The 132033-nt window shown below is 50.5% G+C and overlaps 2 protein-coding genes across 2 annotated transcripts in view; both read left to right on the top strand.

The window, feature by feature from the left end:
• Nucleotides 1–31425: 31425 nt before the first annotated feature.
• NLRC5 (NLR family CARD domain containing 5) lies at nt 31426–101147 on the top strand (the record flags this gene model as incomplete). The annotated part of the gene is made up of 46 exons (XM_080703519.1): nt 31426–31726; nt 34598–34666; nt 35565–37230; nt 38275–38358; nt 38502–38585; nt 39878–39961; nt 40079–40168; nt 47576–47635; nt 48645–48710; nt 49104–49187; nt 50344–50427; nt 50935–51024; nt 53548–53616; nt 54367–54435; nt 55049–55141; nt 55458–55541; nt 57029–57118; nt 57765–57833; nt 58528–58655; nt 59813–59912; nt 68640–68723; nt 71342–71431; nt 71587–71649; nt 76143–76226; nt 78324–78407; nt 79317–79406; nt 79766–79831; nt 81032–81115; nt 81199–81282; nt 84219–84305; nt 85310–85390; nt 86090–86173; nt 86422–86514; nt 88088–88171; nt 88766–88849; nt 94369–94452; nt 96428–96511; nt 96915–96998; nt 97287–97370; nt 97453–97530; nt 97779–97862; nt 97947–98018; nt 98221–98304; nt 99760–99843; nt 100116–100199; nt 101036–101147. The coding sequence occupies 46 exons, from the start codon at nt 31426–31428 to the stop codon at nt 101145–101147; spliced, it is 5640 nt and encodes a 1879-aa protein (XP_080559645.1).
• A 23603-nt stretch (nt 101148–124750) lies between these two features.
• CPNE2 (copine 2) overlaps nt 124751–132033 on the top strand; it is a gene marked incomplete at its 3' end in the record, with an annotated part of 29715 nt that continues 22432 nt past the window's right edge. Inside the window, exons 1-4 of the mRNA XM_080702185.1 lie at nt 124751–124963; nt 128306–128485; nt 130081–130155; nt 132021–132033. The exon at nt 132021–132033 is cut by the window's right edge and continues 59 nt beyond it. Coding sequence (XP_080558311.1) covers nt 124784–124963; nt 128306–128485; nt 130081–130155; nt 132021–132033 — 448 coding nt within the window. The 5' untranslated portion in view covers nt 124751–124783. The remainder of the gene's footprint in view (nt 124964–128305; nt 128486–130080; nt 130156–132020) is intronic.

Genomic DNA, 132033 nt, shown 5'->3' with positions numbered 1-132033 from the left:
GGAGCACACGGGGAACAGGGCAGCTCATATAGGCCCCCTGCGGGAGCTAAGCAGCCCCTAAGTCCAAGGTGGGGCCTCCTGGCCTTGCAAGATTAGCCTCATTGTGGTACACTATCTGGCAGCCATGCTTGACTCAAGAGGGAAGACCACAGCACTCCCTTGATGCCTTGGGCAGCTCCTTCCTGGGATAGAACATTTATTTATTTATTTATTTATTTATTTATTTATTTATTTATTTATTTATTTATTTATTTTGGTGGTACTGGGGTTCCTGGAAGCCCTTCTACCTCCGGGCTACACTCCCAGACCTATTTTTACATTTTTATTTGGAAACAGGGTCTCCTAAGCCAGCACGTGTGGCTGGCTTCGAACCTGCGCGATCCTCCTGTCTCTGCCTCCCAAGCGCGGGGATTACAAGCGTGCGCCACCACGCCCGGCTTGGGACAGAACTTTTAGAAAAGTCATTTGGAGTGTCACCCTGCAAACTCCAGCCTGGCTGGGACCCCAGGAGACCCTCGGGCTCATCCCTGTTCCAGAAAGGACGGTGGGTGCATCTCAGCGTCTCACCAAGTCCAAGGAGCACGAGGAGCAGGAGCAGCTCTGGAGTCCAAGAGGACCGTGCCCGAACAGGACCAACCCTCTGAACCATCCCAAGTCCTGCTCCTTCTCCAAGCCCAGAAGCTCTGACCTAGGCCTACCTCAAAAGACCAGGAAGTCCTCCTGGCCTGGCCGGGGTGATGGCCCCAACCCAGTTAAGAATCCCAGGAGAGCCGGGCGTGGGGGTGCACGCTTATAATCGCAGTACTTGGGAGACTGACACAGGAGGATCTGGGTTCGTGGCTATCCTCAGCTACTTAGTGAGGCCCTCTGCAACTTAGTGAGACCTTGTATTTATTTCTTTTTTATTTATTTATTTATTTATTTATTTTTATTTGTTTATTTTGGTGGTACTGGGGTTTCTGGAAACCCTTCTACCTCGGGGCTACAGGGTCTCTTAAGCCAGCGCAGCTGGCTTTGAACCTGCGTGATCCTTCTGTCTCCACCTCCCAAGTGCGGGGATTACAAGCATAGGTCACCACGCCTGGCGAGACCTTGTTTTGAAATAAAGAATAAACCAGGCATGGTGGCACACACTTGTAATCCCCACACTTGGGAGGCTGAGACAGGAGGATCACACAGGTTCAAAGCCAGCCTCAGCTACTTCGTGAAGCTCTCAGGAATTTAGCGAGACTGTTTCCAAATAAAATATAAAATAGGTCTGGGAGTGTATCCTGGAGGTAGAACGCCCCTGGGTTCCATCCCCAGTACCACCAAAAAGGAAGGAAGAAAGAAAGAACGAATAAAAAGTAGGGCTGGGGGTATAGCACTGAGGTAGAATGCCTATGTATTCAATCCCCAACACCACAAAATAAATAAATAAATAAATAAATAAATAAATAAATAAATAAATAGGACCAGGCCTCAGGCAAATGAAAAGTGGGAGGGGGCAATTTTGCCTACCAGGTGACCCTGGTACACATCCCACCCCCTAGAGGACAAAGTCATTAAGGTAGTCAGTTAAGCGTTTGGTGCTGACCATTGATGCAGACCACATTATTTATTTATTATTTATTTATTTTTTTTTATTTATTTATTATGGTACTGGGGATGGAATCCAGGGGCATTCTACATCCGAGCTACACCCTCAGCCCTATTTTTTTTAATTCTTTATTTGGAAACAGGGTCTCACTGAGTTGCAAAGGGCCTCACTAAGTAGCTGAGGCTGTCAGCGAACCTTCGATCCTCCTGTCTCAGCCTCCCAAATGCTGGGATTATAAGTGTGCACCACCATGCCCAGCTCCAACCACATTTAAACATGTTAGTTTTTTGTTTGTTTGTTTGTTTGTTTTCTGGTGGTACTGGGGTTCCTGGAAACCCTTCTACCTCAGAGCGACACTCCCAGACACCTATTTTTTATATTTTTATTTGGAAACAGGGTCTCTTAAGCCAGCGAGGCTGGCTTCAAACCTGCACGATTCTCCTGTCTCTGCCTCCCAAGCGCGGGGATTACAAACCTGAGCCACCACGCCCGGCAACACGTTAGTTTTTGAGAAGTGCCAGGTTTGTTCCGGTTGGCACTACCCACTGTTGTCTAGCTTGGCGCTTACAGTCCTTCTGCCTTCTGGGTGCAAGGGATCCACCTGTCTTGCTATTGCCCAAGGAATGCTTTTGCCCACAGGTCCATAATAAATAAAACTGTGTACAATCCTGGATCTGCCTTCCCCTTTCTTCAGTCCCCTGGCAACTTGAGCTGCGTCTCATGCACCAAGACTGGACTTTCTGGGAACAGCTGGCTATTTAATTGACAGCAAAGGAGCATACAGACCTTCAGCAAAAGGAACTGTATTAATGGTGGACTCTCGGGCCACAGGCGAGGCTGAGCGTGGGAGAGTGTGGGAAATCAGCTCTCTCAGAACCCTTCCCGACAGTCCTCGTGCCACTAGAGTAGAAAGAGCACTGAGTTCAGGAGCCAGCTCTGCTTCTGGTTGCTGTGGGACCATCAGCAATTCACCTGACCTATCTTGTCTTATTTATTCCTCTGCTTAATGGGATAGAAATCTTTGTCCTGAGCCAGGTATGAGTGTGCCCATCTGTACTCCCAGTACTTGGGAGGTTGAGCCAGGAGGATCACAGGCTCAAACCAGCCTCAGCAACTTAGCAAGACCCTTAGCAACCTAGTGAGATCCTTTTTCAAAATAAAAAATGAAAAGGGCTGAGTGTGTGGCTCAGAGGTAGAATGCCCCTAGGTTCAATCCCTAGTACCACCAAAAGAGAAAAAAAGAAAAGAAATATTTGTCCTGCTCTCCTTATGTGGCTATTCAAGATTAAATGCAGCCAAAGCAGGGCGTGGTGGTGCACGCTTGTAATCCCTGCGCTTGGGAGGCGGAGACAGGAGGATCGCGCAGGTTCGAAGCCAGCCTCGCTGGCTTAAGAGACCCTGTTTCCAAATTTAAAAAATATATAAAAGACTTCCGGGAAGATGGCGACCGAGAAAAGCGGGGCTTAAGAGCCCCGCTAACAACAAATCTCCATTACCACAAAATCAGCGCCTTTCATAGCCAGAAAACACCATCGCCAGTGAAACAAAAAATCACTAGGCTCCAGAGAGAAAGCGGACGGAGAACAGAGCCACAGAGGAGATACACCGGCCTCGCGCCCGAGGACGCGGCAGACGCGGCAGCAGCGCCATACTGCTGGCGGCACCGGCGAATTCACGGGACACCGAGGTGAGCCACTGCGGAACAGCTAGGCGGGATTTCTCCGCGCAGAGAGCATCTAAAGCTCCCAGTGGCCGAGCTCAGCACACGCTGCAGGGATTCAGAGTAGAAATCAAAATCAAGAAGAAAAACGCCAGCCCCATAGCCAAGGGCGTAGCAGCGGCGCCATATTGCCACCGGCGGCAGCAGCAGCAAATTCAGCGAGGCCAGTACAGCTACATCTGCGTACTCAACAACAGTGAGTCAAATTGCGGGCCACAGAGGAGAAATCCCAGTACTGTACTCCCTGGGACTTGACCCAGTGGGGGAGGGGAGGTGGCAGAGATATCACACCATAGGAGAACGTGCAACCTGGCACCCCCCACAGTCTAAAGCAGCCTCTATCGACTCTCTGGGTCGGAGACTCTGTGATAAAACCCAGTAAAGGAGTAGTGGGGTCCGAGATACTACAGACTCGAGATCCAGAACACCTTAAGTGAAGTCATAGTGACCCAAGGGAAGAACCCAGAGAAGGCACAAACTTCCGAAATCATGGGAAAGAAGAATAATACTGGAGCAATTAATGCCCACAACCCCACAACATCAGAACCCGATAAAACAGAAAATCAGAGATTTTTAGAAGATCAAATCAGGAAAATAACTGTAGAAATAATAGAGGTGCTTCGAAAAGAACTCAGAGAGAGCCAAAAAGAGATAAAGGATGCAATTAATGAAGTAAAGGCCTCAATTCAAAGCACAAACAACCGATTGGAACACATGGAGAACAGAATCTCGCTCTTAGAAGATGAGCAATCCAAAAATGAACTCATAGTTTCTAATCTAGAAAAAAATATCCGACAGCAGGAATCTGATATTGAAGAAATATGGGCCCATTTTAAGAGAGCTAACCTAAGATAATTGGAATAGAGGAGGGAAAAGAAAGTGAAACCAAAGGGATCAACAATCTCTTCAAAGAAGTAATAGCAGAAAATTTTCCAAACATAGAGCAAGAGGTTGATACAAAGGTCCAGGAAACTTATAGAACTCCCTTTAGACAGGATCGGAGAAGAGGATCCCCACGCCACATAATTGTCAAAATGACCAATGTGGAAGCCAAGCAGAGAATCTTAAAGGCAACAAAAACAAAGGGCCAAGTGACATTCAGAGGCAAACCAATTAGAATCACTCCAGACTTCCCAAACCAAGTCATGAGAGCCAGAAGGGCTTGGAGTAACATATTCCAAACTCTGAAAGAAAACAACTTCCAGCCAAAAATTTCCTACCCAGCAAAACTTTCTATCAAATTAGATGGAAAAATAAGAAGCTTCCATGACAAACAGAAACTGAAGGAATTTATGTCTTCAAAACCAGCACTAGAGAAAATACTCAAAGAGATTAACTACAAAGAAGAAATAGGTAACACACACCAGAACCAGAGAAACAAGAGTTTCCATCCAACAGACAATTAAGATTGGTTATCTGTGGAGATTCATTATTTATGTTAGTCTTTTACCTATCTCTAAAGGGTATTGTTTGCCTTTATTGTTGTTAATTTTTAGGATTTCTAGTTGGAATATTAATATACCTTCAGATATAGCAATTGGAAATATTTTATCCCATTCTATTAGTAACTGTTAACTCTGTTTACATTGTCTTTGGATATACAATTTTTTATTTTTATTTTTTAGGGAGTCTGTATACTCCTCTGTTGCCTGTGCCATTGAAATCATATCCAAGAAATCACTGCCAATTTCAATGTTGTGAGGTTTTATGACCCAGATTTTCTCCTAAAAGTTTATAGTCTTAAGATTTATTTTTAGGTCTATTATCTATTTTGAGTTAATATTTGTATATGGGATTAGGTAAGGGTACAATTTTATTCTTTTCCATGTAATTATTATTTTTAACAATATTTAGTTAAAAGATTATCATTTCCACCACCAAATGTTCGTGGAAACCTTGTCAAAAATAACTTGACAATATAGGGAAGAATTTAGCTCTAGGCTTTTATTTAACTCCAATGGTTTATATATCTGCCTTTAGAATAGTACTACACTGTTTCAATTATTGTAGCTTTATATGGTTTGAAATCAGAAAATATATATCTTCTAGCTTTGTTCTTTTTCAAGATCGTTTTGGGTACCTAGACTCCATATTCCATATTAGGATAGATTTTTTTCTGAAAAATAAATACATAAATATATGATAGTTTCACCTAAAAAATAGAAAAAAATATTCTCTGGTAAGAAAGAAAGCAAAAAGAAATATTGAAATGTTATCTTTAAGTCATCAAAAGCTTGGTATCAGACAAATGAAACTGTTATGTGAGATTATCATTTTTAATTTTAGATAAATTGCCATAATACTAGATGTCAACTACTAAGCCAAGCATGGGAGGGAGGGATAGGGAGAGAATGGGGTGGGGATTGGGTGGGGGCTGACTGGGAAAAGTGTGCATGTATGTCTACAAAAGTATGTATCCTACTATGATGTATGAATACAGTGCACCAATAAAAATTAAAAAAAAGAAAAAAAAATATATAAAATAATTCTGGGAGTGTAGCCTGGAGGTAGAAGGGTTTCCAGAAGGAACCCCGGTACCACCACCAAAAAAAAAACACAAATAAAACAACAACAAAAAAGAGATTAAATGCATCCAAAAATAGCTTGGATTTGTCTCTCTAGAATATTTTTTTTTTTTTTTGGTACTGGGGATTGAACCCATGGGCATTCTACCTTCAACCTATACCCCCAGCCCTATTTTATTCTTTATTTTAAAACGGGGTCTCACTAAGTTGTGAAGGGCCAGCTGAGGCTGGCCATGAACCCGGATCCTCCTGTCTCAGCCTCCCAAGTAATGGAATTATAAGCACGTGCCACCATGCCCAGCTTCTCTGGATTGTTTTTGTCTATGTGTCTGTCTGCCCATCCTGACTGCACAGGGAGCAGGCCAGAGTCTTTGCTGGGACTTTGTGTAGGATCAATCAGACCGTGAGTGCTCAGTGAAGATGAGCTGACCTCTGATCTTAGAGCATAAACAATCACCCCCATAACAGCCCATGCCACAGTGGCCAGGGAGGCTGGGAATGCTCCAGCTGTCAGGTAAGGCAACTGAGGCTGGGGGACATCAAGGCATTTGCCTAAGGTTACACAGCAAGGAGTGACGGAGCTGAGAGCTGCACACAAGCTGCAAAACCTCCGCCCTTCCCATCCCTTTCTGCCACACAAGGTCTAACGATCTGGGTTGGTACTCTAAAGGAGGTTTGAGTGTCGTAGGGATGCAGGACCGCAGAAGGGGCAAACACCTAAGGGTGGCTTGTGGGCTCCAGCCCCTGACTGTACCAGCAACAACTTTTAGGTCATCCGGTTCTCACAACCACACAACAGGGAGGTGTTAGCATTATCATCTCCACTTTCCAGTGACACAACTGAGTCTGAGGGAGTCAGGGCACTGGACCAAGGTGATACAGCTGGTAAGAAAGGAGGACACGAACCCAGGATGTCTGGTGCTAATGGCCAGGCTCCTGACCCCTGCTTGCAGTGACCCCCACACGCAGAAGGCAGAGGGAAAGTGGTCTAGGAGGGAAAGCCGCCTTGCCATCACCACAGGGATGCCACTGGGAGGTGATGGGTCCTTCCCAGCTGGCAGGCCATTCATTCTTGTAGAGACATGTCCTCTACAAAGGAGAGGAGCACCCTGTCCCAGGACAGGGGCAAAGCCCTGAGTGACTGTAGGGAAACTTCGACGCTGGCCTTTCAGGACAGTCCCTGACCCTGCTCAACTTCTTTCTGCCCCTCCCTGTTTCCCTGCTCCTCTCTTTTGGTCTCTCCCTCCTCTCTCCAGCAATCCCTTTGTGACTTGGTTCAAGTCCTTCACCTGCCTTCTCCCTAAGACTCAGATGTTCATCTGCAAAACAGAGTTACTGGGCCGGGCGTGGTGGCGCACGCTTGTAATCCCTGTGCTTGGGAGGCGGAGACAGGAGGATCGCGCAGGTTCGAAGCCAGCCGCGCTGGTTTAAGAGACCCTGTTTCCAAATAAAAAAAATATGAAAATAGGTCTGGAAGTAGCACAGGTTCGAAGCCAGCTGTGCTGGCTTAAGAGACCCTGTTTCCAAATTTAAAAAAATATATGAAAATAGGTCTGGAAGTATAGCCTGGAGGTAGAAGGGTTTCCAGGAACCCCAGTACCACCAAAACAAACAAACAAGCAAACAAACAAAAACAGAGTTACTAGAGGGTGTGGTGGTGCCCACTGGTAATTCCAGTACTTGAGAGGCTGAGATAGGAGGATGACAGGTTGGAGGCCAGCGTTGGTAATTTAGCGAGATCCTCAACAGCTTAGTGAGACTCTGTTTCAAAATTATTAAAAAAAAATAATAATAACAAGGGCTGGGATATAGCTTCAAGGAATGCCTTTGGTACTGGATTCAACCCCATCCCCCTATCCAAAAAACAGTTATCATACATGTGTATTTTAGGGCTTCTTTGAGGACTGGGTAACTCTGTAGACTGTGTTGATCCGGGTTTGCCAGCTGAGGGCTCAATTAGCACTATTTGTTTGTTATAATTCTCTTCTCCCTTCCTCCCACCCTGGAGCCATCATAGTCAGGACCCCTGCGTCCTGAGTGGCGCTCCTGCACAGCAGCCCGTCCTGGTTGGTCCCCAAGGCATAGACAGGGGACTCCCCCAAGGTCGGCGGCGGCGCCCTGACCCTCCCCTCACCTGAGCCGGGCAGGTGCGCCGCCCCTCGCCCCTCTGCCTCGGTTTCCCTCGCAGGACAGCCAGCGCCCGCGCCTTCCGAGCCTGCCGGGCGTGGGTCCCGGGCACAGGCTGGCAGCTGCGGCGGGTGTGTCAGCTCCCGCGCACCGCCTCCTCGCTAGCACTTTGAATCCACGTGATTTCTCGGCAGCGGCAGCGGCCCGGGTTCCAGCCCGGAGCCCACAGCGCAGCGCGGCAACTTTCAGTTTCGTGCAGACCGCGGAGCAGCCGGCAGCGCGCGGTGAGTGCGGGGCCGCGCGGGCTCCGGGCGCGGGTTCTAATCCCGAGCAGGGAGAGGAGGAAGGGATGCCAGAGGCCGGGGCGGAGGGGGAGAGCTGCCCTGCAGGGTGCAGGATGAATTGCGAGCGCCGGAGGAGGCAGGTCGGGGGGTCTCATTTCCAGGGGACATGGTTTGGGACCTGTCCTCCTGGCTCTGGGAGCCGCACCTGTTGCCACCTAGAGCCACCCTACTTTGCTTTTTTTCTCTGCCCCTTTTATTGATTTCTAAAGAATTACAGAAGTTTCACAGGTCATTATGCACAATTCATACATTTTAGCCTACAGAATTTTTTTTTTCTACTATAGAAGGGTTTTGATATAAGGAAGCCGGCCCTGTCCGCCACTCACCTTGAACGGCCACCACCCCGAGGCGGGCAGGTTTCCGGCTCCATTACCCCTTATTTGGAATCAGATGGCAGAGCTCCTGGCATCTCAACGGAAATATTTCAAAATGCGCTAAAAGAGAAGGCATTTGTTAAACCACAGTCACAATACCATTAGCATACACCCTAAATGTTTTAACACATTCTTAAAGTCAGATCTCCACTATTTCTAATGACATTTTAACGCATAAGTAATTGGGAAATACTGGCTATCATTTGGATACTTGTTTTTTATATTTTCATATGGTTTTCAGCTATCAGCCAGGACCTGGAGTTTGGCAGGGGGGCCATGTAGAAAGTTTCAGGGGAGGTCCTGCCTTCTGCCCTGGTTGGTGTTCACTTTATGCGTTGGGTTTCTGGCATTTCCTTTTTGTTTTAGAAGGTTGGAAGTTCTGCAGACATAAAAGGTAGTTTGAAAACCACAGTTCCTAGCCTCTAAAACCTGGGAGTGACAGAAAATGGAGTGGACCCTAGCTGGTACCTGGAGCGTGCATTCTCTCTCTCTCTCTCTCTCTCTCTCTCTCTCTCTCTCTCTCTCTCTCTCTCTCTCTCTCCCTCTCCTTCTCCCTCTCTCTCTCTTTCTCTCTCTCTTTCTCTCTTTCCCTCTCTCTCTAAACTGCTTTTCTTTTCTCTAAGGGAGAAATAAGCCCAGAGAAGCATTAGGCGGCATCTCAGTAGTGGAGTGCTTGCTTACTATGTATGTGGGTTTCGATCTTCTCACAACTAAATAGACACGCTGGTGAGTTAAAGGTGTCCGTGAATTCCCTGTGTAATTTGCATTTCTTAAACCTACTGACTCATTGCCTGGACTGGCCATTGATTAGGCCCACCTGCCTGCCTGCAGAAACAGTCCTGGGATGGCTGGCACCTGGGCCAGGAGTTCTGGCAGACAGAGGCTCTCAGCACCTTGCGTTTACTAGGTGTCCATGAATTAACCTCTTCGTCTCTTGGAACCTTGGTTTCCTATCTGTAAAATGGGATAATGGGTTAAAAGAGAACAAGTTAACTTTAAAGTACCACACAAAGGTAGCCAGGTGTGGTGGTTTACACCTGTAATTCTTGTAGTTGGGAGGTTGAGACAGGAGGATCCCAAGTTCAAGGCTACCTGGGTTCCTTAGTGAAACCCTACTTCAAAATAAAAAAGGGCTGGGGTAGAGCTGAATGGTAGCACCCCCTCTTCATCCCTAGTACCACAAGATAAATAAACAAGTAAAATACCACACAAGGGTTGAGAGCCTCGGGGCCTTAGTGAGGACGCACAAGCAGAAGGGGTGAGTTTTACCATACTCTTAGACTCATTCCTGGACTGGACTCAGGTGCCAGATGTCAGCAGGGTGTGGTCGGTCTCTCCGCACCCCAACACACATACTCTCTTCTCTCGGAGAAGAACCCAACAAAACTTGCTAGAATGTCTTCTCCCATCCATTATGGGTTGTGTCTCCTAAGAAAGATATGTCAAAGTCCTAACCTCCAGTCCTTTAGATGTGACCTTATTTGGAAATAGGGTTGCTGCAGATATAGCTAGTTGAGATGAGGTTGTACCGGAGTAGGTAGACCGTAATCCAGTATGACTAGCGTTCTGGTAAGAGAAGAGACGTGTTCAGACAGGTGCACACAGGGGAACACAGCCGTGTGGTGGAGGTAGAAATCAGAGCGATACACGCACAAGCCAAGATAGGAAGAAGCAGAGAAGGATCTAGAGCCTTCGGAAGGAGCCTGGCCCCGCCCACACCTAGATTTTATTTTATTTTTTATTTTTTTATTGGTGCACTGTATTCATACATCATAATAGGATAAAAATTTGTGTAGACATACATGCATACATCGCCCAGTTAGCCCCTCCCCAATCCCCACACCATTCCCTCCCCACCCCTCCTTCCCATGCTTGGCTTAGTGGTTGACATCTAATATTATGGCAATTTATCCAAAATTAACAATCATAATCTCACATAACAGATTCATTTGTCTGATAACAAACTTTTGATCACTTAGAGATAACATTTCAGTATTTCTTTTTGTTTTTTTTCTTACCAGAGGATATTTTTTCTTTTTTTTTTTAAAGGTAAAACTATCGTACAATTTTTTTTCAGAAAAAAATCTATCCTAACATGAAATATGAACTCTAAATACCCAAAACAATCTCAAAAAAGAACAAAGCTAGAAGATGTACATTTTCTGATTTCAAACCTTATAGAGCTACAATAATTGAAACAATGTAGTACTGTTATAAAGGCAGATATATAAACCAGTGGAGTAAAATAAAAAGCCTAGAAATAAATTCTTCCATATATGGTCCAGTTATTTTTGACAAGGTTTCCAAGAACATTTGGTGAAGAAAATAATAATCTTTTCACTAAATATTGTTGAAAAATAATAATTACATGAAAAAGAATAAAATTAGACCCTTACCTAACACCATATACAAATATTAACTCAAAATAGATAAAACCTAAATGTAAATCTTAAGACTATAAACTTTTAGAAGAAAACCTGGGTCATAACACTTCACAACATTGAAATTGGCAGTGATTTCTTGGATATGATTTCAAAGGCATAGGCAACAAAAGAATAAGCAAACAAACTTCCTAAAAAGTAAAAAAATATTGTACATCCAAAGACAACGTAAACAGAATGAAAAGTTACTGATAGAATGGGATAAAATATTTCCAAATGCTATATCCGAAGGTATATTAATATTCCAAATAGAAATCCTAAAAATTAGCAACAATAAAAGCAAACAATTTAGAAATAGAATTTAGAAATAGGTAAAAGACTGAAATAAATAATGAATCTCCAAAGATTTTAACCTATAAACACATGAATATATTCTTCTTTGCTTAGTTGTCTGCTGGATGGAAAATCTTGTTTCTCTGGTTCTGGTGTGTTTTACCTATTTCTTCTTTGTAGTTAATCTCTTTGAGTATTTTCTCTAGCGCTGGTTTTGAAGACATAAATTCCTTGAGTTTCTGTTTCTCATGGAAGCTTCTTATTTCCCCATCTAATTTGATAGATAGTTTTGCTGGTTAGGAAATTTTTGGCTGGAAGTTGTTTTCTTTCAGGGTTTGGAATATGTTACTCCAAGCCCTTCTGGCTTTCATGACTTGGTTTGGGAGCACACCTAGATTTTAGATGGCCAGCTTTGTGGTATTTTTTAAATTTTATTATTTATTTATTTATTTATTTATTTTGGTGCTGGGGTTGGAAGTCAGGGACATTCTACCTCTGAGCTACACTCTCATCCTTATTTCATTCATTTTTTTTTTTTTTGTGGTACTGGGAATGGAACCCAAGGATTTTCTACCTCCAAGCTACACTCCCAGCCCTATTTTTTTATTCTTTATTTTGAAACAGGGTCTCACTGAGTTGCAGAGGGCCTCACTAAGTAGCTGAGGCTGGCCGCGAACCACGATTCTCCTGTCTTAGCCTCCCAAATGCTGGGATCACAAGCGTGCGCCACCATACCTGGCTTATTTCATTCTTTTTTGATTTTGAAACAGGGTCATACTAAGTTGTTGGGAACCTTACTAAATTGTTGAGGCTGGCCTCAAACCTGTGATCCTCCTGTCTCAGCCTACCAAGTACTAGGATTACAGGTGTGAGCCACCACACCCAGCTGCTTTGTGGTACCTTGTTACACATTTAATCCATCAGCCCAGCATCTCTTCTCTACCTACCATGTAGAATTGGACTAAAGATCAAGCACATTAATGAAAGGGCAGACACCGTAAAGACTTTGGGGACTGGGAATGCAGCTCAGTGGCAGAGCACTTGCCTAGCAAACATTTTACCGTATGTTCCATCTCCAGCATTGCAACAAAAACAAAACAAAAAAAGAAAGGGAGATCTTTTATAGGTATCCCAAGGATGTGTGCTGTCTTTCTTTGCAGAATCCTCTTTTTAAGTGTTGGTTGGTGGCCTAACGTCTATTTAGCTGAAACCAAGTCTACAGGGAAAACACTCAGATGATTCAAAAGAAATCAGAAAAATAGTTCATCATGGCTGCTGGTGTAGACTGTCTAGAGAAGGGAAGGCTTTGACCCTTAGACTGTTTCACTGTGCCTGAAACCAACAGAGGTGGTGCTGGCGGTTATGACGTCAACACATCTTCCTTAGAGGACACAACTCAACCCTTAACTGACGGGAGAAGACATGCAGTCATAGTCAGATGTTCTGTAGGATTCTCTTCCAGGGTCAAGGGGCGTGTGTGTTGAGGTGCAGGGACACTGACCAGAAACAAGCAACATTAGCTATATGTGGGACTCATCACCCAGAGAATAAGCATGATTGCATAACCTACATGCTGTCTGGGTAAAATGAGCTTGACTCTGTTCTGCTCTTCAGGGATGCCCTAAGTGTTCCCAAGCTCTCTGTGCCTCTGGAGAGCAGAAATCGCCGTGGGCTTAGTTCTCAGGGCCGGCTCTGACCCCAGACTCCTTCTGAGCTGTTCTGTCAGCCTCTCCCCAGGGCCAGGGGAAACACGAGTCCATGCATCCTTCCTGCCTGTCACAAGACTGACGGTCAGAAGAAAGGAATGGTTTCTGTTTTATGTACCTTGTTCTTGGAGGAGGCTGGTGTGTTTCTGGGCTTCAGGATCCTCTCACTGAATGAACAGTGTTTCCCCTAATAAGGGCCCAGTCAGGTGAGATCACGAGGTGTGGGGACAGGGCTGTGGATTGAGTTGAATCACAAAGTGGGAAAGTTGTCCTCTTTTCAGTTCCCCTTAGTCCTTCCTGATTAGTCAGGGAGAATATCTCCAACAGGTGTTGGGCATCTGTAAACCTTACACTGATGAGGGAAAGCCGGGCCCCATGGTTTAGTAGTATCATTTTGTTTTGTGTTTTCCATGGGTCTCGACCCCCCCCCCTCTCTTTCTTTCTTTTGTGGTACTGGGGTTGGAACCCTTCTAACTCTGGGCTACACTCCCAGACCTATTTTATATTTTTTATTTGGAAACAAGGTCTCTTAAGCCAGTGAGGCTGGCCTCAAACCTGCGTGATCCTCCTGTCTCTGCTTCCCAAGCATGGAGATTACAAGCGTGCGCCACCACGCCAGCTCCATGGGTTTCTTTTGGGGCTTACTTTCAGTTCATGACAGATGAGACACTACTTAGTGAGGCCCTCTGCAACTTAGTGAGACCCTGTTTCAAACTAAAGAATAAAAAGTAGGGCTGGGGGTGTAACTCAGAGGTAGGATGCCCCTAGGTTCGATCCCCAATACAGTAAGTAAGGAAAGAGAAAGGACAGGAAAGGAAGGAAGGGAGGAAGGGAGAGAGAGAGAGAGAGAGAGAGAGAGAGAGAGAGAGAGAGAGAGAGAGAGAGAGAGAAAGAAAGGTGATAGAACCTCTCTCACTTTTGAGGTGGCCAGCATTCCCCCTTGAATATGTTTTTCTTGCTTTCCTAAAAAAATCTCTGTGTATGTCTCTGAAAAAATTAAAATGTGAGATGGTTTCCAGAAAACTTTAAAGCAGTGATACTCTAGGGAGGCGTGCTGGCACACCTTGTAATCCCGGTACTTGGGAGGCTGAGACAGGAGGATCGCAGGTTCAAAGTCAGCCTCAGGAACTTAGTGAGGCTCTTTTTAATTTAGTGAGATCCTATTTCAAAATAAAAAAGAATAAAGTAGGGCTGGGGTGTAAAATTCAGAGGTAAAATTCCCTTGGGTTCCAACTCCAGTACCGCAAAAAATAGTGGTGCTCTGATCATCATATAAAGAAGGGGACAAAGGTCCTCAAACATGAGTAAAATATCTTCAACATTGAACAGCATCCCCAAAGGCTGAGACCACGAGGAAACTTCAGAAGACATATTTGTAAATGGAAAAATAATAGATGGGTAGAAATGATCATTCAGTTTTGAGATATGCCATTTGCTAAGACGGTATGGTATTTCGGGTAGAAACAGACTCGAAATTTGGGGGGGAGTTGGGTGTTTGGTGTGTGTGTGTATGTGTGTGTGTGTGTGTGTGTGTGTGTGTGTGTGTGTGTGTGTGTGTATGTGTGTGTTACTGCGGATTAAACCCAGGGGTGCTCTGCCACTGAGCCTCATCCTTCTTACTTTTTATTTGGAGGCAGGGTTTTACCCAGAATGACCTGTGCTTGCGATCTTCCTGCCTCAGCCTCCCGAGTTTCTGGGATAACAGATGTGCACCACCCTGCCTGACTCAGTCAGTCTAGGTTTTAAATTCACATTTTGCTTTTTCAGTTTTCGGAGTCTGTTTCCTCCCCAGTCCCGTGGAGGCAGGCTCTACCAGGAAAGGCTGGCTGAGGCTGGGGGAATGCAGATGCAATGCTGCGGCATGGTGCCGGGCCGGTGCTGGCAGCTCAGTGCACACAGCTGGCTAACACGGACCGTAGACTAGGGCTATGTTCCTTCATTGTGCCGTGCGTTTTGTCTAGATTCAGTTTTCTAACGCTCATGGTGATGCTGTGAATAACTGTGACATTATCACCCCTTTTGCAAAGGAGAAAATGGTGGCATGGAGGTTAAGAAAGCTGCCCAAGGTGGCACAACACTAAATGTTGCCATTAGAGCCCAGGCCTTCCAATCTCAGAGATTTTTGTCAGTAACACAGATCCCTGTGACATGGGCGGGGTAAAAAGCATTACCCTGTTTGACATACAGGCATGCAAACTATGGCCCAGAAAATTGGTTGGGATAGTGGCCCAGAATGGAGGCTCAACTCCCTGGTCTCTCAAGCCTTTATTCTCCTGCCTTATGGGCCTGGCACTGCTGGCCAGGATGGGAGAGAGTGCTCAGATGACCTACCCTGGAAAGAACTCTCTTCTTTGAATTCCACAGGGCCCAGAATCTCCTTTACTGTTGTGTGCTGTTTTACTCTCAAAAAAAAAAAAAAATGTATCCATCTTCAGAAGTAATGCATTATCCAGCCCTTACAGAAAGCTCAACACCCTGCATATTAGACTGAAATTTTTTTTTTTTTTTTTTTTGGTACTGGGGATAGAACCCAGGGACATTCTACCTCCGAGCTACACCCCCAACCCTATTTTTTTATTCCTTATTTTGAAACAGGGTCTCACTGAGTTGCAAAGGGCCTCACTAAGTAGCTGAGGCTGGCTTCGAACCTGTACAATCTTCCTGTCTCAGCCTCCCCAATGCTGGGATTATAAACGTGCGCCACCACGCCCAGCTAGGCCGCAATCTTTACTCACCGCTCCCAGCTGCTCCCTGGGGTGGCCACAGTTCGGTATGCCCTTTCTAGAATTTTATCTAAACCTTCATATCATAAAAGTACCTTTTTCCTTGGATTTGTTGACTGCCAGGCACTTTAGAGCACTTGACACATATTAACTCCTCTGAGCCCTACAACAACCTTGTGAGTTAGGTTATTATCCCTGCTTTATTGATCAGAACAATGAAACCCAGAGAAGCTCTATTCCTTGTAGTCTGAAAACTGTGGAAAGGCCAGTCCCAAACCTAGACAACCTGGCCACAACACGCATGCTCTCAAACTATACAAACAATCTATGATAGACCCACGGGGAAAAAGTGTTGCTGTAGATTTTTTTTAGACATATCGTGCATCTTGTTTATTCCATGATGCAATTTAGAGCTCCAGCCACGCCCACACATACTCAATCTCCTTCATGCCCATGGTCCTACATGGTGGTCACAACACCCTCATGGATGTCCGCTTCATTCAACATCACCCCATAAATTTCTTTGGCCAAGACTCAAGTGCCTTAGTCCCTTTGGACTGCTGAGATGGCACTGCAGGCTGGTGGCTTCTGAGGCACAGGCCTGCATTTCTCCTACAGGCTAAAGTCTGAGCTGAGGGTCCCAGCATGGTGAGGCTCTGGTGAGGGCCTCCTCCGGGGTGTAGACTGATGGCTTCTCGCTGTCCCTGCAGCCTGGAAACAGGGATAGAGAATACTTGGGAACTCTGAGAAGTGCATCAGCCCCCTCACCAGAGCTCCACCATAATCACCTCTCCATTTTAACACCTCCTAGGATCCCCCGCCCCTAAAGCCATCGCCTCCGGGATTAGGATTTCAACATATGAATTTGGGAGAAACATGGACATTTCAATTCACAGCACCGTGCTCTCTGGCCATTTGCTTTTCCACTTGGCTTTCTGCCAAGGCGTTTAGTCATGGGGTTCAAGGGTAGATTTTGAAGTCACTGACAGTGTGCTCTGCAGGGCGGAGAAGCCATTTCCAGGCCACAAACCCAGGCGCCTCTAACCCAGGCCAATGGCCTGGCCTCACCCAGAGGTGCCCGGGCAGCTATGGCTGCCTCCCCCAACCCCTGGGTACATCCCGAGCCAATAACAGATGACATGGTCTGTTCTGCTGTGGTTTAGTTCAGAATTAGAATGCCCCCGAGTTCAGTTCTCAATACAAGAAAAAAGAAAAAAAGAAAAGAAATTATTTTAATCTAGGGAAACTCTTCAGAACTCTACACCATATACATATGTCATCTGCTTAAAAGTTGACTGTGTTTGTGACCTCAGCCTTCCTGGTTGTCATTAAGATCTCCTGTGTTCACATTTATTTGATCCGAGGGTATCTGTCAAAGAATGGAAGAGGCATTCTCAACCACAGTGTGTTTATCAATTTCTCCATCCCTGGCTAGCTGCTGCTGAATTTGCATGTGAATTTTTAGGTTTTTGTTACCCAAATGCATAGTTTTGTTATCATTCTGCAAAAACAAGAATCTCTGATATGTCCCTCTGAATGGATTTTTTTTGGGGGGGGGGGTAGTATTGAGGATTGAACCCAGGGGCATTCTCCTTTGAACTACATTCCCTAGCCCTATTTTTTTTTTTTTTTTTTTTTTTTTTTGTGGTACTGGGGTTCCTGAAACCATTCTACCTCTGGGCTCCACTCCCAGACACATTTTTATATTTTATTTGGAAACAGGGTCTCTTAAGCCAGCATGGCTGGCTTTGAACCTGCGTGATCCTCCTGTCTCTACCTCCCAAGCGCGGGGAATACAAGTGTGCGCCACCACGCCCGGCTTTATTTTTTATTTTGAAACAAAGTCTTGCTAACTTGCTGAGAGCCTCAATAAGTTGCAGAAGCTGACCTCAAACCTGTAAACCTCCTGTCTACTCCTCCCAAGTACTGGAATTACAAGTACGCACCACTGTGCCCAGCCCGAGACAGGATATTAAACACCTGGCTCAAAGAAAGTATGGGGAATGCCCAGGGTCACACGGTCAGAAGGGGAAGCAGGCGTGTGAATCCGCATCCAGTGCCTGTACTGCGGCTGGTCCCCACAGCGAGGGAAAGGGCAGGGGGCACACGTGGAGATGGTGGAGCTCTGTTCTGAGGGGTCTGCAAGGGAGGACCACCCCATCCTGGCTTCAGTTTCCTGACTGCTGTGCTCTTTGGGGCTCTTTCCTGCTGCCCTAGAAGTGCTTTGGGGTGGATTTAGAGGGAGCGGAGAAACCAAGCCAGCTCTCTGTAGCCCCTAAGGCATTGCCCATGCTGTTCCCTCTGCCTGCTTGTGGGGACAATTTCCATTTTGAGTTTCTTTCGGAAATTCGCATGTATTTGTAAGCATGCATATTTATTTCTTCCTTACACAACCACACATATACTATATCCTGTTTTGCTCTGTTCTTTTTTGAAACCTTAACATACTTGGGATACTCTGCTGCATTATTCCGCACAGTTTCGCCTCTTTCTTCTCAGTGGCTACATAGGATTCCAATTTTTTGCTATAACAAGCAAGGCCACATAAAATATCTCTTGGCATATGTTATTTTGAACAGACTGAACATATCTGTAGGTTAAGTGCTCAACTGTGAGTCAGGCATAATGGTGCACTCCTATAATCCCAGTACTTTGGGAGGCTGAGACAGGAGGATCACAGCAAATTAGTGAGGCCTTCTGCAACTTAGGGAGACTTTGTTTCTAAGTAAATAAATATAATAAATAAATAAAAGCCGGGCGTGGTGGCACACGCTTGTAATCCCAGCATTCGGGAGGCAGAGACTGGAGGATCGCGGTTCACAGATAGCCTCAGCTACTTAGTGAGGCCTTCTGCAACTCAGTGAGACCTGGTTTCAAAATAAAGAATAAAAAATTGGACAGGGGGTGTAGCTCGGAGGTCAAATGCCCCTGGGTTCCAACCCCAGACCCTCAAATAAATAAATAAATAAATAATAAGTAAACAAATAAGGGCTAGGGATAGAGTTCAGAGATAGAACTCCCCTGGATTCAATCCCCAGTACTACACACACACACACACACACACACACACACCCCTCAGATATGGAATTGTTTGGTGTGATTACATGGCATTTACAATTTGGGTAGCTAAAGATAATGGTTTATAGTCTCATTAGCAATGCATCAAAGTGCCTATTCCATAACTTCGCCAACTATTAATGTCTTTGTGAACCTAAAATCTAGAAAACAGCGTATCCTCTTTAGTTTTAAAAGTTCTAATATGTCTTTCTTTTTCATGTTGTCTGAGATGGAGCCTCTTTTCATAAGAGGCTGTTGGTATTTAAGAGCTATTGGTTTCTCCTTTTCTATAAATTTTGTGTTCTTTACCTTCTTTTTATGGTCATTGATCTTTTTATTATTAAATTTTAGCTCATGATCTATTAAAAGAATTTGTCTTCATGATGAAAAAATTAGCAGATATTTTTCCATTATTGTCTTTTGACTTTATTTGTACTATTTTTTGGAAATACAAAAATATTTTGTTTATATCTGGTTGATTTCATCCAGTTTTTCCTTTATGATTTCTGAAGTTTATGTCATGCTTAGCAAACCCTCTCTACTCTCTGGAAAAGTTTTTATTACTTTATTACTTTATTTATTTATTTATTTATTTTGGGTCTGAGTATAGAACCCAGAGCATCACACAAGTTAGGCAAGAACTCTACCACTAAGTTACACCCTCAGCCCTTATTATTACTACAATACTAGGGATGGAACCCAGGGGCATTTTACCTCTGAGCTATACCCCTAGCCCTATTTTTATTATTTATTTATTATTTATTTATTTATTTGGTACTGGGGTTTCTGGAAGCCCTTCTGCCTCCGGGCTACATTCCCAGACACCTATTTTGTACTTTTTTATTTGGAAACAGGGTCTCTTAAGCCAGCGCAGCTGGCTTCGAACCTGCGCGATCCTCCTGTCTCTGCCTCCCAAGAGCGGGGATTACAAGCGTGCGCCACCACGCCCGGCTAAAATAGTAATTAAGTTTTTAAAAATTTATTATTTGTCTTTTAAACATAAGAAATACCAACTGCTAGCAAATCTAGTAAGGAGAAAAGGGCAAAGTAAAATAAACTACATTAAATGTGACGACATGAGGAGAATTAAAATTATAAGAAAATAGTAGGTACAACTGTGAGCTATTCTATTTTTTACTATCTTGAAAGAACAAGCAAAATAAAAAATGACAAAAGTTCATAAGAAATAAGAGGAAAACAGTTGGGTGTCCTGGTGCACACTTATAATCCCAGAACTTGACAGGCTGAGACAGGAAGATTGCAGGTTCAAGGCAAGTTCGTGGTAACTTAGAGAGACCTTGTTTTGAAATAAAAAATAAAAAGAGCTGGGAATGTAGCTCAGAGGTAAAGTGCCCCCCTTAGTTCAATCCCCAGCACTACTCACACAAAGTGGAAAATAACCAATATAATAAGGAACATTTTTAGAGTTATCAAGCTTGATTTGGGGAGAAGGGTACTGGAGATTGAACCCAGAAGCATTCTTCCTCCTAGATATACCCCAGTCCTATTTTATTTAATTTCAAAACAGGGTCGCAGCCTCCCAAGTACTGTAATTATAGGCATGCACCATCACACTCAGCTCAAGCCTGATTTTTGAAAGTGCACCTAAAGTTCCAGCTACATAGGAGGCTGAGGCAGGAGGATGCTTGAGCCCAGGATTCCAGACCAGCCTGGGCATCACAGCAAGACTCTCTCTGACTCTCTCTCTCCCCCTTCCCCCTCCCATTCTCTCTCTCTCTCTCTCTCTCTCTCTCTCTCTCTCTCTCTCTCTCTCTCTCTCTCTCTCTCACTCTCACACACACACACACACACACACACACACACACACACACACGATTTATTTCCATTAATAATTCTCTTAAATACATCAAGACGAAGCTGGGCGTGGTAGCCCATGCTTGTAATCCCAGCATTCGGGAGGCTGAGACAGGAGGATTGTGGTTCGTGGCCAGCCTCAGCTACTTAGTGAGGCCCTCTGCAACTCAGTAAGACCCTGTTTCAAAATAAAGAATTAAAAAAAAATCAGGCTGGGGTTTTAGTTTGGAGGTAGAATGCCCCTGGGTTCCATCCCCAGTACTGCAAACAAAATAAAACAAAACAAAACAAGACTTAAGGTTTTACTCTACTTTTTATATTTGTCAAGATTTTTCTTTATTATACATTTTTTGCTATTCTCTGAGATATATATTTCAGACAAAGTTCTTTTCACCTTCATTACGTGGGGGGTTTCAACACAGTACAAATTCCCAAGTGTTAAAGATTTGAAATTTGAATAAAGGCTTTTACAGTATTCTTCTTTTTTTTTTTTTTTTTTTTTTTCATGGTACTGGGGATTGAACTCAGGGGCAGTTGACCTCCAAGCTACACTCCATCCACTCCAGCCATTTACTTACTTACTTACTTATTTATTTATTTAGCAGTACTGGAGATGGAACCCAGGGGCATTCTACCTCTGAGCAACACCTCCAACCCTAATTTTTTACTCTTTATTTTTGGAACAGGCTTTTTTTTTATATTTTGTTTGGAAACAGGATCTAAGTTTCTGAAGGCCTTGTTAAGTTGCTGAGGCTGTTCCTAAAGCTCTTGTCTCAGCCTCCCAAGTGCTGGAATTACAGGCATACACCACCACCCCTGGGACATTCTATATATTTTTAAATCTTTTGCTCCACTATGAATTCTCCAGTGTTGACTAAGGTGTGAACTTTAATTTAAAAAAAAATACAGGAGGATCATGGTTTGCAGATAGCCTCAGCTACTACTTAGTGAGGCCCTTTGCAACTCAGTGAGACTGTTTCAAAATAAAGAATAAAAAAATAGGGCAGGGGGTGTAGCTCAGAGGTAGAATGCCCCTGGGTTCCATCCCCAGTACCGCAAAAAATAAAAATAAAAAATAAAAAATGGTCCGTGATGGGAAGGTCTTTGGCTTTTTTTTTTCTGGGTGAGAATGTTGAAGATGGGCAGAAAGGAAAGCAGGTAGGAGGCAGGGGAGATGGTGGTGCCAAGTCTAGGAAGTAGGAGGTCAGGGGAGTGAGATTGTGGAATACACTTGGAAAATGAAGCCGTCTCTTCCCTGCGTTCAAGGAAGCATGATGCCAGTGTTAACCAAACAGGGAGGGTGGTCAGGGGAGTGGCCAGGGAGGGGGATCAGGACTTGGAAACAGGGAAATCTTTAAGAGGCATCCAAACAGAGGTGTGAGAATTAAAACAGATAATCCCAAAAGGTGTTTGCCTGACGTTCAGCAAACATTCCTTATAGCGTCTGTTCCTATTCATCAGCCATTTTTCCAATGGAAATGCAGTACTGTCTTTATAACACACACACACACACACACACACACACACGCGCGCGCGCGCGCGCGTGCGCGCGCACGCACACACACATACACACAGATATATATTAAACTAACAAGTGGATTAAAATAGGTCCTTGATAGGGCCGGGTTACTTTTAAATTTGGGCATCGAGTCAGGCTGACTGCAGGTGGTGGTCCTCGTCTGCGGCTTTCCTGTTTCTGTCCAGGGTTTCACATTATGGGGGAATTTCCATTCCTGTCAGCCACCACTGGTCATGTCTTAGGCCTACGCATTGTCGCATTTCTCTTCCCTACACATTGAGGAAATGGCTGTTCTAGCTTTTAATGTAAATGCTTATGTGGTTTTTAAAACCAAAGTGTGCATATTTGGAAGTTTGAATGATACGAAGTGGTCCCAAGGAGTGCAGCGTAATCAAGGGCTTTCCTCCCCCCACCCAGTCCTGCCACCAGCCTCCTGTGTAGCCTTCCAGAGCTGGCTCCTGCTTATGGAGATATGCACATGCATTTAAGTTCTGTACACACTACTGCATTTTTTTGGGGGGGGTAGAACCCAGAGGCTTTCTACCTCTGAGCTATACTCCCAGACCTATTTGTTTTTTAATATTTTATTTGGAAACAGGGTCTCACTAAGTTGATGAGAGTCTCACTAAGTAGCTGAGGCTGGCTTCGAACCTGTCTCAGCCTCCCAAACACGGGAATTACAAGCGTGTGCCACCACATCAGCACGCCACTGCTTTTTAAATTTTGGATTAATTTAGTAGTATGCTTTGGAACTCTCTCCATGTCTTTCCCTATCTAGGGATCTTTCTGAGCAACTACTTTATATAGATAAATCACCATTTACTTCCTGTTGATGGGTCTTTGCCTGTTTCTCAGTCTTCAACTTCTATTGCAAGACAGCATCCAATATCTTTGTCTTCATATGAAGGGATTCCGACTACATAGATTCTAATCCCAGTGACCTTGGGCAAGTTCCTTAGCCTCAAGTTTTCCTCCTATAAAATACGGACAGATTGTTAAATACTCACCTTGAAGATCTGCTCCCCGCCCAGTGGGCCCTTGTGGCCTGTGCCACTTAGAGACCTCCTGTGACAAGTATGTTCCAAGCATTTTACAGAAAAATTTTATCCATATGTCCTTTTGTCTCTCAATAATCTTAAGTCATTAGTGTTGCTTTATTTTTTAACCATATATATGAGGATATCGTGTGTGTGTGTGAGAGAGAGAGAGAGGCACTAGGGATTGAACCCAGGGGCATTCTACCTCTGAGTTACACCTCCAGTCTGATTTTATTTTTTATTTTGAAACAGGATCTCACTAAGTTTCAGAGGGCCTCACTAAGTTGCTGAGGCTGATCTTGAACCTGCAATGCCCCTGTCTCAGCTTTCCAAGCACTGGGAATACAAGCATGTGCCGCTCTGCCCAGTTTATACAAGGACATCTTGCAGTAAAAGGGGTTTTGTTGTTGTTTTGTGGTACTGGGATAGAACCCAGGGACATTCTATTTCCAAGCTACACTCTCAGCCTTACCTTATTCTTTTATTTTGAAACAAGTTCTGTACATGACACTGCTTTTTTGTGTGTGATAGTTGCAGAGGGTCTCACTAAATTGCTGAGGCTGGCTATGAACCTGTGATCCTCCTGTCTCAGCTTCCTAGGTTATAAGTGTGCGCCACCATGCCCACCCAGCTGCAGTAAAAGTTTTAAGATGCTAATGGTAAGTGAAAGGCACTGTGCGTTTGTAATTTTAGACATAATGCCAAATTTCCTTTGTCTTGGTTTGGATTCCCCCATAAGCAAAACCTGAGATCAACACACTTAGCTTATTTGGGTGGTGATCTAAGAAAACATCAGTGGGAAATTGAGTCAGGAGCCTAAGGCAACTCAGAAAGGTGTGTTGCCAAGCAGGTGACCTCTGGGTGCTGCTGGAGCTTTGTCCTGCTGGGGAAGCCAGAGCCCAGCACCTTGGTCATCCTGCCTGAGGGAGGGGGCCGGGCCGTCAGAGCATCAGCTCTCAGCAGTCCTTGGCTGAGGAGGTAGCAACCCCTTGTCCCAGGTGAAGGGGCACATGCTGGTGGATGGAGGTGAGCCGGGGCCCTCCCACAAAGCCGAGGGGGTCTGCATACTCCTAGGGCTGTTGCTGCACCTTTGAAGGGGTGGGAACTCCCTCACTCCACTAGCAGCGGAGAGAAGGGTCTGCTTTCCAGGCAGCTCACCATCTGGCAGTGAACTTGGCCCTCTGGGTCTTGTCCATAGGGCTGGCAAAGCACTTGAATTTACGTGGAGAGATAATACACCGATATTTGACTGGAAGTGACTTTGGTATATATCCATAAGTCTAAAGCACATGTGCGTTTGTTTGTCCTAAAATATCATTTTTCTCAGTGTGTTGCTTTCATCTTGTTCATTGCTGGTGTTTTCTACACAGAAAAAAATCTTAGTGCATGATAAATAATATTTTATTTAATATATTAATTTGCACTGCATTATTTTAGCAACTTTGTGTACCGAGTATTGAACACAGGGACGTTCTACCTCCAAGCTATACCCTAGCCCTATTTTTAATTTGAAATGAGGTCTCAGTAAGTTGCTGAGGTTGGCCTCAAACCTGCAATCCTCCTGTCTCAGCCTTCCAAATACTGGGATTAGAGGCTTGTACCACTAATGCCCAGCTTTATTTTAGCAACTTTGTTTATATACCACAAAATCCACCCATTTTAAGTGTATTTCTGATTGATTTATCGAGCTGTGAAACCATCACCACTGACTATTCTTAGAACATTTTCTTCATAGGATTCCTCATACCCATTCACAGTCATTTCTGTTCCTACCCCAGACCCAGGGAACCACGAAGCAACTTGCTGTCTCTATAGATTTCCCTTTTCTGGGCATTTCACATAATTTCATTTTGTGTGTGTGTGTGTGTGTGTGTGTGTGTGTGTGTGTGTGTTACTAGGGATGGAACCCAGGAGCCCTCTACCTCTGGGCTACACCTTCAGACCTATTTTTTATTTTATTTGGAAACAAGGTCTCACTAAGTTGCGAGAGCCTCACTAAGCTGCTGAGGCTGGGTTCAAACCTGTGTGATCCTCCTGTCTCAGCCTCCCAAGCACTCATTTCACATCAATTGAATTCACATACAATATGTGATTTTTCTATGTCTGACTCTTCACACAGCCTAACCTGTGTTCCTCTTCGGTCCGGAGTAACTTTCCATTGTATATTCTGTATTCTATCTGTACATCCATAATTTGGTGAACACGGGTTGATTTCTCTTTTTAACTATTATTCATAATACTGGCACAAACATTCATAAACAAGTTTTTGTGTGGATGATATTTTCACATCCCTTATGTATAATAATGCTGGGTTTAACATTTAAAGAAATTCCCAACCTGATTTTCAAAGTGACTTATGTTTCCACCAGCAATATCTAAAGGTTCCGTTTACCCAAATTTTCATCCACACTTGTTCTTTCTTTTCATTATAGGCATTTTATGCGGGTGTGGAATGCTATATGGTTGTGTTTTTAATTTCCATGCAAAAATTAATTTAACTCCTTAATTAGAAATAACTCTCCCTATTTAAAATACTCATAGTACCATGAACCTTTAAATACTATGTATTTTCCCCAGTGCAATGATTAAATAGTGAGTTTTATGTGAACATGGGATTCATTTAGACTTAATTCCATTCCTTGGTCAATTTTTTTTTCAAGCACCTTAAAGTTTTAATGATAATCAGTTTTCTACTACTTTTCACATATGTGGAAACCTCTCCAGGATTGCCTGCCCTTCCCAATAAGTCATCTTTTGATATAATTATCTTCAGGTTGGGTGTTTGTGGTGCTGAGGATTGAACCCAGAGCCCTGTGCAAAGTCTACCACTGAGCTACACCCCAACCCCTAGGCTTCCCTTTTTAAAAAATCTAATTCTAACAAAAAATGTTTCAAGATGAAATATTTAAGGCATCTAAACATGTCAGATCTGCCTTTTTTTTTCCTCTCTAAATGACTGGTCATGTAATTTTATCAGGTTCTCTAACAGATCCTGTTGTAATTTGAGTACCATTGCCCTCAGTCTACATGTTAACTTAAAGATTTCTTTTTTCTTTTACTTTCTGTGGTCACAAGCAGATTTCTTAGTTCCGGTCGCTGTAACAGAATACCACAGTCCCGATGGCTTAGACAGCAGAAATTCACTTCTTACAGTTCGGGAGGCTGGGAAGCCCCAAGTCTGGAGGCCAGCGCATCCGGTGTCCGTGGGCTCCCTTTCTGGTTTCTGGACAGTGCCTTCTAGATAGGTCTTCTTCACATGGGCAATCACTGCTTAGTTTTGTTGTAATTTTGTTTTTGCCGTCCTAGAGATTGAACTCAGGGCTTCACATTTGCTAGTCTATTGCTCTACAATAGAAGTTCATCCCCAGCCTTTATTATTTTTGTTTGATTTTTTAAATTTTGAGATGGGGTGTCTCACTAAATTGCCAATCTCCTGCCTCAATCTCTCCAGTAGCTGGGATTACATCTGTGTGCCACCTCACCCAGTTCACCTGCCTCTTCTTATTTAAAACATATAGAGCAGCCAGACATGGTGGCGCAGGTTTGTAATCCCAGCATTTGGGAGGCTGTGACCAGAGCATCGCGGTTCGTGGACAGCTTCAATTACTTAGTGAAAGGCCCTCCACAACTTAGTGAGACCCTGTTTCAAAATAAATAATAAAAAGTAGGGCAGGGGGTATCGAATGCCCCTGGGTTCCATCCCCAGACTTGCAAAAACATACAGATCTATATGTACTTTTTTTCTTTTTAACTTTTTTGTTAGCTCCATAAACTGCCAGTGTTGCTTTTCTATTGGTAGAGCTCTCCAATTTGTTTATGTAAAAATATTTTTTCATTGTCTCAACAAAGTAGTTTCTTTTTTTCTCTTTCTTTCCCTTTCTTTCTTTCCTTCTTTCTTTCTTTCTTTCTTTCTTTCTTTCTTTCTTTCTTTCTTTCTTTCTTTTGTGGTACTGGGGATGGAACCCAGGGGTACTGTATATCCAAGCTACACCCCCAGCCCTATTTTTTTTTAGTCTCACTGAATTGCAAAGGGCCTCACTAAGTAGCTCAGGCTGTCCGGGAACCGCGGCCCTCCCGTCTTAGCCTCCCAAATGCTGGGATTACAAGTGTGTGCCACCACGCCCAGCCCAACAAAGTACTTTCCCTGCCTCTCTGTGCTGCCCACAGCAAACCTGTCCCAGCTACCATCCAACATGAAAATGAAAGTCATCAGTCCCAGAAAATTAGCAAGGGCCTTGAGCATCTAACCTACCTGTCTTATAGATTTATGTCTTCTATGTGGTTGATGCTATGATGGAATATAACACTCCTAAATTTTGACATCCTTTTAGAACTTAGGTCTGGAATTTCAGGAAGTTTAGTGCTGCTTGTAGTTGTACTTTTTGAAGTGTTTTTTTTATAGCCAGGCATAGTGGTGTATGCTTGTAATCCCAGCATTTGGGAAGCTGAGACAGGAGGATCAGTTCACAGACAGCTTCAGCTACTTAGTGAGGCCTTTTGAAAATCAGTGAGACCTTGTTTCAAAATAAAGAATAAAAAATAGTGCTGGAGGCATATCTCAGAGGTAGAAGGCCCCTGGGTTCCATCCCTAGTACCACAATAAATAAATTAATTAAAGTGTTTTTTCTAATGTTTACATTTTCTATCCAGCCTTATGGATAATTATAAAATCACAAAAAAATTAAAAATCAGGGTGGGGGTATAGCTCAGAAGTAAAATGCCCCTGGGTTCCATCCCCAATACCACACACACACACACACACACACACACACACACACACACTACTTAATAATGAAGTAAGGAAGAAGATTGTCGTTGGGCATGGTAGAGCATACTTGTAATCCTAGCAACTCAAGATGCTGAGGCAAAAGGGAGGATTCAAGTCTGAGGCCAGCCTGGGCAACAGAGCAGAAACCTGTCTCAAAAGAAAATGATGAAGAGGGTTGGACATGCAGCTCAGTGATAGAAAACTTGCCTAGCGTGTGTGAGGTGCTGAGTTTGACCACAAGGGAGGGAGAGAGGAGGGGGGAGGGAAGCAAGGGGATTGCAAATCCAAGGTTTTATATGGGGAAAAAAGTTGGCATAAGCAATGAGGATTGTTCAGTTTCCATGTGGACGAAGGAGCCTGGATAAACCTGCTAGATTTGCTAGGCATATTGTGACACCACAGGCTCTGATTTGCAGGAGGAAGACGGGCATCCTCTGCTTCAGGTGTGGCAACAGGTGACACCAGAGAGGGTCGGGCCGTGTCCTCTGCAGGGACGCAGAGAGCTATGCCTGGGGGAGAGCTTGATCTGCACAGGAGGTCAAGGGGACCTTCGTGGGCCAAATGTCCCCAGAGGTGTCCCCAGCAGACAGGAGCAGGGCTGGTGTCCTTTTCACAGCTCTCTTCCTGGAGTTTGGAAGACAAGCACCTATCTCCTCTCCCTTTAGGGACCTTCACCATGGAAACCACTTGTAAACCTAGAGCAGGGCACAGGATGGGGCCCGGACACCCCTGAGGCCCTCTCTGTAGAGACCCTAGGACATCTACCATGAACCAAGAAGCCAGGTAAGTGCTTTTCACTCCTTCCTCTCCTGACCTTTCCTCTCCCATCTTCTCCTTCAGTCCCCTCCTCCCACCAAGACTGCCCCCTGCCCAGACCTGCCTCTCTGTGCTGCCCACAGCAAACCTGCCCCAGCTACCATCCAACATGAAAATGAAAGTCATCAGCCCCAGAAAATTAGCAAGGGCCTTGAGCATCCAACCTACCTGTCTTATAGATGGTGTGACTAAAGCACAGAGAGAAGAGATACTTGCTCAGGGTCACACTGTGAGTGTATTAGCTAGGTTGCGGTATAGTAACAAATACCCCCAAAGTCACAGTGGCCTGTGTCAACAAGTTAATATTTCCTGCTCTCCCTTCCTGTCTGTTGCTAATGGACTGGTAGCATTATTCCACACTGTCCTCTCACAGGCCCAAAGTTAAGGAGCACCCACAATCTGAAATACTGTTGATTCCTATAGCTGAAGAAAAGAGAGAGCACGGTGAATCGTGTGTGGGCTCTTAAAATATCTGCATGGGTGTGATGTGTCACTTTTTAGCATATTCTATTGGCCAGAGCAAACTTCATGCCCATGTCTGAGTTCAAGAAAGTGGGTAGTATCATCCTGCCAAGGGCCCAGAAAGAAGAAGAGAGTGTCTGTGAAAGGACCTAATACCTGCCATGGAGAATTCACATCAGAGCTGGGCCAGGAACTCCTCATCTCCTGACTCTGGTCAAGGATCTTTCTGTTGCAATCCTCAATAGAGAACAATAGGTGAGTTCTCATGGAAGTAGCAATGACTAATCAGGATGGTCATGTGCTTTTACTCCCAGTGATGTGTTATCCCAAAAGAGATGTCTTACCCCTGGAGATAGGATACCAATGGTGGAAACAGAACCCATGGAGATAGGATACCAGTGGTGGAAACAGAGGTATTGTAGTAGACTGAGGAACTTCCCCCCCAAATCACACCACCCAGGCACCCCTTACCACTCCCTGGCACCATGCAGCCCGATGGTATTGTCATGAGCAGCATGGACTTTGGACACCAGGGGCTTGCCCTTGTCTAGTGCTACCTTGAGCAACAGGGCTTTAGAAATTCACTGGTCTGGAAGGCAAGAAATCTTGGTTCTGATCTTGCCTCTGCTGTGTCCTTGGTTTATGACCTTGGGCACATCTTTTACCCTTCAGTGGGGATAGTGATTGCCGCCTGAGGATCATGGGTATGAGCAGGTGTTGTGAATTCTGAAGTTCTGTGTCTGAGAGAGGAGCTATTGCTATTAGTCTAGTTGAGGAGATTGACAAGAAAGAGCTGGGGACACATGCCCAGTAGGCCTCTGCTGGGTGCCGGGGAAACAGATGGGCCTAAATGCCAGGACACATAGTGGGATTTGGTAGGGCCAGCTCCTGGCTGGGCCTCCCACTCTTCACAGTTAGAGGTGGAATCTCTATCTTCATATACATCATTATTAGTCATTACAAGCCCGTGAAAACTAGCCTTGGAGACTAAGGATTCCAGGGTGGAGTTGTTAGGATTAGATAAGACACAGAAAGCCCTTAGGACCATGCCAAACACAGTAAGTACTTTCCACGTGTTTACAACTATTATTAAGGAAAGAGAACCAGAAAGTACACTTGGAAGTATAGCATATGCCAGTGCATGCAGATCACCGTTTAGTTAACCAGTCCTCAGTTGTTGGATGTCTGAGTTGCTTCCACTGTTTAACTATTATAAATAATCTTGTAATGAACATCTTTGCGATTGACATTTTTATGTACATCAGCGATTGTTTCCTAAAGTTAGAGTTCCGGAAATGGACCTGCTGGGTCAATGGAACTACGTATTATCCAGGCTTTTACCATACAAGTGCCCTTTGTTCTCCTACCAGCAGGTTGTTGGAAAGTGTCCATTCAGAAGATGATAATTAGCTTAGAGAGAAAGGAAATGGTTTGTATCAGCTAAGATTCACCCTGAGTAGCAGAAATCCTCAAACAACAGTGGTTTGCAGAATAGAAGTGTTTTTCCCTGTCATGTAATAGAGGGTCCAAAGTCAGGGTCCAGGGAAGGTGGGCAGCTTTGCCCTACGCCTTCTTCAGCACTGCCTGCTACCTCAGAGTTCAGCATGGCAGCCCAAAGTCTAGCCCTCACATACACGTTACAGCCAACAGGAAGAAGAAGAAGAAAAGAAGATAGCACTTTGCTTACATTCCACTGGCCCAAACTTAATTCCATGTCTAACTACAGGTGAGGCCGGAATTCAAGTCTATTCTAGGTTACCAGGGAATATTCTGGAGTTCTAGTGCTAAGAAAGAGAGGAAGAAGAGATCTGAGGCATAACTGTGAGTCTCTGCCATGACATTAACTCATATTGAGAGGGGCATAAATGGTCCATGGGAACAAGAATGAATCCTCAGGAAACCACCTGCAGGGGGCAGCCTAGACCATTCCAGAGAGCCGGGGTACAGGTCTGGATGGGGGAGAGAATGCAGAAGTAGGCCATCTCAGGAGCTGAACCAGAGCAGAAGCACCAGGACTCTGTGGAGAAACCTCATCGGCCCGTTTTCTGCCGCTAGATGCAGACAGAGGTGGTTCTTGACTCTCCTCTTGGATTCCCCGGCTCAACCTGTATGCCTTTGTCCCCAGAGGCCCGGTTCCTCATGGATCCCATCAGCCTCCAGCTGGGCACCAGGAACCTGTGGAGCTGGCTCGTGAGGCTGCTCAGCACACACCCCAAATGGCTGAGCGCCAAGGTGAAGTTCTTCCTCCCTGATGTGGATCCGGACTCCAGCGATGAGCTCCCTGACCCCAAACAGAGGACCATCCTACAACTGAGGAAGCTGCACGTCCAAGGCCAGGCCACCTGGCAGTCGTTCATCCACTGTGTGTGCATGGAGCTGGAGGTGCCTCTGGACCTGGAGGTGCCCCTCCTGAGCATTTGGGGCCAAGAAGACCAAGATGGTGAGGGCAGGCCTTGGGGTTCAAGGCAGCCAGCCTCTCCTCTGGTCATGGGATGTCCCAGGAGGCTCAGGGCCCTCCAGGGTCACACAGAAATGGTGGGCAGAGCCAGAAACAAAATTCCATATTTCTGGACACTCCCTAGAGAAAATTGTCCAATGCCACAAAATGAGGTGGGGCCTAGAGACCCCTCCTGCCACCTTGCCCCGCTGCAGTTGCTGAGATAGCCAGGAGGCCAGAGAGAAAAGAGAAAGTGACTCCTTCCAGCCACAGATTCCAAAGAGCCCCCAATGCCCAAGAAACTTCTTTCTGTAGCACTGTCAGAAGCAGTCACAGTGTGAGCCCCTGAGCTCTACCGATGGGCAGGTGGGATTAACTCCATGCAGTTCAATGGCCATTGCTTGGTTGCCATTTTATTTCACTTTATTTTTTTAATGGAGATTGAACCCAGGGGTATTCTACCTCTGAGCTATACCCCCAGCCTTACTTTATTTCTTTTATTTTGAGACAGGGTCTCGCTAGGTTATGGAGAGCCTCATTAAGTATAGAGGCTGGCCTCAAACATGCAATCTTCCTCTCTGCCTCTCAAGTACTGAGATTACAGGCGTGCACCATCACACTTAGCCTGGGTGCCTTCTGTTTACACAGCACTGAGGGAAATATAAAACATTGAAGATAGTCCTTGGATAGAACATAGGAATCCAATCAAGAGCTCAACCACATCTGGGTGCAGTGGCCCATGCCTGTAATCCCAAAAACTCATGAGGCTGAGGCAGGAGGATCTTAAGTTTGAGACTAGCCAGGGCAACTTAGCAAGATCCTGTCTCAAAATAAAATATGAAGGAAGGGCTGGGAATGTAGCTCAGTGACAGAGCACTTAACCAGCATGCTCAAGGTCCTGGGTTCAATCCCCAGTCCTGGGGGGCAGCGTTTTATATATATATATATATATATATATATATATATATATATATATGTGTGTGTGTGTGTGTGTGTGTGTGTGTGTGTGTGTGTGTAAGTGTGTTTGTATGTATATATATGTATATATGTATGTATCACAGGTAGAGTGTGAGAAATGGAGGAGTAAGGAAGAGATGTACACACACATGCACACACATATATGCAGATACACAGAGTACACACATGGAAGAGTGCAGACATGCATATGCACAAGTATCCAGAAACACATAAACATATACACCCATGCATACACACATGCATTTCTGCCTACCACTGCCTTCATGGCTCACCATTAGCTTCCCTCTAACAGATAAGCGTTACCTTGATTTTTCCCTTGTGCGTATGTCCCTATGGCACGGGCCCGGGCATCCCGCACAGGCCCACAGCACTCATGTTCTGTTCTGCCCTCTCTTGCAGAGTTCTCCAGGCAACTGGAAGCTGGTGAAGAGAGCTGGACTGAACCTCAGCCTCAACATGGTGAGGGCTGGGGTTGGGGTATGGGAGGGCTGAGAGTGCTGCTCAGCCCCCCTTTCTGCTAGGCCATGTTCCCATGCAGCCCCCATCGTCATCTCCTGGTCTGTGACTTCTAGGCTTGGCCCATTGCCTGTCCCCAGGGGTCTAACTTGGAGCCCCCAGGAGAGTCTGCAGGGGCTTGCGCTTGGCCCCTGCAGAACGCCTGCCTGGCTTTTCCCAGGAAAGCTTGTTCTTACATCCCTGCCCCAGCCTCACCCTAGACACCCTTTCTATGCAGACCCATGGGGCCGGACACCCATGAATGCTGTCCCCATCCAGGGAGCCTCCAACTGACTTTCTGATGGGGCTCAGAGAGGTCAGCAATCATACAGTGGCCACCCAGCTGATCAAAAGGGCACACTCTAGTCTCAGGACCTTTCTTTCTATAGCAGCACCAGCTTTTAAATTACAGCTGGGGACGCTGGGCATGGTGGTGCACGTTTGTAATCCCCGCGCTTGGGAGGTGGAGACGGGAGGATCGCACTGGTTCGAAGCCAGCCTCGCTGGCTTAAGAGACCCAGTTTCCAAATAAAAATATAAAAATAGATCTGGGAGTATAGCCCGGAGGTAGAAGGGTTTCCAGGAACCCCAGTACCACCACCAAAAAAATAAAACCTAAATAAATAAATAAAATAAATAAATAAATTATAGCTGGGCACCGCTGGGATTTCAAGGTGGATATTTGCTAGTAGAAAATATTCGCCTTGAAATCCCAGCTACCCAACAATTGCAAACAGTATGTCCAGGCCCCTGATTCATTCAGACCTTTATCACCAAGCTATTTAACTAGCACATGGCTGTGAGTAATATTCAAGCAGTGAATCCCTAGTGAACATGGAACTTGTAAAAATGTTGAAACATTCAAACTGGCTCCAGCCCCTCTGCAGAACCCCTGCAACCCACTGCAATCCAGAAACAAATGTCAATTCCTGGCAGAGGGAGGGCCCTGGGCCCGCGCCAGGGGCTGTTCTCAGCAGTCATGGTGCTGAATGTACAGAATCCCACTTTCCTTTTTAAAGTTCCTTTCCTCTTCCTTCTTCCTGTCCCACACTCTTCCAGAAAGGCCTTAAAAGGACCTTGGGAATCTAGGCAAGAAGGCAGGAACTCATGACACGACTCCTTCCCTGGTGCGCGACAGTCATGTAGAACTTGGGCCTGAGCGTTTCTGGGTCTGAAACACTCAGAAGCAGAGAGCTGTCTGTCTGCATCCTGGATAGGAGACTCCCAGGCCAACTGAGCCTGGAGCCCCCTTCCCTGAAAAGGCGCTGGCATAGATGCAGCCTTTGCCCACTGTGGGCCTCTCTTGGTCCCGGAACGAGGATGCTGCTTGTGGGATGGAGCACCTGAAATGTGCTGTCCAGGCCTCAGTTTCCCCTCCATTCCTTCCTTTGCTCTTCCCAGGCCTCAAGCGCCCTCATCAGAGCTGTGGGTCCTCACCCCAGCGGAAGCTGTGCAGGAAACAACAACTAGGTGGGTACGGGGTGTGGAGGACCCCAGCACAAGGGCTGGATTGCCCTGGGGCCTGAACACAGATCCTGGACCAGTCACCTCAGGCCCCCCAGTGTCCTCCAACAGCAACCTGAGTGCTCAGACTTCTTGACTCCTGAGCTTCCAGGAGGAAAGCTGGTGGGCAGAGGAAGGGCTGAGGCTGGCAGGAAGGCTACACAGCCTTGTCATTCTGTCTCTTCCAGGAGAAAATATGGGGAGCATTTCTTACTCCTTGGGGAGAGGAGAGGAGAGTGAACCTCTGTGTTCTTGACCAGTGGTCCAGAATGGTCCTTGTTCTCCTCCTCATCCAATACACACACACACACACACACACACACACACACACCAGCAATTGTGTGCATGGCCAAAAGACACACCTATACAGAACAGGCCACCACCTCAGGCCCCTCAGTGTCCAACAGCAGCCGGAGACCTCCCAATGCCCCGGGAATGAAAGACTCACTCCTGGTGCTGTGCAGACCAGCTCATGGTCTGACCAGCCAGTGCCCAGGCCCTTGGGCTACCAGCATTCACTCTTGAACATCCCAGAACCAAAACACTGGGGAGAGGCATGGGGTGCTCAGATGTTACCTGAAGAGATAGTTCCAATAAGATGTTGCAAAGGAAGGAGCCCCTGCCACTTGCATAGTTGAGGGACAGAGAGCCACGCCCACGTGCCCCATGTCCCACCCTATGCACTTGTGGATATACTCCTTCTGGAAGTTTGGGTGGTGTGAGGACCCCTTACTGTGCTTTGCCACCACACCCACCATTCCTCTACAGCTGGGGCTAGAGGCTCCCAGCAGCTCATTCTGGGGGTAATGGGCCACAGGTGGAAGGTGGGGGCTCCGCCTTCACACCATCTCCCTGCCCCCTGCAGAGTTTGCCAGGAAGTACCTGCAGCTCCTGAAGACCTCTGCCCAGCAGCGCTGTAGCAGCGAATTCCTGGGGCCAGGACAAACCCTCACATCCCACCAGGTCTACGTCCCTCCAATCCTGCAGTGGAGCCGGGCCACGGTGCCCTTAGATGCTCCAGAGGAGGCCATGATGGGGGACTTCAAGGCAGAAGATGTGAGCATCCAGGACTTCTTCAACCTTAAGGCCCCCAGGGGCCCGAGGGTGACAGTGCTCTTGGGGAAGGCTGGCATGGGTAAGACCACGCTGGCCCGCCGGCTCTGCCAGAAGTGGGCAGATGGGCAGCTGGAACACTTCCAGGCCCTGTTTCTTTTTGAGTTCCGCCAGCTCAACCTGGCCACAGGCTTCCTGACGCTGCCCCAGCTCCTTTTTGATCTGTATCTGAGCCCAGAGTCAGACCCCGACACTGTCTTCCAGTACCTGGAGGAGAATGCTAGCCAAGTCCTGCTGATCTTTGATGGACTAGACGAGGCCCTCTGCCCTGGCTCCAGCAAGGAGACCATGGGTCCTGACGGCTCAGGGCCAGCCCTCACTCTCTTCTCTGGCCTCTGCCATGGGACCCTCCTGCCTGGCTGCTGGGTGATGGCCACCTCCCGTCCAGGGAAGCTGCCCGCCTGCCTACCCACTGAGGTGGGCATGGTCCACATGTGGGGCTTTGATGGGCTGCGGGTGGCAGAGTACATGAGCCACTTCTTTGGTGAGCAACTGTCACTGGAGGTGGCCCTCACAGAGCTGCAAACCAGTGGGCGTCTCCAGAGCTTGTGCTCGGTGCCTGGGCTGTGCAGAGTTGCCTGCCTCTGCCTCTACCATCTGCTGCCCGGGAGCCCTGCAGGCCAGTCTGCTGCCCTCCTGCCCACTGTGACCCAACTCTATATACACATGGTACTCACCCTCAGCCTCCATGGGCGTCAGTCTGCTACGTCCCTGCTGCACCTTGGAGAGGTGGCCCTGAGGGGCCTGGAGACCGGAAAGATTGTCTTCTCTGCAAGAGACATCCCCCCTCCTGTCATGGCCTTCGGGGCCACCCACTGCCTACTGACCTCCCTCTGTGTCCGCATGATCTCTGGGCACCAGGAGACAGGCTATGCCTTCAACGACCTAAGCCTGCAGGAGTTCCTTGCTGCCCTGCACCTGATGGCCAGCCCTGGGGTGCACACAGACACACTCTCCCGCCATGTCATCTTGAACTCCCACTGGGTTCTGCGGACCAAAGCCAGACTCACCCTCTCAGACCACCTCCCCACCTTCCTGGCGGGTCTTGCGTCCCACACCTGCAAGCCCTTCCTCAGCTGCCTGGCCCAGCAGGACGAGGCCTGGGTGGGGGCCAGGCAGGCTGCCGTTGTACAGGTGTTGAGGAAGTTAGCTGCCCGCAGGCTTACGGGGCCAAAGGTGGTGGAGCTGTGTCACTGCGTGGCTGAGACCCAAGAATCTCGGCTGGCTGACTTCGCTTCCCAGAGCCTCCCCGATCATCTTCCCTTCCACAATTTCCCACTTACCTACAGAGACCTGGCTGCCCTCACCAACATCCTGGAGCACAGGGCTGCCCCCATCCACCTGGAATTTGAGGGCTGCCCACTGGAGCCTCGCTGCCCTGCGGCTCTGGAAGGCTGTGGGCAGGTAGAGACTCTCAGGTGAGTCAGGGCAGAGGAAGACCAGAGAGGACCCGGGAGGAAACTGGGGAGAATGGCAGCCAATCCGGCAAACCCCTGCCAGGAAGACTGGGTTAGGATCTTGGCTAGGAGAAAATGGCCCTGATGGCCCCTTAGCCTTTGAGAAAGTGGGCTGCTCTGTGCCTTAGTAGGATTCTGGGAATCCAGTTAGATCCTCCTCCTGCGTGAGGTTTCTGGACCCTCAGTCTCTCTCTGTCAGTCATGGGCTATATGAGGTCATCTGACTTAGGGCAGGTTACATAACCTCTCACAGCTGGAGTTTCTTCATCCCTAAAATGAGTTCAGAGGAACATCTCCCTCCCAGGTCAGTGTGAGAAGGAGATGGGATCCTGCAGGACAAACACTTCTCGGCACAGCCCCGGCCCAGAGCTCGATATTTGTACTAGCTAGAGAAAAGCACGTCTGCATTCCCAAGGAAAACCTCCCCAGATGTCGAGGATGCAAGCATGCAGAACTGTATTCCTTTTCCATGGAAGAGTTAGAGCTAAGTGGTGCAGGTCGGTAGGATGGCGTGGTTCCATGTAGTCATGCAGGGACCCAGGTCCCCACCGTTGTTGCCCATCGTCCCCTCAGGCACTCTATCTGTGTGATCAAAGCTGGGTTCTGGGCATATCTGTGCTGGCTTGAGGGAGGGGAAAATGAGCATGGAAGAGACCTGCCTGTGGTGTTAAAGGTCCGTCCTGGAACAGGACACATCCCTTCCAGGCACGTTCCATTGGCGAGAACATGGTGATGTGGCCACTCTGAGCTGCAAGGTAGGCTGGAAATGTCCTGGCTGGAAAGCCATGTTCCCGGCTATAGCTCTGTGTCTATGGATGAAGTGAAGAACGGATTCTACGGATGAAGCCTTCACCACTGTGCTCTGTCCTGTCCTTGTTACTACTACAGTGATAGTGAAGACAGCCACTACTACTATATTAACTTGCATCTGTCAGAGGAGGGGTGGGATGACCACTAAGCTCTGCCCCTCGCTGACCCTCAGCCCCTCTGCCTCCTTCTGTGCAGTTTTAAGAGCAGGAAGTGTGGGGCCACCTTTGCAGAATTCCTCTCCAAGAGCCTGCCAACCATGGGGAACCTCAAGAAGCTGGGGTAAGCCAGGGCTTGGCACCAAGAAGGATCCTCAGCTCTGCGTGCCTGGCACGCTCCTTCCTCCCTGCTGTCCTACACAGGATGAGTCCTTGGCCTACCTTTCACTAACCCCATTCCTTCCACCACCTTTGCTTGCCCTGTAGGTTAGTAGGAAGCAAGATCACGGCCCAAGGCATCAGCCACCTGGTGCAGGCCTTGCCCCTCTGCCCACAGCTGGAAGAGATCAGGTGAGTGATCTCCATGAGGGCTCGCAGGCTGGGGAAAGGAGTCATCACCCAGCTCTCAGGACACACCTGGGGCCTGTGCTGAGTCCTGCTTATTGCATCCATGAGACCCAAAGAGGGAAACATCAATCCGAGAATGGAGTGAGGGTGAATCCAAATGCAAGACTCCCAGAGACCAGAGGGGGTCTTCTCTTATCTTGTATTTTGGGCTCTCTTGGAGTTTGGAGCCTCCCTCTCCTCTGCGGCCCTGGGAGGAGGGATGGCAGTGCATAGGCTGGAGGCAGGCACTCTGTATATGCATGAATGCATGAAGTGCACACCTTCACTTTTGTGCACGCGTGTGTACACACTTACACAGGAGTGCACACTCACCTACTCAAGTATATGCCCCCATAGCCCATTTGTAGATGTGCCCATGTGCTTGCCACACATACACATAAGCTCAGCTGTACACACACACAGATAGAGGCACACTGTAAACACCGCTCAGAGCTCTGGGGAGGGCTGGGGCCAGCAGCTCTCGCCTGGCACCTGTATGATATTTAGAAAAGCTGCCCCTTGGTCCCCAGGTGCATCCTGGCATGAGGCTGCAGCGCGTATTAAGCAAAACACAAGCAACATCACGGTCCCTCTGGTCCCCTTGGCTGGGTATCTTGGACAGTGATCCCTCTGGTCAGGACAGGGCCCTGGACTATTGGTCATCCTGACACTGTTGACAGTGACCTTCATCTTTTCTCTCATCACCCACTGTTGCTCTCAATCAATCTCACACCCCTGGGCTCATCTGACCCTGCAGTTAGAAACCCCAGCAGAGCTGGGTTGTGAACCCCACTTAACTGGGGGAGAAAGTGAGGCCAAAGAGGAGAGTGCTTGCCCTGGGACTTTGGGTCAGTCAAGGCTAGCGTGGAGGCTGGACGTGCACATCTCCAGCTCCCCAGTCTTACCACCTTCCCTTGGATATCACCTGGGCACCTTGCAGCCCTGATGAACCTGGGCCTCACACACATTCCTGGTACAAGCCCTGGGGGCAGGCTACGGGGTCCCTCACTCCCTTCATAAGACCACCACAGTCTGGTCTGAGTCCCATGGGTCTCTAGGCCAGGAGGACAGAAGTAAGGCCAGCAGAGGACATCCTCCTGGCTGTGCTCCTGGGTGCCAGGGGGAAGGTCACCCACTACCACTGAGCCCCTGTCTTGGGCCACCCACATGAGGGTGGACATGACTGCCACCTGCCACTGGGACTCCCAAGGGCCCCATCCCCAGGGCTGAGGGATTGGGCCTCCGTCTCCCTACAGTTTGCAGAACAACCAGCTCAAGGACGCGGAGGTGCTGCGTGTCGTGGAGGTACTCCCTTCCCTGCCTCATCTCCAGAAGCTTGAGTAAGCTGTCCTTCCACTCCCTCGGCCAGCTCAGTCCCCATCTTCCCTGAGTTGCCCCCTGCCTTGCAGAACAGGAGTGGGAGACTCACTCCTGACCCCTTTGCCACAATCCTGCAGCCTGAGCCGCAACAGCATCTCCGTGTTGACCCTGCTGTCCTTGGTGAAGGTGGCAGTCATGTGCCCCACTGTCAGAACGCTGCAAGTCAGGTGAGCAGAGAAATGGGGCCCTGGCCTTTAACTCTTGAGAGAAGGGGAGGGAAACTGGGGGATGGGAATGGAGCCAGCTTCTAGTTGGAATAACTATGTGGACACGCTACAGTTTTACTCACAGCTGAGCTCCAGAGCCTAGCACCGGCCTGGTACTCAATAAATAGTGAGTGGGTGAGTGGATGGATGGATGGATGGATGGATGGATGGATGGATGGATGGACAAAACTATAAGCATAGGCATAGTCAAAGGAATAATTAGTCGACTGTCACTCTCCATGGTGCTGAAGTAGAGTAGCAGGCTTGGACCAAGGGATGTCATGTAACCTCCCTCTCCTTGTTCTCCTCCTCCTCTTCCTCCTCCTCCTCCTTCTCTTTTTCTTATTCCTTCTCTTCTTCCTCCTATTCATCTTCCTCATTTTTATCCTCCTTCTCTTCCCCTTCCCTTCATCTTCCTCTGCCCTCTCCTCCTTGAACTCAGGGACATTCTCCCACTGAGATTTTATTTTGATTTTGAGATTTTTCTCTCCAAGATGCCCAGACTGGCCTCAAACTTGTAATACTCCTGCCTCAGCCTCCCAAGTAGTTGACATCAGAGGTGTGCATTACTGCACCTAGTAGGTGTTCTGCTCCTTAATCCTATTTTAGAAATTCTCAGCATTCCTAATTTTTATAGGAAACTGGTTATAGAAATTATTTTTCTTTTTTTGTCCTGAGTATTGAGTCCTGTTTCTCAGGCAAGTTCTCTGTCACTGAACTACATATCCAGCCCTTTTTAGATCTTTATTTTGAGAAAGGGTCTGCCCAGGCTGGGCTTGAACATATAGCCCTTCTGGCTCAGCCCCCAAATAGCTGGGATTACAGGCATGCACCACTGCACTCATCTTATCTTCCTGACTTTTTAAAACACTCTTGAAAGCCAGGTGTGGTGGCACACACTTGTAATCTCAGCATTTGGGAGGCTGAGACAGGAGGATTGCTCAGGTTCAAAGCCAGACTCAGCTACTTAGTGAGGCTCTTTGCAATTCAGTGAGACTCTGTTTCAAAATAAAGAATAAAAAATAGGGCTGAGGGTGTTGCTCTGAGGTCGAATGACCCTGGATTCCATCCCCATACTGCAAAATAAATAAATAAATAAATAAATAAATAAATAAATAAATAAATAAATCACTCTTTCAGTGACAGGATTTTTTTTATTGGTGCACTGTAGCCATACATCTTAATGGTGTACAAGATGGTAGAGCTATATACGCACACATCACTCATTTAGCCCTTCCCCAATTCCTACCCCATTCCCTCCCCCTCCCTCCTCATCTTTCACTTAGTGATTGACTTTGATATGTTTGTGAATGTACATCATGTATTTTAGGAAATTTCCCTCTTCTCCCCTCCCATCCCCCCCCCAGTTAGGCCTATTATTTGCTCATTTATGGTTTCACCTCCTTCATCTAGAGTCCCTCCTATGACTCTTTTTCTCCCTAGCTTCCACATATTAGGGAGAACATCTGATTTCTTACTTTTTGTGACTGACTAATCTCACTTAGCATAATGTTCTCCAGTTCCATCCATTTCACCGTAAATGACATCATTTTGTTCTTCTTTATAGCTGAGTAAATTCCATTGTGTACATATTCCATAGTTTTGTAATCCATTCATCTGTTGATGGAAAACTTGTCTGGTTCCATAGTTTGGCAATTTTAAATTGTGTAGCTATGAACATGGATATGCATGCATTAGTTTGGTATTTCGGTTTCCATTCTTTTGGGTAGATACCCAGCTGTGGTATTGTTAGATCATATGGTAGGTTCGTTCCCATTTTCCTGAGGATCTTCTATACTGTTTTCCCACCAACAATGTATTAGAGTTCCCACTTCTCCACATCCTCACCAGCATTTGTTGTTTGTGTTTTGAATGATTACCATTCTAGATGGAGTTACGTGAAGTATCAGGGTGGTTCTGATTTGCATCTCTCTGATTGTTAATGATCTTGAGCATTTTTATACATTTATTGGTCATTTGAATTTCTTCTTTTATCAAGTGTCTATTTAGTTCACTTGCTCATTTTGGATATTTGTTTTCTTAGCGCTAAGTTTCTTGAGTTCTCTGTATATTCTAGATATTAGTCCTCTATCAGAGGAATAGTTGGAAAAATTTCTCCCATTCTGTCAGCTCTCTGTTGAGGTTCTTGATTGTTTCTTTTGCTGTGCAGATGCTCTTCAGTTTAATTCAGTCCCACATATTGATCCGCCTTTTAGTTTCTTGTGCCTTTGGGGTCTTGTTGAGAAAGTTTTTACCTGTGCCTATGTGTTGAGACGTTGGACCTATGCCCTCTCCAGGGAGCTGCAAGGTCTCTGGTCTGATTTCTAAGTCTTTGATCCTTCTTTTTTTAAAAAAATTTTTAATTGGTGCACTGTATTCATACATCATATTAGGATAAAAAAAAACCTTTTGTACACATGCATGCACACATCACCCAGTTAGCCCCTACCCGATCCCCACCCTGTTCCCTCCTCATCCCTCCTTCCCATGCTTGGCTTAGTGGTTGACATCTAGTATTATAGCAATTTATCCAAAATTAACAATGATAATCTCACATAACAGTTTTATTTGTCTGATACCAAGCTTTTGATGACTTAAAGATAACATTTCAATATTTCTTTTTGCTTTCTTTCTTACCAGAGAATATTTTTTTCTTTTTTATAAATAAATATATGAAACTATCATATATTTATTTATTTATTTATTTTTCAGAAAAAATCTATCCTAATATGAAATATGGACTCTAGATACCCAAAACAATCTCAAAAAGAACAAAGCTAGAAGGTGTATATTTTCTGATTTCAAACCTTATAAAGCTACAATAATTGAAACAGTGTAGTACTGTTATAAAGGCAGATATATAAACCATTGGAGTTAAATACAAGCCTAGAGATAAATTCTTCCATATTTTGTTAAGTTATTTTTGACAGGGTTTCCATGAATATTTGGTGAAGGAAATAATAAGCTTTTAACTAAATATTGTTGAAAAATAATAATTACATGAAAAAGAATAAAATTGGCCCTTACCTAACACCATATACAACTATTAACTCAAAATAGATAAAAGACCTAAATATAAATCTTAAGACTATAAACTTTTAGAAGAAAATATGGGTCATAAAACCTCACAACACTGAAATTGGCAGTGATTTCTTGGATATGATTTCAATGGCACAGGCAACAGAAGGCTAAACAAACTCCCTAAAAAATTAAAAATATAGTGTATATTCAAAGACAATGTAAACAGAGTTAAAAGTTACTGATAGAATGGGATAAAATATTCCCAAATGCAATATCTGAAGGTATATTAATATTCTGAATAGAAATCCTAAAAATTAGCAACAATAAAAGCAAACAATACAATTTAGAAATAGGTAAAAGACTAACATAAATAATGAATCTCCAAAGATAACCAATCTTAGTTGTCTGTTGGATGAAAAATCTTGTTTCTCTGGTTCTGGTGTGTTACCTATTTCTTCTTTGTAGTTAATCTCTTTGAGTATTTTCTCTAGCGCTGGTTTTGAAGACATAAATTCCTTCAGTTTCTGTTTGTCATGGAAGCTTTTTATTTCCCCATCGAATTTGATAGAAAGTTTTTCTGGGTAGGAAACTTTTGGCTGGAAGTTATTTTCTTTCAGAGTTTGGAATATGTTACTCCAAGCCCTTCTGGCTCTCATGACTTGGTTTGGGAAGTCTGGAGTGATTCTAATTGGTTTGCCTCTGAATGTCACTTGGCCCTTTGTTTTTGTTGCCTTTAAGATTCTCTGCTTGGCTTCCACATTGGTCATTTTGACAATGATGTGGCGTGGGGATCCTCTTCTCCGATCCTGTCTAAAGGGAGTTCTATAAGTTTCCTGGACCTGTGTATCGGCCTCTTGCTCTATGTTTGGAAAATTTTCTGCTATTACTTCCTTGAAGAGATTGTTGATCCCTTTGGTTTTACCTTCTTTTTCCTCCTCTATTCCAATTATTCTTAGGTTAGCTCTCTTAAAATGGGCTCATATTTCTTCAATGTCAGATTCCTGCTGTCGGATTTTTTTTCTAAATTAGAAACTATGCATTCATTTTTGGAGTGATCATCTTCTAGGAGCAAGATTCTATTCTCCTTGTGGTCTAATTGGTTGTTTATACTTTAAATTGAGGCCTTTACTTCATTGATTGCATCCTTTATCTCTTTTTGGCTCTCTCTGAATTCTTTTCGAAACACCTCTATTATTTCTACAGTTATTTTCCTGATTTGATCTTCTAGAAATCTCTGAATTTCTGTTTTATCAGGTTCTGATGTTGTGGGGTTGTGGGCATTCATTGCTCCATTGTTATTCCTCTTTCCCATGATTTCGGAAGTTTGTGCCTTCTCTGGGTTCTTCCCTGGGTCACTATGACTTCACTTAAGGTGCTCTGGATCTCGAGTCTGTGGTATCTCAGTCACCACTACTCCTTTACTGGGTTGTATCGCAAAGTCTCAGATCCAGGGAGTCGATAAAGGCTGCTTTAGACTATGGGGGGGGTGCCTGGTTGGGCATTCTCCTGTGGTGTGATATCTCTGCCACCACCACTCCCCCACTGGGTCAAGTCCCTGGGAGTGCAGTACTGGGATTTCTCCTCTAGGGGCTGCAATTTGACTCACTGTTGTTGAGTGTGCTGATGGAGCTGTAGTGGACTTGGTGAATTTGCTGCTGCTGCTGCCGCCGGTGGCAATATGGCGCCGCTGCCATGCCCTCGGCCGTGAGGCTGGCGTATTTCTTCTCTGGTTTTGAGCTCTGCTATGAGTCCCTCGGCTCGCTGTCAGCCGCTTCTCTCTGGAGCCTGGTGGGCTGTTGAGTGCGTCGGTCTGTAGCTGTAGCCGTAGCCGTAGCCGTCTGGTGAAGTCGCCGCTGCTGCCGGCAGTAAGGCGCTGCTGCTGCATCCTCAGGCGTGAGGCCAACGTATCTCCTCTGTGGCTCTGAGCTCCATTCTGAGTCCCTCTCCTCTCTGGAGCCTGGTGATTTTTTTGTTTCTCTGGTGATGGTGTTTTCTGGCTATGAAAGGCGCTGATTTTGTGGTAATGGAGATTGGTTGTTAGCGGGGCTCTTAAGCCCTGCTTTTCTCGGTCGCCATCTTCTACTACTGCATTTTGGGGGGGGGGGTACTGGGGGTGGAACCCAGAGGCTTTCTACCTCTGAGCTATACTCCCAGACCTATTTGTTTTTTAATATTTTATTTGGAAACAGGGTCTCACTAAGTTGATGAGAGCCTCACTAAGTAGCTGAGGCTGGCTTCGAACCTGTCTCAGCCTCCCAAACACGGGAATTACAAGCGTGTGCCACACATCAGCACGCCACTGCTTTTTAAATTTTGAATTAATTTAGTAGTATGCTTTGGAACTCTCTCCATGTCTTTCCCTATCTAGGGATCTTTCTGAGCAACTACTTTATATAGATAAATCATCATTTACTTCCTGTTGATGGGTCTTTGCCTGTTTCTCAGTCTTCAACTTCTATCGCAAGACAGCATCCAATATCTTTGTCTTCATATGAAGGGATTCCGACTACATAGATTCTAATCCCAGTGACCTTGGGCAAGTTCCTTAGCCTCAAGTTTTCCTCCTGTTAAATACGGACAGATTGTTAAATACTCACCTTGAAGATCTGCTCCCCGCCCAGTGGGCCCTTGTGGCCTGTGTCACTTAGAGACCTCCTGTGACAAGTATGTTCCAAGCATTTTACAGAAAAATTTTACCCATATGTCCTTTTGTCTCTCAATAATCTTAAGTCATTAGTGTTGCTTTATTTTTTAACCATATATATGAGGATATCGTGTGTGTGTGTGAGAGAGAGAGAGGCACTAGGGATTGAACCCAGGGACATTCTACCTCTGAGCTACACATCCAGTCTGATTTTATTTTTTATTTTGAAACAGGATCTCACTAAGTTTCAGAAGGCCTCACTAAGTTGCTGAGGCTGATCTTGAACCTGCAGTGCCCCTGTCTCAGCTTTCCAAGCACTGGGAATACAAGCATGTGCCACTATGCCCAGTTTATACAAGGGCATCTTGCAGTAAAAGGGGTTTTGTTGTTGTTGTTTTGTGGTACTGGGATAGAACCCAGGGACATTCTATCTCTAAGCTACACTCTCAGCCTTACCTTATTCTTTTATTTTGAAACAAGTTCTGTACGTGTATTTCTTTTCTGTTTTTGAGCTCCACTCTGAATCCCTGCAGGGTGTGCTGAGCCCAGCCCCTGGGAGCTTTAGATGCTCTCTGTGCCGAGAAATCTGCCAAATTCTGCCCGGCTAGTCCACAGCTGCTCACCTCAGCTTGCTGTCCGCCGCTTCTCTCTGGAGCCTGGTGGGCTGTTGAGTACGTTGGTCTGGTGCCGTCTGGTGAGCTCGCTGCTGCCGTCGGCAGTATGGCACTGCTGCCACATCCTTGGGCGTGAGGCCGGCATATCTCCTCTCAGGTTCTGAGCTCCATTCTGAGTCCCCCTCCTCTCTGGTGCCTGGGGATGTAAGGGAAGATGGCACCCGCACAGCGCCGTTCCGCGACTCGGGCCACAGCACTGTGGTCTGCTTTCTTTCTGGAGTCTCGTTTTTCCAACCCTCTTTTTCTCTGTCCCTTGTATTTACAGTCTTTGTTTTTCTGCTGATGGTGTTTTCTGGCTATGAAAGGTGCTGATTTTGTGGTAATAGAGATTGGTTGTTAGCGGGGCTCGTAAGCCCCGCTTTTCTCCATCGCCATCTTCCCAGAAGTCCTCTATGATCCTTCTTGAATGGACTCTTGTGCAGGGTGAGAAAGTGGGATTTATTTCCATTTTTTGCATATGGTTAGCCAGTTTTGCCAACACCATTTGTTGAAGAAGCTATCTTTTTTCCAGTTTATGTTTTTGATCCCTTTGTAAAAAATCTATTGGCTATAAGTGTGCAGATTTGTTTCTGAGTCTTCCATTCTACTCCATTGGTCTGTGTGCCAGTACCATGTGCCAGTACCATGCCGTTTTTATTACTATGGCTTTGTAGTAGAGTTTGAAGTCAGGTATTGTGATACTTCCTGCATGGTTTTTGTTTCTGAGAACTACTTTGGCTATTCTAGGATTTTTTTTTTGTTTTTCCAAATGATATTTAAGGACTTATTTTTCTGTCTGTGAGAAATGAGCTTCATTATTTAATGGGTATTACATTGAATCTGTAGATTACTTTTGGAAGAATGGCCATTTTAATGATATTTATTCAGAATTTTATACACCTGGGTTGGAGTACTTTTGCCAGTTCTCTTATGTTTCTATGCTAATTCCAAAATCTGCTTTCTCTGGATATTTGGGGCAGGAAGGGAGCACAGCTGGGCTGATGTGCTGGTTTCAATGCTTGTTTCATGGCCTTGTATCTGCCCCTTTAGGAAGACAGAGCTCATCTTCCTTCTTTCCTCACCTGCAGAGGCAACTGCAGACCTACAAAGGTAAGAAGCCAAGGAGGTGTGAGCCTGGGCCATCCTGAGAAGTGATCTGAGCTCAGACAGTTAAGGGGAAGAGTGATCAAGAGTGCCTAAGAACACACATTCCTACTGTGCTCCCCCACGCTCCTCCCCAGCCGAGATACAGAGGAGGAGGATATTTTGTGTCCTTGAGCAAGCTCTTTCCCTCCTCTGAGCCTTAATTTCCCCACCCATACAATGACCTAGTAGGACCAACGTCACACTCCTCTCTGACTATCTAGAGCTGTGATGTCCAACATGATATTCACGAGCCACCTGTGGCTATTCAAATCTAAATTAAGTAAAATTGAATAAAACAAAATCTTCAGTTCATCAGTCATGCGACCAGCAGGAGCGTCTGGAAGCGCTGTGGTCTCCCATGGCTGGACCCACAGAGAGTGCACAGGCTCTCTGCCTTCAGAACCAGACAGCGCATCTACAAATGGAGCCAGCACAGCATAGGCAGAAGCGGCTGTTGGCCGAGCTTCCATCTTATGGCTCAGCTGGCCATGTGAATATGCACTGGCCTGTTCAGTCCTTCAGAAACTCTGTAAGTGGGAGAATGTCACCCCGCCTTAGGAAAGAGTAAGTGCAGGCCACCATTGTGGATGGCACAGCCAGAACTTGAACAAAGGTGTCCTTGACCTCAAACCTTTCACTTCTGCTGCTTTGCTGAGTCAGACCTTGAGCACTTTGGAGCTGCTGTCTCTGTGGCTCTCACTGTGAGTGCTACGGGGTCTTCAGCCCCCAGGTTAGCAAGGCATTACCCTGTACAAAAAACTTCAGGAAAACTCTCACAACTGGTAAGAAGAGGGGAGGGCCGTGGTGGTAGCTGGATCTCAGGTTTTTGTGAGTGTTAAATGAGCACATGCATCTAACACACTCAGAAGGCTGCTGGCATGCAGCTGATGCTTAGAGGCTGGCTGTTGAGCTGTGCTTGGTCCACTAGGCCCCAGGCTCCCAAGCTCAAAATAACGTGCTTTGCTCTTGCCAGAGCTCCAGACCTTCAGGAGAGAGACGCGCAGAGGAAAGAGGCTCGGGACAGGAGCCTGACACTCAGGTACCTCAGTGGGATCCGGTGCCTTGAGGATGGGGTGGCGTGGGGAGGTAAAAGGAGGAGGAGACCTGGGGCAGCAAAAGTCCCTGAGCCAGCCATCTGGCTTGAATCAGAGCATGGAGCGTGCCTTTGCTATATGCTGGACACTGTGCTCAGTATTCTGTATCCCTTACCTCATGGTGAGCCCTTGGAAGATCTGGAGCACACGTTATTATCCCCATGTGATAGAGAAGGAACCTGAGTCTCAGACAGGTTAAGTGCCTTGCCATTGATCACTGAGCTATTAAAAGGTGTGCGCTCCCCAGACCTGTCAGCCTCTGGGCTCCCCCAGCACTCGGAGCTGGAGGGGACATGGCACAGCTTTATTCCTGAGACCTTCTGTCTCCCCCACTCCAGGCTCCAGAAATGTGAGCTCAGGGTCCACAATGCGGAGAGCCTCATAGCCCTGCTCCAGGAAGGCCCCAGCCTGGAGGAAGTGGAGTGAGTACCCCGGGAAGCCCCAGGGCAGTCAGGGCACAGAGGACAGGGCCTCGCCCTTGCTGGGGGAAGGGGGGATGCTGCCTTCTGAAGAATTTGGGGACATGGGGGCATCAGGTAACCACAGCAGCTGCCACTATTTAGCCCTGACCTATTGTTGGATGCCCAACTAGCAGCTTTAATATACATCTTATTTAGCTGGGTGTGGTGGCACATGATTGTAATCCCTGTACTTGGGAGGCTGAGACAGGAGGCTCACAGACGAAGGCCAACCTTGGCAACTTAGCAAGACCTTATTTCAAAATAAAGTGTAAAATAGGGATAAGGATGTAGTTCAGAGAGAGAAGACCCTTGGGTCCAATCTTCTTTAGTCTTCTTATTTTGAGGTAAGCACTGTTACAAACCACATTTTATAGAGGAGGAAATGAAGCCAGAGAGGTAAATTTGCTCAAAGTCCTTCCAGTAGGAAGAATCCAGGCCAGGGTGAGAGCCCAGACAGTCTGACTCCCAGCCCTGACCTGTGAGAACTGCCGCCCGTGTCCTTGAGAGGAGACCCCATCGCACCTGGGAGAAACTATCCTCTTGAGGCTAGAGAAATTCTCATGGTGTGCAGCTCCTGGCGGGGCCTGTGAGTGTAGGGCTGGGGCTTGGTGGAGGTCCTGCCGTGTCACCAGGAGGAGAGCCCTGCCAGGACTGCCCTGGGAAGCCTTGCAGCAGGTGCGACTGCAGGGTGAAGGAAAGCCAGGGTGTTTGGAGGAGAGATGGATGGTTAAGGGCACCTGGGCGGTCAGCTCTCGATCCTTGACCTTGTCCCATTGGGAGAACAAGGACAGGATTAGAAGGAATCAAATATTTTGAGCTGAGTGTAGTAATGCACACTTGTAATTCCAGTACTTGGGAGACTGAGACAGGAGGATCGCAGGTTCACAACCAGCCTCAGCTACTACTTAGTGAGGCCCTGTTTCAAAATAAAGAATAAAAAATAGAGCTGGGGATGTAGCTTGGAGGTAGAATGCCCCTGGGTTCCATCCCCTGTACAAAAAAAAAAAAAAAAAAAAAAACTCGTTTTTAAGAGTGATGCTTTGATGAGGGCTAGGGATGGTCTGGGGTGGGGGCTGAGGAGCCTCGCAGCACAGGACAGCAGCCACCTCTGTCTCAGCCTCTCAGGGAACCAGCTGGAAGATGAGGGTTGCCGACTGCTGGCAGAGGCTGCATTCCAGCTGCACATCACCAGGAAGCTGGAGTAAGTTGCCCCCCCACTGGGTAACAGGATGGTGCGTGCATGGGGTGCACTGGGGTCCTGGGGTTCAGGCTGGGGTCTGGGATGTTGAGGTTGGGTAGAAGTGGTTTGGGGCCAGGCCCTTGGCTCTGTCACTTAGTGGCTTTGTAACTCTGGGAAAGTAATGAAATGCCACTGGGCCTCAGTTTTTCCATTTGTAAAATGGAATTACACGAGGTCATATAGGTACAGATGAGCCCAGTAGGTCAGTGCTCAAAAGATAGCGTTTATTTTACAGACCAGGAAACTGAGGCTCAGAGAACAGAATGTTCTTACAGCTTGAGCTTGAGAACTTTATTCTCTGCATGGGGCAGAGGGTCATGTGCCTCTTGGCTCACCCACTTGGGTCAGACATCTTTGAGGGCCTCTGGTGTCATCCAACAGCCCCCAAGCTGCGAGGAGAGGGCGGGAACCGTCTGGGGCTCACTACCACAGCACCTGCTCACGACTGCCTCCCCCTCCTCTCCACAGCCTCAGCGACAACGGGCTGTCTGTGTCTGGGGTGTCCTGTGTGCTGAGCGCCCTCAGCACCTGCCGGACCCTAGCCGAGCTGCACATCAGGTGGGAGCTCCCTGCGGGCCACTGCTACCCATTTCCCTCTAGCCTGGAACTCTGGACTCTCCTACCATGCTCTCTGCAGTCCTGGGAATTCTTTCTGGTCCCCAGTCTTGGAGAAACCTAGAAAATCCTTCTGGCATCCCACCCAGACCCCATTCTAGCAGGTGCACTTATGCCCAGCTGCTGAGGGTCCTGGCTGCTCACAGCAAGTATCTCTCTGGGGGAACTGCCCAGGGTGCTGGGAGCCAGACATGCCCGGGAGGTTATGCCGCAGCCCCCAGCCAGTGAATAACTCCAGCCCCTTGTCTCAGCTGGGACTTTGTAGTCTCCTTGGCTGTGGACCACCCCCATTGGCTTCCTTTAGTCCCTGCAAGTTTCTCCTTAGAGCAAATCTTTTAAAACATCACATGCACACGTGAACAAGTGAATGTCCTTGGCCTGCCAGGCCCAGGTTCTGCTTCTCGGAGGACCCCAGCTAAGTCAAGGCCCAACTTATTTCTGTGCCTCGCTATTTAGTATGGGAAGCTGAAGACAGGTGGCAAATGAGTCGATGTGCTTCCCACTCTGAGGGAGGCTTCGTTCTTAGAGAGGTCCCTGCTTTAAGCAGCCTGCAAAGGAAGAGAGAGAAACTAGATTCCCCCAAGCAGTAGATCAGGCAGCTCTACACCCTGTGTCTGATGGAGGTCCCTCACGTGTTCCAAGTGATACTCCGTTTCACTTCTAGGAACCTATACTATAGAAAGCATCATGACTGGGCAAGCACATGCAACTTCCAGGATGCTCAGCCCAGTGTTGGTCATAATAGAAAAAACTGGAAATAACCTCCATGTTAAACTGTTGGACATTATTTAAATAAACTAAGTGGATTCCAGAAATGAGAACTCAACAGGACCAGGAAAAATGACAATATAGATGCAGTTATTTTTATTTAGTGTGTGTGTGTGTGTGTGTGTGTGTGTGTGTTACTGGGGATGGAACCCAGGGGTATTCTACCTCTGAGTTACACCTCCAACTCTATTTTTTATTATTTATTTTCATACAGGGTCTCAGAGTTGCAAAGGGTCTCACTAAGTAGCTGAGGCTGTCTGAGAACTGTGATCCTCTTGTCTCAGCTTCCAAATGCTGGGATTACAAGCATGAGCCACCATGCCCAGCTAAGATGCAGTTTTAATATGAAGGGCTGACTGGCATATTAAATAAACAGGAAAATTTAATTCATCATCTTTATTTTATGTGTGTGTGCGTGCATGCATGCATGTGTGTGTTGGGGGTGGGCTGGGGATTGAAGCCAGAGATGTTCTACCATTGAACTATACCACCAGCCCTTTTTAATTTTTTTTTTTTAATTTTGAAACAGGGTCACACTAAGTTACCATGAACTGGCCCCGAACCTGTGATCCTCCTGTCTCAGCCTCTCAAGTACCAGAATTACGGGTATATGCCACCATGTCCAGCTTAATCATCTATATGACAAAGCTTTTCAAACATACACAATTAGTAGAAAGAAAATGGGTTCAAAATGTTCCAGTCAGTAATGATCAATTATTAATAATTATAACGTAGCTTTATCTGTGCCTTAAAAAAAATAAACAGAGCCTGACAGAGGGGCACATGCCTGTGATCCCAGCTACTCCAGAGGCTGAGGCAGGAGGATGGCAAGTTCAAGGGCAGCCTGGGAAATTTAGTCTCAAAATAAAGAAAAAGGGCTGAGGTTGTGGCTCAGTGGTAAAGCCCTAGGATGTGGGATGCCCCGGGTTAAATCCCCAGTGCCACAGTGGGGGGGGGATAATTTTTAACAGAGAATTAGTAATATCATTTTTGTAAGAAAATTTTAATTTTATTTATAAACTAAACTTTTGCCGAACATGGTGTTGCATGCTTGTAATCCCAGTACTTGAGAGGTTGAGATAGGACAATCTCAAGTTTAAGGACAGCCTCAGCAATTTAGTGAGACCCTATTTCAAAAAATAAAAATAAATAGGGCTGGGAATGTAGCTACAAGGTAGAATACCTTGAATCCAATCCCTAGTACCAAAAAACTTTGAAGAACACACTCCATAATGTTACCAGTGGTCAGTGAGATGCACTCTGGGGACAGGAGGGGCAGTACTCTCAGCCCAGAGAGCTCTGAGCACATGAGGAACACCAACCTGTAGAAGGAGGGGGCTTTTAGCCTGATGACCAAACCAGAAAAAAAGCAGAGTTTAATTTAATATTTTTTGCACAGACTTGCCTGAAAACTAGGGCAGCTTAGGCAAATAGAGACATCTGTATAATCTCTAATAGGAAGACCTCAGCCCCCCTCCAAAAATAATAATAATAAGCCACAGAGAAGGAAGTCAGAGAAAGTGGCTTAGCTGGAGGAGGGACTTAGAGTCCTCCCCATTAAACAAGGACTCAGCAGCAGGGACCTTAACCCCTCCCTCCCTCCCTCCCTCCCCTCCCTCCCTCCCTCCCCTCCCTCCCTCCCTCCTCCCCTCCCTCCCTCCCTCCCTCCCCTCCCTTACACTTCTCTTCCCTCCACAGCGTTCTGCACAAAACTGCGGTCCTCATGTTTGCCCAGGAGCTGGAGAAGCAGGAGGAGACACAGGAGAGGTAGGACCCCAGTGCCCCTCCAGCTCCTCTCTAGGTCAAAGCACCCACCCCCTCCCCGACCTCACGATGAGGCAGTGCCACCAGTGGCCAGGGGACCTTGATTAACCTGCAGAGGGGCAGGAAGAGAGTGGGCTTGGCAGGGGATGCAGTTCTGTGGGGGAGGGGACAGATGGCCTCCCCTCCTCAATTCTTGGTGCCCAGAAAGAGCCCTGAGACGGCTTGTGAGGTGGTGGTGAGGTGGTGCTGGGATGGCCAGACAGAGCTGCTGGGGAGACTGAGGCCTTCACGCTAAAGGCAGAGCATCGCCAGGCCTGCGGCTCCAAGGTTGTTCAGGACGTCTGGCTTGCCACGGCAGGAGAGTGTTAGGGGGTGTTTTCTCCTCCAGGATACCCTCCTGGGTTGCTTTGGCATCCACCACAATCTCTTGCAGAGGGTCTGAACTTTAAAGGCTTGGTCAGGGCTCAAGCTGACATCGATGCTGAAATGACTGGTAACAGCAGCCGAGGCTAAGTGAGCATTTCCTATGCTTGCAGCAATCGCTGAACTATGACAATTCACTTTTTATCATCCCAGTGAGAGGTCAAGGGATTGTCCCTGGCCACACACCAGGTCAAACTGGAGCAAAGCTGTCACTGACTCCAGGGGAGCGGAGAGGTGGAATGGGGGAAGGCGCGGCTGGAAAGGGCTTTGGAGACAGCAGAGACAGCTCAGGAGACTGGCTCTGTCTGGCCTTGGCGTGCGCCCCTCCAGGGCTACCTTTCTTAACAGCCTCGTGTCCTGGATGCCCCTCGAGCTGCCCCCGAGCTCCCGAAGGATCAGGTATGGTGATGGCCTCGGGGGCCCTGTGTGGTTCTAGCTTCCTCAGCCCCTCTTCCCAGCCTGTCCCACGCCTCTGCCTCGTGCTGCTGGAGGACACCATCCCTGCGGTGTGCACCATCTCTGCTGTGTTGGAAAACTGTGGACTGGCCTCCCTACCTGCCTGTGCAGCCCACCTCAGATAGGACTCAGGCGGCAGTGCTCAGTCACCCCCAGCCCAGGGGCCCCTGCTCCCCTCAGCTCCCCAGCTCAACTAGCCCTGCAGGGCTCCTGCCCAAACTCCTCACCTCCTTCTCTGTTCTGCCTTGGCCCAATCTCCCTCTCTCGTTTGTCTGTCTGTCTGTCTGTCTGTCTGTCTCATCCCTTTCAGTCTGTTTCTCTTTCTCACCCTAGTCCTATTTGCTGTGAGTCCTCCTCTGTCTCTGTCTCTGTCATCTCTGCGTCCTCTCCCCCTGTGTGTGATGTCCTGTAGATGTGCTGTATGCTGGTCCCTGTCTCTCTGGGTGCCCGGCGCGTCCCCGCCCCTCCTCTCCTGCAAGCCTGGCTCTGCCTGGTCTGGGGTGGGGCCGTCAGCCCTGTCTGGTGGGTGCAAGGCTCCGGGTCTGCTTCTCTGCAGGTTGACACACTGCGGCTTCCAGGCCAAGCACATAGAGCGACTCTGCATGGCGCTGGGAGGAAGCTGCCCCCTGGGCCGCCTGGGTCACGTGGAGTGAGTGTTTCCACGCTGGACAGCAGCGAGGGGCGGTGGGGCACTGCTGTGTGCTGGTGTTTGGTTTCTTAAGATTTAGATCAGTCCTTCTTTCCCTGTTGAATCAGGAGCCTGGAAGAGAATCTTGTCGAAGTTATAACTCTTTCTCTCCAAGCACCCCCTCGAAGCCCACCCCCAGCTCCCCAGGAACCTCAGGAAAGAGCCTGGGGGAGACTCCAGCTGGTCTACATGAGATCTGATGGGCCAGGCTGTGCCCCAGTGATGGGGGGCCCCATGCTGCCACTGCCCCCCACTAACATGTCTCTCCTCCCCCCAGCTTATCAGGCAATGCCCTGGGGGACAATGGGGTGGCCCTGCTGGCCCAGCTGCTCCCAAGCCTGGGCCCTCTGCAGTCCTTGAAGTAAGTAGCTGGCTTGGCAGAGCCTCTGGGGTTTATGCCCAGCTGGATGGGGTGGGAGGATCCTGTGTCCCTTGCTCTCTCCCAAGATTATGGTAAAGTTGAAATCAGAAAATGCATGTAAGTCCCCAGCCTCAGTCTCTGAGATAGAGTAGGTACTCAGTTAAAGGTATAGTCACTCAGCTGGGCACGGTAGTATATACTTGTAATCCCAGTACTTATGAGGCTGAGACAGGAGGGTTGCAGATTTGAGACCAGCCTCAGCAACTTAGTGAGACTCTATTTCAAAATAAAATAAAAAGAGAGAAAGGTCTAGCTTAGAGATAGTGTCCATGGATTCCATCCCCAGTACCCAAAATAGTCACTTCCTCAGATTAGATTAAGCAACACTTCTTTCTATAGAGATTGGCCTCCGTGACTCAACAGCCCAGCTGCGCAGACCGTCTTAGTGACTCTAGCCCAGGCCATATGCATTGGGGCAGGGATGGGTGGCATTAGGGGGCATGGGCATCATGGGAGCATGATGGAACCGGGCAACAGGTAATTAACATCTAGCAGCCACTCTGCCCGGGCTGCAGGGAGGACCTGTTTGATGGAACTCAAGCTGGGTAGACAGGGAGGGTTTATACCAGAGGGGTTTGCAGGGCTGCCCGAGGGGTCCTGAGTACCAGCTAAGAGAGATGTTCAGTGGGAAAGGAAGGCCCTACGAGGAGGCTGGGGACCCCCAAACTTGACCTGCAACACACCCTAGTTCCTGGGCCCTAAAAGCCCCCTCCTCCTCCCAAGCTTTCCTGAGCCAGGGTAAGAGATCCTCTGGTAAGAGGTTATATACAAGTCTTGGTGTCCAGGATGGCCCCGGTACCTACTCACTGTGTGACCTTGGGCATGTCACATCACCTCTCTGAGCCCCTGGCTCCTGGTCAATAAATGCGAGAATCGTAGACGCAGCCACTGCTGTGGCTACAAGTTCTGGCTGAGTGCTGTGGCCTCTGCCCTTCCTGCACAATATGTCTTGGGGAAGAGGGCCAGGGAGGAGTTTGCCTCTGATCCTGCTTGGGCCTGTGCCTGGGCAGGGAGGGAGGCACTAACTAGTCTTGCAAACTTGCAGCACACCCCCATGTGACCTTGACACCCTGAGGGTCAAATACAAGTGCCTCTGTCCGTGCCTGAGGCATGGGGGTTTAAATGGCACCACAGATCAGCAGAGGGACCTTGAACGGAAAGAAAAGCTTGGCTCTGCACCACCCCTTCTTCATCAGAAAGGGAGACTGAGTCCCACTCCAGCCAAAAGGCATTTCTTAGATTCCCCACAGACCCAGGGAACTGGCCTTGGACGGGCCTTGGTTCCCCTATCTGCATAATGATGTCAGAGGGGGTGGCTCAGTGGGGTCCATCTGGAATCAGGGACACCCCCCTCCCCGGGCTCTGACCAAAGAGGGTGCATGTGGGTCCTGGGTGGCGTCCGCCAGTGTCACCCCTGCGGTCTGCAGCCTCAGCGAGAACGGCTTATCCCTGGACGCGGTGCTCAGCTTGGCGGGGTGCATGTCGGCTCTGCAGTGGGCTTTCCATCTGGACATCAGGTGAACATACCACTCAGTCCCCCGCACCTCTCCCTGCCCCACCGACCAGCGCCTCCCACCTGGGCCCTTAGCTGTCACCACAGTCACTCTCAGGGCCTGGGACAGTGCTGGGTGCTGTAGGCTGAAGGAATGAATGAATGAAGCTCCAGAAATACTCAGATTTCTCCAAATTCGCCATGAGAGAAAGCCTGCCAACTCTCTTCTTCAGAAACCCAGAAACATCCTAGGGGCTTCCTGGTGGCCACTGAGGCTCGGGGACCTGCCTCGCTTGTGAGCCCACAGAGGGAGGACACTGGCCAGCAGCCCGGTCATTCACACAGAGCCTGCCCCTCCCTCCCTGATGACCCCCAAGAATGGGAGGTGCAGGGCAGGGGCACCAGGCTCAGTTACTGCCAGCTGTGCAGCTTCGAGCAAGCCCCTGAGCTTGTCTGTGCCTCGGTTTCCTTATCTGTGAAATGGAGCTAAAACTTGCCTTCCCACATGGCACTGGCCGTGTGTGCGCCCTGTGTGTGCCTTAAATACAGTTGCTGTTTAACGGGTTGGTTGTCATATTCACTGAGGAAGCAGGCTGCCCCCCGCCCCCGCCTCCCACACCTGGCCAGCAGGCTCTAGGGGGCCCTGAAGAGGGCCCTCTGCCCTTTCTCAGAGGCAACCATCTTTGCGCTTCCAGCTTGGAGAGCCAGCGCGTCCTCCTGCTGCAAGAGAAGAGCTGCAGGTGAGGAGGCGGCCTCGGGGGTGGGCGGCCCCTTCTTGCGCAAGGCCTCCTTTCCTACAAGTGCAGGGCCCCCGGACCCGTGCGGACCCCTCAGGTCTGGCACGCTGGAGTCCATTTGCTTCGGTGACGCCCCTGCCCCCACTGAACTAGTCAGCCAGCCAATCCCCTGGAGGAGGAAGGGCCCGCTTCGCGCTACGCGGGTGGGGTGGGGGTGGGGCGGAAATTCTGTTCTCGGAAACTTTTGCTGACCTGATGTTATGTGAGTCACTGCCCTTTCATGCTCCGAGAATGACATTTAAGAAGCAGAACCGTTGGTGCTCTGAAAAAAATTGTCCACATCTTCGCAGGTAGCAGCGAACAGTTTTAGCTTTTTGCAGGTGCTCGCGGCTGCCCCCTAGTGGGGACATGCCCCAGCCTCACCTGGGACTTCACCGCTAAGGTGCCAGGTGGGCTGAGCCAGGGACAGCCCAAAGTCACGTGGCCTTGCCTCCCTGGCGCGAGCTCTTTCTGGGGACCCTCCGTGGCCCTGAATCCAAAGAACTGAGGTAGGGGGAGATGGGCGGTTTGTAATACCACTGCTCAGGTGGGCAGGGTACCACTGTTAGGAGATGCTCTGTCATGGCTCCCCTGGCAGGTGCTGGCTTTAATCACTCAGGATGCCCTGACCTGGGCCTCATTTTCTCCACCTGTACAGTGAGGGGCTGGACTGGGAGGTGGTGGCTGAACTGAACTTTCAAAATGTCTCCCCACTCTCAGGGAGTTGGTGGCTGGTGGAGCTGAATTCTCAGAGTTTGGGCCACGCTGCATCCGAAGGAGCTTCTGGTACTGCCTCCCATTTCTCATTTGGGGGTAACCACAATGGGGTGAGGGGTTAGGGAGTGGGGGCCAGGACTGGGGGCTGGAAAGAGGGGCGAGGGAGTTTGAGAGAAGGCAAAGGAAGAGGGCTGCGGGGGCAGCTTAGCTGGGTGCTGCTGTGCTCCTTAGAGAGAAGAACCCACGTGTCGCTGCCTGGGGTCACCATCTGCTCTGGGGACACCCATTTCCAGAGCAGACCTAGCCTCTCCCCACAAATATACTACCATGTACAAGAAAAGTTGGATCATAGAAGCCGGGCGTGGTGGCGTAAGCTTGTAATCCTAGCATTTGGGAAGCTGAGACAGAAGGATCGCTTTTTGCGGACAGCCTCAGCCTCAGTTTTGCAAAAGCCTCAGCCCTTTGCAACTCAGTGAGACCCTGTTTCAAAATAAAGAATAAAAAATAGGGCAGAGGGTGTAGCTCAGAGGTAGAATGTCCCTGGGTTCCATCCCCAGTACTGCAAAAAAAAAAAAAAAAATGTTTTTTAAGTTGGGGTGTAGAGAGAAAGGCAGACTGTTTCTGCCCAGCCTGGGAGTTCAGAGGACCCCCAGCTCTACTGTAAATGAATATGGAACCCCGGCTGGGACTCTGCACCCTCTTCTACGAGAGATACAGAAGCTGACCGTCCTCTAGAGGGAGCACAGGGCCTCAGGCAGGAGGGAGAGCAGTGCCCCAGGCAGGAGGGAGAGCAATGCCCCAAGCATGAGGGCGCAGGCACAGAGGCCGGAAGGAGGGAGGCCTGGCTCTTCAGCATCTCAGTGTGGCTGGAGCACAGCCAGGAGGGATAGGCAGCGAGGCTTGGGAAAGGCTTCTGCTTTCGGCCTAAAGGTAACAGGCAGCCATAGAGGTTTTTAAACAGGGGAGAGGCTGGTCGGATTTTAATGCTGAAAGATCAGACACTTGCTCGGTGATGAGGGATTGTAGAAACAAGAGCAGAGCCCAGAGGCTGTTAAGTAGTCCAGGTGAGGAAGGGGCAGCGGGAAGGACTGGAGGGCCACTGGCCTGGGCCGCTGGGCTCTAGGGATGGGAGATTCTGTTAGGGGGAGGGGAGGGGACAGTGCCCTGAAGGGCTGGGAGAGGAGAGGAGGACGAGAGGCCTGGGCTGGACCCTCTCTGATCCCTAGCCCTGCCCCTTATCAGCCTGGAGGAGTGCCCTCTGGAGCCCCTGAGCCTCGCCTGCCTCTGCACCACTCTGGAGGAGTGCCCAGGGCCACTGGAAGTCCAGTAAGTGACAAGACACCGCCCCAAAGCGCCCAGAGTGACCTGGGAGGGGCCGGGTCTCTCCCAGCTCCTTCTTGCCAACCCCACAGCCCTGCCCTCCACCCAGCTCACAGACCTGCTGACAGGCAGGTGGTTTCCTCCCAGAGGGCAGCCCCAGCTCCCCTGCCTGGGCACGCCCTGCTCAGCCTTCCCCCACCCAGGCACCACTTGGGCCTGCCTCTGTGGCTGGAGCTTATCCCCTATTAAAGCCCTTCCTTGGGGTACTCCTCACCCCACATTACTGCCTGACCCACCCCAGCACAATGGGGTCTGTGACTAGAGACTGGACTTGCAGTAGAGGCTTGGCTCAGCCACCCCCAGGCTTTAGCAAGTGCCTTTCACTCCCTGGGCCTCGGCTTCCTCATCTGCACAGTCCATGGTCAGCCTTTCCTTTGGCTGTCATTGTTGTGGTTTTATTACAGTAATTACCTTAATATAAAGACCTCCGGGAAGCCGGGCGTGGTGGCGCACGCTTGTAGTCCCAACGCTTGGGTGACTGAGACAGGAGGATCGCGCAGGTTCGAAGCCAGCCTCAGCTACTGAGAGAGGCTCTCAGCAACTTAGTGAGACCCTGTTTCCAAATAAAATATAAAAGAGAGGTCTGGGAGTATAGCCCGGAGGAAGAAAGCCCCTGGGTTCCACCCTCAGTACCACCAAAAAAAAAAATAAAATAAAATAAAAGAAGACCTCCAGGACAAAGCCTGCCTCACCCACACAGCCCCTTTCTCTCATCAAATTGATAAGTAAAATAAAAAATTAAATGCGAGTAAAATAAAAATAAGTGAGTACGGTGGAGTGTGAAAAACACGAGAGAGGTCCGGTACACGTGGCATGTAAAGTTTTAATGGCACGGCTCTCCCGGGGATCAGGGCGAGGCACCGTGGGGCCCGCGCGCCTGTCCGAAGCTTGAGGACGCGGGCCCTCCTTTTAAAGGCATGCATCTCGCGAGATGAGGGTTTACTCGCGGGAATGCCCAATTCTCGCGGGGGTTTCAGCCCCTCCCTTGCCCTGCAGAGGTCATGTGACACAAAGTCACATGAGTGCAGGACCCAACTTAACATTCCGGCCTTTTGATGGTAGGGATAATGGATGACGTTGGACCCTCTAGCTTCTTCCTGCTGTCAAGGGGCGTCGTCAGGGGCCCCAGGCCGGGAGGAGTAGGGAGTCCAGTCCCCCAGAAGGGGGTGCAGGTGGGTGCATAGCTGCAGTGCGAATTGGAGGTTACCCTGGACAGCTTAGTGATGTGCACTTGAGGAGGCTTGAACAGGCAAGGGCTATTAAAGAAAAAAACAAATCATGAGATTGAGCAGGCGACCAAAAAGGAGACTGGCTTACTCAGTACCTGGAGAGCTACCCTGAGCTGGCAAAGAGGATGGAGGTTGAGGGATCCAGGAGCCATCAGTCTTCAGCCAGGCTGAGTAGGGCCAGCGGCGGGGCCTGGTCTGGAAAGGTGCTCCCCCTGTGTTGAGGCACCTGGGGCTCACCCTTTTCCAAGGGCACTGTTCCAGTGGCCCTCCTGGCCACACGCCGAGCAGTCTGATTGGTAGGCGTGGCTTTGCCCCACTTGAGGCAGGCTCCTGGAGGTAGTTGTTGTTGCAGTCCTCCACACCTAGGTGGCGCTCCAGGGGGCTGAGCCGCCACCGCCAGCCAAAGGGCAGCTACCAGGGATCTGCTTTTTGGCAGAGTCGGAGTGTATGCTCCATTTCCGCCTGATTCTCTCTGGAATTAAAACTTAGATGCTATGTTAAGGTTCTGTCAGCTGTGACGGACCTATACTCACAAAGAGCGCGTCCCGGGGCTGGTGTCCGGCAAGAATGGCAACGCAGACTCCCCACGGGCAGAGGGTGTCGCCCCAGCCCCGGCGTTTCCCACAGCACCTAGGGCGCGCCCACGCGGGCCGCCCAGCAAAATTGCAGTCTGGCGCGGACCAAGATGGTGACTGTGACATCACCAGGCAGCGACTATGCGCCATCACAAAATGGCAGCTGGCGGGAAAATAAATGGAAGCTGATGGGGGAGAGCATTTGGAAGGATACCAGACCGCTTATAAAAGTTCCTAACTATTCCTGGGCCACCGCAACCTTTTTCCCAACTAGTATCAAGGCAGACAGGCTCTCAGGGCATCTGCTAGTATAAAGGTTCGACTCCCCATAATTGGTTCGCGGGCGGAAACGAAGAACAGGAAATGGGCGTCCCCGATTTCCCTGCTCAATCGTTCGGAAACAGAGGTTAAGAGATAGGGAAGAACGTCTTCATTCCTTCTCAAAACCGGAGGATGACCTGGTCATCCGCAGCGTGGTCCCAGTGGACCATGGGATAATGGGTCACCAAGCGCTTGGATTTTAAGGTCCAAGTGGACCGGAAGACCCAAGTCTGGAACCCGCTAACCAAGGGAAGGAGGCAGTTTACCGGAGTATAGTGATGTCGGCCAGCGCTGGCTGTGACAGAAGCGCTGAGAAGCTGCTGGGGGCACGGTGGAGCCAGGGCGCGCGGATGCCGGTGGCTGGTGTGGACGGCACTGGCGGCTGGCGCAGGTGGGATCAGTGGGGGTGCGCAGGCGGCATGGCTTGCCGGGCCCGCGGCGTGGAGACAAAATGGCTTCCAGGCACACGCCAGACGCTGAGGCTGGGCCCCGAGGAGCACCGCCAGTGAGCCTGGCTCGGGGCGGGTGGGGCAAACCGGCCAAAGGTCCCGGCGGTGACCGGAGAACCAAGCTGGAACGGTGCTTTAGGAGGTACAAGCGGCAGGCAGAGGTCCTGGCCCGCGCAGGCGGTTGGCAGACAGAGCAAGTGCCAAGCTGCCTGGCTCGGGCCAGAAAGATGGCCGCCGACTCCTAGGATTGGTTAGGAGTGGAAAGTGGGAGGGATTAAAGATTGTGAGGCCTCCAGTGAGGCCATGAGGTGGGAGGGGTTAAAGATGGCGAGGCCTCCAGTGAGGCCATGAGGTGGGAGGGGTTAAGGATGGCGAGGCCTCCAGTGAGGCCATGAGGTGGGAGGGGTTAAAGATGGTGGGGCCAAGATGGCGGCCCCCCAGTGATTCCACGTGTGCAAGATGGCGGGCCAAAGCTGGCGACCCCCCCCCCCAGTAATCCCATGTGGCTGCTTACCAGAATGGCCAGGCCCAGGCAGCAGGGGTGGGCAGGCACAGGGTGAAGGGCGCCAGGGCGCGAGTCCGAGTGGAGGAACCAGCTGGAGCACGGGCTGGACTTGGCGGGCTGGGGGCTGTTTAGCAGAGTGGCGGCCGCCTAGATGGAGGAGGCAGGCGGCCCCGGCAGGCGGGTCTAAGCAACGCCAGGCGCGGAGAAGACATAGGCGCGCGGCGTGGCGCAGTCCGCGGGCGGCGCGGTCCCATTCCAGCGGCGGGCGGCGTGGGCAGGCGGGAACGGCGGTTTTAGGAGGTCCAAGCGGCAGGCAGAGGTCCTGGCCCGTGCAGGAGGTAGTCCACGCAGGCACGGGGCGGCAGCGGCGGGAGCAACGCCTGCAAGCGGAGCGCTGGTGTGGGACCTCACAGTCGAGCTGCTGGCGGGTCGGAGAGTCCGGGGCTCAAAAAGAGAGTAAAAAGAAAAAGAGAAAAAAAGAAAAAAAAAGAAAAAAATGGGGAGGGACCCAAGAGTTCTCCCGGTTCGGCACCAAATGATAAGTAAAATAAAAAATTAAATGCGAGTAAAATAAAAATAAGTGAGTACGGTGGAGTGTGAAAAACACGAGAGAGGTCCGGTACACGTGACATGTAAAGTTTTAATGGCACGGCTCTCCCGGGGATCTGGGCGAGGCACCGTGGGGCCCGCGCGCCTGTCCGAAGCTTGAGGACGCGGGCTCTCCTTTTAAAGGCATGCATCTCGCGAGATGAGGGTTTACTCGCGGGAATGCCCAATTCTCGCGGGGGTTTCAGCCCCTCCCTTGCCCTGCAGAGGTCATGTGACACAAAGTCACATGAGTGCAGGACCCAACTTAACACAAATCAACAGTGCCCTGTGTCATGTGACCTTCTCCTTCTTGTTCATTAGCATATTAGCTTCTACCTGTCACTGAGGATCCATTACCCACAATGCTTGGGGCCAGGAATGTCTCCCGATTTGAGATTTTTTTGTCCAACTTTGGAATATTTGCTTATTTTAATGAAATGCCTTGAGGCCTCAAAGCTAAACATGAAATTCATTTATGTTTTATATACCCCTTATGCACATAACCTGAAGGTAAATGTATACATTTTCGGTATGCCTGTAGTTTGTTGTTTTGTGGTGCTGGGGATTAGACCCAGGGTATTCTACCTCCAAGCTACCCAGCCCTGTCTTTTATTTTGAAACAGGGTCTCACTGAGATGCTGAGGCTGGCCTCGAACTTGCAATCCTCCTGTCTCAGCCTACCCAAGTACTGGGATTATAAATGCGTGCCACCATGCCTGGCTTAGTATGCTTGTGTTTCTGACATCACATGAAGTCAGATACAGAATTTTCCAACTATAGTATCATATCAGCACTCAAATTTTTCCAATTTTGCAGCATTTTGAATTTTGGATTTTCAGGGCCGCTTACTTTACCTGTAGATGCCGTCTACTCCAGGGGCAGTCTAGTTTCACTCATGTCACCCCATATGTGTTTTTGCATTTTGCCATAGTTTTGTTTCTTGTGCTTTGCTCCATCTCAAATCCCCTACCAGCTCTCCCAATGAGATAATCCATGTTAACCCCTCGCCTGGCTCCTTCCCTCATCCCTCTCTTCAAACGCTTGTAGACACCAGGGGCTTCAACATCGTTTGACAGACAGGGGATCTTACCATGCAGATCTCTCTGCAGCTAGCTTTTTGCTTCACCACTATACAAGGTGGCTTTCCCTGAAGATCCTCAAGACACGTGAATTCGATTCTTTTTCTTTTTCCTTTCTTTTTTTTTTTTTTTTTTTTTTTTGGTGGTACTGGGGTCCCTGGATAGAAACCCTTCCACCTCCCAGACCTATTTTACACTTTTTATTTGGAAACAGGGTCTCTTTAAGCCAGTGCGGCTGGCTTCGAACCTGCGCGATCCTCCTGTCTCTGCCTCCCAAGCGGGGGATTACAAGCATGCACCACCACACTCGGCGTTCGATTCAATTTTTTTAATAAGCTATTTTAGAACAGTTTTAGATTTGATTTATAGAAAAGTTGCAAAGAGAAAACAGAGTCCCCTCGCCCGAGTTCCAGGTTGCTCACCTGTCCCACTACCTCGGTCCCTTCACCTCTAAGAAGCCCCCTGGCCCGTGAGCAGGACTCTGCGGCGTTCCCACGATGCCGGTTCTTCCTCTAGTCCAGAATCCCGCTCAGGACCTCACACCGCATTTGGCTGCCGTGTTCCTCAGCCTCCTCCGGTCTCTCCAGGTTTCTTGTTTTTCCTTTGCTTTCTGTGTCTTTGGCAGTTTTGAGCTGCACTGGACAGACACTTTGTAAAATGGCCCTTGGTTGGGATTTTTCTGCTGTTTTTCTCATAGTTAAACTGGGATTATGTGTTTGGGGCAAGAACACCACAGTGGCAAGCCCCCGGCCCCAACGTGTCCATCTCAGGGCTGTGCGAGCCACTCATCCCTGCTGCTCGTGGCCAAGGTTGTAAAGGCACTTTTTAATTGAAACGGCACTTTTATTTTGGAACTTTTCAAGCATATAGTAAAGTAGATAGAAGTTTGTAAAGGACTCTTTGAGTGGGGTACTGTGGATTGAACCCAGGGATGTTCTGCCTCTGAGCTATTACCCCCACCTTTTTTACTTTTTATTTTGTTTTTCTTTTTTGTTTTTTTTTGGGTTTTTTTTTTTTGTGTGTGTGTGTGTGTGTGTGTGTGTGTGTGTGTGTGTGTGTGTGGTACTAGAGTGGAACCCAGAGGCTTTCTACCTCCTGGCTATACTCCCAGACCTATTTATACTTTATTTGGAAACAGGGTCTCACTAAGTTGCTGAGAGCCTCACTAAGTAGCTGAGGCTGGCTTCGAACCTGCGCGATCCTCCTGTCTCGGCCCCCCAAGCGCGGGGATCACAAGCGTGTGCCACCACGCCCGGCTTACTTTTTATTTTGAAGCAAAGTCTGGCTAAGTTGCCGAGGCTGTTCTCGAATCTGTAGTCCTCTCGTCTCAGCCTCCCAAGGACTGAGATTACAGGCCTGCACCACCATGCCAGTCCTTTACAAGCCAGGCGTGGTGGCACACACCTGTAATTCCAGTACTTAGGAGGCTGAGACAGGAGGATCACAGGTTCAAGAATAGTCTCAGCAACTTAATGAGACTGGTTTGAAATAAAAAATAAAATAAAATAGGGCTGGGTAGCTTGGAGGTAGAATGCCTGGGGTTGAATCCCCAGTATGTATGTATGTATGTGTGTGTGTGTATATATATATATATATGTTACTCAGGTACCCTCTACCTACCTCAAAGTTATCATCTCATGGCCCCAACACATGTGTGCACACACATACAGTAACATACTCTCATGCTGTGTTATTTTGAAGCAATTCCTATATCACTTATAACTTCACCTGTATATATTTCAGTATGCATAGTTTTAAGTACTTTTAGTTTTTAACATAACCACAAACCATATTAGACCTAAAATATTTGCAGTCATTCTTTATTTTTTCTTGATCAAAGCATTTAAAAATTTATTTATTGGTGCATTGTAGTCATACATCTTAATGGATGCAGTCATTCTTTCAAATCACTAACTGTTCCATCAATTTTAAATACTTCTTGATTGTCTCATGTGCTTTTTTTTTAAGGGGGGGCATGCTGGGAATTGAACCCAGAGGCATTCTACCTCTGAGCTATACCCCCAGCCCTGTTATATTTTTATTTTGAAACTGGGTCCCACTGAGTTGCAGAGAACCTTGCTAAGAGGCTGAGGCTGACCTTGAACCTGCGATCTTCCTGTCTCTACTTCCCAAGTACTGGGTCATAGGTGTGAGCCACCATGCCTGGATATTCATGCCTTTATACTAACCCTCCATAGTATGGGTGTGCCATAAGCTACTCTGTCAAGCCTCCTAGAGTCTAGGTGGGTATCCAGGCTATTCCCAGTAGTATTGCAGCTATGCTACAAAAAGTACATTTACATTGTTTAACTATTAAGCATCTACTGTATACCAGGCCCTGGGGACACGGGATGCCTGGGCAGTGAAGGCTTCTATAGAAGGACAGCAGGCAGAGCTGGGTGGTCTGAGCACAGGTGGGATCAGCTGTGGTCAAGAGAAGTAGGACAATAAATATGAAAGCACTTTGCCAACTCTAGAGTTAGTTGCAGGACTGCAACTTGCAGTCCTGGGCAGGACTGGGCTACAATGATCATCACGGTCCTTAAAGCAGAAGTCTAGTAGTTGGCCAACTGTGGCCTGAGATTCCACCGGGAGGCAGGAAAGGTGGTTCCATTCCACCACTGCAAGCATTGGTATGACACGTGGGATGTTCTGATGGCTAAAGTTTGATTGCTTAAAAAATATAAGTATAAATGCTGCCTTTACCCAGAGGCCACAGTGCTCTGTATTTGGGAGGGGAGTGTGGAAAGACCACCCTCCAGTGAAGGCTGGGGGCTGGCTGTGCCCTAGAGCACATGCCCAGTCCCTGAGGCAGAAAGAAGAGCTTTCAGCTCCATCACCGAGACTGGCCACGCCTCCTGCTCACCCACTCCACCCTCCCCATAATGAGGCTGGGTTCCTGCTCCCTGCCCCAGCCAAGCATGGAGAGGGCCAGGTCACTGGATGTGCTGTGGGGAGCCCAGGAGACGAGGACCTGCAGGGGCCAGAAAGCAGGAAAGCACAGCTCAAGGGCCTCTGGGGACAGGAAGGTGCTCAGAAACAGCAGAGATCCAAGGGTGGATGTCTAGAGTTCCCTCTAAGTATATTGGTATCTGTGGAATCACCTGAACAAATAATGAGCTGGTTGGTGTGTGTGTGTGTGTGTGTGTGTGTGTGTTACTAGAGCTTGAACCAAGGGCTGCTCTACCACTGAACTACACCCCTAGCCCTTTTAAATTTTTCTTTTAAAACAAGGTCTTGCTAAGTCTCCTGAGGGTCTCACTGAATCGCTGAGGCTGGCCATGAACCTGCTATCCTCCTGTCTCATCCTCCCAGGAATTGGAATTACATGTGTACGCCACCATGCCCAGCTTTATTTTTTTGTTTTGAGACAGGGCCTTGCTGGGTTGTCCAGGCTGCCCTAGAACTTGGGATTCAACCTGCCTCAGCCTTCTGAATCCTTGAGATAATAGGCTTGCGCCACCGAGCCTGGTTTTAACCGACCGCCAGAGACCGGAACTAGCCCATATTTCCCCCTTGCTGACCTGCTGCGCTCTTGAACTCCCCTGAGCCTAAAAGCAGCAGTCTCTTCTTCAGTGCGTCCCAGAGGACACTCATCTTCCTCAAATGATAGCCCTGCTAGTCCCTTTGGTGGGGAGTGGGGGGGAATCTACTATAGCTCCTTAGAAATTTGCCTTGCAGGGCTGCACATTAAAGGCTCAGAGAAGTCTTGCAGCAAAGAAAACAATTTGATTTAGCTTGACCCAGCATTTTTCAAACATATCTGACCTTCCTCTTTTTCCAGCCCCAGAGCTAACTCAGGAACCCCGTGTCGGGAAGGAATATCTCAAGCAACCCTGATTAGGTCCCATCTCAGGAAGGCTCTGGCTATGGGGCCACACTCTCTGCTTTTCTGGAAGCTTCTCATTCAGATGCTTTGTTTCACAGATTGTCCTGCAAGATCCTGAGTGACCAGAGCCTGGAGACCCTGCTGCACCACCTGCCCCGGCTCCCCCAGCTGAGCCTGCTGCAGTAAGACGGGACAGGCCTCAGTGTGCCCTCCCCGCTGCTAGTGCCCCGGCTTGTGTTGCAAAACCACCTTGCTCCCCAGCCTCCTTCCCCAGGAGCTTCACATTTGCATCTGGCACAACTCAGGGTTCACATCTGTGATGGTTTTACCTTGACCCCTTGCCACCCTGAGGGAGGGTTATTGGTCCCCTTGGGGCCTCAGTTTCCTCATCTGACAAATGGGATTAACATTCCACAGTCTTTTTCCAAAGTCGGGATGCAAGCAGTCCAGTTGCTAGAAAAGAACTTGAAGATGGACGGTGTGGCAACAGGCTGGCATCCTTCTCCCTGCCCATGGGCAGGCCGCCTGCCCCTAGAGGGCCTACACGGTGTGGGTCATGTGGACCTCAGAGGTCATGTACCCCTTTTTATGGTACTGGGAATTGAACTCGGGGCATTCTACCTCCAAGCTGCACCCCTGGCCATTCTTGTTTTATTTTATTGACAGGGTCTTAAGTTGCTGAGGGTCTCAGAAAATTGCTGAGACTGACCTTGAACCCGAGAGCCTCCTGTCTCAGCCTTCCAAGTACTGGGGTTACAGGCATGTGCCACCACATCTGGTTACACACCCCCTGTTTTTTAAAGGTCACCATCTAACTCTGTCAGAGAAGAGGGATTGAAGCAGCATCCCCAAAAGTATTTAAAACTCTATTTTCTAATTTCAGCTCAGACTGCTTAGACTTTAAGAAGGATTTACTTTAAATATTCTTCTAGCAGGGGGGAGAGCAGCTGCAGCTGAGATGGAAAAATACAACAGGAAATTAAATCGTAATATTAATACCAGCGCCAAAAGGACTGAGCCCGAGGCTCTCTGGGATGCCTCACACCCTTCACGTCACCCCGGGATCTTGCTTATCCTCGGGTCCCGCGGGCGCAAGGAGGAGACATCACAATATCCAGAGATGGGCAGGTGCAGAACAGCTCCTGCCCACAGCATCCCTATGGTCCCACCTGGCCTGGAGAGAGCGGGTCAGGGAGGGCTCCTTTAGTCACAAAAGGCATGGCAAGTTCAAATGAACAAGTGGGGAAAATCACACCAGAAGTAGGTTTCTCTTTGCTTAGGTCACGCAGCCTCAGCCACCAACTCCTCATCTGTCTTTGCAATGGGGTGGCCAGCCTGACCCCTACTGGGGCTTAAACTTTGTTTTATTCAGCTCCCAGTGCTGTGCACCTGCTGTGGACCAGGCAGTCTTTGGGGTCCTGGAGATACTGCAGAGAAAAAGAACATAAGTAGGAGTCAGGTGTGGTGGCACACACCTCTAATCCCATTACTTGGGAGGCTGAGACAGGTGGAATGAAGAGTTGAGGACAGCCTCAGCAATTTAGGAAGGACTTCACAACTTAGTGAGTCCGTGTTTCAAAATAAAAAATAAAATTGGGCTTGGGGTGTAGTTAGAGGTGGTGTGTTGTTCAATTCTTAGTACAAAGGAAAGAAAGAGAGGGAGGGAGGGCGGGCCTAGGTTTGTGTCTTCTTGTAGCTCTCCTTGTAGCGCTGGGAGCTAAACAGTAAAGCTAAGTGAAATCTAGTAAGACGATTGCAGCCAGCGACAAGGTATTTCTCCAGGTGGTAAATGAGTAGCTGGAAAGCAAAGGAAGGAGCTGAGCCACAACCCGAAGGAGGGGCAGGGAACTGCATGCCAGGCCAAGGGAACTGCGTTGGGAAGCCCTGAGGCACGAGGCATGCCTGAACGCGGGAGGCTCAAGGCCAGAGCATATAGCACAAGGCTGGATTGCACAAGGCCTAGTCACCATGCAGGAGTTGAGATTTTTGTCCTGGAGAACTTGAAAGACACAGGAATGGTTTAGACTTCCAAAAGCTCAGTTTCACTGCTGAGTGGAGAAGGAATTAGGAGGTAAGAGTAGAAATGAGCGGGGAGGAGCTGTGTGTGGCAAGGGTGAGGGACACTGGGGCTGATGACTGGCGTGGGGGGGGCGGGGAGAGGGGATCCCACTTCTCTAAGGCAGCGGTTTGCAAACAGAGGTGATTTTTGCCCCTTAGGAGACATTGGGCAACGAGTGGAGATATTTTGGGTTGTCATGACTAGGGGTTAAGGGTGGTACTACTGGCATCTAATGAGTAGAGGTCTGGATGCTGCTAACTATACCCCGGGGCACAGGAGAGCCCCTCGCACACAACAAAGAATGATTGGGCTCTAAATTTCAATAGTATCAAGTTTGAAAAGCTCTTCGGAGGAGCCTGGTGCAAGGACTCACCAGTCAAATCCTTGCTTGTGGGCACAAACAACACTATTACAGTAAAAGTAAACATGGGCATCATGCCAGAGAGTGTGCCAGCTGGATATAAATAAATCCTTATGCACCAAGGAGGAAGCTGTGCCATGATTAATCCTGTCTTCCAGATAAGGAAACGGAGGTTCAGAGAGGTTGAGTGACCTCTTCAAGGCCACACAGCCAGTCAACAGAACTGAAGCTCAAACCCAAGTCTGCTTGGCCTCTGCACCCGTTTGTCTGCCTTGAGTCCCTGCCCCTTTCCTTGTTGCCCTGCTGCGCTGCCTCCCTCCGCAGCCTCCTCTTCCTTCCCTCCAGCCTATCCCACCCATCTCTGTCCCTTTTCTTCTCAGGCTGAACCAGACAGAACTGTCCTCCCAATGCCCCTGCCTGCTGGCTGACACCCTCAGCCTGTGCCCCCGGGTTCAGAAGGTGGAGCTCAGGTGGGACAGTCAGGGACTCCAGGATTGGGCCTGAAGTCAAAATCGGGTGGGCGCGAGGGTAGGTGGGAGCTGAGCCGTGGGCTTTGGAGGAGGGCTGCCTGCCCCGGGACCACCCTGTGGCCAAGGGTGGCTGACCCAGCCGCTGTCTGCTCCAGATCCCTGCGTCACATGACCCTGCGCTTCAGGTCTAGCGAGGAGCAGGAGGGCGTGTGCTGTGGGTAAGTCCCCCTCAACGATCTCCCACACCCAGGGGCGTCAGGGGGCAGGAAGCAGTGCCTTTAAGATGGCCAGAGTGCAGACTGGAAAGGTCCTGCGGGGAGACTTGTTTCACTCAACCTGAAGAAACAGAGGTCCACAGAGGACTGGTCCAAATGTTACAGTTTAATGGTGCGAGGGCTCGTTTTCTTATTCAAATAAAGTTTGTTGAATAGAAAAATTAAAACTAATAGGTAGCTTGGTGGGGCTTTAACAAGTCTTTATTACAAAATCAGTAGGAAATAGAGAAGAGAAGGAAAAAGCACCATGCAGGCCCGCATGCTGGAGGACCCGAAAATGGAACTCTTCCCCCTCCAGGGACCCCAGCCCTTAAATAGATTTAGTATTGGTATCTTCTTATCAGCATTACCAAGGCAATGGGCTAGTAACTTATTCCTTAGCCAGGTGGTGCCTCTTTGTCTCCAGACCATGCACTTACTAAGCGCAGGGGTCAACAATCTACCGGCCCTTGGCCTCTACTGTGTTGGGCAGTATTGGTTGCTCATCAACTATGGGTGCTTCAAAACAGCGCATGGAGTTTACCTTTCCTACACCCAGGCCAGGTCACAGAGGAGAGGAGGTAAACAGAGGCACGGATTGCCTCTGTGTGGTTTTAGAGCTAAAGACTTCAATTGACTCTGGGATCCCAGGATGGGGAGAGTTCCATTTCTGAGTTCTCCAGCATGTGTGCCTGCACGCTCCTTTTTCCTTCTCTATTTCCTACTGATTTTATTTTAAAAAAAGACTTGTTAAAGCTGCACTGAGCTGCCTATTAGTTTGAGATTTTATTTATAGGTTAATTATTAGAACTAAAGGCGAAGACAGAACTCTGCATTGTAACAGCTGCTGCCCCCTCCCTGCCTGAGTGCCTGTGCAGCACCCAGGCCCTCACTACTTTGTACATTCTAGAAATTAGTACCAAAGCAATTTTCCAATACTGGCACACAAGGACAGACAAGAAGTCTGTGTCTGACTGATCCAGCCCTCGAGGGTTGTGGTCCTATGGTTTAAACCAACCCACCATGTTTCAGGTCCCAGCGTGCAAGGGCCTGGGGCCTGGGGCAAGCTGCTTAGCCTCTGAGCCTGAGCATCCCCAACTGTGGAGAGCCGCTCTCCTGCAGGGCTTGCAAGGCTGCAGGAGCCTCCTGTAAGGCAGCAGGCACTCGCAGGGCAGGTGGGTACCTGGGAACGAGAACGAGGGAGGGATTGCACTGGCGGCAGGAGAGAGAAGACAGCCTTTGAATGCAGAGACGATGCTTCTAGTAACTGTTTGATGCCTCCAGCTGGCTCCTGAGACCTGGGACCAGTAACTAGTCCCTCCTCATTGTCAGCCTCCTCTGCTATAAGATAACACTGGATACAGTCGTTAGCATCTGCTGAGCACTGACTACCTGCCAGGCATTGCAGCTGGAGTCCTTGGGCAAAAGCTTCAGCCCCAGGGTCCCGGCCACCCATCCCAATATGCCAACCAGAGAAGTGAATAGTAGTTTAATCAGAGTGACCTCGCTGGGAAGAACAAAGGGGTACACTTGTCATTGGAACCAAGCCAGGGAGCCTGCCTGCGTCCTGGCTGTTTGGATTCAGCCACCTGCCTGCACAAGAAATAAGCAAACAATAGAAAAAGAAAAAAATAAATAGTATGCAGTTTGATCACACCAGGGAGGAGCAGCTAGACTACTTCTTCTTCTCCTCTGGTCCCACAGAAGTAGTTAGAATTCATAGAAACAAAATCCAGGAAGGAGGCAGATTTAGAAGGCTGTGCTACACAGGGAACAGGCTGGTCTCAGCTTCCTCAGTATAGCTAGACTGGGGGGGGGGATTGTTTATTCTCAGCATAACAAAGTTCTCCTCCATTTCATGGTGACCAGAGATTTGTCTTCAAGGGACTGACAAGAACTTGGAGATTTTATAGGAAAGGGGAACAGAAGCAGGGGTTGGTTGTCTGGCCAGGGGCTCGCATGGCTGATAGAGTGGGTCATCCTGGTCAGGCCTGGTCTGATTGACCGTTATCTGCAAGGGGCTTGAGAGAAGTTTTATCACTGGAGGGATCAGCCTTCTTCCCGTGAGATGATTGCTCCGGCTAAGAGGGTGGCCCCAGTTCCTGTCTTGGGGTAATTGTTTCAATTCAGGAGATGATCTCATCGTGGCGTGATCTGTCCACGAGGCCCTGCTGTTCCTAGGATCCAAGGTGGCCACGGATTTACAGCAATGACCAGAGACTTCTAGGGGTCTGGAGTAGGAGGCTATAAAGGCTGGCAGTTGACTGTCCCTACAGATCTTGAAAATACCTTAATTACTCTCATCTTGGAGTCCTCAGTCTCAAAGTGAACAAGATAAACTACATAAATTTAAAACAAATAAATCTTGGCTTATACTCCTTGAGTGATAAACATGCCTACATCCAGGGCTGGGCAGAGACCTGACCCAGAGTTTAAGGTAATAGAAGAGAGAGAGATACAAAATGAAAGCAGAGATGCCAAGTGTATCCTGCTTTTGTTTTTGTTGGTTGCAGTACTAGAGATTGAACCCAGGGCATTCTACCTCTGAGCTACACCCCCTGCCCTATTTTTCATTCTTTATTTTGAAACAGGGTCTCACTGAGTTGCAGAGGGCCTCACTAAATAGCTGAGGCTGGCCATGAATCGCAATCCTCCTGTCTCAGCCTCCCAAATGCTGGGATTACAAGCATGCGCCACCATGCCCGGCTTGTGTCCTGTTTTTATTTTTTATTTTTTCTTTTTTATTTTATTTTTATTTTATTTATTTATTTATTTATTTATTTATTTATTTATTTATTGGTGGTACTGGGGTTCCTGGAAGCCCTTCTACCTCCGGGGTACACTCCCAGACCTATTTTTATTTGGAAACAGGGTCTCCTAAGCCAGCGTGCGGGGCTGGCTTCGAACCTGCGCGATCCTCCCGTCTCTGCCTCCCAAGCGTGGGGATTACGGGCGCCACCACGCCCGGCAATTGTGTCCTGTTTTTAATTACCCACTGGGCATCTACACAGGGTCTTATACATGGTAGGCAAGTGCTCTACCACTGAGCTGCATTCCCAGTCCTCAGTTTTATTTACCCCAATCCTACATCCTACATCCCGTTGTCTGTTTGTTTGTTTTTTGTTTTTATACTGGGGACTAAACCCAGGAGCATTCTTCCCCTGAACTATATTCCCAGCTTTCTGTATTTTTATAATTTTTTTATTTTGAAACAGGGTCTTGCTAAAGTTGCTGAGGCTGGCCTTGAACCTGCCATCCTCTATCTCAGCCTCCCAAGTACCGGGATTACAGGTGTGCTTTATCACACTCAACTCAGCATTTCCTGTCATAATAAACGCATTAAATAAAATGAATGAGTGGAGCCAGGAGCAGTGGCACATGCCTGTAATCCCAGTGATTGGGACAGGAAGATCACAGGCTCGTGGTTGGCCTCAGCAACTTTAGTGAGACCCTGTTTCAAAATAAAAACCTAAACGAGGGCTGGGGGTGTATCTCAGAGGTAGAATACCCCTGGGTTCAATCCCCAGTACCAAAAAAAAAAAAAAAAAGAAAAAACAACTGGGTTTAAGAAAAATATAATGCAAATATGGGGAAATGAGGAAGACTAGTGATGATAGAAAAAAATTGAGCTATCAATTTTAGCAACTCTCTGATTTAAAAGTTGTATTTTTAGCCGGGCGTGGTGATACACGCTTGTAATCCCAGCATTCGGGAGGCTGAGACCAGAGGATCGCGGTTCATGGACAGCCTCAGCTACTTAGTGAGGGCCTCTGCAACTCAGTGAGACCCGGTTTCAAAATAAAGAATAAAAAATAGGGCAGGAGGTGTAGCTCGGAGGTCGAATGGCCCTGGGTTCCATCCCCAGACCCGCAAAAAAAAATTAAATAAATAAATAAAAATAAAAGTTGTATTTTTTAAATTGCTGGCTGATCATAGCCCCTTCATATTCTTTATTGTGTGGTATAATTTTGAGCCTTTCAGAATCATGCTTACTGTTACTTTAAATTCCAGTATTAATGGCCCTTGGCAAGAGCACATGTGACTCTTACTGCTGTTGTTGTTGTTGTTGTTGTTGTTGTTGTTGTTGTTGTTGTTGTTGTTGTTGTTTTGAAGGGGAGAATCCAGTCATTATAAAGAACAGGAGTTCAATTTCAGCTTGGACCAGAATCCTCTGGAAACCTTGTTCCCAGAGCTTCCGACTCAGTGGGTTTGGCTGGGGTCCCAGGACTTGTATCTCTAGTCCCTAAGTGATGTCGATGCAATAGGCTGGGGGCCACACTTTAAGAACCACCCCCTCCCTACCCGGAGAGAGGAAGTAGGGGCCCGGTGGAAGCCATGGATGCTGAATATTTCCAGAAGATCCAAGCTTGGTTGGGAATCACCAATATCTAGGCAGAGTAGAGGTGGTCAGAGTGGCTAAACCCCCATCCCCATCCCCACTTCCCTGCCCCCCACAGGTTCAGGAGCTGCAGCCTCACCCTGGAGCATGTGGAGCCCCTGTGCTGCCTGCTGAGCAAGTGCAAGGACCTCAGGCAGCTGGAGTAAGTGGGGGAGCGGAGGGGAGGGGAGGGGAGCACTTGCAGGGCATGCTGCGGGGGAGTGAGAGTGCACCCCTGAGATGGGGTCAGGAGAGGCTTGAGATTCTGGGCCGCATCCCCAAGACTTCCTTGTCCCCATTCTCTCTCTCCCGTCCCCACTCCCACTGTGGCAGAGCTAGTTTCATGGCGTGCCCCTCTGACTCTGGCAGCCCTTCAGAAATAGTGAAGGGAAGCTGCCTGCGATTCCAGCTACTCCGGAGGTAGGGCAGGACGATCTTGAGTTCGAGTCCAATCTCAGCAACAGAGAGAGATGCTGTCTCAAAAGAAAAAATATAAAGCTGTCTGAAAGGGCATGAAGTGCCCCTCAGCCTCGTGTTGTCCTCGTATGTTTAAGCTCTGTAGGCAGTTGGGGACTAAAATGAGTGTCCATTGGTTTTCCTGGCAGGCAGTCAAAAGTATCCAAAGGCTCTGGGCATGGTAATGCACACCTGTAATCCCAGTACTTGAGAGGCTGGGGCAGGAGAATCAAAGGTTCTAAGCCAGCCTCCGCAACTTAGTGAGGCTTTCAGCAACTCAGCGAGTCCCTTTTTCAGAATTTAAAAAGGGGAGCTGGGGTTGTAGCTGGAGGTATAATAGCCCTGGGGTTGTAACTGGAGGTATATAATCCCCAGTACCAGAAAAAAAATTTAAAAAAAAAAAAATATATATATATATATATATATATATATATATATATATATATATATTGCATAGCTGGGAAGGGATCAAGAGCCAGCCATGGTGTGGACTTTTGTACTGATGAGAATCAGTGTCCCTGTGGCCTGTCTTGGGTGCCCAAGAAGTGCAAGTCCTGCATGGGCAGAAAAATAATAACAATATTTAGCACCTATGGACCATTTACTCCACCATTCCAGTGCTTCAAAGTTCCTTTTATCCTTCCAGCAACCTCATGTTCTATAATTGTCCCCATTTTACAGAGTAGGGAACTGGGGCACAGAGACTTTAAGAGTTTTTCTGCAAGTAGTGAGACTCTCATCAACTTAGTGAGGCCTTGTTTCAACATAAAAATTAAAAAATAGGGCTGGGGGTGTATCTCAGAGGTAGAATATCCCTGGGTTCAGTCTCCAGTAACAAAAAACAAAAATTAAAAAAGAAAAAGAAAAGAAAAAAGAAAAGAAGAGCTTCCCCAAGGCCATATAGCCAGTGCAATGTAAATCCTTTTCTCCCAATTGTTATAACAATTGAGAAACAAGGGCATTGTCTAGCAAAAACAAAACAAAATAAAAACACCCAAAACAAAAAGAGGAAAAAAATCATAGTTTAAATTCCTATTTTATTTTGGCCGAGAAGAGAAATATGGCTGATGAAAATCATGTGTTAAAAAATGAATGTTCGATATGTCTCCAAGTTATTGTTTTTCATTATAGAAGGAACTTTTCTATTTTAAAGGTCATTTTATTAAGCAACTTCATGAGACAAAGCAATTTTTAAATGTGATTTTTCAGGAAAAGACAAAATAAGCCTCAAAAGCATCAAAGATGTAGGAGGAAAATTAAATGCCTGGGGGCACAGTGGTTATATTGTTTCTGAAACTGTAGCTAAAACCACAGAATGCTCTAAGGAGAAGTTAGAACATATCTGCAGGCAGTTTCCCATATCCCACCCTCAAATTAAAAGAAGAAATCTACCAGATCAACTGTCCTCCAGACATTTTCCTTTTTGCTGAATTTATTCTTGTTCCAAGATATGGCTCCCAGCTGACGCTGGGTAAGGGCAGGACAAAAGCTGACTGGCTTTTCTCTAACTCCCGAAAGCCTACCGGAGGGACGCAAGCCCACGGGATATTGAAGGGAGGCTGAGGAGCTGGTGAGGGCCGGCAGCGGGGATGTAGAAGCTGGTGGTAACTCAGTGGTGTTGTAAGCGATGGTGACGGTGATAAGGGGCATGGCGGTGTCGAGCAGTGATAATGCTGGTGGCGGTGCTGGGGATGGCATGCTGACCACAGTAGCAGTGACAGTAGAGGCAGTGTCCGTGGGGACGTGAGGAGAAGGCGGAGCCTGCCGGAGCAAGTTGACCACCAGCTGCTTCTTACACTTGCAGCCTCTCAGCGAACCTGCTGGGTGATGACGGGCTCCGGTGTCTTCTGCAGCACCTGCTGCAGGTGCCCCTGTCTGGGCTGCTTGAGTAAGTGGGGAGTGACTCGAGACTTCAGGGGGAAGGTTCCCCTGGGCCAAGGACATGAATGGGTCTCATTAGAGAGCATTCCTAGGAAACCCCAGAGGACAGGATGAGGAGAAAGGGGCCATTCTTACATGGGTCCTTTCTTCCTTCCTTCATGCCCATGATGGGCAGACCCTCCACACAATACTCAAGAGAGGCTGCGGCTCAGAGCCAGGTGGACCCCTGCCCCTTCACCAGCCAGGCTGAGCCAGAGCAGGTTCATTCCATTTCTGAAGCTCCTCCGACCCAATCTATGGGATAGAAAGTTGAAGATGTCACCAGGCATGGTGGCGCATGCTTATAATCCCCGCGCTTGAGAGGCTGAGACAGGAGGATCACACAGGTTGGAAGCCAGCCTCAGCTACTTAGTGAGGCTCTCAGCAACTTAGTGAGACCCTGTTTCCAAATAAAATATAAAAAATAGGTCTGGGAGTATAGCCCGGAGGTAGAAAGCCCCTGGGTTCTACCCTGAGTACCACAAAAAAAATTTTTTTGAAGATTCCCCCCCCCAATGGGGAGAGGGTGCCCAGGAAGTTGTCCACACCCTCTCCCAGTGACTTGAGAGACTGATAGCCAGAGTCAGGGTACCACCTGTTGCTAGGCAACTGAGCTTTGCACTCTGGAAGTCCTCCACCCACATGGGGTTGGAGTTGCCAGGGGGCCTCCTCAATACCCTGCCCCAGACCACAGTAGCAGCGGCTCTGAAGGGGTCTGCTGTCAGTTCTGCCTGTGTGGGATAGTGTCCCTCTGGACCACAGCGTCTCCATCTGCAGAATGGATGCTTAAATGTTGACTCCCTTTCCCAATGATAACAGCTGCAGGGGAGGTGGGGGGCTGGGCAGGGGCCTCCTCCTCACCTTGTCTCTCTCCTAGTCTGAGTCACAACAGCATTTCTCGGGAAGGCGCCCTGCACCTGCTGGAGATGCTGCCCTGCTGCCCGCACATCGGGGAGGCCTCAGTGGAGTAAGGCGGCCTTAGCACCTTGGCTGGTGGTGGGGACACAGGGCTCCCACAATTTGCAGGCTCCGCCTGTGTGGCCTGAAGACACCTCCACCTCTCTCTGAGTCTTGGGGTTCCCTGGACAAAGGGATCATCATTCCCACCACCAATGCCCGGGTACCATGAAGAGCAGGGAGTCCATGGGGAAGACTAGGTTTTACATACCCAGAATGGCCATTTCCTCAGTCAGCAGGGGCCCTTCCTCCTGTGACTTCCCCCTCCCTTGTCCCTGTGGGCACAGCCCCCTCCCTTCTTGGGTCCCTGGGTGCCTAGGATGCTGGCACATCCGGGCACTCTGCTTCCCTGGCCTCCTCTCTCCACAGCCTGGGCCCCAGGCAGGAGTTCCGGATTCACTTCTCCCAGCAGGAGCAGACTGGAGCGGCACTCAGGTAATCCCTGGGGACCATGGGTGCGAGAGGGATGGAGGCCGGGCCTGTGGCCACCTCCTAACTCTAAGTCTTGAGGCTCTGGGGATCACGGTCAAGGTTCTGGAGCCACCTGGAATAAATCCCAGCTGTGTGCGCCTGGACAAGTGACTGTACCTCTCTGTTTCCATTTATCCATACAGTAGGGACCAGAGTACAACCCACCCGTTAGGGTTACTGTGAGTATTAAGTGAGCTAATATGTACAGTGTTTTGGAAGGCCTGGCTCACTGAAGCCCTATGTCAGCTCTTCTCATGACCCCCAGTGGCTCTGGGCTCTGTCTCTCTCTCAGCCTCAGCATCATGACCTTGAGCCAGTTCTGCTTCATGTCTTACTTCAGCTGCAAACATGGCCTCCAAACCTGGTTCTCTTGCCTCTGGCTGGGCCTCCTCCAGTCCACTGTCGCACGGCACTGAGAAGGAGCTTCAGGAAACACGTCTGAGTCTGCCCCCTGCTGCCCTATGTTCTTCTCTGGCTCCCCATGGCCCAGGATGAAGTTCAAGTTCCTTAGCCTGATCATATTCTGTATCCATCGCAGTATGATCCAGCTGTCCCCTCCCACGGTGTTCTTACACACACACACACACACACACACACACACACGCGCGCGCGCGCACACACACACACACACACACACACACACACTTCCTGTCCCATCAGAGTGACTTGCCCTGGGGGGTTCCAGCTGGCCCTTTGCAGCTGACTGTCTGTGAGACGGGTCTGGCTTGGCCATCAGCCATGTGGGGAGAGCAGGAGCCGCTGCTGGGAACCATGGCCACCTCACAAGGGGGCCTGCAGTAAAGTCTCAGGGGTGGAGTCGATGGACCTGGACAGAAACCGGGTCTTCTTCGTTCTCCAGCGGGGTGTCCTGGGTTGGCCAGCCTCCCACCTGCAGACAATGCTATGAGGATTAAATGAGAAGCTGCATGGGGCGGGCCCCCTGTGCAGCCGGGCACTGGCACGCAGCATGGAGCCGGTTCCACAGTCACTGACTTCTAGAACTTTCTTAGCATGAGATCTTCCACAAAGTGACGGGAAGCCCCCCAAGCAGAAGCTGCATCCTGGGCCTTCCTGGGGCCTGCCCTCATAGGTCCTGGGGAGGCTGGGGCAGCGAGGCCTGTGCCCCTCATGGGCCCACTAGGCCCGCTCTGCCTCTGTCCTCAGGCTGAGAGAGTGCAGCTTCCAGCCAGAGCACGTGCCCAGACTGGCCGCCGGCCTGAGCCAGGCCCTGCAGCTGAAGGAGCTCACGTGAGTGGCCTGGCACTACACGCAGTCAGTCATGGGCGGGGGTGCCCTGCCAGAGCACGCCGGTGACTGCCCTCTGTCCCCAGGCTGACCCGGTGTGGCTTGGGCCTGGAGCAGCTGACCAACCTTCTGAGCCTGGTGAAGCGTCCAGCTGGGCTGCTCAGCCTCAGGTACCTCTCTCCCAGCCCAACAGCAGTGCATGCGTGGGGAATTGAGGGGACTGGGGTCCAGGGCCCTGGCCATTTCCTGCATCCAGAACCCTGCCAGGCTCACCCCAGGCACAATGAACCGGTCCCTCCCCACAGTGGGCCCTGAGCTTTGGGGTTTAAGAAATAAAAACTCCAAAAGGATACCCAAGCAAAGATAAGATAATGGAAAATAAGCTGGGCACAGTGGCGCACACTTTTAATTCCAGTACATGGGAGGCTGAGACAGGAGGATCGCAGATTTCTGGCCAGCCTCAGCTCTTTGGGCTCTCTGCAACTTAGCAAGACCCTGTTTCAAAAAAAAGAATAAAAAATAGGGCTGAGGGTGAGGCTAGGAGGTGGAATGCCCTTGGATTCAGTCCCCAGTTCTGGGGGGGGGGGGGAAGTAATAAGGAAAGAAATAAAGAATTTTTTTTAAAAAAATAGGGCTAGGGACATAACTCAGAGGCAGAATGCCTCTGGGTTCGATCCCCATACTATAAATAAATAAATAAATAAATAAATAAATAAATAAATAAATAGCAAACAAACTTGTATCGTCACCATAATTTTTAAAACATTCAGAAAAAGTCTGGGCATGGTGGTGCACACCTATAATCTCAGTACTCGGGAGGCTAAGACAGGAGGGTTGCTGGTTGGAGACCAGTGTACTGTGCCTTTAGCAAGACTTTGTTTCAAATTAAAAATTAAAATAGGGCTGGGGTGTAGCCCAGAAGTAGAGTAGAGTGCTCCTGGGTTCAATATCTAGTCACACACACACACACACACACACACATACACACACACAGAGAGAAATGAACATGCCCAAAAGTAAAGAGAATAATTTTTAAGAATTCCTACTCCATTACTTAGGTTTGACAGTTATTCTTGTTCTGTTTATTCATTTTTATTTTGGGGCTCATGTATTTTCAATTAAACTATGGGCCTCAGAAGACATCACTCTGAAACAAGTCTTTCAAACATAGCCCATTTTCTATAGAATCACGGTTTAGTTAAGCCACCTAAGCAACTCAGTAGCAGCTCCCTCGTGCCATGTAGTTCCTGGTCTAATCTACGATTTTTCCATTGTCCCCACATGGGACAGCTGGCTTGGGGGGTCAAGGACCCAGGCCAGGCCCACGTTTGCATGGGGCATGGGCTTTTCTCATTCTTCTAGTCCAGACCACTGTGCCTTGGACAGCCTCCTCCTGGCCCTGTCTGCTCATTTCCTAGCCAGCTGCAGGGCTTGGTCCACAACCCTCGACTGTTCTGTAAAACTAGATATTAGCTAGGAAGACTCCATGAGACAAGTTTACATATCTGTACCCAAAACGCGGACTTCGCAGACAGTGATGTGCATGGCTCCTCGCAGCCCAGGATGATGCAAAGGAGATTTTGTTGTTCCCCAAAACCATATTTTTTAAAACTTATAGTAAAATACAGATAACAAATTTTACCACCTTTTTTTTTTTTTTACAGTGCTGGCATGGAACCTAGGGCCTTGTGTATGTTAGGCAAGCCCTGTGCCACTGAGCTATACATCCAGCCTGAGATTTACCATCTTGAGGATTTTTAAGTGTCCAGCTAAGTAGCGTTAAGTACAGTCACATTGTTCTGCAACCAAGATTCAGAACACCTCTCGTCTTGCGAAACTGAAACTCTGTACCCAATATAGACAACAACTCCCCACTTCCATTTCCTATCTCTGTGAATATGACTTCTTCAGGCACCCTACTAAATGGAACCATACTATGTTTTCTCTTTTGTGCCTGGCTTATTTCCCTTAGCATAATACCTTCAAGGTCCATCCTAGGGGTAGCATTTGTCAGGATGTCCTTCCTTTTTAAGGCCTGAATAATATTCCATTCTACGGATGGATAGACCACAGTTTGTTTACCCACTCATCTTCTGGTGGATGCTTGGGTTGCTGCCACTTTTGGCTTGTGAATAATGCTGGTATGAACATGGGTATCCAAATAGATCTTCATGTCTGTGCATTCAGTTCTGTTGGATTACACAAAATAACATTTTATTTATTTATTTATTTTATTTATTTATTTTTTTATGTGGTACTGGGGTTGGAACCCAGGGGCTTTTTACCTCTGGGCTATCCTCCCAGACCTATTTTATACTTTATTTGGAAACAGGGTCTCACTAAGTTGTTGAGAGCCTCACTAAGTAGCTGAGGCTGGCTTTGAACCCGTGCGATCCTCCTGTCTCAGCCTCCCAAGCGCAGGGATTACAAGCGTGTGCCACCACGGCCAGCTAAATTAACATTTTAAAAGACAACATTTCTAAGCCCAAAGGTAATATGTACCCAATGTAGAAATTTGTGGAAAATACAGGACATAAAGGAGAAAAGAGTGTTGGAAAAAAAACTGCAACATAACTCTAAAGAAGGAATTCTTTAAATATAACTTTTTTCTGCTTCTAAATTAACGCATGATGTTATAGGACATTTGTAAAATATAGAAACTTTAGAAGAAATAAAATAAAAACCACTCATGAGAATTCTACCATATAAACAGCCACCATAAACATTTAATATATTTTCTTCATATCTTTATCTCCCGCCTTCTCCCTATTTTTCCTTTTTTAAATATAAAATTGGGATCTTATTTTATATACAATTTGGTTTCCTTGTCTTTGCCAGGCATAACATTATGTGAATCTTTTCTTAAATCTAAAGATGCTGTTTTTTTTTTTAAATTACTTTCCATTTGGATTGCTGCAAAATGATTGCTAGAGTAGGACTTCCATCTCTTTTTTTATACTTATGCCTAATTGTGTAATTTTATAGTTTTAAAAATAAACTCAAACTCAAAAAGCCTGCAGGCCCCTCCTGGCACTACCCCTACCCAAGGGCTGATTAGCTGCTGCTCACCGTGGGGGCCTTATCCGTGTGTCCTCTTCTGTGACAGGGCGGAGGAGCCGTGGGTGGGCAGGGCCGGGCTGCCTGCCCTGCTAGAAGTCTGTGCGCAAGCCTCAGGCCACATCACGAAGATAAGGTGAGTCCAGGGAGCCGGGCTCTTGCAATTCACCTTCCATGATCACTGGGCCCTTCCTTTGATCTCCCCTCATCCAGCCGGATCCCTTGCCCTGTGCCCTGTGCTCTGTGGGGTACTAGCTGTGTCCCCAGCAAGCTCTCTGTGTCCTCAAGATGGCAGGAGTTTCTAGTGCATAAAGGCCGTACCCGCCTCTTGGGACTTGTGAGTAGTCGAGCCACAGAGTCAGGCAGAAGACAGCCCGGGATTCAAAGCAAAGGCTTCGGGATCCGGGCAGACACAGCTGGCCTCCTTACTGGTTTTCTGGAAGTGTCCCTGGATGCAGTGACAGGCCATGGCTCTGTGGCCAGAATGGACAGAAGGACGTGGAGCAGCCGAGCAGAGGCATCCACGCCACTGACCTGTGTCAAAGCATCTCAGCTCTGGGCCCATTACTGTGCCTCTCTGACCTTGACCTCGGCCTCCCACTCTAAAAAGACAATATCCTGACATACCACCTGGGCTGGCGGCTCAGTGGGCATGAGTGTGGATAGTTCTGAGGGCTGCCCCACCCACGCTTTCCTCCAGGGAGGACCAAGGAAGGGTCGAGGGAGGCTTTAGCATCCTTGGCCTTCTCCCAGAGGAACACACACACACACACACACACACACACACACACGAGCCTGACACTTAGGCAAAGCAGGCAAGGTCAGGGTGCAACCTGCAGACAAATCCCCTGCTCCACCCTTGCCCACACAGTGGCCCCTGAGCACCTTCCTTGGAAGATTCTAGAACTGCCCTTGGATGCCTGCAGTGACTCCATCATGCTCTGAACAGCCTCAACTTAGTCACTTAAAATTGCTGAAAGGCAGCACTTTGGGTACTGGGGCTTTCCCGTCCCAGCTGGCTGCACTGGGGGCACAGGGACAGGCAGAGGGCCAGGGAGCTCGGGCGGAGGCCCCGCAGCCCCAGGCCAGCTCTGCCCGCCAGGGAAGGCTGCGGCATCTGAGGTGCCTCTTTGCCTGCAGCATCTCTGAGACCCAGCAGCAGCTCTGCGTCCAGCTAGAATTTCCTCACCAGGAAGAGAATCCGGAGGCTGTGGCCGTCAGGTGGGACCCAGCACCCAGGGCCCATGGGAGTGGCTGGTGGCAGAGAGGGGGGACATGGCCGCTTCTGACCAGCATCCCGCTCAGAGTCCTTGATGTCCAGTCCTCTGATGGCCCGGGAGGTCTGCTCCCCATGTTCGCCGTCCCCACCCCAGGCCTCGGATCCCAGCCTGGCAGCCCTGGCAGCTGTCAGTTCTGCAAGCACCACCTCGTGCTGTTTGAGGGCAGGCCTTTGCACAGGCTCTTTCCTCTGCCCAGAAGGTTCTTTTCCTGCCTACCTTTTTTCTACCTTTTCTTTTCACCTGGCTATACTTCTTCACCCTTTCATTCTCAGCTTGAATCCCCTTACTTGAAGGAAGCCCCTGACCCCTAGTCTCGGTCCAACCCTCCATCGTTTACTTCCATAGATGCTCAGATTCATAGCACCCGCGTGTACACAGTCTAGGGACTAGAACGTGGCTGCATCTCAGCCCAACTCACCTCCTTGCTGGATGCCGTCTCGTGCCGTGAACAGCCTGCGTGGCCATCCCAGCTGCCCCGTGTGGACCCCTCCTTCACAGTATACTCGGCATTGAAGAGCAGATTGTGGGACTTTATCTGACAGCATGGGCTCACACCTCTACCCTAAGCTCCATGAAGGCAGGGACCGAAGCCCTCCTCCTGGGCAGGTGTTCAGTGACCGGCCTCCCTGTCTGCCTCCAGGTTGGCTCACTGTGACCTCAGGACCCACCGTGGCCTTCTTGTCAAACGGCTGATGGAGACGTGCTCCAGGCTGCGGCAGCTCAGGTGTGCCCCGGAAACACAGTCTGAGGCCCGGAGTTCTCTGCTTAACCCAGTGCCAGTTCCGGGACACTTGTGACCCAGCACTGTCCCATCCTCTGCAGGAGGGACTCACGCTTGGCCCCAGAAGTGGGAATTAGGGGAAACCAGGATGGCATGGGGGGGGTTCTCAGGTGGTACTCCCCCATTGGTAGGCAATGCCCCCGACATGTGTCCAGCTTGAAATCCTCTGGAATGTTTTTGGGTCTTTACAGCTTGTCCCAGGTTAACCTCTGTGATGACACCCATGCCAGCGCCCTGCTGCTGCAGAACCTCCTGCTGGCCCTCAAGGGGCTGAGGACCTTCAGGTACAAAGACAGGCCTTCTCTTGGCCCTGCATCCCTGCCCTTCCCGACATCCTCCGCGGGCCCCCCAACCTCAGCCTCTGCATCCTGCCCTGTGGGCAAGTGTCATGGGGTTCTGGAGATGACGTCAGAGGCTCAGCTCAGAGAAAACCTCAGCCACACTGAGCCACGTGGCGAGCAAGTCACTCCCCTTTCAAGGTTCTCTCTTCTCTTCCTTTTTTCTTTGGAAATAGTTGCATACTTGGGAGGCTGAGACAGGAGGAGTGAGCATAATTTTGAGGCTAGCCTCAGCAACTTATCCAGACTCTGTTTCAAAACAAAAAAAAATAAAAAAAAAGGCTGGGGTATAGCTCCCCTGGGTCCAGTCATTCTGTATACATAGCTGCAAACTAAGACTGGGAGGAATTTCTACATACCTTTTGCCCAAACTCATCCCTTGATAGTATTTTTTCACTGCTCATTGCTTCCCTCCGGTCCCTCCCTCTTCTCCCCCATCCCCTTTGAACCACTGGAGAATAAATTGCATAATCATGCCCCCTGACCCATTAATATTTCAGTGAATTTCCTAAGATCAAGGATGTTCTTTTCCATAATCCAGTAAAACGATAAAACTCAAGAAGTTTAATACTGCCATGCTACTATTATCTAAACTGTAGTTTGTACTTCAATTCTACCAGTGGTCCCAGTAACAGTACCTACTACTTTTATTTTTTCTGTTCTGGAGGCAATCCAGGATCACATACTGAATTTGCACTCCTCCCCCCAACCCCTCTCTCTGTCTCTCTTTTCTTTTTTAGAACTGGGAATTGAACCCAGGGCTGTTCTACCTCTGAGTTATACCTCCAGCCCTTTCTTTATTTTTTTTTTCATTTTCTGAAACAGGATTTCACTAGGTTGCCGAGAGTCTCACTATGTTGCTGAAGCTGGCCTCAAACCTGTGATCCTTCTGTCTCAGTCTCCCAAGTAGTGTCATCTCTCTTTCTTCTCCTTCTTGGGACAGTCCTTCAACCCTTCTTTGTGTTTGTTGACCCTGTCTGACATTTGTGGGCCAGTTATGTTGTAGAACGTCTTTCATCTTTTCTCGGGTGACTCCTCCTGCCTTGGGCAGGCCTATCACACCAGCGATGCCCTGTCTTCTTGGTGGCTAGCATGGGTATCCTGTTCTTCCTCAAACCTTCATCCAGGAATTTTCTGATCCATTGATCATTCTCACCCACAATTGTCAGTATGACAGTCGCAAAGTGGAGCTTTTCTCACTCTCAACCCAATGCATCAAGAATAAACTCTCCAGGCCAATAGATCTTTGACTCCTTTCCAATACTTGCTCTAAAGATGCAGAGTCGTGGTGGACCCCGGCACTAGCTAGACAGGGTGATGCCCAGCTCACTTGCTACCTGGTTTAGCAGCTGGTCCAGGTTCCAGCCTCCAACTACATCTTGACTTGGAGACTTAGGAAAGCAAGAAGCCTCCCACAGCATCTGTCCCCAAGAACTGCATCCCCAGCCTCTGTTCCCAGCTCCCAGAGCTCCTGAGCCCAGGGCTCCTGCCTGACCTGCTGCCCTTTGACCCCCACCAGGCTGACCTCCAGCTGCGTGAGCACCGAGGGTCTTGCCTGCCTGGCGTCCAGTCTCCGCCACTGCCACCACCTGGAGGAGCTGGAGTGAGTCACAGGGTGCAGGGACCTGGGAAGGGGCAGCCCAGCCAAGGCACCAGCCATGAGGTGGGGAGGGTAGGTAGGGCAGATAGCGGGGCTGCCACCTGCTGCTGCTCTCCTGAGGTAGCCCTGTGCTTCTGAGCGTGGCCCAGGCAAGGCTGAGTGCTGTGTCCTTGGTCTCAGCTTCTCCACTGCCCTTGGAGTGGCTCTGGCCAAATAACTATTCCCCTCTGGGCCAGGCTGGCATGTCTATAAAAACGGGGCTCATAATCCTGACTCTGCCTAGGCTGGCTGTGAAAACCAGGGTGCAGAGTCCCTGTGTGTGTGTCCCCCGTCCCCGCCTTCATCTCTGCAGTCTTCATCCACGGCATCCTTTAGCAGCTCAGTCAGCTAGGTGCCACGGCCCCTCCTGCAGGGACCACAGGACGCTGTCCTAGAGCTGGGAATGCCCCAGCGAGCCCAGACAACAAGGCGGACCCCACTCTGGAGACTCAGAGCTGGCCTCCCGGGGCCTGCGGGGCCGAGGGGCTGAGAGACAGCTTGCTCCGCTCCAGGCCGGGCAGGCTGGGCCAACCCCCACCTGTGCTTGGTCCCCTCCAGCTTCTCCAACAGTCAGTTCAGTGAAGAGGCCACTGAGGCGCTGGTCGCAGCCCTCGAGGGGAAGGGACAGCTGAAGAGGCTAAAGTAAGTGGGGTGGGAGAGGGCCGGGAGGGGACGGGAGGAGGGCATGCCTAGGAATTCTTGTCTCTCTTGTGGGCACACACTGTCAAGTCTCTGGATTGGCTCAGGTGAGCTAAATACCTCCCAAGCTCTTGCACCCCTTTCCTGGCTCTCAGTATCATGATGCTTGGTGACGGGAAGCAGAATGTCAAACTCAAACCAACCCAAGCCTGGAGTTTACTGGCTTATGTCATGGAAATTGCAAGGCAATTGGCTTCAGGCATGACTGGCTCCAGGGGCTGGTTAATGATCAGGTCCTTTCTCTTTTCTCTTTCAGTTTCCTTCATAGATAGGCTTATTTTAAGCTGCAAACTTATTTTCTCCTACTTTAATGGAAAGGGAGCACCTTTCTCCTATGGTTCCAAAAGGCCTTAGATTGGGTCACATGCTCACCCCTAAACTAGTCACTGTGCCTCTAAGCACCAAATATTCTCACTGTGGCTCTAAGCTACACATAACAAGTCACATGTTCATCCTATCATCGGGACTTAGAGAGTGATGTTTCACGGTGTTATTAACAGAAGCAGTGGAACAAACTCTGGGCAGAAAACCCCATAGATGTCCACTGACATTTGTTTACAGTCATCACCTTAGTAACCAGCAACTTTCACTGTCCCCCATAATTTGGAATCCCCAAATTCTTAGAAATGCCAGAAACAGACTCAGTTCAAAAGACAAACCCTAGCCGGGTGTGGTGGTGCACACTTGTAATCCCTGCATTTGGGAGGCGGAGACAGGAGGATCGCGCAGGTTTGAAGTCAGCCTTGCTGGCTTAAGAGACACTGTTTCCAAATAAAAAAATATATAAAACAGGTCTGGGAGTGTAGTCCGGAGGTAGAAAGGCTTCCAGGAACCCCAGTACCACACACACACACACACACACACAAAGACAAACCCTGCATGGATTCCTGTGTAGACAGTATCTACACACACACACACACACACACACACACACACACACACACACACACACGGATGGCATTTCCTGCTTTTCATCTCTCAGTTTTTCTGATGACCAAAAATACACCCTGGTTATTTAAAAAAAAGTTCCATCATTGTAGAAATATGTAACAAAGAGCATGAAATCCCCTGGAGATAGCACTCCCTAGAGAAAACTTCTGGGAACAGATTGTGGATTTTTCTCTCCATATGTCTTGGATGCAGTTTAAACATGACCTTTGGGCCTTTTGTCCTGTAACAATGAGATTTTTCCACTTGGTCCCTCTTGGCTTGTTCTGGGGAGATGCAGAGGGTTATGGAGACTTTATACCACAGGGTTCGCCTGTCTTCACAGAACTCCTTCCCTCGTCTGTGTCTGTCTGTCTGTCTGTCTCTCTCTCTCTCTCTCCCCCCCCCGCCCCATTTATTTGGTACTGGAGATAGAATCCAAGGTCATTCTACCTCTAGGCTATACCCTGAGCACTCCCACTTTTTTTTTTTTTTAATAATGTCTCACCAGGTTGCTAAAAGTCCAGCTATGTTGCTGAGACTGGCCTTGAATTTGTTATCCTTCTGTCTCAGCCTCCTAAGTACTGGGATTACAGCTCTGCTCTACCATGCCAGCACATTTCTTTGACCTTTCCTATGTGCCCTCATCCCTGTTCAGCCTTCAGGAAACTCTCATTTGGAGTTGAGAGGCCCAGTGAGGTCATTCATTGGCTTGTTCATGCATTTGACAAATGTGTATCAGAGACACCTGGGCTGGGGCTAGGAGCTTGCAGTGCTGCAGGAAACAGGATAGAAGTGTCCAGGCCCCATCCCCATGGCCTGGGGGCCTTGCCTCTTCTGACTTCCAGGTACCGATGCTACCCCTTGGATGCTATCCCTTGCCCCCTACTGCCTGAGTTATCCTGTCTATAAAATGGGCATAAGAGTGGTGCATGCCTGTAATCCCAGTACTTGTGAGACTGAGACAGGAGGATCATAGGTTAGAGACCAGCCTCAGCAATTTAGTGAGACCCTTTCTCAAAATTAAAATTAAAAAGGGCTCGTGGTGTAGCTTAGAGGTAGAGCACCCCTGGGTTCAATCTCCAGTACCCTGGGGCCTCGAGGCCAGGATAAGAGCCTGCCGAGGGGTTAGGCCGGTGCTGGGGCCAGCGAGGCCGGCATCGGAGCCTGCCGTGAGGCAAGGCCATTACGGGGGCCTCCAAGGCCAGGATAAGAGCTTGCCGAGGGGTTAGGCCAGTGCTGTGGCCAACGAGGCCGGCAGCGGAGCCTGCCGTGAGGCATGACCAGTGCTGGGGCCTCCGAGGCCGGGATCGGAGAATGCCGAGGGGTTAGGCCGGTGCTGGGGCCAGCGAGGCCGGCATCGGAGCCTGCCGTGAGGCAAGGCCGGTACTGGGGCCTCCGAGGCCAGGATAAGAGCCTGCTGAGGGGTTAGGCCGGTGCTGGGGCCAGCGAGGCCGGCATCGGAGCCTGCCTTGAGGCATGACCAGTGCTGGGGCCTCTGAGGCCGGGATCGGAGCCTGCCGAGGGGTTAGGCCGGTGCTGGGGCCAGCGAGGCCGGAATCGGAGCCTGCCTTGAGGCAAGGCCGGTACTGGGGCCTCAGAGGCCGGGATCGGAGCCTGCCGAGGGGTTAGGCCGCTGCTGGGGCCAGTGAGGCCGGCATCGGAGCCTGCCTTGAGGCAAGGCCGGTACTGGGGCCTCCGAGGCCAGGATAAGAGCCTGCCGAGGGGTTAGGCCGGTGCTGGGGCCAGCGAGGCCGGCATCGGAGCCTGCCTTGAGGCAAGGCCGGTACTGGGGCCTCGAGGCCAGGATAAGAGCCTGCCGAGGGGTTAGGCCGGTGCTGGGGCCAGCGAGGCCGGCATCGTAGCCTGCCGTGAGGCAAGGCCGGTACTGGGGCCGCCAAGGCCAGGATAAGAGCTTGCCGAGGGGTTAGGCCGGTGCTGGGGCCAGCGAGGCCGGCATCGGAGCCTGCCGTGAGGCAAGGCCGGTACTGGAGCCTCCGAGGCCAGGATAAGAGCCTGCTGAGGGGTTAGGCCGGTGCTTGGGCCAGCGAGGCCGGCATCGGAGCCTGCCTTGAGGCATGACCAGTGCTGGGGCCTCCGAGGCCGGGATCGGAGCCTGTCAAGGGGTTAGGCCGGTGCTGGGGCCAGCGAGGCCGGCATCGGAGCCTGCCGTGAGGCAAGGCCGGTACTGGGGCCAGTGAGGCCGGCATCGGAGCCTGCCTTGAGGCAAGGCCGGTACTGGGGCCTCTAGGCCAGGATAAGAGCCTGCCGAGGGGTTAGGCCGGTGCTGGGGCCAGCGAGGCCGGCATCAGAGCCTGCCTTGAGGCATGACCAGTGCTGGGGCCTCCGTGGCCAGAATCGGAGCCTGCCAAGGGGTTAGGCCGGTGCTGGGGCCAGCGAGGCCGGCATCGGAGCCTGCCTTGAGGCAAGGCCGGTACTGGGGCCTCCGAGGCCAGGATAAGAGCCTGCCGAGGGGTTAGGCCAGTGCTGGGGCCAGTGAGGTCGGCATCGGAGCCTGCCTTGAGGCAAGGCTGGTACTGGGGCCTCTAGGCCAGGATAAGAGCCTGCCGAGGGGTTAGGCCGGTGCTGGGGCCAACGAGGCCGGCAGCGGAGCCTGCCGTGAGGCATGACCAGTGCTGGGGCCTCCGAGGCCGGGATCGGAGCATGCCGAGGGGTTAGGCCGGTGCTGGGGCCAGCGAGGCCGGCATCGGAGCCTGCCGTGAGGCCTGGCCGGTACTGGGGCCTCCCAGGCCAGGATATGAGCCTGCCTAGGGGTTAGGCCGGTGCTGGGGCCAGCGAGGCCGGCATCGGAGCCTGCCTTGAGGCATGACCAGTGCTGGGGTCTCCGAGGCCGGGATCGGAGCCTGCCGAGGGATTAGGCCGGTGCTGGGGCCAGCTAGGCCGGCATCGAAGCCTGCTGTGAGACATTACCAGTGTTGGGGCCTCCAAGGTCGGGACCAAAGCCAGCTTAGGGGTTTGACCGGTTCAGGGGCCAGCGAGACCAGAACTGGGTCCTCACATGAGGCAAGGCCGCTGCTTGAGCCAGCGAGGTCTGGATCAGTCCACTGAGTAGCCAGGCCACTACTGGGACCATCAAGAGTGGGATTGGTACTTGCAACGCAGCATGCACAGAGAAATATCGCAGAAAATATAAATCAGACGCTTCTCTTAATCAGCAATAACTAGGAGGAAAAGGGCAACAGGAAGAGGTTGAGCTATAGAAAGGGCCCTATAGTGAAGCAACTAATGTGACCAATCAGAGGGTATGTAATACTGGAGGACGGAGCCTCTTTAAAACGCAGGAGGTACATAAACAAATATATCAAAGTAAATCACCAAAGAAGTGTGGGATGGAGGGAGGGGGAGGGAATGGGACGGGGGGCTGGAGGAGGGCTAATTGGATGATGTGTGCTTGTATATCCTCTCAAGTCTTGTACTCCAATGTGATTGATATATGACTACAATGCACCAATTTAAAAAATAAATTAATTAAAAAAAAAAAAATCTCCAGTACCCTCCCCCGCACACACACACAAAATGGGGGCTGCTGAATGTGTAGCTCAAAGGTAAAATGCCCCTGAGCTCAATCCCTAATACCAAAAAAGAAAGAGAAAAAAGTAGGCATAAGGATGTCTGAGAGGAGGTGATGGATCCACGGCGCCCAGAGGCCTCTTCAAATTCCAGATCTATCACATCTGAGTGTCTCCTCTCTTGGGCAGCTCCCCTCAAATCCAACCAGCTTCTTCAGCTGTCTACATGCAGCAGACTGCTCAGGGGCCTGGACCCAGATTAGGAAGCACACCTGGGCTCAGTTCCTGCTAGGGTGATTAACTGTCCCAGTTTGCTGGGGCTGCCCCAGTTTTAGCACTAAAAGTTGCATATTCTGCAAAACTTGTAGTCCTAGGCAAACCAGGACGGTTGATCACTCCTCTCTCTACCTGGCACTGTGTAAGCTTGTGCAAGCTCCTGAACCTCTTTCAGCTTGAGTCTTAACCGAGGATAAGAGCAGTCCCATGTTCTGGGGTGGATGTGAGGATTAAATGAGGTAATACACCGTGAGTGCTTCAAGCCAAGCCTGGCAGAAGCGTGGGCTCCCACCCAGGCCGGGAGCCTCACTGAACAAGATCTCGTGGGAAACACGAGGCTGGGGCGCAGGAAGGGAAATCCTGCAGCCTCGCCATCTGTTCCTGCTGCTGCTCCCTGTGAGCGATCTCAAGCCCCCAACTCAGCTCAGTGCTCCTGGTCTATAAACAGAGATGACAGTAAGTCCGCCTTTCGAGATGGCGATCCGGCACTCAACATTCCGTGCGACTGCCATGACTCCACCATCAGTCCAGTTCCCATTTGTTTTAGAACACAGACCTGCCGCCTGCGTGACCCCAGTGCCTCGTTTTGCACTGTGTGGATGTAAACGGCTATCTTGGTGGTCCCGGGGCATGCTGTGCACAGAGGCCTGGAATCCTGGGACTGGATGGGACCGCTACCCGCACCCCACCCCCAGCAATGCCTAATTCATCTGTTCTCTTCTCCTCCAGCCTCAGTCACCTTCCACTAGGCAGTTCCACGCTGGCCATGCTCACCCGAGGCTTGAGTCACATGACACTCCTGCAGAGCCTCCAGTGAGTGACCCGGTGAACCATGGGAATAAGTGGGAGGCCACGCCCACTGGGTTGGGAAACACCAATAGAGAAACACCAGGCCCCTCCTGCTGACCCTCCTTGGCTCCCTTCTGTGGACATCCCTGCCTGCGCCCTCCCAGGGCACTGCCCACTGCTCTTGCTTCCGGTTACCACCAGCTTCCTCCTGGTGGCAAAAGTGACCTGAAAGGGTTCTGTCCAGATCCCAGAACAGCCCTTTTTGTGCAAACACTCCTCCTTGGGTGCTCATTAAGATGCAAATTCGAGCCAGGCCTTGTAGTGCACACCTGTAATCTCAGTAATCTCAGTACTTGGGAGGCTGAGACATGAGGATCGAAGGGTTAAGGTCAGCCCCAGCAATTTAGTGAGACCCTATTTCCAAATAAAGAATAAAATAAGGGTGGTGGCGCACGCTTATAATCCCAGCATTTAGGAGGCTGAGACAGGAGGACCACAGTTCGTGGACAGCCTCACCTACTTAGTGAGGCCCTCCGCAACTACTAATGAGACCCTGTTTCAAAATAAAGAATAAAAACTAGGGCTGAGGGTGTAGCTTGGAGGTAGAGTGCCCCCTGGGTTTCGTCCCCAGTACCTCTAAAAATATATATATAGAGAGAGAGCTGGGGGGAACTGTAGCTCAGATGTAGAAGGTCTCTGGGTTCAATCCCCAGAACCACACACAAAAAAAAAGATGCACACCTGGACCTGCCAAGCGCTGTATGCATATATTAACGCATACTTTGAATCTCACTAGAATAGACTACAAAGCACCAATAGAAGTATTTTAAAAAATGCAAATCTAGGCCTCACAGGTCTGGTTGCTGGGTTCCACATTTCCAACAAGCTCCCAGGCCTTGCCAGTCCTGGGGGCCACGGACCACACTTTGAGAAGCCAGGGTCCCGACTCGGTTCTAGGGGCCTTGCCATCCTCCACTCGCAGTTCCCACTCCCTGCCCAATTTGACAAACACATGCTACAGTCTTTTAGGGGTGTGGTTTTTCAAAATATGAAACATCACAACAAAAATCCAAAAGCGTCGCTTTGGTTTTACTCGAGTCTACACCCGACTCCAGCCAAGTAGAGAAAGTAGGAGGCGGGCGAGGGCCTGGGAGGGCCTCAGTACAGGTCAGCCCACCGCACATTAACGCAGTAAAGGACAGTTTATTCGGCCTGAATTTGCAAAAGACAAGGAAACAAACCGCCTTCAGACAGATGCTGAAGCAGGGGAAAAGACTCGCCGGGGCCGTTCTTTTTAGTTTTGTTCTCCCCACTCACAGAGGCAGGGTAGGGTTGGGGTGCAGAAAAGACTGTAAATCAGGATCGAGGCATAGCCTGCTGCCTGCATAGATAGCACCATAGGTCCTGGCTAGGGAGCCGATTGGATGGAACAGTGGAACCCACATGAACTTAGCACTCAGCCTGGCTGACCTGGGGGCCCCTTATACAGAGGCCAAGGCAGACCCTCAAAATGTAAAGACTGCTCGCAGACCGGGGCTCTGGGTCTCTGTAAGGCTTTCACCAGGCAAAGCTCACCTCTAGGGCTCGGTTCTTACCTGGACACTGGAGACAGTCTGTCCCATCCTGCTCACTGCCCCCCCCCCAAGAAGTTTTGGGAGTGATATATGAGTTTCTGTATATATACAGGCTTTGCAAACTGTAGAGTTAGTGCATAGCATCTGTAAAGGCTGTTAGATTTTATTTTGTTTTGGTCATACTGGAGATTGAACCCAGGGGTTTTCTACCTCCAAGCTATACCCCCAGCCTTTTTTATTTTGTATTTGGAAGCAGGGTCTTGCTAAGTTGCTGAGAGTCTCACTAAATTGCTACGGCTGGCCTCAAACCTGCGATCTTCCTATCTCAGCCTCCCAAGGACTGGGATTACAGGTGGGCACCACTGCGCCCGGCTGGTTGTTAGATTCTTGACTAAGGCCTTGGGGCCTATTCTCTGCTTTGCCAGACTGAACAGGAGCAGTATTGATGACGTCGGTTGCTGCCACCTCTTTAAGGTTCTCAGAGCTGCCACCAGCATGGAGGAGCTGGAGTAAGTTGCCAGTCCTTCTCCCAGACCCATGACAGCTGTGGCAGGAAAAGACCACAAAGCAAGGGGCGACCCCAATGACTCCAATACTTTCTTTGCTTCTTAGCCTCATCTGCCATTTCCATACTGCATAACCACCCCTAGGCTGAGAACATTTGAGACCCAAAGATAGGATGTAGGAGAGTCAATTGCAGCAAGAGGGATTTGGGTCAGACAACAGGAGCACATTCTAAACAGAAGCCAAGAGTTGGGGGTCCTCACCCCACAGGGAGTGATAGGCTCCCTCTGTGTGAGCTGGGGGTCCTCTCTGGATGTCAGCCTCCACTTCTGTTGCGGGAGGGTGGTGGACAAGATGAGGTGGGTTGTGAACTAATGGTTCCGGGCCTCCTGCTTTTCTCTCCCCAAGCTTGAGTCACAACCAGATGGGAGACACTGGTGCCCAGCACTTAGCTGCCATCCTGCCGGGGCTGCCTGAGCTCAGGAGGATAGAGTGAGTGGCCAGCTACCACCCTCAGAGAGACAGGGGCCCGCAGCAGCCACCCACACCAGCCTGGGCCCAGGCTGTCACTGGGCAATCTCTCCTCCCCAGCCTTTGCCTGAGCAGTGGGGCTGGTGGCCCCGGCTCTGACTGTGGGACCTTACCCCACCCTGACCCCTGTTCTCCAAGTCCTTCTGTTCCTTCAGGCTGGGAAGCTGTGGGATGGGGTGGAGTGGGATCTCCAGGGCCCTGCAGTTGTGGGATGGGGGTCAGGGTTTAATGCCTCCCCCCACCATGCAGCCTTTCAGCTAATGGCATTGGCCCAGCCGGGGGAGTGCAGCTGGCCCAGTCCTTCGCTCTGTGCAGGCGGCTGGAGGAGCTGATGTGAGTGTCCCCGCAGGCCCTCTCCCCTGGTGCAGGGCCCCGGGCAGGCCCTGGGCACAGTCTCTCTCTTGTCCTCCTTCAGGCTTGGCCACAATGCTCTGGGGGATCCCACAGCCCTACAGCTGGCTCGTGGGCTGCCTGGGAACCTGAGAGTCCTGCAGTGAGTGTTAATCTCCCCAGTGTATGCAGAGCCTGTGGGAGGGGCCCCTGGGAGCAGGAGGGTCAGAACTCCCCTTGGTTGAACCAGGTCATGCGGGTGGGGAGGGGCCTGGGCTTTCAGCTACCCAGACATTGTGCTTGGGAGGTGAGGTGCTGCAGCCTGAGACATGGCTGAGGGTGAGCCTCTGCAAAGGCCCCCAGTCCACAAGCCATCCCCTAGGCTCCTCTCACCCCCTCCTCTCTCCCCAGCCTGCCATCCATCCATCTGGGCCCAGAGGGGGCACTGAGCCTGGGCCAGGCCCTGGGCAGATGCCTGCAGGTGGAAGAGATCAGGTGAGCGGGGGCCACCCGCCTGGGTGGAGGCCAGGCCAGGGAGGGTCTGGGGCTCCTCTCACAGGTGTCTCCCCTGCCCTGCAGCTTGGCAGAGAACAACTTGGCTGAAGGGGTCCTGCACTTCTGCCAGGGGTTCCCGCTGCTCCGGCGGATGGAGTAAGTAGTGTCCCTGACTGTCTGGGGGACCCCGAGGGGCAGCCCTCATCTGGGGGAGCCTGTTACCTGCAAGGGCCTTCGAGGCAACAGAGGCCTCGGGTACTGGAGCAGGCTGTGCTCCCTGCTGCTCTCATTGCATAAAACGAGGTACTTCCAAAGGTGCCCTGGACTCAGACTCCCATCCATCCCCTTCTCCATCCAGCCTGGTGTCCTGTGTTATCGACGACCAGGTTGCCAAGCACCTCGCTGCCAGCTTCACCCTCTGCCCGGTCCTGGAAGAGATCCTGTGAGTGCATGGATGAGCCCCGAGGGGGACCAGCAGGTGTCAGAGGGCTGGCCCTGGCTTGGCCCACTGTGTGGCGAGACTGGTCCTTTCCTCTCCAGCTGGTCACCCATCTATCGATGGAGAAGCTCATTTTTATTCAAAGTTCCTCCCTAAGAAGTGTTGGCACAAGAGATTTGGTGATGTTGGGCAAAGCTATTGGCCTCTTCTGCCTGATTCCCCCTCTGTTGGGGCAGAGGGGAGCTGGGCTGGACTTCTCTCTAGGTTCTTTGTCCCTGACCTTTTCTTGGTTTATGAAGCTTCCATTTATGAGCTGGTAGTGAAGGGTGATCAACACCTGACCTGCCATGCTGGCTGTGCCCAGCTGCCCCTTGGCATCACACTGGCTCAGACCATGGAGTCCCGCGGCATGACCTCATCACAAACCAGGGTACATGCCAGGACTAGCCTGTACCCCCAACCACAGCATGGGAGAAAATGCTGCTTCTGAAAACACAGGACACAAGTGAATTTAGCACTTTAGGTTTGCATCCTAAAAGTCTTCATCCTTTCCATTACACCAAAGAGAACATCTCAGATGAGGGCCAACCAACCCATCTTTAATGCTTAATGCCAGTGGTCCTCGCGTTTAGCCTGCAAGAGTGAGGCACCATAGGAAGGACACAGGCCCCAGCTACAAGTTTCTACCATTGCTTACACTGTGTTGATTCTCATAACTACTGCTGTGTAGGGTCCCTCACACAGGGTTTCCACTGACAAGAGTAATTAGTGTTTCCTGTTAGATTAATCTCTTAACCAGGTGTGGTGGCTCAGACGTGTAATCCCAGCATGTGGGAGGCTGAGATAGGAGGATCACAGGTTCATGGCCAGCCTCAGCAACTTAGGCCCTTTGCAACCCAGTGAGACCCTGTTTTAAAATAAAAAATAATAAAATAGTGCTGGGGGTATAGCTTGGAGGCTAGAATGCCCCTGGGTTCTGTCCCCAGTAACACACACACACACACACACACACACACACACACACACGATTAATTTCTCAAAGTAGGGGGTGACTTAAAGAAAACTATGAAAAGCATAATGATATCGAAGGTGTATTGATGTGGAAAAGTCTCATCGGAGCGCATGCGTGGCGAAAGTTGGTGGAAGGAGGTTTCCCTGGCCCCACCCTGGAACCTGGGTTCTGACCAGGCTTGGAATCTCAGGTCAGCCAGCCCCTAAGTTATCTGAGTTCTTGAGAGGGGCCAGCTCAGGAATAGGGGATGGGTGGGGAGGAGGAGCCATCGTGCCCTGAGAAGTGTCTGGGGAAGGTGCTCAGTGTAGCGGCCGCTCTGTACCTGTGGATACACCCCTGTCCTGTTGGCCCCACCACCTGTGCACCCCAGGGCCTGCAGACCTGCCCACTGGCTGCCCAGCCCCACGCCTCACGCTCTGCTCTGACCTCAGACTCGCACCTTGCAGGCTGTCCTGGAATCTCCTTGGGGATAAGGCGGCGGCCGAGCTGGCCCAGGTTCTGCCACAGATGGGTCGGCTGAAGAGAGTGGAGTATGAGAGGCACGCCCGGGCGGGAGGGCTGCTGGGGACCACATCTAGGGAAGGCCCGGTGGCCACTGGCTCAGCCCCCACCTCCTGATACACTGCTCCCAGCTCGCCAAGCTTAGCTCTCCTGGGCTCTGGCCTTCAGCCTCCCTGCTGCACCCATCACACACCCATGCACATGCTGGACGCGTGGGGCGGGGTTTCCCCAGGGAAGGAGCATGGGGAAGCCCTCGCCCAGTCTCACGCCTGCCTCTCTCTCCTCCGCTGGCCACTGGAAGCCTGGAGAAGAACCAGATCACAGCTCGTGGAGCTGGGCTCCTGGCTGCAGGGCTGGACCGAGCATCTGGAGTCCAAGTCATCCGGTAACAGAGGCGTGCGGGGGCAGAGGTGGTGGGTGGGCACCCATACCAAGAAGTACTGCCAAGAATGTGGGAGTGAGCAGACACGGATCAAATCTCATGTTTACCATCTACTAGAAATCTCATGTGTCTGTGATATGAGTGGGACCCCTTAGAGATAATGCCCTTGTGCCATGTGCAACATATACAACTGTAGGTGGTATATATTGCACCCAGACATATACACTGGACACATTGTCAGCCCATTGGACGGTTGTCTTTGCATCAGTAGTGCAATCTCTCTGAACCTCAATTTCTCTGTCTGTAAAATGGGGGTAATAATTGTATCTGCCTCAGAGAGTCATCATAAAGACCAAATGAGCTCTGCAGAGGCGGGGCCTTGCTGGAGCGTAGTAAGCACTTACACTGGCAGCTATAATCAGAGCCACTACCTACAGTGGTATGTGTTGCCCATGGCACGAGGGCATTGCATCTACGGGGCCCCACTTGCATCATAGACACATGAGATTTCTAGTAGATGGTGGTAAAGTGTCTTATTCTAGCAAAATTGACCTATTAGGACAATTTTAGAAAATGGAAGTATCTTAAATAAGGGGAAGCTTTTCCTTCTTCGCACAAATGTGTCATATGAACATATCTCTGGCTGGGAACACAGAAGAAGACAGTGGGGGACTCCAAAGGCCGGGTGGGCAGCCATGCTGGTCTAGACTACCTCTGCTGGGTAACTCGACAGGGCTCTTCCACTGTGAGGCCTCAGTCTCCTAGTCTGTAGGCAAGACAAGGGCAGAGAGAAGACAAGAGAGCCTCTCTGGTGCTGATGGCCATCTCTGTGCCCACAGCCTCTGGAACAACCCAGTCCCCCAAAACGTGGCCCAGCTGCTGCAGAGCCAAGAGCCCAGGCTGCACTTTGCCTTCTTTGACGAGCAGCTCCAGGTCCCTCGGAATACTTGATGGCTTTCTCAAGACCCCTGGGATCCAGAAGAATGGTGCCAACTTCTAGCAGAGAAGCTCAGGAAAGGGACCTAAGCAGGCTGCCTGGTGCCTGCATCTTGCACCAGGATGGAGGGGCACGTTCGTCCTGTTACAGTCCTCAGGGAAGACTTCTTTTGGAGACTGGAAGCTTGGTATGGCCAAGGGGATACCCTCCATCATCACGACAAGTGTGACTGGTGGAGATGTGCAGCACCGCGAAGGGGTCATGATGTAGGCATGCCATGACAGGTTGCACATAACAGACCATACATGACTTCTTGACGTGTGGCACTACATGGAACTTGTGGTGTGACACACGTGGTTGGTGGTAAGGGCCCTAGCACTACAGTGGCAGGATGCATGGGTGGTCCATACAGAACACACAACAAGTGCTCCTGTCACATGGCACCTGGGTGGCCAGGAGACCTCAGGCTACTCCATGATCTAATTTATTACTTTTTTTAAAAAAGCTAATAAGTATTTATAGATACATTTCCAGAGCAGCTGCACCAGGAAGAGACTTCTGCCCTGAGCTGAGTGAAGGGGGTGTTAAGTACTGTCTCCATTAGTGGCCCAAGGGGCTGGAGCCCTGGGCCTTGCTAGAGACTCAGCGATGAAGTCCTCTCTGGCCTCAATCCTTAGTCTTCCTATGTGTAAACTGGTAACTGTTGGCGTGTATGGAGGCAAAGAAAACATGGCCCAACAGCAGGGAACAGGTTTTATTTTTATTTTTTTGGTGGTACTGGGAATGGAACCCAGGGGCCTTCTACCTCCAGGCTATACTCCCAGGCCTATTTTGTATTTTATTTGGAAACAGGGTCTCTTAAACCAGCTGAGGCTGGCTTCAAACCTGTGCAGTCCTCCTGTCTCAGCCTCCCAAGCGCGGGGATTACAAACGTGTGCCACCACACCCGGCGGGAACAGGCTTTATTTAGGAATAAAACCTGAAAGGAGGCAACTTGCCAGGGAGAGAGCCCACAAGAGTCAGGAGCCCACCTCCTTACAGGCTAGGGGCTTTTTATGGGGAAAGAAAGAGGAGCAGAGTCCAGGAGTAGTCGTGTAAGTTGCTGGTTGGTGTGCTAGTGGCCAGGTTATCTCAGAGCAGGGCAGGCCAGGGTAATGGTCCTCTCAGGGGAGGACAATGAGTGTTTGTCCTTTCTTTCTTTCTTTCTTTCTTTCTTTCTTTCTTTCTTTCTTTCTTTCTGTGGTACTAGGATGGAACCCAGGGGCCTTCTACCTCCAAGCTACCCCCAGCCCTATATTATATTTTATTTGGAAACAGGGTCTCACTAAGTTGCTGAGAGCCTCACTAAGTAGCTGAGGCTGGCTTTGAACCTGTGCGATCCTCCTGCCTCAGCCTCCCAAGTACTAGGATTACAAGCGTGCACCACCGTGCCTGGCTGGGTGTTTTTCCTTCTTTGTTCTTGGTTTTCCTCCCTCAAGACCTCATGGCCAGACCTCACAGTGCCCAAAGTTAGCCTCCCCTTAAATATGGCTATCAAGGACATCAGACCCAGAGTCTGGCGGGCCCATTCTGTCCTATGTAAAGAACAAAGTGGTTCCAAAGGTGCCAGGAAGGCACTACCAGAATGGTAGGTGAGGCCACCGGGTCTATCTGCTGCCTTGGGGGTCCAGGTGACTCTAAGTGGGGCCTTCTTCTCCAAGAAGTGGGAAGAACTTCTCTAAGAGGGGTAAGTTCTCATGACTTCCAGGAGGGGCCAAGGATGGTCCTGCCTGCTACACACACTCTAAGCTAAGTTTGATCTATAAATGTGATTGGTTTCCAGCCTCTAGCTCCTGCTACCACTCCCAGGTCAGAGGTGGTTTAGTCCCTGCCCCGGGAGGGACGGGCCGATGTGCTGTCCTGGAGCCAGGAGACAGGGTTCAAGTTCAGCCCTGTCTCTGGGTGGCATGTGATCATGGACAACTCACATCCTCTGTCCGGACCTCACTTGCAGCATGGGTCGTCACCGAAGCTCCAAGCGTTAGAAACAGCTTTCATTTGACTTGCATCATATGTAAACTCCTTTACGTGTTGATTGTGTTTAAAGTTGTGAACTTTTACATTAAAGTCCAGACTCTGGCTTCTCTTGGGGTGCTAGTCCAGCCTTCCTACTCCTGGATAATCTGCTGGGTCCACTTGGCTGCGCCCTTCGGATGGGACGCTTCCCTTCCTGTTGCTGTAGTCCCCGCCACTCTTCTTTGTCTCCCTGCTTCTTGCGGCTTGCTGGTCCTTGCGGCAGCATCTCAGCTCCTGGCCTGGAGGCTTTCCACAGGTGTGCAGCACCTGGGGACACAGATGGGGAATCCGGTGGGCATGGAATGAAATGTGACTTGGCCCCTTGCTACCTGTCTTGGAGGGCAGGAACTGCTTCTGTACGCCCATTAGTAATGTAATACACACGTGTGCACACACACAACTACTGATGAGATCAGGGGGCAAAGTGAGCAAAGTCCCTGGTACAAAGAAGTTAAGTCCTGGTCACATGCTGGTTCCTTTTCCCTCTGGGGATTGGATATCATCTAAGGTGGAGAGATGCCCAAATAACAGGAGAGCAACAACAGCCCTTCTGCCACCTGGCTGTAGAACAAGTAGAGCTCAGGGGGAGCCTTCAGCGTCACTGTGAAAAGCCAGACCAGGAGGGTGCAGTTGCCTCAGGGAGACACTGGAGGGCAGGCTGGCCCACTGGCGATGCCTGAGATGGCCCTTCACCAGTGGGCCAAGAAAACCTGGGGTTTCCAGGGGCTGTCCCACCTGCCCAGGAGCCTGGGATCTCTCGGCCTGCTGTGGCGCACCAGGATGGCTTGGTCCTGACCTTTGGCGCTTTCTACACCGTCCCCAGCCTCCCGCCAAGAATGAGGAGAAAGTCCTCCGGCCAGGTGCCAAGGACACACAGGTTGCACAGGGTCACCCTTATCGGGCCCGGTCAAGGCACACCTGGCACCACATGGGCCACCTATCTACTTGGTCACGGGGGAGGAAGAAAGCAGATAGAGGATCCAAGAAGTTTACTCGGAAACCCTGGGCCCCATATTCTGACTCCCCTACCTGGGACCTAAAGCTGGGTTGACCTGAGGCCATCTGTTGGGCCCCTCCACATCAAGAGGGGTCATGCTGCCTCCTCTCCTTGCCCAAGACTGGAGGATGAGTCACACGAAGCCTGAAGATGCGAGTTCAAGGCCGAGGAGGAAACACACCAGAGGTGTGCAGAGGCGCATGCTCTGGTGGTTGGGGGCAGGGAGAGCCCAGAGCTCAGGGATATTGTCTTCATTTGCTACTCATCCGTTTTCCTTTTTTCTTCTCCTTTGCCCCCTTCATTTCTACACTCAGAGAAACTTTTAGCATCTGCCCTATAATAAACCACAGGATGGCCGGCACTGTAAAGCTGGCTGGACCAGCATCAAATTGCTGTGAAATCTTGTTCGTTTTTATTAAGAAACTTCCCCTGTCGCCACCTGCCTGCTTGGAGGCCTTGACTAATTTTCCTTTCTAAAGAAATAGGGGCCAGTCTTCTTTCTTCCCCAAAGTAGGCTCAGTTTAAATACATACAAGACAACAAATAAAATTCAAAGAATAAAGCTACAATCCAGTAAGCAGTGTAACAAAAACGGTGCCCTCATTCTGTGTGTGTACGCCTGTTCACCAGGGAGGTGATGGGGCTGCCAGCACCCGTGTCTCCTACCTGCCAGGCTGGGTAAGGCTCACGTGCTACTTGTCACGTGGCCTCCATCCTACGATTTGAACATCTATCCTTGTGATGGACACTGAGAGTCACAGAGTCTTCCTTCCCATCTTCACGGGCCTCCAGGCCTGCTAAGTTGCCTTCTCTGTCCTTCCCGGGAACACACACAGCTGTCTGAAATCCACCGTCCAGGGCGGTGCTTCCCAAGCCATAGATGTGCAGTTGCAGACACTAAAAAGCGCGTTGAATCGCTTTGTTAACATGCAGAGACGGTTCCAGCAGGCCTGGGATGGGGCCTTGGGATTCTGCATTTCTACGAAGCCTCCTGGCGATGGTGCTGCTAAGGAGACACACTGAGTGTGACTATATCCTGGTTATTGCACAACCCTGACTGCACAATAGAGTCACCTGGGGAGCCTTGAACAATCACAGACTTTTAAGAATTGGGCTGGAGGTATAGCTCAGTGGTAGAGTACTTGCCTAGCACATGAGGCTCTGGGTTTCAGCCTCAGATCTAGGAAATTAAATAAAATAAACATTAAGAAAGTCCCTAGGGCTTCTACTTGGACTGCCACTGGTTGGAAATAGGGTATCTCTTGGAGGGGCTGGGAAGGCCTCTGCACCTGTATCCCCTTATTTGTCCTGAGGACCCTGGTGACTCTCTCTTCCCAGGTGAGGACACCCAGACCTACAGATTTTTTCCCTGACATTCCTGAAGGCACAAAGTCAGTGATTGGCAGCACTGGGGTTCAAACCAGGGCCTGTGACACTGTGACCCCCCCCTGGGTGCGGCCATAGTTCCTGGCTTACCTAGAGGCAGTGAGCAGAATAAGACAGGCACGAGGTCCTACCTTCTTCAGCTGCAAAGACGACCATATGGCTAAGCTCTTGACTCCCCTGAGGAGAGTTCTGGGTCCCATGGTTACTTCTGTAGAGCATCACCATCCCTAACCTCTAGACCCATAAAAACAATCTCAGCCAGTCTCCGCATTTTACAGGTGAGGAAACTACGGGGCAGAGAAGGAGAGGACTTGCTCAGGGTTACACAGTGAGTTTTAGTGGGGCTCAGATTCCTACCCTGGAGCCAAAGGAAAGGGGATCTTGAGGTGCTGCTGGACTAGGGATTGACTTGGCCTGCAGGGCTATGTGTCCCAGAGGGAGAGGGGCCTCAGGGAGGCAAGCCCTTCTTGGCTCTGCTTCTGCCAGGCCTGGCCTGAGGATGGTAGACACAACAAGCTTACCCCTGGACACATCTGGAATGCACAGGAAAGGCCATTCAGTGCTCGACTGGTAAAGGCTCTCCCAGAGCTGCCCAGGAAGTCCTGAGACAAGTGGCCTTCCTTACACCTGCCAGCCCTGCCCACAAAGAGCCCCACCTCCTCCTGGGCTCCTGGAAGCCACATTTGATGGTTCATCCCCCACATATCCCAATTCCTTCCTGGATGCCCAAAAAGGGAACTTTGCCTAGGAAAAGAGAGAACAGAAGGAGTGCTTTCTCTGAGAACCAACTGGAGTGCCCTGGGCTAGGAATGTTGGCATTGGGACCAACAGCATTGGTGTCCTGGGCTAAGCCCAGAGTCCTACCCCACCATCACCACCACTATGCATTCTCCAGTGTGGCACTGGAGCTGAGGGAGCCATCTGGGGCTGACTTTGGGGGTTGGGGCAGCGTGGCATCCTGGTCCTAGAAGGAGCCATCCTGCATTGGTCACAGTGACCACAACCCTGGAATTATAAATAACAATAACACTAGTCCCAGTATTAGCACCTGCCTGGCATCGTGCTGGCCACACTGTGGTCTCACAAGTTCCATCCCATGAAGCAGATCCTAGGTCTGCTCCTCTTGTACATAGAAAGAAATCTGAAACCTGGACCTAGAGGATTAGTGATTGCACCAGGCTGTGGCCTGAAATCCAGGCCCACAGCTACAGGCCTGAGATTTGGCAGGAATGCTAGCCACCCTGCCTCTACCATGAGACCCCGAGGGGATGTATGTACCAAGATGTGTTTGCAAATCAACCCCTGGGGAAGGTGGCATTTTCTTTTCTTTTTTTTAGTACTGAGCATTAAACTTAGGGGCATTCTACCTCCAAGATACACCCCTAAACCTTTTGATTTTGAAACAGAGTTTCGCTAAGTTGCTGAAGCTGACCTCAAACCTGTGATCCTCCTGTCTCAGCTTTCCAAGACTATGATTATAGATGTATACATCACCATGCCTGACCGGGCGGCATTTTCTAAAGTGGCCATTTCAGCATCTCACATTTACACCCTCCTCTCACTACATGACAGCGACAGCGATACTCTTTTGTGACACTAAATGCCTTCCAAGGCCAGGGCTTATCAAAGATGAAGCTTTTGCCTGGGCCTCCTGGGATGCTTACTCCTGGAACCCAGAGCCAGGCTATGAGGAAGCCGGGCCACGTGGAATGTCATGGGAAGGACAGATGTTCTGCCTGACAGCTCCAGCTGAGGCCCTGACTGACAGCCCACACCGTGGCCAGATGTGTCAGAAAGTCTTCTAGGTGACTTCAGCCCCCAGTCACGGTCTGCCGCGCTGTTTGAGAAGCGTGGGCAAGAACGGCAACTACTTGCCCAGCAGGACCCCAGAGCCACAGAGCCACACAAGACAAGGCTTACGGTGGTCAAGGATGCAGCTTGGATGACCACGATGCCAGCCCCCCTCCCCTTCTACACACGGAAGGCCAGGCAGGTCCTAGTAAATAAATAAGTCTGCCTCTTCCAAGATGTCCAATTCACAAGCACATCGAAGTGTTCAGGTCACCCTGGTTAGTCTGATCTGTTTGTGCAAACAGCCTGAACAACAGAAATAAACACCCACATGTCACCTGCCCTGACCCAAAGGGACCTATTCAGGGGAATGCAGACCCCCTGTGCAGAGAGCTGGCTGCTGGGTGGCGGAAGATTGATTTTGCAGGCTTGTGTGGTGTATAGATCAAGGACAAAGTGTGTAGAATCATCCCATGATAGCTACTTGGCTACTTGGCTACTTGGTACCATGATAGCTACCAACCTCTGGGCTCTCCTAATCCCTGACCTTTTTTTTTTTTTTTTTTTTTTTTTTAACGACAGCTCTATTGATAAACTGGAGATGTAGTTCAGTGGTATAGTGCCTAGCATAAACAAGGCCCTGGGCTCAATCCCCAGAACCATAAAAGCAAATAAATAAGTAAATAAATAAATAACACAGACAGCTGTATTGAGATATAATTCACATGCTATATTTGCCCTTTTCACATATATAAGTCAACCGGGCATTGACAATTATGCAACTCTTGCTGTAATCTAATTTGGGAATATTTTTATCAACCCCTAAAGAAACCCTATACCAATAGCAAATGCTCCCTACCCCCATCGACTCCTCCTGAGTCCACACAATTGCAAATCTGCCTTCTGTCTCTATAGATTTTATTCTGGATGTTTTGTCTAAATACTCTGATGTGACTGGCTCCTTTCCCTTCCTAAGCATGTTTTAAAGGTCCATCCCTGTTGTAGCACGCGTCAGTACTTTGTCCCTTTCCACAGCCGAATCCTCGTCCACCGTATGGACATACATACTGCGCTTTCTTTTTCCACTCATCAGCTGAGGCACATGGGGTTATTTCCATGTTTTGGCTCTTAGGAATCATGCTGCTGTGAACATTCAAGTACAAGTTCTCGTGTGGACATATATTTTCGTTTCTCTTGGGTAGACACCTAGGAGCTGAACTGCTGAGACCCCTGGCCTTTGTGCTGCATTGCTTTGGCCAGTAACCCAGCATCTTCCCTCCCCTGAACAGCCGCATCCACGTCATCCTTCAGGTCTCTTGGAGGAGGCCTCTGACTCCTGGGCCAAAGTGGGTCTCCTCTGCCACCTACCTCCAACCACTCAGCAGTATCTCTACCGGCCGGCCAGGCCTTGCCTACCAGCCGGGATCCACCTGAGAGGCACTGCCTGCTTCACACTTTCCTCCCCAGTGCGTGGCTTTCCTGCCTCTGGAAGGATAGTAAGGGATTAGGTGGCCGGGGCAATCAGGAGGGGCTTCCTGGAGGACATGGGACTGTCCTGGCTCTAAGAAGCCCTAAGGGTTGATTAGCCCCAGAGCTGGGCAGAGGGCTTTGCCGACTTCAGAGGAAGAAAGGGCAGAAGAGCTTGAGAAAGGCAGGCAGCAGGGGGGACAGGCAGGCAGAGAACAAAGCTCAGAGCTTGGGGCTGCCCACTGGCTGCCCCTCTAGGGCTGCAAAGTGCCAATGACTCAGACCGGGAGGGAGCTTCACAGGCTGTGGTGTGAGACTCCCGAATTAACCCTAACCTGCCCAGAATGGAAAACCCACAACCCAAGCGCCAGGCATTAACCCTCAGCCACCCAGTCCTTGCACCCCAGAAGCAAGAAAATGGGGACACAGCCTTGAGATTCCTGGGACTACCCCCAATCTGGTTAAAAGACACTCAACTGACTGCGGCCTGGGGGTGAACTCGACCAGAGGGCACACACATACCGCCAGGCGGCTGGCACCCTGAGTGCCCAGCGACAGCCCCGTTTCTTAATAACTGGTGCCTCTTCTAGGAAGAAGGCGCCCTGCACAGAGCAGAGGCCTCGCTCCAGGGCCTTACAGACGCGCAGCGGCTCTCAGGCTGGCGAGCCCCAGGCCCCACAGCTACCGTCTTTATCCTATCGTATGTGTCAGACGTGTGTCATCTTCCCAGTCTCTGGAGGCAAGAACATGCTATTGAAAGGAAATAAATAAATAAATAAAAAGGGAAGGAAACACTGCGGTCCTAGTGCTGCCCCAACGGCGCAGAACCCCGGCTGCAGCGCTTTCCTCGAGGGCAGCGCCGCGGGCCGAGGCCACCGGGGGGGCCCCGGGCGGAGCGGACCCCCCGGGCGGAGCGGACCCCCCCAGGCGGGGCGGAGCGCAGAGCGCGGAGGTGCGGGGCGCGAAGGCGAAGCCGCGCTCCCCAGCCGCCCGCGCCCCCAGCGCTCGGCCCTCGGGCGCCCGGGCCGCCGCGCCCCGCCGCGCCCGCCGCGAGCTCGCCCCTCCAGGAAGCGCCCGCCCTCGGCCGGAGGGAGGAGCCCGAGCCGCCGCCGCCGCCCGGCCCGGGAGCAGCGCCGGACCCAGCGGCCGGGAGCCCGCCTGCGCCGAGCCCGAGCCGCCCCGCCCGCGAGCCCCGCGCGCGGGATGCCCCGGCGGCCCCGAGCGCGGCCAGCGGCGGGCGCGTGCTGACCGGCGGTGAGTGGGGCCGGGCGAGGGCGGCGGGGGCGGGCGCTCAAGTTCGGCCTCGGGGCTCCGCCGGCGCCCGGGGCGGGCCGGGGGCAGCGGGCTCCACCGCGGCCGCGGCGCCCCCGCCGGGACTCGGGCGCAGGCGGCTCCATCCGGCCCGGCCGCGCGGGGGCGCTCCGCCTTCGCCCCGACCGCGGGGGGAGCCAGGGGGGCCGGGATCGGAAGACGGTGGCGCCCCGCGGGCTGGAGCCCAGCTGCTTCGGGGACTCTCCTACCTCCCCCGCGGAGCCTGGAGGGCGTCGGGAAGGCTCGACCCCGCCACCGGCCTCCCGGACAGCTGCTGGAGGGCGGGGTCGGGCGGGCAAAAGGCGGGCGCCCCTCTCTCCCGGGCTTCCAGCCCCACCCCACCCCAGCCCCGGGGATCGGCCCCAAGGCCATCTCCCAGCCTCCGAGCCAGCGGAGCGAGGGGGAGTAGAGCTGGGCAGCGTCCCAGAAGTCGGAGTGTGTTTGCAAACTAGTTTTTGCGCAAAAGCTGTCTGGCACCTGTGTGTTTGGAGGGGCGGGGGAGGGAGAGAAACAGGCCCTTTCTTCCTGCCGGTCCCGCAGCGACGCTTCTCAGAAAAGAGAGGGGCCTTCCTCTCCCCTTCCTCTCGCTTTTCATCCCTCCCAGCGCCGCCCCCTCCAGTTTTGCAAGCTCTCCCTAGGGTGAGGAGCTGCTTCATAAAGGGGCTGAGATTTGCCCTAGGTCGCGGGTGCAGTGAGAACCCAGGCTCCAGTAGCCAGTTAGGGGTTCACCTTGTTGCAGGACTCCCCTTGCCCCGTAAGTGTGTGGGGAAGGGCCAGGGAGAGGGACCCGGGAGAATTAGCCTTGCTGCCCTTTGTTTTGTCTGCTCTTAGGTTTTGATCATGTAGGAGTGTGCTGTCTCCAAGGGATGGGGACTTTTTCTGCCCCTTAGGGCATCCACAGCTTCTGTGGTTGGTGGCATGGCTCAGGCAAGGTCCCTTACCAAGACGCCTCCAACCCAGGGTGCCACCTGCGGGATGGAGGTCTCCTTCCCGCTCCTTTCTCTAACCCTGCTGCACTGGGGCTGCTGAATCAGGAGCAGACGCTTCAAGAAACCCGCCCCCTCCCCCTTGGAGAATATGGCTTCAGGACAGTTTGGGTTCCCTGAAAGCCACCTGAAGGTCGGGTCTCTTGTGATCTTGGCGGGGAGCAGCTGGAGAGGGTGACCAAATCATCATGTCTGACCCCTCACTGTCCAGAGGGGCCGTGTAGGAGACCTCTTGGCTCCCAGCTCCGTGCCCTCTGCCCTCACTGGCCACCTGGCTTCAGTTTCTGTCAAGGAGCCTGCTGTTCTGAGTGAACCATGGGAAACTCTCCACCCACAGGAGCATAGGTGTTTGGGCAGGTTATAATCTGGAACCTGCCTGCGGGCAGCCTTGATGGGTGGCCTAGGGAAGCCTGGCTCTGAACTCTCCTCTGCCCAGCTGTGGGACCCTGGCCCCAACCCTCCAGCCTCTGGGTCATCATCTATACAATGGGCCCATCGCCCAGGGCCTGGCTGCGGCTAAGCACAGAGGAAAGCAGTGTTTTTATTGCAGTCCTGCTGGCAGGGAGCCCTGTGACTCTGGGAGTGCCCCCAGGCAGGTGATATCCCCGCCCAGATAGATTTCTACATTGAAAGAACTGGGGGCAAAGGATAAGGATGCTTGGGTTCTGCTGGCCTCTGCACCTGTTTTTGTGCCTCACCGACCACCTTGGGCTCTGGGGTCTTTCCATCTGAAAAATTAGGCAAACTATAACATGATACAATTTACAGAGCTGCTAGGAGGCTGGGGCCAGGGGTTGGGGGGGTGCAGGTGTTCTTCAAGATGGGGAGCATTCCGTGAGCAGAAAGTATGGTATCCCTGGTGGTGTGTCAGGGTCCCCTACCCCCTGAGTGCCATGAGAATTACAATTGGAGAGGCCTAGGGAGGAAGAGGGATGGGATGGTGCCTCAGTTTCTCTATCTGGAAAAATGATGAGGATTGCTCTTTAAACAAACCTCTATCCTCTTTCAGGGTAATTGTATGTTTCTTTAAAGGTGGTTGTGAGGATCAGATTAGATGACAAAGGGCTTGTGTGCCAGCACAGTGACTGGTCCATGGTGAGCGCTTGGTAACCCCTAACTGTCATGATCATTGGTCCTGGGAACATTAGTAAGCCCGATGAGGGTAACTGCATTCAGGATCCCTGCTGGGATTTCTCGGGCTGGCTTGCTCCCCCTCTGGCTCCCTGGGGAAAGGAGCCATGGAATCCAGACTTCCAGAAGATTGTTGTTTGTGTCTTGGAGCACTCCTCCACTTGCCCAGCCCACAGCTTCCTCCTCTGGGGCCTGAGATGAGCTAGTTAGCCAGGCCCTGCACCGCTATCCTGCTGTCACATCACCTTGCTTTATTATTCTCGGGGCATCTGCCAAGCTCTAAAATCTTCCTATTTGTTTATTTCTGCCTCCGTTTATTATATTTGCCCCCCTCTCCAAAGGGTATCAGCTTCACAAAAGGATGAGAACAGAACTATGTCCTTTCACTTAAAAGAGTGCCTGATTAGCCGGGTGTGATGGCGCATGGTTGGAATCCCAGTACTTGGGAGGCTGAGACAGGAGTTTCACAGGTTTGTGGCCAGCTTCGGCTACTTAGTGGGGCCCTCCACAACTTAGTGAGACCCTGTTTAAAAACAATTAAGCCGGGCGTGGTGGCGCACCCTTGTAATCCCCTACAGGAGGATTGCACAGGTTTGAAGCCTGGCTTAAGAGACCCTATTTCCAAATAAAAATGTAAAATAGGTCTGGGAGTATAGCCCGGAGGTAGAAGGGTTTCCAGAAACCCCAGTACCACCGAATAAATAGATAAATAAATAAATAAAAAATAGGGCTGGGGGTATAGCTCAGAGGTCAAATGCCCCTGGGTTCAATCCCATGTACTGAAAAAAATAAAAGGAAAAAGAAGAATGCCTGATTGCTAGGTGTGGTGGCACACACCTGTAATCTCAGTACTTGGGAGGCAGAGACAAGAGTACCATGGGTTTGAGGCCAACCTCAGCAACTAGCAAGTCCCTCAGCAACCTAACAAGACCCTGTTTCAAAAAATTAAAAAAACAAAAGAGGGCAGGGGTGTAGCTAAGAGGTAGAATGCTCCTGAATTCAATCTCTGGTACCGCAAGAAGGAATAAAAAAAAAGAGAAGAAGAGGAAGAGAAGTGGCTGACACAAAGTAGGGGCCCAGTGAACTTTCACGAAAGGAGTGACTGAGTCTGCCCCTTGTTTCCTCGGCCGAATGAGGTCTGGGATGTTGGTGATGGAGCCTTCAAGAATTAGGAGCTTGCCCTCAAGTCCCTGGAGGAATTCCTGTATCACTTGCCGAGTGCTGGGGACTGCCAGACAGTAGTGGAGGTGTGCATCTGAAGGAAGGTGGGATTTGCCTGGCAGTCAAAGCCTGGAGATTTGGGGAGGCAGCAGCTGCTACCCCGAGTGAGGCATCACCTGCCGCCATTGCCTGCCTCTCCAGGGGACTGAGGTGTGATGGAGAGTCACCCATTCCCCATGTAACCTGGATGGTTTCTTTCTTAACCTCTCTGATCTCTGTTTTACATCGAGGAAAAGGGCATCCTAAGAACAGGAAATCTCTTTAGCATCTGTAGTCATCCATCCTCTTGGTTACTTAATACATGCTTCCTGTGTGGCTCCTCTATGGCAGAGACTGTGCTGGATGCTGGAGATATGGCCCCGTCAAGGCAGACTAGCCCCTGAGAGCAGGAAGCAGATCTGGGGATGGAGAGATGTGAACAAGTGACCAAGAAACGGGAAAACTTCAGTGAAGAGAGAGTGTCAGAGAGAGAATAAAGCAAGCCTGGTGTGGGGGTGCATATCTGTAATCCCAGTGCTTGAGAGGCTGAGACAGGACGATCATAGGTTTGAGACCAGCCCCAGCACCTTAGTGAGACTTTCAGCAATCTAGAGAGACCTTGTTTCAAAAACAAAAACTAAAAGGCGTGGGAGCATATCTCAGAGGTAGAATGCCCTTGGGTACCACAGAGAGAGAGAGAGAGAGAGAGAGAGAGAGAGAGAGAGATATTGAGATTGAGAATAAAGCAGGGCACGGAGGCCAAGGCCTTTGAGTGGAGATGTTAGCAGACTGGAGCTGGTCTTCCTGGGTCATAGCCATATCCCAGCTGTACGGGGCCCAAGCAGGTGCTCAGCGAATGTTTTTTAATGGAGCAGGAGATAGCATGTACACAGCCCCTGAGGTGGGGGCACGTCCAAAGTCCAGGATCCTGTTCTCTCCACAGCTCAGCCGTCTCTCTTGATGACTGTAGTGTCTCCTCCAAGAGCTGGGACATCTGGCCCCCTAATGTGCCCGACTGTCATCTCTCCAAGATATCGGAGAGGACATGCGTGGCTTCCCGTGGATGGTTCCTTCAACCCCTCCCTCTAGTTGGGCCCTGACGACGTTTCGGGGTCATACACGGGGTGGGGGCCCACATGGGAGGGGTGCACTGTGGTGGTTAAGGGCATGGGGCTGCCAGGAGCCCAGCTAGCTGGTTTCAAAGTCTGGCTGAGTGTCACATTCTCAATGGCTTGAAACAGCAGAAATCTATTCTCGCCCGGTTGCGGATGCCCTAAGTTTAAAGTCAAGCCGTCGGCAGGGCCTTGCTCCCTCTGGAGCTCCAGGGAGGGCCCTTTTGTACCCTCCCAGGCTCAGGTAGGCTTGGCATCCCTTGGCTGGAGGCAGCTTTGCTTTGGCCTCTGCCTCCCAAGGATATTGGTCACATGGTATTAAGGGCCACCTATAGCTGGATGACCTCATCTTAAGTAATTACATCTCAAACTACTTCCCATTAAGTTCACATTCAGAGGTACTTGGAGTATTTGGGGGGGGGGCTCAGCTTAGCCTATGACAAAAGAGTTGCTTAACCTCCATGCCTCAGCTTTGATCTGTAAGCAGAGCGATAATAGCAGGGCCCATCTCCTGGGGTTACAGGATGACCTAAGCCCTTTAAAAAAGACCCGGCACAGAATCTAGTGTGTGATTTCCATCTCCTGGGGAAGGGCTTCCTGGGATCCAGGACCAGCCTTGGTGGTGGGCTTCTTGCCTGGGGCATGAGGTTCAGGGCCCCCCACCACTGTCTGGGTAAGAGGGGCTGCAGGTGCCTCTTCAGTGTGGCAGGAGGTCATGACAGGGGCAGGCAGCCCAAAGGCTGCTGGCTACAAGAACCCATAAGCAACCAGTGGCCAGAGCCCCTCCCACGGGTGTGTGAGTAGGGTGCACGCACTTCCGTAGCCTACGGAGGAGTTCTAGTGCTGGGCAAGTGAGTCTTCTTCAGGCTGTCAGCCCAGAGATTCTGGGTAGAAGTTGGCACTGGAAGCCCAAAGCAGCCTAGCAAGACTGAGGGGCATCTGTGCCCCTACCCCCTACCCTCAGCTTTACTTCATAGGTGGGGAGACAGGCACTGAGAGCAGAGGGGGCATACCTGGGTGCACTGGCCTAGTTGCCCCATGGCACTCCCCCCAGGGGACACCACAGGGAAGGACCCCAGGGCTGTGCCCCAATCTCTTAGGTGCCCCAGACCTCCTTTGAGTGTAGCTATGTTTGAATGATTTAGGCTTTGTGGTCACCAAGCCCTCAAGCTGCCATTAGCCTAGTCCTCTGTCTGTGCCTGATCACTTCTGAGGTCCCCAAAGTACCCAGCCTACTCTCAGCTCAGAGAACCTCTGTGCCCACCCCCTCCCTGCAGAGCTTCCTGGGAGGCCAGAGGAGCTGAGGCTCAGAAGGGAAGGGGGCAGGGGCAGGACCCATCCATCCTCTGGGCTCCCTGGGGTGAGGGGAGCCCAGGCCCTGTAGTGACAGGTTGGGGGGACCCCAGGCCAAGTGCTCTGGTGCAAGGCTGAGCTGGACCTGGGGCCTAGGGGGGTCTGAAGGAGGTCCTTCTCCAAGGGCCGGGGCTTAGTGGTTAGATGGGGTGATGGGACACAGCCTCCCTCCAAGTGTGGCTTGGTGGAAGCTGGGGCCCCAGGGGCGTCAGGTCCGACCCCTGCTGTAGCCTCCTCGCCTCACTGTCTGCATCTATATTTATCCCCATAATAGCTTGGCTTCTGGCGGAGCACAGTGCCCAGCAGCAGCCGGTGCCGTAGTTAAGGTAGAGAAGTGATTTGTGTGGAGATGCTGCTCCCACCTCATTCCGAGAGCCCTGAGCCTCCTGGTAGGAGCCCCTATAGCCCTGGGCATACAGGGAGGGCTCCAGAGGCCATTTGGGGCTAGATACCCACTCCCCAGGGACCAGGATGCAGGATGTTGGGGTGGCAGGACCATGGCCAGGGTTCTTATGTGGCTGGAAAGTGAAGCTGGATAAACTAAAGCCTCAGCCCAGAGATTCAAAGAATTTATGAGTCCACAATCCCAGAATTCCCAAATCTGGGCATTTTGTGACTCTATAGTTCCAGGCTTCTGTAATTCCAAGATACCCAGAGTATTTTTATCTTTACATTTTTCTTTACCATCAGCAACTTCCAGCTTTCCATTCCCTACGCCTCAATATCGGGAACAGAGATGAAAATAAGATCTGGTCTCATCTTTAAATTCAAGGGTGACATTTTCTAAGCCAGAAGTTGCAACGTGGCAGCATTGGAGTGATTCCCCATAAAGGCCCAGGGAAGCAGGGGCCCCAGGATTGGCGGGGTTTTCCTTAAACATTGTACGCGAGTGTAACAAAATTGAACAGCAGCGCTGCACACACAACCCAGGGCCTGCTCCCAAACCAACACATCCGTGCCAACAGCACCCACATCCAGAAGTCGGTTTGCTATCAGAGCCTCCTGGTGTCCCCTTCTAGCCAGTCAACACGCTGCCCTGTCCTGCCACTGTCCTCACTTTCAGCAGCAATATTTCTGGGCGGCACCCTCCTCTGGCTGCGCGTTCTTCATTCATCCACAAGGTGGGTAGCCTGTGCTACCTCCCGCCCATGCACATCTGCTCTGTGCACTGGACACCTGTTAAATCACTACTGATGTATCCCTTCTGATGCTAGGGACAGGGTGGTAGTTCGAGTTTGGGGCTACTAGAAAGAGTGTGCTATGGATATTCTGGTGTGTATCTTTGGTGATATGTGAACACTTCCGTCGGGCCTTGCTGGGTCATCCTAGGGTATGCACTAATTTAGCTTTTGTAGGCACTGTCAGAATGTCTCTCCAAAATGATTGCACCAATTTCCACTCTGGCATTCTGTGAAAGCTCAGGTTGCTCCGTGTCCTTGCTGAGGTAGGATATTGTCTGCTTTTTAAAAATGTGGCTGTTCTCGAGGTTGGGGCGGGGTGGGTGCATGGTGGTATTGCATCTGGTTTTACTGAGCTGACTTGGAAGAATAAAAAAAGTGAAGAAAGAGGAAAGACATTCTGGGCAGATGCAGCAGGACATGCAAGATTAGGAAGACACAGCAAGTATGGCTGGAATCCCCTGTCACGGCTGAGAATGGAGGCAGAGCTGAAGGTGTGGGGAGCCCCGAGAAGGAGTTTGGGTGAACAGCGCAGGGCACCACGGAGGGAGAGGCTTTTCTCATTTTGAGCCAGTACCTACAATGTGTTAGGCATTTTGTCATTTCCATGGGGGAATAAAAAAAACTAAACAGATGTAGAAAAACCAGATGATTTTTCCGGAGTCACTTTAGTCCAGAATGCAAGTCCTTTTCAAGGCTAACAGTAGCATTGGCCTATGAGCTAGAGGCAGGAACAATTTTTTTTTTTTTTTTTTTTTTTTTTTTGGTGGTACTGGGGTTGGAACCCTTCTACGCAGACCTATTTTATATTTTATTTGGAAACAGGGTCTCTTAAGCCATCAAGGCTGGCTTCAAACTTGCACGATCCTGTCTCCGCCTCCCAAGTGCGGGGATTACAAGTTAGGAACAGTTTAAACCTACAGGGCTGCCATCTGGAAAATGGGAGTGGAGGCCACGCCTTATCCACTTCCTCTCACCCTTCCAGCTGACTGATGGGAGTGGCCTCTCTCTTCTTCCAGTACTGGGAATTGAACCCAGAGGCATTCTACTTCTGAACCACACTTGTAGCTCTACTTTATTTTTTATTTTGAAACAGGGTCTCACTAAGTTGCTGAAGACCCTGCTAAGTTGCCAAGACTGACCCCAAACCTGCAATCCTATCTCAGCTTCCCAACTACTGGGATAACAGGTGTCTTCCACCATGCCCAGCTTGGGGATGGATGGCCTCTCTGTCTTCTATGCTTAGGAAGGGCTAACCTAGAACCATCTCCCAATACCCTATTTTCCATCCCCCTAGGAGCTAAAGGTTGCTATGGTGGCTGGTTTTGTGTGTGAACTTGGCTAGGCTGTGGTAACCAGTTGTTTGGTCAAATACCAGTCTAGATGTTGCTGTGAAGGTATTTTTTAAGATGCGATTAACATTTAAATCAGCAGACTTTGAGTAAAGCGGATTATCCTCCATAATGTGTGGGCCTCATCCAACTAACTGAAGGACTTCAGCTCAGAGACTGAGGTTTCTCTGAACCTCAGGACTGTGACCCAGAAGCCCTGCCCGCATTTGTAGCCTTCTAACTTGCCCTACAGATTCTAGACCATCTGGCCCCTGCACTCACATTCACCAGATCTTTAGAATAAGTCTCTCTGCACGTACAAATAAACCGTTCTCCAACCTTCTCTGGGGAACCCGAAGATCCTGGGTCTGCTCATTTGGGAATGGAGTAAGGGAAACAATTTAGACTTGCATGTGCTCAAGACCCATCCCAAACCCTTGAAAGCTCTTGTAAACTGAGCAGCCATTGCCAGTGGGAACGGCGTCTGGTTAGCTGAGGGTTCCGGTTAATGGAGCATCACTGTATAGAATGGGGGTTGGCAAGGCTTGTATGGAGGCCAAGTATGACATCTGTTTAATCGGGCCAAGGACAGGCAAAAGTAGGGTCCCCCCGGGGTATGGCAGGCCCTGGATCTGGGGCCTCCTTTCTCCAGTGTAGTCCCAGGTGGCAGCCTTGGCTCCCCTGGAGCCTGCTAGAACCCCTAGCTGCCCGCCCACCCTGTGATTTATGTGTACTTAGCCCCTCGCAGAATCACTGAGAAGACTTGTTCAAACACAGGTCACAGTGGCTGCAGGGCTTCTGCTAGAGCAAGGGCCAAGGGTACTGTGTTTTTCACACACTCCCAGGAGATACCATGGCCACCCATCTGGGACCCGCACTGGAGCCAAGAGTGTCCCGAGCCACCCAGGAGGTGCACTGCTGTCAGAGATTAGATCCCCCGAGCCGGGTTTCCTGGAGGCCCTGAGAGCCCCAGAAGCCACAGCACCCTTGAAGGTCTGTGGGCTGTTGTGTCCCCATCCAGTTCATTCCTCCACCCATCCACCGCCCTGCCTGCCCTAGCATTGTGTACCGAGTCCAGCAGCAGAGAAGGGCAGCCTGGAGCCACGTTTCTCCGCCAGTTTTAGCCCCTTGTCCTCCTTTTGTGACCCTCACATCCCTTGCATTTTTGGTCCCTCCTCCATCATATACTAATCAAGAATAGTCAATGATAGCAGAATCTGCATAGTGTTGTTCCAGGTGCTTTATCTCACTTAATCCTCAAAACACCCCAGAAAGCACTTTTATTGTCCTCATTTTACAGAGGGTGAAACTGAGACACAGAGGGCCTGAGTACTGTGCCTGCGACCCCACGTCAGGTGAATAGCAGAGGCGGGATTCGAACCATGGCAGAGTCCAGAGTCCGTGCTTTAACTGCGGTGTGGCACTGACCCCGGCGCCAAGCCCCTGTCTGTCCCTGCCACCAGCAGGACTTTATGGATCTCTGCTCCCTACAGTTGGCACTGGAGATGGAGAATTGTTTCATTTTCCATGTACTAAGTTGGACAGGCTTCTTCTGATGGTACATGATGCCTCCCTGGGACACCTGACAGGCAGCCCCCCAGCTAGGGTGGCGCTGCTGCTCACTGCCCATTCACTCCCTCCCTGCACCTTCCACATGCTCTCCTCCCACTGGGGCCTTTGGATTTCCACTTGGTCACCTGGCCTTCTTCCTAGCTCCCTGTCGCTGCCCACCTCTAAGTTAGAAGTGCTCCCAGCCAGCTCAGCAGCTCCTCCCAGCAGTGGGCCCCCTTTGACTGCTGCTCCTGGGCCCTGGATCACTGAGGCCTAGGCTGGTGGAGAGGAGGGAGTCATGACAACCTTGGCTGTGGGCTTGGGCACCATCCTTCCCTTGCTGAGAAAAACCACAGCCTCTCTCTTGCTGGCTTCTGAGCGGGTATGAGGGTCCAGGGTTTGAGAAGCGGCTCTGTGATGGAGGTGTGTGCAGGAGAGGAGGCTGCAGATGCAGGGGGCTGTGTGCTGGGCTCCCAGACCCCTTGTGCATTCAGCCTGCTCACTGAGCACTTATGTGCCGGGAATCAGTGCTGGTCTCTCTTGGAAACCAAGCTCTAGGGAGGCAGACAGCTAACACAGGCATGTAGACAAACCTGTAGCATGACCATACAATGCAGTGATCGGTGAAGGAAACAGCATGGAACTGAGGAGATGACGTGAGCTGAAGTGACTGGGGAAGGCTTTTAAGGACGAGATGGTAAGCTGACAACTAAGACCCTTGGTGAGAAGAAAAGCACCTCTGGCGACGGGGACAGCACGGGTGAAGGTGCTGAAGCAGGAGAGAGCCTGGCATGTTTGCCGAGCGGAGGGGGGCCAGTGCAGCCAGGGCAGAGTGGGCCAAGGGAGGGTCAGGTCAGCTCCCCGCCCAGTAGGACTGGGGGTTGGTGTGACCTAGAAGAAGAAGGCATTGGAAGATTTTCCAGGCAGAGCTATGGTAGCATTTGGTTAGATGTTTAAAGGCTCCCTGTGGCTCCTATGTGGGGAGGAGAAAGAGCTATTCCAGAGAAACCTGGCATGGGCCAGGGCATGGCTGGGCACGAGCTGGGGGCCTGGCCAGGCTGGACGGGGGAGTAAGAGATGAGGCCAGAGGCCGGAGGCCATTTGGAGGTGAAAATAGCTTGCACCTCTCGTGTGAGAGGTGGAGGCAGTGTGGGGATTTGTAGAGAACCATGAGTTTCTGGGTTTCTGGCTAAAACCTTTATGTTCTAGACTCATGGCTCAGCCCCAGAGTGGCTGGATCCTGTTCTTCTGCCACACAGCAAATATTTCCTCCCTGGGGCCATAGACTTTGGGGGGCTTTTTCATAGACCTCTGCGTCTTTTTCATTGATGCAGTCCCAGGGCACTTGAGGAATATTTGTTGAATGAATGTGTGAATTAATGGCTGATTCTCAAGCCCTACCTTCTTTGGGCCTCAGTTAGCCCATCTGTAAAAGAGACTAATGATTTCATATCCCCATCCTCCAAGCTGCTTCTGGTCACTCAAAAGGCCTGTGTTCATTTGTCCCGGGAGTCAGGACCATCCCTCCAGCGAGCCTGGCTCCCATGTCTCCTCCTAGAGCCCCCAAACCTCAAATTACCTGTGGGGCGGTGCCATCCGGGAGCTCTTCCATCTTGCCTGATGCGCATGGCAAACCCAACCCTCCCTTAATGACACCTTGCCCGCCTCCTGCTGGGGTAGGAGGGGAGGGGGCCTAGCCCAGCCTAAGCTGTGGTTTCATTTTCCATTGCGTCAGGCCCCAGGGTCTGGCCTGCCTGCCCCGCTGCCCTGCCGGGCTGGCAGAGAGGGCCACTCTGACCCCCGCCTGCCCCAACTTTGGACATCATGTGTTCCCCATTTCGGGGATCCAGAAGCTTCCTGCCAGAGGGTGAGTTACAACTAGGGGATCTGCTCCTCCCCACTGCCCCTCCCCACCCACCACCACCCTCCAGTGGGGGTGTATGAGCTGATTCAGGTGAGGTCACAATGGGCTGGGGGTCCTCTTGCCCATGTTCCCAGGCAGACTGGAGAAGTGAGGGGAGCTGGTGAGGAACTGATGCAAGATGCTGGGGGCTGGGATAGGGAGGGGCCATTACGGGGACAGGAGGAAGTAGCCCTGGACGGTTCCCATAAACACGTTCCTTTGTACTTCTTAGCCTGGATGCTTGTGTGTCTGTGTGACCAGAGTGTGGGACTCAGGGCCTGTGTATCTGACCTCGCTTCAGGTGGGAAAAGAAGGGTCTGATTTGGCAGCAGAGGCTGGTGCTGGCGGTATCCAATATGTGACAGAGGGGCCGTGAGGTGGGGCAGAAGCAGCTGAGCTGGGAGCCACCCAGAAGGGGTGTGGACCGCCTGAACCTGCAGGAGCCGGGACCCTGGCACTCTGGGGTGGACACTTGTTATGATGAGGTGTCCTTGGCTTCCCCAGCCCCAGTCACAACCTGTCCTTCAGCCTCAGGCTCCTCCAGCCTGACCGAGATTCCCTGGCTGTCCCCATAATGCCCAGCAAGCCGCCTCCAAGGCTAAGCATTGGCCCTTGGGGCCCAGAGACCCAGTCTACACTCTGCCTCTGCTGTTTCCTGGCCTCGTGACCTTGGGCAGTAACTCCCACTCTTTGGGCCTCAGTTTCCTCATCTTAAGGTGGGGGTGATCACTCTGCCCCACACCCCGGGCAGGCATGGGTACAAGCAGGCACTCTGGGCCACGGGTGTGTTTGTGTCCGTTTTGGACGTCCCCCTCTCCCTCCAGGGTTGGGGTTGCTCTCCCTCCCGGCGGTCCCAGCTGCTCATGGCGAACGTGAGCACGGCTCGCCAGCCCCTCCAGTAGAAACTGATTTTTTACACGACAAGAATAAATCCTGCAGGCAAATTGCAGTGCTATCCTGATGCTCTGGGCTCGTGTGATTATAATGAGGTTCTGGGGACAGACGGTGGGAGGGAGGGAGGGGGCTGAGGACTGGCTTCATCACTGTCTAGATCCCCCCTCCCCAGTGCCAGGCATGCCCCAGGGCTCTGCATCTGAAGGAAAGAGAGGGCCTGGCCTCCCACAGACCCGGGCCTGGAGCTGCCCAGCAAGAGGCTGGCACTCAGAGTGGACTGTGGCTGGGGTCAGAGGGGGAGGAGGGGATCCAGCATGGGGACTGTGACATGGTCCTGTGGGATAACAACAGCTGCCTCTCCTCAGCTTGACAGCCAGCTCTCCCCCCAGGCTGGAGTAAGCTTTTAAGTAGCCAATCAGATCATGTCACCTCTCTGCCTCTGAGACTTCCCGTAGCTCTCAGGTGGAAACCCAGTTCCCCACCAGGGCCTACAGCAGCCCGCAGGACCTGGCTGCTCCTCGTACCCTTGTTCTAGCCAGGCAGGAATGTGAGGGCTCTGTGGGGGCTGGGATGGGAGAGTTTTTTCCTGAAGGATCCCACTACTGATGCGGTTCTTGGGACCTAGTAGATGCTCAGTAAGCCCTCCAGAGGAAATGAATGCACCTTGGTTTTCTCCCTTAGAAAATGGGGCAGTGTTACTGCTTGCCCCTGGACACTGAAGAAGGATGCAAGACGCTGTGCAGGTGACATGTTATCAGTGCTCCCAAGCTCAGGGACAGGGATCTGTGCTCCCAGAGGAAGCCCCCTTGGGTCACGTCCCTCCTCTAGGGTACAGAGTCAGTTAGGTGCTCAACAATAAGGGGACAAAATATTAGTCAAGGAATTGGAAGCTGGCCCTTGTCGGGTAGATGTCTGGGTACCAGGCTTGTCCACCTGGATAAAAGGCCCGTGTTAAATGCAGGTGCACCAGTAGGAATAAGATCTTAACACAGGGGTCTCAAAGGACTGTGCCTTGATGTCGCATGGGCAGATAGCAACCTGCAGGCTTGTCTGCCAGGCCTGTGACAGGTGAGGCTTAGAGCTTGCCTCCACCCCGGAGATGCTCCAAGGGAGTGCCTGGTCCTCAAAAGGAAATTGGGACCAATCACCGTGTGTGAGCATCGGTGCTCAGATGCAAGATCTGGGGAAGTCACAAATGAGAGAAGGGTCAGCTTTGCATGGAAGATAAAGGTCAGCTCAGCCAGGATCCGAGTGATGCAGTGCTTTGTCCACTGTTCACTTGCACACTTGTCCTTTCATTCAACAAATGGACGCCGACTGCTTCCTGTGCTCCAGCCTGGGCTGCAGATACAGCATGAACAGGACGCAGTGAACCAGGTCAAATTGGGTGAAGGTACCTCGGTAGGCTTGCTAGTGGCTGAAGCAACATGAGAAACCTGAGCAGTGGTGCCCACCACTGTGGCACTAAGATGCCAACATGCTGGCTGCTCAAGGGAAGCCCTGTTTTCCCTCACTGGGATTGGGGGTGGTCTGACATGCCAACACATAGGAACCTGTGGCTATCTCATGGGTAAAGACTGACCAAAACAGAAAAACTCTGAAGGAAACCAAATATACCTCCCAGAAACTCTTTTCCCTTTTTGGTACTGGGGATTTAATCCAGGGACATTCTACATCTGAGCAGCACTCCAGCCCTTTTGATTTTATTTTGGAATAGGGTCTTGCTAAGTTGCAAATGGCTTCAGACTTGCAACCCTCCTGTCCCAGCCTCCCTGGGATTACAGGATGGGATGGGCCACCACACCAGGCTCCAGACAGTCCTTTCTCACACATTTCTTTGCTTGCTGCCCCCCCAATTCTCCACCCACTTCCTGAGGGTCTGATGGCAATGGCTCTGCACAGTGTGTGTGGGTGGGGGGGCACAGCAGTGTCTGTCCCCACCTGACCCTTGCTCCTTTCCCCCTAGACTGCGAAGAGCTGCTGCTGCCGCCACCGCCAGCCCCCATGGCCTACATACCAGGCGGTGGACCCCCAGCAGCGGGGGCGGCCCCTATGGGCTCCCAGTATTGCGTGTGCAAGGTGGAGCTGTCGGTGAGCGGCCAGAACCTGCTGGACCGGGATGTCACCTCCAAGTCTGACCCCTTCTGTGTCCTTTTCACAGAAAACAACGGCAGGTGGATGGAGGTGAGGCCCCCCTCCATGTTCATTTGTGGTGGGTAAGGGGCTCTGGGCTGGGGGCCTCTCACTGTACCAGGGAACGCTGGGGCTCTCAGGCCCTTGAAAGTAGGTGGACTGTGGAAGGGGTAGGCAGAGGAGGAGTACTTTAAAAACTATTACTATTAAACCCAATGTGGTGGCACACACTGGTAATCCTAGATTTTGGGAGGCTGAGATAGGAGGATCGCGTTCATGGACAGCCTCAGCTACTTAGTGAGGCCCTCCACAACTCAGTGAGACTCTGTTTCAAAATAAAGAATAAAAAATAGGGCTGGGTGTGTAGCTTGGAGGTAGAATGCCCCTCAGTTCCATCCCCAGTACTGAAAAAAAAAAAAGAAAGAAAACTTACTATTAAAATTAAATTTTATTTTTATGTTTAAAATATTAAAATAATTAATAGTCAGGTATGGTGGCCCACACTTGTAATCCCAATACTTGGTAGACTGAGACAGAAGGATTTCAGGTTTGAAGCTAGCCCTGGCAACTTAGGCCCTCTGTAACAAATAAGAAATAAAATTGGGCTGGGGATGTAGCTCCGAGGTTAAATACCCCTAGGTTTAATTCTCAGTACCACAAAAAATAAATAAATAAAAATAAAATATATTGGGATCTAAGTTATGTATTTTTAGTTTAAAATTTTAATATTTATTATTTTATAATGCCTTAAATTGTTATATAGTTACAACTTGTATAGTTTTACAAAAATACTCCCACTTTTTTTTTTTTCCCCAAAATTGAGGATTGAACCCAGGGGCATTCTACCTCTGAGCTATACCTCCAGGCCTATTTTTTATTCTTTACTTTTTGAAACAGGGTCTCACTAAATTGCAAAGGGCCTCACTAAGTAGCTGAAGCTGGCCACAAACCTGCAATCCTTCTGTCTCAGCCTCTTAAGTACTGGGATTGCCAGCGTGCACCACCATGCCTGGCTCCCTTCCACTTTTAAATAACCTTCCTGACCTTTATATCTAATGGGACACACAGAAGTAAACAGAGAAACAGGAAGCTCAGACTCTGGACCTAGAGCTGGTTCCAGGCCCTGCAATTTCTTGCTTTGGCCTTAAGCAAGTAACTGTCCTCTACTGAGCCTGTCTTAACATCCATGAAATGGGAATTTTATTTCACCCTGCCTGCCATTGAGGCCCCAGAGCTGGGGACATCAGTGGTGTCCTAACCAAGGGTTTCTGAGTGGAAAGGCTCTGAGCTTTGGGGAGGGATACAGTTTAAGGAAGGATATTAAAAAATCAGAACTGCTTGCACCTTTAGCTTTTCAAATGTGCTGTGTTTCCTAGTCCAAAACGAAACTGGAAACCCAGCATGGTGGCAAATGCCTGTAATCTCAGTACTTGGAGGCTGAGACAGGAGGATTGCAGCTTCAAAGCCAGCCTCAGCAACTTAGCAAGGTTTTCAACAACTTAGTTGCTTCCTAATAAAAAATAAAATAGGGCTGGGGGTGTAGCTTGGAGGTAGGATGCCCCTGGGTTCAATCTCTAGTACTATGAAAAGAAGAAAGAAAGGTGGGTAAGAGAAAGAAAAGGCAAAGAAACTTTAAAAAAGGAAAATTAAGATAAACTTAAAGAAGACAGTCAAAATGGTTAGGAGCACACCTCTCAGGGAGATCTACTATTAAGAGTGTGGTACCCAACCTTCCAGCTAGTTTTATATACAAGTATAATTTCCAAACTACGTATTTGCTTTTTATTTTTATTTTGGGAGAATATTAGGGTTGAACTCAAGGGCATTCTACCGATGAACTATACACCCCAACCCTTTTTATTTTTTTTATTTTGAAACAGGGTCTTGCTAAGTTGCCGAGAGCCTTGCTAAGTAGCCAAGACTGGCTCTGAACCTGTGATCCTCCTGTCTCAGCCTCCCAAGTACTAGAAGTACAGGCGTGTGCCACCATACCTGGCTTTACTTTTTAAACACATATTTAACTGGGCCACAGTGGGTGACTGAATGAACATACTGTGGTCTACAAAGACTTTCCAAAAAAAAGATGTTGGCTTTTTCTTGTGTTGAAAAAAAAAAAAAAAAAAAGAATTGGTGCTGGGATTTTGGCCTACTTCACAGAGGGGAACCAGGCCCAGAGCGAATGGCCACTTCTCTGTGTCACCCAGTTTGTTAGTGTTATAGCTGGAAGTGGAAGATGGGACGCGAGGTCAGCCTGGACTCTGGGGAACCCAAGCCTGTGGCGGGTGTGTCTGGGGCACTAGGCCTCCAGGATCCCCATGTGGAGTGGCCTCCCCCTATTCATGGTGCTTCCTTAGTCCCCAGTGATCTCTTCCCACCCAAGCCAGCCACCCTGGCTAAAAATAGCTCAAGGCCGAGACCTCTTGGGTCCCAGCTGCTCAGGCGCTTAGAAATGGACCGGGTGGGAGGAACAATCCACATAGCCCAGGCCCCAAAATAGACTGTCACCCAGACTCTGTGGTTTGGGGCCCCAGAGGCAGGGAGGCAGGGTTCCTGTCCCACGCCACTTCTGTGCACGGTTCAGGATTTCACACAAGATCCAAACATCTGCCTTCTGGGGGTGTGGCTCCTCTGATCCTACCCTCCATCGAAGGACCTCCTTCCTTCTTTTTGTTTCCTGTCTTAGCTGACTTATAAAATGTGGTTTGAAAAAGGTTTTCCCACTGGGCGTGGTGGCGTATGCTTGTAATCCCTGTGCTTGGGAGGAGGAGACAGGAGGATCACACAGGTTCAAAGCCAGCTTACGAGATCCTGTTTCCAAATAAAATATTAAAAAAATAGGTCTGGGAGTGTAGCTCGGAGGTAGAAGGGCTTCCAGAAACTCCAGTACCACCAAAAAAAAAAAAAAAAAAAAAAAAAAAAGAATAAAGAAAAAAGAAAAGAAAAAAATAGAAAAAGAAAAGGGTTTTCCCAAAGATGAAAATCATGAAAACTGTAGATCGTTAAATTTCTTTCTTTTAGAGAAGTGAAATCTGAGGCCCAGATGGGTAGAGGGACTCGTCCTCTGTCACTTACCCAGGCAGGGACAGTGCCCAAGATCTTACTTTGGTACCTGGGAATGGAACCAGGGTTCAAGAGCTAAGAATATGAATAATAGAGTCAGACCTGGCTTTGAACCCGCCTCACCTAACTGTTCAGTCTTGGTAAGTCACTTAGCGGCTCTGTGCATCCAAGTCACCATCTGTGAGCTGGGGTAGCGATTGCTTCGGCCTCACCAGTAACTGAGCACCTAGCCTGAGCTGCTGCTCAAGAGCTAGCGGAATGACTTCTGGCAGCCTGCGAGGGCTCAACCTGGCCACCTTGACTCTGCCTCCCATTCCCCTGCCCCTCTACCAGTATGACAGGACGGAAACGGCGGTCAACAACCTCAACCCTGCGTTTTCCAAGAAATTCGTCCTGGACTACCACTTTGAGGAGGTGCAGAAGCTCAAGTTTGCCCTGTTCGACCAGGACAAGCCCAGCACACAGCTGGATGAGCACGACTTCCTGGGCCAGTTCTCCTGCAGCCTGGGCACAGTGAGCCGGGCCCCTCCTGGTGGGTGGGAGCAGGGCAGTCCCCAGACATCACTGGGCAGCCCCTGGGGAGGTTGCTCCCTCCACCTGGCCCCGTTTCCTGGCTGGGTCCTCAGATGCGAATGCAGGTGGCCTCAGGAATCAGCAGGCACCAGGGCTGGGGGTGGATGAGGCAGGTGGGTGGGGGCCAGGGTGAAGGGGTGGTCAAGCACAGTGCAGCCACTGCCTCCACCCTGGAGGGGCCCTGCAGCCCAGGCATTTGACGGCTAGTGGTCATCATCTGTGGCCTTGACTGCCTTGGGGGGAGCATGCTGCCAGCAACAGAGACTCACAGTGGCTGTCCCACCTGTGACTGATGCACCTTGTGCGGGACCTTGGGCACTTGCTTTCCCTCTCTGGGAAAGCTGCTGGAGGCTGGGAGGGGCAGGGCCAGGAGTCCCAACACCTGTCCCACTCAATCCTTCTGGTTCCTGGGCCGGCCCCCACCTCTTCCTGGGCCTCAGTTTCCCCAAATTACACATATGAACAAGGATGATGGAGAGAAGAAAAGAGAAAATGTTTTGAGAGGTCCTAGCAGAGACTGAAGTGCCCTGGGTCTTGCAGGAGATAATATTCTTTAAGAAAGCAAAGCTGGACAGCAGAGGCCATGTCCCTTTTGTGTAGGAAGCAGGGTGTAGCAGTCAGGGTCTCTGCCATGTGTCCACACCCTCAGAGAGTAACCAGGGAACCAGAGAGTAACCGGGGAGCCAGTAACTTGTGGACAGGGGCAGGGGACCAGGAAAGCAGTCCAAGGTTGGCACCAGTGGGGGCCTGACCACCTCTCACATGGCACAAAACAGCAGTGCCGGGGCCTGGCCAGAAGTATGGTGGGGGAAGCAGACCACAGAACTGGCGCCAGCCCTCTTGCACTCCCAGCTCCTGTTGGTGCCTCCCCCCCCCCCAACACACACACCTTACTGGCTGAATCTCTGAATCCAGGGACCAGGGGAGCCTGGTGATGCAGACCGCAGGGCGCAGTGCGGGTGTGGGGTGGACAGTGAACAGCCTGCCTGGGAGACAGGAAAAATACCAGCAGAGGCCCAGGCAGGGCTGGGATGCAGGGCACAGGTGGGAGGGGACTTCCACGCCTTCCTCTTTCCATATTGTTTTGATTGTTGAATCTTCTACACCTATGTCACCTATTGAAAACGATGAAAATACATACAAAGAATGGGAGCTTGACCTCCCAACAGGCCTGCACTGAGCAGGGCGGGGTCTGCCCGTGCTTATGGGGAAGGCTGTGGGGGGCTAACCTCCTTGTAGTTATCTTCAGAACATGAGCCCCATGTGGGAGCCAGACTTCCAGGACACCACTCCAACTGCGGGACCCCGACTAGTGTCTCAACCTCTCTGGGTCTTGGTCTCCTGGGCTGTCCAGATTGGCTAGTCACGGTGGCTGTCTGTCTCCATGGCCAGGGCCAGCAGGTGAAGGTTTAGCCAGCCCTGGCAGGAGGCAGCGTGAAGTGGTGCCCGCTGAGGATCCATCCTTCCAGCCTCCCCCACCCCACACACACACACATACACTTGCTGAGCTCCTTTCTCTGTGTCTCCCACCCCAGATCGTCTCCAGCAAGAAGATCACTCGGCCTCTGCTGCTGATGAATGACAAGCCTGCAGGGAAGGGCTTGATTACGGTACCAGCCCCCTCCTGCTTTCCACATCCCCCTCCACCTCCGCCTGCCTGCTGCCCTCCCCCATCAATGGGCCGCTCCTCTGGCAGATAATCACCAGCTTTGTTTGGAGTAAAAAGGCCCAACTTACAACTTAGCAACAGGTCTCTTAGCAACGGGCTCCAGGCTCCACAAATGATGCATGGGGGGGGGGCGCCAAGCTGGGGCGGGGGGCTGTCAGGAAGCCCCAAAGATTGCGGCTCCCAAGGCAGGGGCTTTCCACTCTTTCCCCCTGGAGGCCTCCAGAGCCTCCCAGCACTGCTCTGACACTGGCACTGGCCCCTGCCCGCCTGCCCTTGGGGGTCTTTCCGAAGCGCCTCGTGCATGATGCTCTGCTTGCGGCTGCGATGCACAGAGCTTCAGTGATGCGCAATGATTCCTGCGATCCGCGATGGTTCCCCCGCGTGCGTTATGATTCCAGCTAGGCGCAGGCTCTTCCTGTGGATGGACTCTGCGTCCTCTCAGGGTCCCAGAAGGCAGGGTAACCCCATTTAACAGATGAAGGAAATGAGACCCAGAGAGGAAGGTCCCCAGGGCAGTTCAGCTAGTGAGATTATCTCAGAGTTGTGCGATGCGGCCACCCCTGAAGCAGAGAGGTGCAGCTTGGCGCGCTCCTGGGGCCGTTCCCCCGCCGCTGCACACCTCCTGTCACTCAGAGCCGCGAGGGACACATCGGTCCCAGCTTTTCCTCCCTGCCACAGTTGTTCTTTACCCCTTCACTCAAGTGTCCTGGGCTCAAGGCAGGCTGGATTCACAGCATATCCCGAACACTGTTCTACCACCCGGAACGCCCTGCCCAGCCCCCACTTCTTGGTGTTCAGGATCTTCCATCTAACGGCTTTCACACCCCAGCCAACCTGTACCTGGAAGCCACCCCAGAGGGACCCCCAGCCTAGTCTCCACCGTCTCCAACCCCCTAGCGTTTCTAGTGGTTCTGCAGATCTCACTCCCCTCTTCGGGAAATGGGGGCAATGATGGGCCATGCTTTATATTGTTGAGGGGGTCCCAGGACAGGGAAGGAGGAAGGGCAACCGCCAGCCTGGCTGCACTGCTGAGGCCTGATGGCTTGCCTCAGGTGAGGCTATCCTCCAAGTACTGGAGGATCTGGACCACCAGCATTGCTGTGAATGGGAGAGAGGCCTGGAGGGGGCACTTGGCAGATTCAAGGTCCCCCAGCTGGTCCGACACTGGCTGGGCTTGTGCACAGGGTCAAGGAACCAGCAAGGGGCCAGGAAAGCAGCCCAGGGCTGGGACTAGCAAGGGCCAGACCCTCTAGCATGGTGGGAAGGCAGGGGTCTGAGGACCACGGCCAAGGGGAAGGCGTGGAGGACAGGTGATGTGTGAGCTGATGAGACAGCAGAACGAACTTGGGTGGGCCCCCTCACTCCCCCATGCCTCAGTTTCTCCAGTTGCATGGTGACGTTGCTGTGGTTGCTGATACCTTAGTGTTCTGAGGTCTCTTGGGCTGCAGAGGGGACATGAGGAGGCCTGTCATGCTGCTCCTGGCCCAGAACTGCTCCCCACGGCTATAGATATCCCCATGCCTGGTGCCTGCTGCATCTGCTCTGCCATCCCACGTGCCCTCTCCTGGGCCACGTGGAGTCACTGTCACTCTTCATATCCTGATGGGTCGTTATCTTATTTTCTAAATGATGAAAAGTAAGGTTTGGACAAGAGCCTTGTCCAAGATCACTGGGCACCAGCCCTCCGAGGCCTCCTTCCCCTCTGAGCCCTGGGGAGCTGGATCTGGGGCCCCTCTGCCCACCGTGCACAGAAGGAGGCGGGCTAGAAGGAGCAGCACCTCTCCTCATGGTCCCCTGACCTTACAGATCGCCGCCCAGG

Source organism: Muscardinus avellanarius (genome assembly GCF_963383645.1).
Source record: "Muscardinus avellanarius genome assembly, chromosome: 10".
Taxonomy (NCBI): domain Eukaryota; kingdom Metazoa; phylum Chordata; class Mammalia; order Rodentia; family Gliridae; genus Muscardinus; species Muscardinus avellanarius.
The sequence above is the reverse complement of the archived record's forward strand: the minus strand, read 5'-3'. Positions and strand labels throughout refer to the sequence as shown.